This window comes from Engystomops pustulosus, unplaced genomic scaffold (assembly GCF_040894005.1).
Source record: "Engystomops pustulosus unplaced genomic scaffold, aEngPut4.maternal MAT_SCAFFOLD_181, whole genome shotgun sequence".
Lineage (NCBI taxonomy): Eukaryota > Metazoa > Chordata > Amphibia > Anura > Leptodactylidae > Engystomops > Engystomops pustulosus.
Window position 1 is genome coordinate 735 of NW_027285061.1, and position 128,005 is coordinate 128,739.

Genomic DNA, 128,005 nt, shown 5'->3' on the forward strand with positions numbered 1-128,005 from the left:
TACCCCTCACCCCCCAATACTCACTGTACATACAGTACCCCTCACCCCCCAATACTCACTGTACATACAGTACCCTCACCCCCCAATACTCACTGTACATACAGTACCCCTCACCCCCCAATACTCACTGTACATACAGTACCCCTCACCCCTGCCCCCAATACTCACTGTACATACAGTACCCCTCACCCTGCCCCCCAATACTCACTGTACATACAGTACCCCTCGCCCCTGCCCCCCAATACTCACTGTATATACAGTACCCCCCGCCCCTGCCCCCCAATACTCACTGTACATACAGTACCCCCCGCCCCTGCCCCCCAATACTCACTGTACATACAGTACCCCTCGCCCCTGCCCCCCAATACTCACTGTACATACAGTACCCCTCACCCCTGCCTCCCAATACTCACTGTACATACAGTACCCCTCACCCCTGCCCCCCAATACTCACTGTACATACAGTACCCCTCACCCCTGCCCCCCAATACTCACTGTACATACAGTACCCCTCACCCCTGCCCCCCAATACTCACTGTACATACAGTACCCCTCACCCCTGCCCCCCAATACTCACTGTACATACAGTACCCCTCACCCCTGCCCCCCAATACTCACTGTACATACAGTACCCCTCACCCCTGCCCCCCAATACTCACTGTACATACAGTACCCCTCGCCCCTGCCCCCCAATACTCACTGTATATACAGTACCCCTCGCCCCTGCCCCCCAATACTCACTGTACATACAGTACCCCTCACCCCTGCCCCCCAATACTCACTGTACATACAGTACCCCTCACCCTGCCCCCCAATACTCACTGTACATACAGTACCCCTCACCCTGCCCCCCAATACTCACTGTACATACAGTACCCCTCGCCCCCCAATACTCACTGTACATACAGTACCCCTCACCCCTGCCCCCCAATACTCACTGTACATACAGTACCCCTCACCCCTGCCCCCCAATACTCACTGTACATACAGTACCCCTCGCCCCTGCCCCCCAATACTCACTGTATATACAGTACCCCTCGCCCCTGCCCCCCAATACTCACTGTACATACAGTACCCCTCGCCCCTGCCCCCCAATACTCACTGTACATACAGTACCCCACTCACCCCTGCCCCCCAATACTCACTGTACATACAGTACCCCTCACCCTCACCCCTGCCCCCCAATACTCACTGTACATACAGTACCCCTCGCCCCCCAATACTCACTGTACATACAGTACCCTCACCCCTGCCCCCCAATACTCACTGTACATACAGTACCCCTCACCCCTGCCCCCCAATACTCACTGTACATACAGTACCCCTCACCCCTGCCCCCCAATACTCACTGTACATACAGTACCCCTCCACCCCTGCCCCCCAATACTCACTGTACATACAGTACCCCTCCACCCCTGCCCCCCAATACTCACTGTACATACAGTACCCCTCACCCCTCGCCCCCCAATACTCACTGTACATACAGTACCCCTCACCCCTCGCCCCCCAATACTCACTGTACATACAGTACCCCTCACCCCTCGCCCCCCAATACTCACTGTACATACAGTACCCCTCACCCCCCAATACTCACTGTACATACAGTACCCCTCGCCCCCCAATACTCACTGTACATACAGTACCCCTCACCCCTCGCCCCCCAATACTCACTGTACATACAGTACCCCTCACCCCTCGCCCCCCAATACTCACTGTATATACAGTACCCCTCACCCCTGCCCCCCAATACTCACTGTATATACAGTACCCCTCACCCCTGCCCCCCAATACTCACTGTACATACAGTACCCCTCACCCCTCGCCCCCCAATACTCACTGTACATACAGTACCCCTCACCCCTCGCCCCCCAATACTCACTGTACATACAGTACCCCTCACCCCTCGCCCTTCAATACTCACTGTACATACAGTACCCCTCACCCTCGCCCCCCAATACTCACTGTATATACAGTACCCCTCACCCCTGCCCCCCAATACTCACTGTATATACAGTACCCCTCACCCCTGCCCCCAATACTCACTGTACATACAGTACCCTCACCCCTGCCCCCCAATACTCACTGTACATACAGTACCCCTCACCCCCTGCCCCCCAATACTCACTGTACATACAGTACCCCTCACCCCTGCCCCCCAATACTCACTGTACATACAGTACCCCTCACCCCTGCCCCCCAATACTCACTGTATATACAGTACCCCTCACCCCTGCCCCCCAATACTCACTGTACATACAGTACCCTCACCCCTGCCCCCCAATACTCACTGTACATACAGTACCCCTCACCCCTGCCCCCAATACTCACTGTACATACAGTACCCCTCACCCCTGCCCCCCAATACTCACTGTACATACAGTACCCCTCACCCCTGCCCCCCAATACTCACTGTACATACAGTACCCCTCACCCCTGCCCCCCCAATACTCACTGTACATACAGTACCCCTCGCCCCTGCCCCCCAATACTCACTGTACATACAGTACCCCTCACCCCTGCCCCCCAATACTCACTGTACATACAGTACCCCTCACCCCTGCCCCCCAATACTCACTGTACATACAGTACCCCTCACCCCCCAATACTCACTGTACATACAGTACCCCTCACCCCCCAATACTCACTGTACATACAGTACCCCTCACCCCCCAATACTCACTGTACATACAGTACCCCTCACCCCCCAATACTCACTGTACATACAGTACCCCTCACCCCCCAATACTCACTGTACATACAGTACCCCTCACCCCCCAATACTCACTGTACATACAGTACCCCTCACCCCCCAATACTCACTGTACATACAGTACCCCTCACCCCCAATACTCACTGTATATACAGTACCCTCACCCCCAATACTCACTGTACATACAGTACCCCTCACCCCTGCCCCCCAATACTCACTGTACATACAGTACCCCTCACCCCTGCCCCCCAATACTCACTGTACATACAGTACCCCTCACCCCTGCCCCCCAATACTCACTGTACATACAGTACCCCTCACCCCTGCCCACCAATACTCACTGTACATACAGTACCCCTCACCCCTGCCCACCAATACTCACTGTACATACAGTACCCTCACCCCTGCCCCCCAATACTCACTGTATATACAGTACCCCTCACCCCCAATACTCACTGTATATACAGTACCCCTCACCCCCCAATACTCACTGTATATACAGTACCCCTCACCCCCCAATACTCACTGTATATACAGTACCCCTCAACCCCTGCCCCCCAATACTCACTGTATATACAGTACCCCTCACCCCTGCCCCCCAATACTCACTGTATATACAGTACCCCTCACCCCTGCCCCCCAATACTCACTGTACATACAGTACCCTCACCCCTGCCCCCCAATACTCACTGTACATACAGTACCCCTCACCCCGGACCCCCAATACTCACTGTATATACAGTACCCCTCACCCCTGCCCCCCAATACTCACTGTATATACAGTACCCCTCACCCCTGCCCCCCAATACTCACTGTACATACAGTACCCCTCACCCCTGCCCCCCAATACTCACTGTACATACAGTACCCCTCACCCCGGACCCCCAATACTCACTGTATATACAGTACCCCTCACCCCTGCCCCCCAATACTCACTGTATATACAGTACCCCTCACCCCTGCCCCCCAATACTCACAGTATATACATGATGACTCCGATCGCCCAGCAATCAACCGGGCGCCCGTATCTCTGCCGCGCCACCACCTCGGGGGCTACAGGGGGGACAAGAGAGACATCAGCATCAGCCATCTACTCTAGTCACAGCCAGAGCTGCAGTCATGACTGTAATCACACACAGTAATATAATATCCGGCACATATCCCCAGACTAAGGCTGTAATCACACACAGTAATATAATATCCAGCACATATCACCAGACTAAGGCTGTAATCACACACAGTAATATAATATCCAGCACATATCACCAGACTAAGGCTGTAATCACACACAGTAATATAATATCCAGCACATATCACCAGACTAAGGCTGTAATCACACACAGTAATATAATATCCAGCACATATCACCAGACTAAGGCTGTAATCACACACAGTAATATAATATCCAGCACATATCCCCAGACTAAGGCTGTAATCACACACAGTAATATAATATCCAGCACATATCACCAGACTAAGGCTGTAATCACACACAGTAATATAATATCCGGCACATATCACCAGACTAAGGCTGTAATCACACACAGTAATATAATATCCAGCACATATCACCAGACTAAGGCTGTAATCACACACAGTAATATAATATCCAGCACATATCACCAGACTAAGGCTGTAATCACACACAGTAATATAATATCCAGCAGATATCACCAGACTAAGGCTGTAATCACACACAGTAATATAATATCCAGCAGATATCCCCCAGACTAAGGCTGTAATCACACACAGTAATATAATATCCAGCACATATCACCAGACTAAGGCTGTAATCACACACAGTAATATAATATCCAGCACATATCACCAGACTAAGGCTGTAATCACACACAGTAATATAATATCCAGCACATATCACCAGACTAAGGCTGTAATCACACACAGTAATATAATATCCAGCACATATCACCAGACTAAGGCTGTAATCACACACAGTAATATAATATCCAGCACATATCACCAGACTAAGGCTGTAATCACACACAGTAATATATATCCAGCAGATATCACCAGACTAAGGCTGTAATCACACACAGTAAATAATATCCAGCACATATCACCAGACTAAGGCTGTAATCACACACAGTAATATAATATCCAGCACATATCACCAGACTAAGGCTGTAATCACACACAGTAATATAATATCCAGCACATATCCCCAGACTAAGGCTGTAATCACACACAGTAATATAATATCCAGCACATATCACCAGACTAAGGCTGTAATCACACACAGTAATATAATATCCAGCACATATCACCAGACTAAGGCTGTAATCACACACAGTAATATAATATCCAGCAGATATCACCAGACTAAGGCTGTAATCACACACAGTAATATAATATCCAGCACATATCCCCAGACTAAGGCTGTAATCACACACAGTAATATAATATCCAGCACATATCACCAGACTAAGGCTGTAATCACACACAGTAATATAATATCCGGCACATATCACCAGACTAAGGCTGTAATCACACACAGTAATATAATATCCAGCACATATCACCAGACTAAGGCTGTAATCACACACAGTAATATAATATCCAGCACATATCACCAGACTAAGGCTGTAATCACACACAGTAATATAATATCCAGCACATATCACCAGACTAAGGCTGTAATCACACACAGTAATATAATATCCGGCACATATCACCAGACTAAGGCTGTAATCACACACAGTAATATAATATCCAGCACATATCACCAGACTAAGGCTGTAATCACACACAGTAATATAATATCCAGCACATATCACCAGACTAAGGCTGTAATCACACACAGTAATATAATATCCAGCACATATCACCAGACTAAGGCTGTAATCACACACAGTAATATAATATCCAGCACATATCCCCAGACTAAGGCTGTAATCACACACAGTAATATAATATCCAGCACATATCACCAGACTAAGGCTGTAATCACACACAGTAATATAATATCCAGCACATATCACCAGACTAAGGCTGTAATCACACACAGTAATATAATATCCAGCACATATCACCAGACTAAGGCTGTAATCACACACAGTAATATAATATCCGGCACATATCACCAGACTAAGGCTGTAATCACACACAGTAATATAATATCCAGCACATATCACCAGACTAAGGCTGTAATCACACACAGTAATATAATATCCAGCACATATCACCAGACTAAGGCTGTAATCACACACAGTAATATAATATCCAGCACATATCACCAGACTAAGGCTGTAATCACACACAGTAATATAATATCCAGCACATATCACCAGACTAAGGCTGTAATCACACACAGTAATATAATATCCAGCACATATCACCAGACTAAGGCTGTAATCACACACAGTAATATAATATCCAGCACATATCACCAGACTAAGGCTGTAATCACACACAGTAATATAATATCCGGCACATATCACCAGACTAAGGCTGTAATCACACACAGTAATATAATATCCAGCACATATCACCAGACTAAGGCTGTAATCACACACAGTAATATAATATCCAGCACATATCACCAGACTAAGGCTGTAATCACACACAGTAATATAATATCCAGCACATATCACCAGACTAAGGCTGTAATCACACACAGTAATATAATATCCGGCACATATCACCAGACTAAGGCTGTAATCACACACAGTAATATAATATCCAGCACATATCACCAGACTAAGGCTGTAATCACACACAGTAATATAATATCCAGCACATATCACCAGACTAAGGCTGTAATCACACACAGTAATATAATATCCAGCACATATCACCAGACTAAGGCTGTAATCACACACAGTAATATAATATCCAGCACATATCACCAGACTAAGGCTGTAATCACACACAGTAATATAATATCCAGCACATATCACCAGACTAAGGCTGTAATCACACACAGTAATATAATATCCAGCACATATCACCAGACTAAGGCTGTAATCACACACAGTAATATAATATCCAGCACATATCACCAGACTAAGCTGTAATCACACACAGTAATATAATATCCAGCACATATCCCCAGACTAAGGCTGTAATCACACACAGTAATATAATATCCAGCAGATATCCCCAGACTAAGGCTGTAATCACACACAGTAATATAATATCCAGCACATATCACCAGACTAAGGCTGTAATCACACACAGTAATATAATATCCAGCACATATCACCAGACTAAGGCTGTAATCACACACAGTAATATAATATCCAGCACATATCACCAGACTAAGGCTGTAATCACACACAGTAATATAATATCCAGCACATATCCCCAGACTAAGGCTGTAATCACACACAGTAATATAATATCCAGCACATATCACCAGACTAAGGCTGTAATCACACACAGTAATATAATATCCAGCACATATCACCAGACTAAGGCTGTAATTACACACAGTAATATAATATCCAGCACATATCACCAGACTAAGGCTGTAATCACACACAGTAATATAATATCCAGCACATATCCCCAGACTAAGGCTGTAATCACACACAGTAATATAATATCCAGCACATATCACCAGACTAAGGCTGTAATCACACACAGTAATATAATATCCAGCACATATCACCAGACTAAGGCTGTAATCACACACAGTAATATAATATCCAGCAGATATCACCAGACTAAGGCTGTAATCACACACAGTAATATAATATCCAGCACATATCACCAGACTAAGGCTGTAATCACACACAGTAATATAATATCCAGCACATATCACCAGACTAAGGCTGTAATCACACACAGTAATATAATATCCAGCACATATCCCCAGACTAAGGCTGTAATCACACACAGTAATATAATATCCAGCACATATCACCAGACTAAGGCTGTAATCACACACAGTAATATAATATCCAGCACATATCACCAGACTAAGGCTGTAATCACACACAGTAATATAATATCCAGCACATATCCCCAGACTAAGGCTGTAATCACACACAGTAATATAATATCCGGCACATATCACCAGACTAAGGCTGTAATCACACACAGTAATATAATATCCAGCACATATCACCAGACTAAGGCTGTAATCACACACAGTAATATAATATCCAGCAGATATCACCAGACTAAGGCTGTAATCACACACAGTAATATAATATCCAGCACATATCACCAGACTAAGGCTGTAATCACACACAGTAATATAATATCCAGCACATATCACCAGACTAAGGCTGTAATCACACACAGTAATATAATATCCAGCACATATCCCCAGACTAAGGCTGTAATCACACACAGTAATATAATATCCAGCACATATCACCAGACTAAGGCTGTAATCACACACAGTAATATAATATCCAGCACATATCACCAGACTAAGGCTGTAATCACACACAGTAATATAATATCCAGCACATATCCCCAGACTAAGGCTGTAATCACACACAGTAATATAATATCCGGCACATATCACCAGACTAAGGCTGTAATCACACACAGTAATATAATATCCAGCACATATCACCAGACTAAGGCTGTAATCACACACAGTAATATAATATCCAGCAGATATCCCCAGACTAAGGCTGTAATCACACACAGTAATATAATATCCAGCACATATCACCAGACTAAGGCTGTAATCACACACAGTAATATAATATCCAGCACATATCACCAGACTAAGGCTGTAATCACACACAGTAATATAATATCCAGCACATATCCCCAGACTAAGGCTGTAATCACACACAGTAATATAATATCCAGCACATATCCCCAGACTAAGGCTGTAATCACACACAGTAATATAATATCCAGCAGATATCACCAGACTAAGGCTGTAATCACACACAGTAATATAATATCCAGCACATATCACCAGACTAAGGCTGTAATCACACACAGTAATATAATATCCAGCAGATATCACCAGACTAAGGCTGTAATCACACACAGTAATATAATATCCAGCACATATCCCCAGACTAAGGCTGTAATCACACACAGTAATATAATATCCAGCACATATCACCAGACTAAGGCTGTAATCACACACAGTAATATAATATCCAGCACATATCACCAGACTAAGGCTGTAATCACACACAGTAATATAATATCCAGCACATATCACCAGACTAAGGCTGTAATCACACACAGTAATATAATATCCAGCACATATCACCAGACTAAGGCTGTAATCACACACAGTAATATAATATCCAGCACATATCCCCAGACTAAGGCTGTAATCACACACAGTAATATAATATCCAGCACATATCACCAGACTAAGGCTGTAATCACACACAGTAATATAATATCCAGCACATATCACCAGACTAAGGCTGTAATCACACACAGTAATATAATATCCAGCACATATCCCCAGACTAAGGCTGTAATCACACACAGTAATATAATATCCAGCACATATCACCAGACTAAGGCTGTAATCACACACAGTAATATAATATCCAGCACATATCACCAGACTAAGGCTGTAATCACACACAGTAATATAATATCCAGCACATATCCCCAGACTAAGGCTGTAATCACACACAGTAATATAATATCCAGCACATATCACCAGACTAAGGCTGTAATCACACACAGTAATATAATATCCAGCACATATCCCCCAGACTAAGGCTGTAATCACACACAGTAATATAATATCCAGCACATATCCCCAGACTAAGGCTGTAATCACACACAGTAATATAATATCCAGCACATATCACCAGACTAAGGCTGTAATCACACACAGTAATATAATATCCAGCACATATCACCAGACTAAGGCTGTAATCACACACAGTAATATAATATCCAGCACATATCACCAGACTAAGGCTGTAATCACACACAGTAATATAATATCCAGCACATATCCCCAGACTAAGGCTGTAATCACACACAGTAATATAATATCCAGCACATATCACCAGACTAAGGCTGTAATCACACACAGTAATATAATATCCAGCACATATCACCAGACTAAGGCTGTAATCACACACAGTAATATAATATCCAGCACATATCACCAGACTAAGGCTGTAATCACACACAGTAATATAATATCCAGCACATATCACCAGACTAAGGCTGTAATCACACACAGTAATATAATATCCAGCACATATCCCCAGACTAAGGCTGTAATCACACACAGTAATATAATATCCAGCACATATCCCCAGACTAAGGCTGTAATCACACACAGTAATATAATATCCAGCACATATCCCCAGACTAAGGCTGTAATCACACACAGTAATATAATATCCAGCACATATCCCCAGACTAAGGCTGTAATCACACACAGTAATATAATATCCAGCACATATCCCCAGACTAAGGCTGTAATCACACACAGTAATATAATATCCGGCACATATCACCAGACTAAGGCTGTAATCACACACAGTAATATAATATCCAGCACATATCACCAGACTAAGGCTGTAATCACACACAGTAATATAATATCCAGCACATATCCCCAGACTAAGGCTGTAATCACACACAGTAATATAATATCCAGCACATATCACCAGACTAAGGCTGTAATCACACACAGTAATATAATATCCAGCACATATCACCAGACTAAGGCTGTAATCACACACAGTAATATAATATCCAGCACATATCACCAGACTAAGGCTGTAATCACACACAGTAATATAATATCCAGCACATATCACCAGACTAAGGCTGTAATCACACACAGTAATATAATATCCAGCACATATCCCCAGACTAAGGCTGTAATCACACACAGTAATATAATATCCAGCACATATCACCAGACTAAGGCTGTAATCACACACAGTAATATAATATCCAGCACATATCACCAGACTAAGGCTGTAATCACACACAGTAATATAATATCCAGCACATATCACCAGACTAAGGCTGTAATCACACACAGTAATATAATATCCAGCACATATCCCCCAGACTAAGGCTGTAATCACACACAGTAATATAATATCCAGCACATATCCCCAGACTAAGGCTGTAATCACACACAGTAATATAATATCCAGCACATATCACCAGACTAAGGCTGTAATCACACACAGTAATATAATATCCAGCACATATCACCAGACTAAGGCTGTAATCACACACAGTAATATAATATCCAGCACATATCACCAGACTGTAATCACACACAGTAATATAATATCCAGCACATATCACCAGACTAAGGCTGTAATCACACACAGTAATATAATATCCAGCACATATCACCAGACTAAGGCTGTAATCACACACAGTAATATAATATCCAGCACATATCACCAGACTAAGGCTGTAATCACACACAGTAATATAATATCCAGCACATATCACCAGACTAAGGCTGTAATCACACACAGTAATATAATATCCAGCACATATCCCCAGACTAAGGCTGTAATCACACACAGTAATATAATATCCAGCACATATCACCAGACTAAGGCTGTAATCACACACAGTAATATAATATCCAGCACATATCACCAGACTAAGGCTGTAATCACACACAGTAATATAATATCCAGCACATATCACCAGACTAAGGCTGTAATCACACACAGTAATATAATATCCAGCACATATCACCAGACTAAGGCTGTAATCACACACAGTAATATAATATCCAGCAGATATCCCCAGACTAAGGCTGTAATCACACACAGTAATATAATATCCAGCAGATATCCCCAGACTAAGGCTGTAATCACACACAGTAATATAATATCCAGCAGATATCACCAGACTAAGGCTGTAATCACACACAGTAATATAATATCCAGCAGATATCACCAGACTAAGGCTGTAATCACACACAGTAATATAATATCCAGCACATATCACCAGACTAAGGCTGTAATCACACACAGTAATATAATATCCAGCACATATCACCAGACTAAGGCTGTAATCACACACAGTAATATAATATCCAGCACATATCACCAGACTAAGGCTGTAATCACACACAGTAATATAATATCCAGCAGATATCACCAGACTAAGGCTGTAATCACACACAGTAATATAATATCCAGCACATATCACCAGACTAAGGCTGTAATCACACACAGTAATATAATATCCAGCACATATCCCCAGACTAAGGCTGTAATCACACACAGTAATATAATATCCAGCACATATCACCAGACTAAGGCTGTAATCACACACAGTAATATAATATCCAGCACATATCACCAGACTAAGGCTGTAATCACACACAGTAATATAATATCCAGCACATATCACCAGACTAAGGCTGTAATCACACACAGTAATATAATATCCAGCACATATCACCAGACTAAGGCTGTAATCACACACAGTAATATAATATCCAGCACATATCACCAGACTAAGGCTGTAATCACACACAGTAATATAATATCCAGCACATATCACCAGACTAAGGCTGTAATCACACACAGTAATATAATATCCAGCACATATCACCAGACTAAGGCTGTAATCACACACAGTAATATAATATCCAGCACATATCACCAGACTAAGGCTGTAATCACACACAGTAATATAATATCCAGCAGATATCACCAGACTAAGGCTGTAATCACACACAGTAATATAATATCCAGCACATATCACCAGACTAAGGCTGTAATCACACACAGTAATATAATATCCGGCACATATCACCAGACTAAGGCTGTAATCACACACAGTAATATAATATCCGGCACATATCCCCAGACTAAGGCTGTAATCACACACAGTAATATAATATCCAGCACATATCACCAGACTAAGGCTGTAATCACACACAGTAATATAATATCCAGCACATATCACCAGACTAAGGCTGTAATCACACACAGTAATATAATATCCAGCACATATCACCAGACTAAGGCTGTAATCACACACAGTAATATAATATCCAGCACATATCCCCAGACTAAGGCTGTAATCACACACAGTAATATAATATCCAGCACATATCACCAGACTAAGGCTGTAATCACACACAGTAATATAATATCCGGCACATATCACCAGACTAAGGCTGTAATCACACACAGTAATATAATATCCAGCACATATCCCCAGACTAAGGCTGTAATCACACACAGTAATATAATATCCAGCACATATCACCAGACTAAGGCTGTAATCACACACAGTAATATAATATCCAGCACATATCACCAGACTAAGGCTGTAATCATACACAGTAATATAATATCCAGCAGATATCCCCAGACTAAGGCTGTAATCACACACAGTAATATAATATCCAGCAGATATCACCAGACTAAGGCTGTAATCACACACAGTAATATAATATCCAGCAGATATCACCAGACTAAGGCTGTAATCACACACAGTAATATAATATCCAGCACATATCACCAGACTAAGGCTGTAATCACACACAGTAATATAATATCCAGCACATATCCCCAGACTAAGGCTGTAATCACACACAGTAATATAATATCCAGCACATATCACCAGACTAAGGCTGTAATCACACACAGTAATATAATATCCAGCACATATCACCAGACTAAGGCTGTAATCACACACAGTAATATAATATCCAGCACATATCACCAGACTAAGGCTGTAATCACACACAGTAATATAATATCCAGCACATATCACCAGACTAAGGCTGTAATCACACACAGTAATATAATATCCAGCACATATCCCCCAGACTAAGGCTGTAATCACACACAGTAATATAATATCCAGCACATATCCCCAGACTAAGGCTGTAATCACACACAGTAATATAATATCCAGCACATATCACCAGACTAAGGCTGTAATCACACACAGTAATATAATATCCAGCACATATCACCAGACTAAGGCTGTAATCACACACAGTAATATAATATCCAGCACATATCACCAGACTGTAATCACACACAGTAATATAATATCCAGCACATATCACCAGACTAAGGCTGTAATCACACACAGTAATATAATATCCAGCACATATCACCAGACTAAGGCTGTAATCACACACAGTAATATAATATCCAGCACATATCACCAGACTAAGGCTGTAATCACACACAGTAATATAATATCCAGCACATATCACCAGACTAAGGCTGTAATCACACACAGTAATATAATATCCAGCACATATCCCCAGACTAAGGCTGTAATCACACACAGTAATATAATATCCAGCACATATCACCAGACTAAGGCTGTAATCACACACAGTAATATAATATCCAGCACATATCACCAGACTAAGGCTGTAATCACACACAGTAATATAATATCCAGCACATATCACCAGACTAAGGCTGTAATCACACACAGTAATATAATATCCAGCACATATCACCAGACTAAGGCTGTAATCACACACAGTAATATAATATCCAGCAGATATCCCCAGACTAAGGCTGTAATCACACACAGTAATATAATATCCAGCAGATATCCCCAGACTAAGGCTGTAATCACACACAGTAATATAATATCCAGCAGATATCACCAGACTAAGGCTGTAATCACACACAGTAATATAATATCCAGCAGATATCACCAGACTAAGGCTGTAATCACACACAGTAATATAATATCCAGCACATATCACCAGACTAAGGCTGTAATCACACACAGTAATATAATATCCAGCACATATCACCAGACTAAGGCTGTAATCACACACAGTAATATAATATCCAGCACATATCACCAGACTAAGGCTGTAATCACACACAGTAATATAATATCCAGCACATATCACCAGACTAAGGCTGTAATCACACACAGTAATATAATATCCAGCACATATCACCAGACTAAGGCTGTAATCACACACAGTAATATAATATCCAGCACATATCACCAGACTAAGGCTGTAATCACACACAGTAATATAATATCCAGCAGATATCACCAGACTAAGGCTGTAATCACACACAGTAATATAATATCCAGCACATATCACCAGACTAAGGCTGTAATCACACACAGTAATATAATATCCGGCACATATCACCAGACTAAGGCTGTAATCACACACAGTAATATAATATCCGGCACATATCCCCAGACTAAGGCTGTAATCACACACAGTAATATAATATCCAGCACATATCACCAGACTAAGGCTGTAATCACACACAGTAATATAATATCCAGCACATATCACCAGACTAAGGCTGTAATCACACACAGTAATATAATATCCAGCACATATCACCAGACTAAGGCTGTAATCACACACAGTAATATAATATCCAGCACATATCCCCAGACTAAGGCTGTAATCACACACAGTAATATAATATCCAGCACATATCACCAGACTAAGGCTGTAATCACACACAGTAATATAATATCCGGCACATATCACCAGACTAAGGCTGTAATCACACACAGTAATATAATATCCAGCACATATCCCCAGACTAAGGCTGTAATCACACACAGTAATATAATATCCAGCACATATCACCAGACTAAGGCTGTAATCACACACAGTAATATAATATCCAGCACATATCACCAGACTAAGGCTGTAATCATACACAGTAATATAATATCCAGCAGATATCCCCAGACTAAGGCTGTAATCACACACAGTAATATAATATCCAGCAGATATCACCAGACTAAGGCTGTAATCACACACAGTAATATAATATCCAGCAGATATCACCAGACTAAGGCTGTAATCACACACAGTAATATAATATCCAGCACATATCACCAGACTAAGGCTGTAATCACACACAGTAATATAATATCCAGCACATATCCCCAGACTAAGGCTGTAATCACACACAGTAATATAATATCCAGCACATATCACCAGACTAAGGCTGTAATCACACACAGTAATATAATATCCAGCACATATCACCAGACTAAGGCTGTAATCACACACAGTAATATAATATCCAGCACATATCACCAGACTAAGGCCCCTTCTACACTGGCGTTTTTCACGCGCGAGTTCTGCGCGTGCATTTGACGCGCAGAACTCGCATTGCACTCTGTCCCATTGTATTCAATGGGTCTTTCTCCATTTGCGTGGTTTTCAACGCGCGTGCTTGCGTTCGTTTGCACGCGCGTCAAAATCGCAGCATGCTCTATTTTTGCGATTCACGCGCATTTTTCACGCCCCATTCAAGTCTATGGGGACGTATCAAAAACGCATTGCACTCGCAAACATTGCAAGTGCAATGCGAGTGCAATGCGTTTTAAACGTAAGGGTTGCTAGGTGACCAGTATAACAGTATTTCCCCTGCTCGCGAACGATCATTTAATTAAAAAAACACAATGAAGAACAGTGAAGAATAGAATAAAACCAGTGAACACAGTGAAGACAGTGACCACAGGATCATTTAAGAGAAAAACACAGTGCAGAACACAGTGAAGAATAGATTACAGATGTTCGGCACATCTGCTTACTTGTCGGGAGATACACGCGGAACGGCGCGAACAAAATAGCATGTGAAGAACAATATATATGTGTGAAGAAGACATTGCAGATGTATGGAAACATCTGCAATGTGTTCTTTACACACATATATATTGTTCTTCACATGCTATTTTGTTCGCACCGCTCCGCGCGTATCTCCCGACAAGTAAGCAGATGTGCCGAACATCTGTAATCTATTCTGCACTGTGTTCTGCACTGTGTTTTTATCTTAAATGATCCTGTGGTCACTGTCTTCACTGTGTTCACTGGTTTTATTCTATTCTTCACTGTTCTTCACATCTGCTAACTTGTCGGGAGATAATATACGCGCGCGGAACAGTGAAGAATAGATCGCAGATGTTTGCAACTTATCAGAAGACATTATTTTTCAATTAAATAAAACATTTTATTCCCGAACCTTGGTCCCTTTGAAAAAGTCCCATTGACTTAAAAAAACGCGCGTGAAAAACGCAACGAAAACGCAAAAAAACGCGAACAAAAATGAAACAAAAACGCAGCAAAAACGTCAGTTTTTCACGCATTGCACCCGCACGTGAAACGCAACGCTAGTGTGCAAGAGGCCTCAGGCTGTAATCACACACAGTAATATAATATCCAGCACATATCACCAGACTAAGGCTGTAATCACACACAGTAATATAATATCCAGCAGATATCACCAGACTAAGGCTGTAATCACACACAGTAATATAATATCCAGCACATATCACCAGACTAAGGCTGTAATCACACACAGTAATATAATATCCGGCACATATCACCAGACTAAGGCTGTAATCATACACAGTAATATAATATCCAGCACATATCACCAGACTAAGGCTGTAATCACACACAGTAATATAATATCCAGCAGATATAACCAGACTAAGGCTGTAATCACACACAGTAATATAATATCCAGCACATATCACCAGACTAAGGCTGTAATCACACACAGTAATATAATATCCAGCAGATATCACCAGACTAAGGCTGTAATCACACACAGTAATATAATATCCAGCAGATATCCCCAGACTAAGGCTGTAATCACACACAGTAATATAATATCCAGCAGATATCACCAGACTAAGGCTGTAATCACACACAGTAATATAATATCCAGCAGATATCCCCAGACTAAGGCTGTAATCACACACAGTAATATAATATCCAGCACATATCACCAGACTAAGGCTGTAATCACACACAGTAATATAATATCCAGCACATATCACCAGACTAAGGCTGTAATCACACACAGTAATATAATATCCAGCACATATCACCAGACTAAGGCTGTAATCACACACAGTAATATAATATCCAGCACATATCACCAGACTAAGGCTGTAATCACACACAGTAATATAATATCCAGCAGATATCCCCAGACTAAGGCTGTAATCACACACAGTAATATAATATCCAGCAGATATCCCCAGACTAAGGCTGTAATCACACACAGTAATATAATATCCAGCACATATCACCAGACTAAGGCTGTAATCACACACAGTAATATAATATCCAGCACATATCACCAGACTAAGGCTGTAATCACACACAGTAATATAATATCCAGCAGATATAACCAGACTAAGGCTGTAATCACACACAGTAATATAATATCCAGCACATATCACCAGACTAAGGCTGTAATCACACACAGTAATATAATATCCAGCAGATATCACCAGACTAAGGCTGTAATCACACACAGTAATATAATATCCAGCAGATATCCCCAGACTAAGGCTGTAATCACACACAGTAATATAATATCCAGCAGATATCCCCAGACTAAGGCTGTAATCACACACAGTAATATAATATCCAGCAGATATCCCCAGACTAAGGCTGTAATCACACACAGTAATATAATATCCAGCACATATCACCAGACTAAGGCTGTAATCACACACAGTAATATAATATCCAGCAGATATAACCAGACTAAGGCTGTAATCACACACAGTAATATAATATCCAGCACATATCACCAGACTAAGGCTGTAATCACACACAGTAATATAATATCCAGCAGATATCACCAGACTAAGGCTGTAATCACACACAGTAATATAATATCCAGCACATATCACCAGACTAAGGCTGTAATCACACACAGTAATATAATATCCAGCAGATATCACCAGACTAAGGCTGTAATCACACACAGTAATATAATATCCAGCAGATATCCCCAGACTAAGGCTGTAATCACACACAGTAATATAATATCCAGCACATATCACCAGACTAAGGCTGTAATCACACACAGTAATATAATATCCAGCACATATCACCAGACTAAGGCTGTAATCACACACAGTAATATAATATCCAGCAGATATCACCAGACTAAGGCTGTAATCACACACAGTAATATAATATCCAGCACATATCACCAGACTAAGGCTGTAATCACACACAGTAATATAATATCCAGCAGATATCACCAGACTAAGGCTGTAATCACACACAGTAATATAATATCCAGCACATATCACCAGACTAAGGCTGTAATCACACACAGTAATATAATATCCAGCAGATATCACCAGACTAAGGCTGTAATCACACACAGTAATATAATATCCAGCACATATCCCCAGACTAAGGCTGTAATCACACACAGTAATATAATATCCAGCACATATCCCCAGACTAAGGCTGTAATCACACACAGTAATATAATATCCAGCACATATCACCAGACTAAGGCTGTAATCACACACAGTAATATAATATCCAGCACATATCACCAGACTAAGGCTGTAATCACACACAGTAATATAATATCCAGCACATATCACCAGACTAAGGCTGTAATCACACACAGTAATATAATATCCAGCACATATCACCAGACTAAGGCTGTAATCACACACAGTAATATAATATCCAGCACATATCCCCAGACTAAGGCTGTAATCACACACAGTAATATAATATCCAGCACATATCACCAGACTAAGGCTGTAATCACACACAGTAATATAATATCCAGCACATATCACCAGACTAAGGCTGTAATCACACACAGTAATATAATATCCAGCACATATCCCCAGACTAAGGCTGTAATCACACACAGTAATATAATATCCAGCACATATCACCAGACTAAGGCTGTAATCACACACAGTAATATAATATCCAGCACATATCACCAGACTAAGGCTGTAATCACACACAGTAATATAATATCCAGCACATATCACCAGACTAAGGCTGTAATCACACACAGTAATATAATATCCAGCACATATCCCCAGACTAAGGCTGTAATCACACACAGTAATATAATATCCAGCACATATCACCAGACTAAGGCTGTAATCACACACAGTAATATAATATCCAGCACATATCACCAGACTAAGGCTGTAATCACACACAGTAATATAATATCCAGCACATATCACCAGACTAAGGCTGTAATCACACACAGTAATATAATATCCAGCACATATCACCAGACTAAGGCTGTAATCACACACAGTAATATAATATCCAGCACATATCCCCAGACTAAGGCTGTAATCACACACAGTAATATAATATCCAGCACATATCACCAGACTAAGGCTGTAATCACACACAGTAATATAATATCCAGCACATATCACCAGACTAAGGCTGTAATCACACACAGTAATATAATATCCAGCAGATATCACCAGACTAAGGCTGTAATCACACACAGTAATATAATATCCAGCACATATCACCAGACTAAGGCTGTAATCACACACAGTAATATAATATCCAGCACATATCCCCAGACTAAGGCTGTAATCACACACAGTAATATAATATCCAGCACATATCACCAGACTAAGGCTGTAATCACACACAGTAATATAATATCCAGCACATATCACCAGACTAAGGCTGTAATCACACACAGTAATATAATATCCAGCACATATCCCCAGACTAAGGCTGTAATCACACACAGTAATATAATATCCAGCACATATCACCAGACTAAGGCTGTAATCACACACAGTAATATAATATCCAGCACATATCACCAGACTAAGGCTGTAATCACACACAGTAATATAATATCCAGCAGATATCACCAGACTAAGGCTGTAATCACACACAGTAATATAATATCCAGCACATATCACCAGACTAAGGCTGTAATCACACACAGTAATATAATATCCAGCACATATCCCCAGACTAAGGCTGTAATCACACACAGTAATATAATATCCAGCACATATCCCCAGACTAAGGCTGTAATCACACACAGTAATATAATATCCAGCACATATCACCAGACTAAGGCTGTAATCACACACAGTAATATAATATCCAGCACATATCCCCAGACTAAGGCTGTAATCACACACAGTAATATAATATCCAGCACATATCACCAGACTAAGGCTGTAATCACACACAGTAATATAATATCCAGCACATATCACCAGACTAAGGCTGTAATCACACACAGTAATATAATATCCAGCACATATCACCAGACTTAGGCTGTAATCACACACAGTAATATAATATCCAGCACATATCACCAGACTAAGGCTGTAATCACACACAGTAATATAATATCCAGCACATATCACCAGACTAAGGCTGTAATCACACACAGTAATATAATATCCAGCACATATCCCCCAGACTAAGGCTGTAATCACACACAGTAATAATTTTCTCTCCGTGTCACATGGTCTCGGGGCGCAGTGATTGGTGCCCCATGAACCTTCTACCTGTTTATAAGTCAGGCTCTGATTGGTCACCTAGATATTCGGGGGTCCCGCACGGCTCCTTGATCAGACTCGTCTCCACTTTGGCCAGATGGAAATCACTGATGACAATTTTGGAATTCTTCATGCGGTTAAAATACAACAAATTCTCCAACTGCAGGAAAGAAAAAGTAAATCAGAGGCGGAGAAATGCCCCCCCCCCTATAGCACATCTATACACCAGACCCATAGGCTGCCCCTATATAGCGCATCTATACACCAGACCCATAGGCTGCCCCCTATAGCACATCTATACACCAGACCCATAGGCTGCCCCCTATAGCACATCTATACACCAGACCCATAGGCTGCCCCCCCCCTATAGCACATCTATACACCAGACCCATAGGCTGCCCCCTATAGCACATCTATACACCAGACCCATAGGCTGCCCCCTATAGCACATCTATACACCAGACCCATAGGCTGCCCCCTATAGCACATCTATACACCAGACCCATAGGCTGCCCCCTATAGCACATCTATACACCAGACCCATAGGCTGCCCCCTATAGTGCATCTATACACCAGACCCATAGGCTGCCCCCTATAGCACATCTATACACCAGACCCATAGGCTGCCCCCTATAGCACATCTATACACCAGACCCATAGGCTGCCCCCTATAGTGCATCTATACACCAGACCCATAGGCTGCCCCCTATAGCGCATCTATACACCAGACCCATAGGCTGCCCCCTATAGCGCATCTATACACCAGACCCATAGGCTGCCCCCCCCCTATAGCGCATCTATACACCAGACCCATAGGCTGCCCCCTATAGCACATCTATACACCAGACCCATAGGCTGCCCCCTATAGCGCATCTATACACCGGACCCATAGGCTGTTCCCTATAGCGCATCTATACACCAGACCCATAGGCTGCCCCCTATAGCGCATCTATACACCGGACCCATAGGCTGCCCCCTATCGCACATCTATACACCAGACCCATAGGCTGTCCCCTATAGCGCATCTATACACCAGACCCATAGGCTGCCCCCTATAGCACATCTATACACCAGACCCATAGGCTGCCCCCTATTCTGCATCTATACACCAGACCCATAGGCTGCCCCCTATAGCGCATCTATACACCAGACCCATAGGCTGCCCCCTATAGCACATCTATACACCAGACCCATAGGCTGTCCCCTATAGCGCATCTATACACCAGACCCATAGGCTGCCCCCTATAGCGCATCTATACACCAGACCCATAGGCTGCCCCCTATAGCGCATCTATACACCAGACCCATAGGCTGCCCCCTATAGCGCATCTATACACCAGAACCATAGGCTGCCCCCTATAGCGCATCTATACACCGGACCCATAGGCTGCCCCCTATAGCGCATCTATACACCAGACCCATAGGCTGCCCCCTATAGCGCATCTATACACCAGACCCATAGGCTGCCCCCTATAGCACATCTATACACCAGACCCATAGGCTGCCCCCTATTCTGCATCTATACACCAGACCCATAGGCTGTCCCCTATAGCGCATCTATACACCAGACCCATAGGCTGTCCCCTATATATAGCACATCTATACACCAGACCCCTAGATGTGACCCCTATAAGCACATCTATACACCAGACCCATAGGCTGCCCCCTATATAGCACATCTATACACCAGACCCATAGGCTGCCCCCTATAGCACATCTATACACCAGACCCATAGGCTGCCCCCTATAGCGCATCTATACACTAGACCCATAGGCTGCCCCCTATAGCGCATCTATACACCAGACCCATAGGCTGCCCCCTATAGCGCATCTATACACCAGACCCATAGGCTGCCCCCTATAGCACATCTATACACCAGACCCATAGGCTGCCCCCTATAGCGCATCTATACACCAGACCCATAGGCTGCCCCCTATAGCACATCTATACACCAGACCCATAGGCTGCCCCCTATAGCGCATCTATACACCAGACCCATAGGCTGCCCCCTATAGCGCATCTATACACCAGACCCATAGGCTGTCCCCTATAGCGCATCTATACACCAGACCCATAGGCTGTCCCCTATAGCGCATCTATACACCAGACCCATAGGCTGTCCCCTATATATAGCGCATCTATACACCAGACCCATAGGCTGTCCCCTATATATAGCGCATCTATACACCAGACCCATAGGCTGTCCCCTATAGCGCATCTATACACCAGACCCATAGGCTGTCCCCTATAGCGCATCTATACACCAGACCCATAGGTTGCCCCCTATAGCACATCTATACACCAGACCCCTAGATGTGACCCCTATAGCACATCCATACACCAGACCCATAGGTTGCCCCCTATATAGCGCATCTATACACCAGACCCATAGGCTGTCCCCTATAGCGCATCTATACACTAGACCCATAGGCTGTCCCCTATATCACATCTATACACCGGACCCATAGGCTGCCCCCTATAGCACATCTATACACCGGGCCCATAGGCTGCTCCTCCCCATTAGCTCATCTATACACCAGACCCATAGGCTGCCCCCTATAGCACATCTATACACCAGACCCATAGGCTGCCCCCTATAGCACATCTATACACCAGACCCATAGGCTGCCCCCTATAGCACATCTATACACCAGACCCATAGGCTGCCCCCTATATCACATCTATACACCAGACCCATAGGCTGCCCCCTATAGCACATCTATACACCAGACCCATAGGCTGCCCCCTATATCACATCTATACACCAGACCCATAGGCTGTCCCCTATATCACATCTATACACCAGACCCATAGGCTGCCCCCTATAGCACATCTATACACCAGACCCATAGGCTGCCCCCTATAGCACATCTATACACCAGACCCATAGGCTGTCCCCTATATCACATCTATACACCAGACCCATAGGCTGCCCCCTATATCACATCTATACACCAGACCCATAGGCTGCCCCCTATAGCACATCTATACACCAGACCCATAGGCTGTCCCCTATATCACATCTATACACCAGACCCATAGGCTGCCCCCCCCCCATTAGCTCATCTATACACCAGACCCATAGGCTGCCCCCCATTAGCTCATCTATACACCAGACCCATAGGCTGCCCCCCCCCATTAGCTCATCTATACACCAGACCCATAGGCTGCCCCCCCCCCCATTAGCTCATCTATACACCAGACCCATAGGCTGCCCCCCCCATTAGCTCATGTATACACCGGACCCCTAGATGTGACCCCTCACCTTGAGGTTGCGGTGCACTATACACAGGGAGTGCAGATAGGCCACGGCCTCCAGGACCTGCCGGATGACATTACTGGTGTCCTTCTCCGAGTAATATCCCTGATCCAGGATCCAATCAAAGACTTCTCTCCCCGACGCCCTGAACCGGAGGAGATCAACCAATCAGAGACCAGCAGCAGAGGAGAGGGGGGGGATGGGGGTCATTCTCTGACCATTGGGGGTGGGGTGAGGGATGGCGGGGGGGGTAGGGGGTCATTCTCTGACCATTGGGGGTGGGGTGAGGGATGGTGGGGGGAAAGGGGGTCATTCTCTGACCATTGGGGGTGGGGTGAGGAATGGTGGGGGATGGGGGTCATTCTCTGACCATTGGGGGTGGGGTGAGGGATGGCGGGGGGGGTAGGGGGTCATTCTCTGACCATTGGGGGTGGGATGAGGAATGGGGGGGAGGATAGGGGGTCATTCTCTGACCATTGGGGGTGGGGTGAGGGATGGTGGGGGATGGGGGTCATTCTCTGACCATTGGGGGTGGGGTGGGGGATAGGGGGTCATTCTCTGACCATTGGGGGTGGGGTGAGGGATGGTGGGGGGATAGGGGGTCATTCTCTGACCATTGGGGGTGGGGTGAGGGATGGGGGGGATAGGGGGTCATTCTCTGACCATTGGGGGTGGGGTGAGGGATGGTGGGGGGATAGGGGGTCATTCTCTGACCATTGGGGGTGGGGTGAGGGATGGGGGGGATAGGGGGTCATTCTCTGACCATTGGGGATGGGGTGAGGGATGGTGGGGGGGATAGGGGGTCACTCTCTGACCATTGGGGGTGGGGTGAGGGATGGCGGGGGAAAGGGGGTCATTCTCTGACCATTGGGGGTGGGGTGAGGGATGGCGGGGGAAAGGGGGTCATTCTCTGACCATTGGGGGTGGGGTGGGGGATAGGGGGTCATTCTCTGACCATTGGGGGTGGGGTGAGGGATGGTGGGGGGATAGGGGGTCATTCTCTGACCATTGGGGGTGGGGTGAGGGATGGGGGGGATAGGGGGTCATTCTCTGACCATTGGGGGTGGGGTGAGGGATGGTGGGGGGATAGGGGGTCATTCTCTGACCATTGGGGGTGGGGTGGGGGATAGGGGGTCATTCTCTGACCATTGGGGGTGGGGTGAGGAATCGGGGGGGGATAGGGGGTCATTCTCTGACCATTGGGGGTGGGGTGAGGGATGGGGGGGATAGGGGGTCATTCTCTGACCATTGGGGGTGGGGTGAGGGATGGGGGGGATAGGGGGTCATTCTCTGACCATTGGGGGTGGGGTGAGGGATGGCGGGGGATAGGGGGTCATTCTCTGACCATTGGGGGTGGGGTGAGGGATGGGGGGTATAGGGGGTCATTCTCTGACCATTGGGGGTGGGGTGAGGGATGGGGGGGGTAGGGGGTCATTCTCTGACCATTGGGGGTGGGGTGAGGGATGGCGGGGGGATAGGGGGTCATTCTCTGACCATTGGGGGTGGGGGATGGCGGGGGGATAGGGGGTCATTCTCTGACCATTGGGGGTGGGGTGAGGGATGGGGGGGATAGGGGGTCATTCTCTGACCATTGGGGGTGGGGTGAGGGATGGGGGGGATAGGGGGTCATTCTCTGACCATTGGGGGTGGGGTGAGGGATGGCGGGGGAGGATAGGGGGTCATTCTCTGACCATTGGGGGTGGGGTGAGGGATGGCGGGGGGATAGGGGGTCATTCTCTGACCATTGGGGGTGGGGTGAGGGATGGTCGGGGATAGGGGGTCATTCTCTGACCATTGGGGGTGGGGTGAGGGATGGGGGGTATAGGGGGTCATTCTCTGACCATTGGGGGTGGGGTGAGGGATGGGGGGGGTAGGGGGTCATTCTCTGACCATTGGGGGTGGGGTGAGGGATGGCGGGGGGGATAGGGGGTCATTCTCTGACCATTGGGGGTGGGGGATGGCGGGGGGATAGGGGGTCATTCTCTGACCATTGGGGGTGGGGTGAGGGATGGGGGGTATAGGGGGTCATTCTCTGACCATTGGGGGTGGGGTGAGGGATGGGGGGGATAGGGGGTCATTCTCTGACCATTGGGGGTGGGGTGAGGGATGGCGGGGGGTAGGGGGTCATTCTCTGACCATTGGGGGTGGGGTGAGGGATGGCGGGGGGATAGGGGGTCATTCTCTGACCATTGGGGGTGGGGTGAGGGATGGTGGGGGGAAAGGGGGTCATTCTCTGACCATTGGGGGTGGGGTGAGGGATGGCGGGGATAGGGGGTCATTCTCTGACCATTGGGGGTGGGGTGAGGGATGGTCGGGGATAGGGGGTCATTCTCTGACCATTGGGGGTGGGGTGAGGGATGGGGGGGATAGGGGGTCATTCTCTGACCATTGGGGGTGGGGTGAGGGATGGCGGGGGATAGGGGGTCATTCTCTGACCATTGGGGGTGGGGGATGGCGGGGGGATAGGGGGTCATTCTCTGACCATTGGGGGTGGGGGATGGCGGGGGGATAGGGGGTCATTCTCTGACCATTGGGGGTGGGGTGAGGGATGGCGGGGGGATAGGGGGTCATTCTCTGACCATTGGGGGTGGGGTGAGGGATGGCGGGGGGATAGGGGGTCATTCTCTGACCATTGGGGGTGGGGTGAGGGATGGCGGGGGGATAGGGGGTCATTCTCTGACCATTGGGGGTGGGGTGAGGGATGGTCGGGGATAGGGGGTCATTCTCTGACCATTGGGGGTGGGGTGAGGGATGGGGGGGATAGGGGGTCATTCTCTGACCATTGGGGGTGGGGTGAGGGATGGCGGGGGATGGGGGGTCATTCTCTGACCATTGGGGGTGGGGTGAGGGATGGCGGGGGATAGGGGGTCATTCTCTGACCATTGGGGGTGGGGTGAGGGATGGCGGGGGATAGGGGGTCATTCTCTGACCATTGGGGGTGGGGTGAGGGATGGCGGGGGGATAGGGGGTCATTCTCTGACCATTGGGGGTGGGGTGAGGGATGGCGGGGGATAGGGGGTCATTCTCTGACCATTGGGGGTGGGGTGTGGAATGGGGGGGGATAGGGGGTCATTCTCTGACCATTGGGGGTGGGGTGAGGGATGGCGGGGGGATAGGGGGTCATTCTCTGACCATTGGGGGTGGGGTGAGGGATGGCGGGGGGATAGGGGGTCATTCTCTGACCATTGGGGGTGGGGTGAGGGATGGCGGGGGGATAGGGGGTCATTCTCTGACCATTGGGGGTGGGGTGAGGGATGGGGGGGGGATAGGGGGTCATTCTCTGACCATTGGGGGTGGGATGAGGAATGGGGGGGAGGATAGGGGGTCATTCTCTGACCATTGGGGGTGGGGTGAGGGATGGGGGGGGATAGGGGGTCATTCTCTGACCATTGGGGGTGGGGTGAGGGATGGGGGGGGATAGGGGGTCATTCTCTGACCATTGGGGGTGGGGTGAGGGATGGTGGGGGGATAGGGGGTTATTCTCTGACCATTGGGGGTGGGGTGAGGGATGGGGGGGATAGGGGGTCATTCTCTGACCATTGGGGGTGGGGTGAGGAATGGGGGGGGATAGGGGGTCATTCTCTGACCATTGGGGGTGGGGTGAGGAATGGGGGGTGGGGATAGGGGGTCATTCTCTGACCATTGGGGGTGGGGTGAGGGATGGGGGGGATAGGGGGTCATTCTCTGACCATTGGGGGTGGGGTGAGGGATGGGGGGGATAGGGGGTCATTCTCTGACCATTGGGGGTGGGGTGTGGAATGGGGGGGGATAGGGGGTCATTCTCTGACCATTGGGGTTGGGATGAGGGATGGGGGGGGATAGGGGGTCATTCTCTGACCATTGGGGGTGGGGTGAGGGATGGTGGGGGGATAGGGGGTCATTCTCTGACCATTGGGGGTGGGGTGAGGGATGGGGGGGGATAGGGGGTCATTCTCTGACCATTGGGGGTGGGGTGTGGAATGGGGGGGGATAGGGGGTCATTCTCTGACCATTGGGGTTGGGATGAGGGATGGTGGGGGGATAGGGGGTCATTCTCTGACCATTGGGGGTGGGGTGAGGGATGGCGGGGGATAGGGGGTCATTCTCTGACCATTGGGGGTGGGGTGAGGGATGGCGGGGGATAGGGGGTCATTCTCTGACCATTGGGGGTGGGGTGAGGAATGGGGGGGGATAGGGGGTCATTCTCTGACCATTGGGGGTGGGGTGAGGAATGGGGGGTGGGGATAGGGGGTCATTCTCTGACCATTGGGGGTGGGGGATGGTGGGGGGGATAGGGGGTCATTCTCTGACCATTGGGGGTGGGGTGAGGGATGGGGGGGATAGGGGGTCATTCTCTGACCATTGGGGGTGGGGTGAGGGATGGGGGGGATAGGGGGTCATTCTCTGACCATTGGGGGTGGGGTGAGGAATGGGGGGGATAGGGGGTCATTCTCTGACCATTGGGGGTGGGGTGAGGGATGGGGGGGATAGGGGGTCATTCAATGACCATTGGGGGTGGGGTGAGGGATGGGGGGGATAGGGGGTCATTCTCTGACCATTGGGGGTGGGGTGAGGGATGGGGGGGGATAGGGGGTCACTCTCTGACCATTGGGGATGGGGTGAGGGATGGTGGGGGGGATAGGGGGTCACTCTCTGACCATTGGGGATGGGGTGAGGGATGGTGGGGGGGATAGGGGGTCACTCTCTGACCATTGGGGATGGGGTGAGGGATGGTGGGGGGGATAGGGGGTCATTCTCTGACCATTGGGGATGGGGTGAGGGATGGTGGTGGGGGGGGGGGGATAGGACGTGACTACGTGTTGTGTGGGGACAGGACTAGCCGGACGCCTTCCTCCCCTTCACAAGGAGATTTCTGCTTTGGCGATTTTCCTTCTCATCTCACAAAATCAGAAATCTTCAGATCTGATATTCAGTCGCACAGAGGAGGCATCAGAATATTGATCAAGATCCGTCCCGCAGAACGCCGAACTCCAAGCAGAGCCCCGCACAACGCCCACCTCCAAGCGGAGCCCCGCACAACGCCGACCTCCAAGCGGAGCCCCGCAGAACGCCGACCTCCAAGCGGAGCCCCGCAGAACGCCGACCTCCAAGCGGAGCCCCGCAGAACGCCGACCTCCAAGCGGAGCCCCGCAGAACGCCGACCTCCAAGCGGAGCCCCGCAGAACGCCGACCTCCAAGCGGAGCCCCGCAGAACGCCGACCTCCAAGCAGAGCCCCGCAGAACGCCGACCTCCAAGCAGAGCCCCGCAGAACGCCGACCTCCAAGCAGAGCCCCGCAGAACGCCGACCTCCAAGCAGAGCCCCGCAGAACGCCGACCTCCAAGCAGAGCCCCGCAGAACGCCGACCTCCAAGCAGAGCCCCGCAGAACGCCGACCTCCAAGCAGAGCCCCGCAGAACGCCGACCTCCAAGCAGAGCCCCGCAGAACGCCGACCTCCAAGCAGAGCCCCGCAGAACGCCGACCTCCAAGCAGAGCCCCGCAGAACGCCGACCTCCAAGCAGAGCCCCGCAGAACGCCGACCTCCAAGCAGAGCCCCGCAGAACGCCGACCTCCAAGCAGAGCCCCGCAGAACGCCCACCTCCAAGCAGAGCCCCGCAGAACGCCGACCTCCAAGCAGAGCCCCGCAGAACGCCGACCTCCAAGCAGAGCCCCGCAGAACGCCGACCTCCAAGCAGAGCCCCGCAGAACGCCGACCTCCAAGCAGAGCCCCGCAGAACGCCGACCTCCAAGCAGAGCCCCGCAGAACGCCGACCTCCAAGCAGAGCCCCGCAGAACGCCGACCTCCAAGCAGAGCCCCGCAGAACGCCGACCTCCAAGCAGAGCCCCGCAGAACGCCGACCTCCAAGCAGAGCCCCGCAGAACGCCGACCTCCAAGCAGAGCCCCGCAGAACGCCGACCTCCAAGCAGAGCCCCGCAGAACGCCGACCTCCAAGCAGAGCCCCGCAGAACGCCGACCTCCAAGCAGAGCCCCGCAGAACGCCGACCTCCAAGCAGAGCCCCGCAGAACGCCGACCTCCAAGCAGAGCCCCGCAGAACGCCGACCTCCAAGCAGAGCCCCGCAGAACGCCGACCTCCAAGCAGAGCCCCGCAGAACGCCGACCTCCAAGCAGAGCCCCGCAGAACGCCGACCTCCAAGCAGAGCCCCGCAGAACGCCGACCTCCAAGCAGAGCCCCGCAGAACGCCGACCTCCAAGCAGAGCCCCGCAGAACGCCGACCTCCAAGCAGAGCCCCGCAGAACGCCGACCTCCAAGCAGAGCCCCGCAGAACGCCGACCTCCAAGCAGAGCCCCGCAGAACGCCGACCTCCAAGCAGAGCCCCGCAGAACGCCGACCTCCAAGCAGAGCCCCGCAGAACGCCGACCTCCAAGCAGAGCCCCGCAGAACGCCGACCTCCAAGCAGAGCCCCGCAGAACGCCGACCTCCAAGCAGAGCCCCGCAGAACGCCGACCTCCAAGCAGAGCCCCGCAGAACGCCGACCTCCAAGCAGAGCCCCGCAGAACGCCGACCTCCAAGCAGAGCCCCGCAGAACGCCGACCTCCAAGCAGAGCCCCGCAGAACGCCGACCTCCAAGCAGAGCCCCGCAGAACGCCGACCTCCAAGCAGAGCCCCGCAGAACGCCGACCTCCAAGCAGAGCCCCGCAGAACGCCGACCTCCAAGCAGAGCCCCGCAGAACGCCGACCTCCAAGCAGAGCCCCGCAGAACGCCGACCTCCAAGCAGAGCCCCGCAGAACGCCGACCTCCAAGCAGAGCCCCGCAGAACGCCGACCTCCAAGCAGAGCCCCGCAGAACGCCGACCTCCAAGCAGAGCCCCGCAGAACGCCGACCTCCAAGCAGAGCCCCGCAGAACGCCGACCTCCAAGCAGAGCCCCGCAGAACGCCGACCTCCAAGCAGAGCCCCGCAGAACGCCGACCTCCAAGCAGAGCCCCGCAGAACGCCGACCTCCAAGCAGAGCCCCGCAGAACGCCGACCTCCAAGCAGAGCCCCGCAGAACGCCGACCTCCAAGCAGAGCCCCGCAGAACGCCGACCTCCAAGCAGAGCCCCGCAGAACGCCGACCTCCAAGCAGAGCCCCGCAGAACGCCGACCTCCAAGCAGAGCCCCGCAGAACGCCGACCTCCAAGCAGAGCCCCGCAGAACGCCGACCTCCAAGCAGAGCCCCGCAGAACGCCGACCTCCAAGCAGAGCCCCGCAGAACGCCGACCTCCAAGCAGAGCCCCGCAGAACGCCGACCTCCAAGCAGAGCCCCGCAGAACGCCGACCTCCAAGCAGAGCCCCGCAGAACGCCGACCTCCAAGCAGAGCCCCGCAGAACGCCGACCTCCAAGCAGAGCCCCGCAGAACGCCGACCTCCAAGCAGAGCCCCGCAGAACGCCGACCTCCAAGCAGAGCCCCGCAGAACGCCGACCTCCAAGCAGAGCCCCGCAGAACGCCGACCTCCAAGCAGAGCCCCGCAGAACGCCGACCTCCAAGCAGAGCCCCGCAGAACGCCGACCTCCAAGCAGAGCCCCGCAGAACGCCGACCTCCAAGCAGAGCCCCGCAGAACGCCGACCTCCAAGCAGAGCCCCGCAGAACGCCGACCTCCAAGCAGAGCCCCGCAGAACGCCGACCTCCAAGCAGAGCCCCGCAGAACGCCGACCTCCAAGCAGAGCCCCGCAGAACGCCGACCTCCAAGCAGAGCCCCGCAGAACGCCGACCTCCAAGCAGAGCCCCGCAGAACGCCGACCTCCAAGCAGAGCCCCGCAGAACGCCGACCTCCAAGCAGAGCCCCGCAGAACGCCGACCTCCAAGCAGAGCCCCGCAGAACGCCGACCTCCAAGCAGAGCCCCGCAGAACGCCGACCTCCAAGCAGAGCCCCGCAGAACGCCGACCTCCAAGCAGAGCCCCGCAGAACGCCGACCTCCAAGCAGAGCCCCGCAGAACGCCGACCTCCAAGCAGAGCCCCGCAGAACGCCGACCTCCAAGCAGAGCCCCGCAGAACGCCGACCTCCAAGCAGAGCCCCGCAGAACGCCGACCTCCAAGCAGAGCCCCGCAGAACGCCGACCTCCAAGCAGAGCCCCGCAGAACGCCGACCTCCAAGCAGAGCCCCGCAGAACGCCGACCTCCAAGCAGAGCCCCGCAGAACGCCGACCTCCAAGCAGAGCCCCGCAGAACGCCGACCTCCAAGCAGAGCCCCGCAGAACGCCGACCTCCAAGCAGAGCCCCGCAGAACGCCGACCTCCAAGCAGAGCCCCGCAGAACGCCGACCTCCAAGCAGAGCCCCGCAGAACGCCGACCTCCAAGCAGAGCCCCGCAGAACGCCGACCTCCAAGCAGAGCCCCGCAGAACGCCGACCTCCAAGCAGAGCCCCGCAGAACGCCGACCTCCAAGCAGAGCCCCGCAGAACGCCGACCTCCAAGCAGAGCCCCGCAGAACGCCGACCTCCAAGCAGAGCCCCGCAGAACGCCGACCTCCAAGCAGAGCCCCGCAGAACGCCGACCTCCAAGCAGAGCCCCGCAGAACGCCGACCTCCAAGCAGAGCCCTGCAGAACGCCGACCTCCAAGCAGAGCCCCACAGAACATCGGTGGGTGGTTTTGGTGGCCCTAGGCTGCCGCTCAATCTGCACATATAATAATCTGCTACTGCCTGCAGAGCATTGGACCTACAGGTTATCACAATTCAGCAGAGCATCGCAGATCATCAGATCTTTGCAGGATTCTGCATAACATCTGCCTGCGGTGCAGTTCTGCTGTCTCGTCACTAGGTGTCAGCACTGCCCCATGTGGCCCCTGGGGGCCTGGTGTGGGGCCTGCAATGCGCCTGATGCAGCACATGGAGTCTCCAGGCCTCCTGCGCAGTAATGAGATCTATTCCTGGCACACTGTAACGCAGCAGGCGGCTTCATTACACGTTCAGCTGAATCCTCACAATGTCCCACATTATCCGGACAAGAGATCCGATGTAATTACTGCGATAAGTCATCGGACTCATCAGCTGCATCAGCGATATCCGTGTTATACAACCTGCAGACAGCGGGACAAGAGACGAGACCTCCGCCTAGACAAGACTGCCGCATACGCGAGCCGAGACCGCCGCATACACGAGCCGAGACCGCCGCATACGCGAGCCCTCCCTGTAGACGAGACAGACCGGCTACTCCTCTCCCTGCTTTACACTGCTGCTCTGCTCATATCCGATTGGTTAATATCGGGTGATAATGTTAGGAGGAAAAGCCTCGGGTGATAATGTTAGGAGGAGGTGCTCCAGGACTGTGTTATATACAAAAAGAGCAACGATGGGGCTTATAGTCATTGGGGCTCATTTACGAAGGGTCGTGCTGCACTTTTGTTGGACTGCTCACGTTCTTCATGGCTATAACGTCTGCACCGGTATAAGAAGTGTCTGTGCTGGGACTGCGGCGCGTCTCTTCCGCAGGGGTGAGGATGCGACCGATTCGCACTGTGCCTGGGATTTAAACTTTGTGCATCCAATGCACTTACATGCACCAGGAAGAAGAAGGTGAACTCCAGGGACCTGAGCGGGGAAGCGACACATGCAGGATATCGGACGCACGATCTTAGTGACTCCCCGCACAGCGCATTATACACGGACAATGCACTTACATGCACCAGGAAGAAGAAGGTGAACTCCAGGGACCTGAGCGGGGAAGTGACACATGCAGGATATCAGGCGCAGGATCTTAGTGACTCCCCGCACAGCGCATTATACACGGACAATGCACTTACATGCACCAGGAAGAAGAAGGTGAACTCCGGGGACCTGAGCGGGGAAGCGACACATGCAGGATATCGGGTGCAGGATCTTAGTGACTCCCCGCACAGCGCATAATACATGGACAATGCACTTACATGCACCAGGAAGAAGGAGAACTCCAGGGACCTGAGCGGGGAAGCGACACATGCAGGATATCGGGTGCAGGATCTTAGTGACTCCCCGCACAGCACATTATACACGGACAATGCACTTACATGCACCAGGAAGAAGAAGGAGAACTCCGGGGACCTGAGCGGGGAAGCGACACATGCAGGATATCGGGCGTAGGATCTTAGTGACTCCCCGCACAGCGCATTATACACGGACAATGCACTTACATGCACCAGGAAGAAGAAGGTGAACTCCGGGGACCTGAGCAGGGAAGCGACACATGCAGGATATCGGGTGCACGATCTTAGTGACTCCCCGCACAGCACATTATACACGGACAATGCACTTACATGCACCAGGAAGAAGGTGAACTTCAGGGACCTGAGCGGGGAAGTGACACATGCAGGATATCGGGCGCAGGATCTAAGTGACTCCCTGCACAGCGCATTATACACGGACAGTGCACTTACATGCACCAGGAAGAAGAAGGTGAACTCCGGGGACCTGAGCGGGGAAGCGACACATGCAGGATATCGGATGCACGATCTTAGTGACTCCCCGCACAGCGCATTATACACGGACAATGCACTTACATGCACCAGGAAGAAGAAGGTGAACTCCAGGGACCTGAGCGGGGAAGTGACACATGCAGGATATTGGGTGCAGGATCTTAGTGACTCCCCGCACAGCGCATTATACACGGACAATGCACTTACATGCACCAGGAAGAAGAAGGTGAACTCCAGGGACCTGAGCGGGGAAGTGACACATGCAGGATGTCGGGACAGGATCTTAGTGACTCCCCGCACAGCGCATTATACACGGACAATGCACTTACATGCACCAGGAAGAAGAAGGTGAACTCCAGGGACCTGAGCGGGGAAGTGACACATGCAGGATATCGGGCGCAGGATCTTAGTGACTCCCCACACAGTGCATTATACACGGACAATGCACTTACATGCACCAGGAAGAAGAAGGTGAACTCCGGGGACCTGAGCGGGGAAGCGACACATGCAGGATATCGGATGCACGATCTTAGTGACTCCCCGCACAGCGCATTATACACGGACAATGCACTTACATGCACCAGGAAGAAGAAGGTGAACTCCGGGGACCTGAGCGGGGAAGCGACACATGCAGGATATCGGGCGTAGTATCTTAGTGACTCCCCGCACAGCGCATTATACACTGACAATGCACTTACATGCACCAGGAAGAAGAAGGTGAACTCCGGGGACCTGAGCAGGGAAGCGACACATGCAGGATATCGGGCGCAGGATCTTAGTGACTCCCCGCACAGCGCATTATACACGGACAATGCACTTACATGCACCAGGAAGAAGAAGGTGAACTCCGGGGACCTGAGCGGGGAAGTGACACATGCAGGATATCGGGGGCACGATCTTAGTGACTCCCCGCACAGCGCATTATACACGGACAATGCACTTACATGCACCAGGAAGAAGAAGGTGAACTCCGGGGACCTGAGCAGGGAAGCGACACATGCAGGATATCGGGCACACGATCTTAGTGACTCCCTGCACAGCGCATTATACACGGACAATGCACTTACATGCACCAGGAAGAAGAAGGTGAACTCCGGGGACCTGAGCGGGGAAGAGACACATGAAGGATATCGGGTGCAGGATCTTAGTGACTCCCCACACAGCGCATTATACACAGATAATGCACTTACATGCACCAGGAAGAAGAAGGTGAACTCCGGGGACCTGAGCGGGGAAGCGACACATGCAGGATATCGGGGGCAGGATCTTAGTGACTCCCCGCACAGCGCATTATACACGGACAATGCACTTTCTGTGACCTCCAGGGACCCTGTAAGTAAATGAGCCCCAATGTGCGCTCCGAGATGCAAAGAAATAGGAATTTATTGAAATTTCATAAAACATTAAAAATGTAAATATGGATATAAAAACAATTCATAGTCCAATTAATTTCGGGTAAAAAAATAAAAACACTTTCTCAAAATACGGACAAACAGAAATAGCGTCCTGTGCACAACAACCCAAAAATTAATTGGAGGATTCAGTCACACGACAGAGACAGATCCACAGAGGAGCCAGACACGGACAGCGCAAAAATCAGTGACTTACACGGGAACACCCTGGCGCGTCCGGCGCGGTGGTTAAACCTTCGAGGAACAGAAGATGTGAAGGTTTCATCACCTGAAGCTTAGGGAGAGGTTCTGGGGTGCATGGACCCCCCCCCCTTTCTGATCCACTACCTTGTGCGTATAGGATCTATATGTTCTGTATGAACCGTATAGATTTAGCTTTCTTTTTATATATGTTAATTTCGTGTTTCCCGGTCGCGCACCTCTGCGCTACTTTGGGTTGTTGTGCACAGGGCACTGTTTCTGTTTGTCCGTATTTTGAGAAAGCGTTTCTTTTACCCCAAACACGTTCATTGAATTGTTTCTATACACATTACACATTTTCCATGTTTGGATGAAATTCCAGTGAATCCTGATTGATCTGCACCTCGGATTGCGCTGGCGTTTTGTTGCGGAGAATAAGCCCCATGTGTGTACGAGGGTAATAATACGGAGCTGTCGCGTCCTGGGTGTAGCCGCAGATTATTACTCACAGCTCCATGAAGATGAAATATTCCTTCTTTGTTTCGAAGACGTCGACTAATTGCAGAATATTGGGGTGTTTAACCCTGCAAGGCACAAGAGGAAACCCTGGACATGAGACCGGGAGGAAGGAGGCCCCAATATATAACAAAGGACACAGATTGTACCCACAAATAACACAACACACGACCCCCCCAATATATAACAAAGGACACAGATTGTACCCACAAATAACACAACACACGACCCCCCCAATATATAACAAAGGACACAGATTGTACCCACAAATAACACAACACGACCCCCACCCCCCAATATATAACAAAGGACACAGACTGTGCCCACAAATAACACAACACACGACCCCCCCAATATATAACAAAGGACACAGATTGTACCCACAAATAACACAACACCCCCCTAATATATAACAAAGGACACATATTGCACCCACAAATAACACAACACCCCCCCCCTAATATATAACAAAGGACACAGATTGTACCCACAAATAACACAACATGACCCCCCCCCCCAATATATAACAAAGGACACAGATTGTACCCACAAATAACACAACACACGACCCCCCCAATATATAACAAAGGACACAGACTGTGCCCACAAATAACACAACACACGACCCCCCCCCCAATATATAACAAAGGACACAGACTGTGCCCACAAATAACACAACACCCCCCCCCAATATATAACAAGGACACAGACTGTGCCCACAAATAACACAACACGACCCCCACCCCCCAATATATAACAAAGGACACAGACTGTACCCACAAATAACACACGACCCCCCCCCCCCACGCTCCTCCGGACCCTCACATCTTCAGGATGTTGATCTCATTCTTGGCCGCCTTCCTGACTTTGCGGCCGTCTCTCTTCAGGAACCTTTTGCAGGTATAAAGTTTTCCAGAAGATTTTTCTTTGGCTCGAAAGACTTCACAGAATTCCTCACTGCAGGGAAAACATAGAGAAGGGAGGGATGAGGGGACTGCGTGCGACCCACGGCCGGCAGAGGGGACTGCGTGCGACCTACGGCCGGCAGAGGGGACTGCGTGCGACCTACGGCCGGCAGAGGGGACTGCGTGCGACCTACGGCCGGCAGAGGGGACTGCGTGCGACCCACGGCCGGCAGAGGGGGACTGCGTGCGACCTACGGCCGGCAGAGGGGACTGCGTGCGACCTACGGCCGGCAGAGGGGACTGCGTGCGACCTACGGCCGGCAGAGGGGACTGCGTGCGACCTACGGCCGCAGAGGGGACTGCGTGCGACCCACGGCCGGCAGAGGGGACTGCGTGCGACCTACGGCCGGCAGAGGGGACTGCGTGCGACCTACGGCCGGCAGAGGGGACTGCGTGCGACCTACGGCCGGCAGAGGGGACTGCGTGCGACCTACGGCCGGCAGAGGGGACTGCGTGCGACCTACGGCCGGCAGAGGGGACTGCGCGCGACATACGGCCGGCAGAGGGGACTGCGTGCGACCTACGGCCGGCAGAGGGGACTGCGTGCGACCTACGGCCGGCAGAGGGGACTGCGTGCGACCTACGGCCGGCAGAGGGGACTGCGTGCGACCTACGGCCGGCAGAGGGGACTGCGTGCGACCCACGGCCGGCAGAGGGGACTGCGTGCGACCTACGGCCGGCAGAGGGGACTGCGTGCGACCTACGGCCGGCAGAGGGGACTGCGTGCGACCTACGGCCGGCAGAGGGGACTGCGTGCGACCTACGGCCGGCAGAGGGGACTGCGTGCGACCCACGGCCGGCAGAGGGGACTGCGTGCGACCTACGGCCGGCAGAGGGGACTGCGTGCGACCTACGGCCGGCAGAGGGGACTGCGTGCGACCTACGGCCGGCAGAGGGGACTGCGTGCGACCTACGGCCGGCAGAGGGGACTGCGTGCGACCCACGGCCGGCAGAGGGGACTGCGTGCGACCTACGGCCGGCAGAGGGGACTGCGTGCGACCTACGGCCGGCAGAGGGGACTGCGTGCGACCTACGGCCGGCAGAGGGGACTGCGTGCGACCTACGGCCGGCAGAGGGGACTGCGTGCGACCTACGGCCGGCAGAGGGGACTGCAATGATTAGCCGGCACTAGGGATGTATGTAACAGGCATCAGACTCAGGGGATTGTATGTAACGGGCAGGCGATTGTATGTAACTCAGGGGATTGTATGTAACGGGCAGGCGTCAGTCCACACATCTTCTGACACTTACGTCTTAATGAGTTGACCCAGATCATATCGGTCGCTCACTTCTGTCGGCTGATTATAATCCTTCTTGTCGCCTAAAGTCACACATCCAAACGGCATTGCCCGCCTGCAGCAAGACAAGAGAACGTCCATTACACCATCATACATGACCGCCCGCATATGTGCCCTCCATGGAGGGACCCCCTGTATAGAGACCGCTACCTCTCTCACATTATATCGGATCTCTCTGCCGTGTATGTACCGGTGTCATGTGACGTGGGATTCGTGTACCCCCGGGAGCAGAGCGCTGCGCAGTGACAGGACGCAGGGGCTGCTCGCTCACTACCTCTCTCACATTATATCGGATCTCTCTGCCGTGTATGTACCGGTGTCATGTGACGTGGGATTCGTGTACCCCCGGGAGCAGAGCGCTGCGCAGTGACAGGACGCAGGGGCTGCTCGCTCACTACCTCTCTCACATTATATCGGATCTCTCTGCCGTGTATGTACCTGTGTCATGTGACGTGGGATTCGTGTATCCCCCCGGGAGCAGAGCGATGCGCAGTGACAGGACGCAGGGGCTGCTCGCTCACTACCTCTCTCACATTATATCGGATCTCTCTGCCGTGTATGTACCTGTGTCATGTGACGTGGGATTTGTGTATCCCCCCGGGAGCAGAGCGCTGCGCAGTGACAGGACGCAGGGGCTGCTCGCTCACTACCTCTCTCACATTATATCGGATCTCTCTGCCGTGTATGTACCGGTGTCATGTGACGTGGGATTTGTCTATCCCCCGGGAGCAGAGCGCTGCGCAGTGACAGGACGCAGGGGCTGCTCGCTCACTACCTCTCTCACATTATATCGGATCTCTCTGCCGTGTATGTACCGGTGTCATGTGACGTGGGATTTGTCTATCCCCCCGGGAGCAGAGCGCTGCGCAGTGACAGGACGCAGGGGCTGCTCGCTCACTACCTCTCTCACATTATATCGGATCTCTCTGCCGTGTATGTACCTGTGTCATGTGACGTGGGATTCGTGTACCCCCGGGAGCAGAGCGCTGCGCAGTGACAGGACGCAGGGGCTGCTCGCTCACTACCTCTCTCACATTATATCGGATCTCTCTGCCGTGTATGTACCTGTGTCATGTGACGTGGGATTCGTGTATCCCCCCGGGAGCAGAGCGATGCGCAGTGACAGGACGCAGGGGCTGCTCGCTCACTACCTCTCTCACATTATATCGGATCTCTCTGCCGTGTATGTACCTGTGTCATGTGACGTGGGATTCGTGTACCCCCGGGAGCAGAGCGCTGCGCAGTGACAGGACGCAGGGGCTGCTCGCTCACTACCTCTCTCACATTATATCGGATCTCTCTGCCGTGTATGTACCGGTGTCATGTGACGTGGGATTCGTGTACCCCCCCGGGAGCAGAGCGCTGCGCAGTGACAGGACGCAGGGGCTGCTCGCTCACTGACCTGGAATGGGAGCTCTTTAGGGAAGAGACAAATCTCTACCTTTAGGATTAACGCACAGTTAACATGTGCAGCGCCAAATTCCCTAGATATTATGGCTCACAATAGATTCGGATTCTCTTACCGGTGCTGAGTGAAGGAAGGGAGACAACGACCCCTCTACCCCCGTATATATGTGCGAGACGCACAGATCTGCCCCATCATGGAGGAGGCCATACCGGCTGCACCTTGTAGGAGGCCCGAAGTCTCTTTATCGCACCGGTGGTGCGCGTCGGTGGTGCGAGGGGACGTCTCTCTCGCGTCGGTGGTGCGAGGGGACGTCTCTCTCGCGTCGGTGGTGCGAGGGGACGTCTCTCTCGCGTCGGTGGTGCGAGGGGACGTCTCTCTCGCGTCGGTGGTGCGAGGGGACGTCTCTCTCGCGTCGGTGGTGCGAGGGGACGTCTCTCTCGCGTCGGTGGTGCGAGGGGACGTCTCTCTCGCGTCGGTGGTGCGAGGGGACGTCTCTCTCGCGCCGGTGGTGCGAGGGGACGTCTCTCTCGCGCCGGTGGTGCGAGGGGACGTCTCTCTCGTGCCGGTGGTGCGAGGGGACGTCTCTCTCGTGTCTGTGGTGGGAGGGGACGTCTCTCGTGTCTGTGGTGGGAGGGGACGTCTCTCGTGTCTGTCGGTGGTGGGAGGGGACGTCTCTCGTGTCTGTCGGTGGTGGGAGGGGACGTCTCTCGTGTCTGTGGTGGGAGGGACGTCTCTCTCGTGTCGGTGGTGCGAGGGGACGTCTCTCTCGCGTCTGTCGGTGGTGCGAGGGGACGTCTCTCTCGCGTCTGTCGGTGGTGCGGGGGGACGTCTCTTGTGTGTCTGTGGTGCGAGGGGACGTCTCTCGTGTCTGTGGTGGGAGGGGGCGTCTCTCTCGTGTCAGTGGTGCGAGGGGACGTCTCTCTCGCGTCGGTGGTGCGAGGGGACGTCTCTCTCGCGTCGGTGGTGCGAGGGGACGTCTCTCTCGCGTCGGTGGTGCGAGGGGACGTCTCTCTCGCGCCGGTGGTGCGAGGGGACGTCTCTCTCGCGCCGGTGGTGCGAGGGGACGTCTCTCTCGCGCCGGTGGTGCGAGGGGACGTCTCTCTCGTGCCGGTGGTGCGAGGGGACGTCTCTCTCGTGCCGGTGGTGCGAGGGGACGTCTCTCTCGTGTCTGTGGTGGGAGGGGACGTCTCTCGTGTCTGTGGTGGGAGGGGACGTCTCTCGTGTCTGTCGGTGGTGGGAGGGGACGTCTCTCGTGTCTGTGGTGGGAGGGACGTCTCTCTCGTGTCGGTGGTGCGAGGGGACGTCTCTCTCGCGTCGGTGGTGCGAGGGGACGTCTCTCTCGCGTCTGTCGGTGGTGCGGGGGGACGTCTCTTGTGTGTCTGTGGTGCGAGGGGACGTCTCTCGTGTCTGTGGTGGGAGGGGGCGTCTCTCTCGTGTCAGTGGTGGGAGGGGACGTCTCTCTCGTGTCAGTGGTGGGAGGGGACGTCTCTCGTGTCTGTGGTGTGAGGGGACGTCTCTCTCGTGCCGGTGGTGCGAGGGGACGTCTCGCTCGTGCCGGTGGTGGGAGGGGACGTCTCTCGTGTCTGTGGTGGGAGGGGACGTCTCTCGTGTCTGTCAGTGGTGCGAGGAGACGTCTCTCGTGTCTGTGGTGGGAGGGGACGTCTCTCTCGTGTCGGTGGTGCGAGGGGACGTCTCTCGCGTCTGTGGTGGGAGGGGACGTCTCTCTCGCGTCTGTCGGTGGTGCGGGGGGACGTCTCTTGTGTGTCTGTGGTGGGAGGGGGCGTCTCTCGTGTCTGTGGTGGGAGGGGGCGTCTCTCTCGTGTCAGTGGTGGGAGGGGACGTCTCTCTCGTGTCTGTGGTGGGAGGGGACGTCTCTCTCGTGTCAGTGGTGGGAGGGGACGTCTCTCTCGTGTCTGTGGTGGGAGGGGACGTCTCTTGTGTGTCTGTGGTGGGAGGGGACGTCTCTTGTGTGTCTGTGGTGGGAGGGGACGTCTCTTGTGTGTCTGTGGTGGGAGGGGGCGTCTCTTGTGTGTCTGTGGTGGGAGGGGGCGTCTCTCGTGTCTGTGGTGGGAGGGGGCGTCTCTCTCGTGTCAGTGGTGGGAGGGGACGTCTCTCTCGTGTCAGTGGTGGGAGGGGACGTCTCTCTCGTGTCTGTGGTGGGAGGGGACGTCTCTCTCGTGTCAGTGGTGGGAGGGGACGTCTCTCTCGTGTCAGTGGTGGGAGGGGACGTCTCTCTCGTGTCAGTGGTGGGAGGGGACGTCTCTCTCGTGTCTGTGGTGTGAGGGGACATCTCTCGTGTCTGTGGTGCAAGGAGACGTCTCTCTCGTGTCAGTGGTGGGAGGGGACGTCTCTCTCGTGTCGGTGGTGCGGGGGGACGTCTCTTGTGCGTCTGTGGTGGGAGGGGACGTCTCTCTCATGTCGGTGGTGCGAGGAGACGTCTCTGGCCATGATGTACGCGGCCTATGATCTATGACAGAATAATGGCGCTCTCCCTCCAGGACGCTGTAATAATGACCTCCTCATCTCTTTGTCATTTCCCATGCTCTGGTTTTACATTTGCTTTCCGTGTGCGTTTCCTTTGAGAGGAGCGTCCTGCGGAGGCGAATACGTCCCAGGATTGTCTCATCAAAAGCTCCTTCTCTACCTCTAGTAAGATGCGAGCGTTCATCTATTATTCATGGCGGCCGTCCTCTTATCCACAGGACGCGCTTTGTCTTCCGCGTCTTCTTGGTCGTCTTTAAGCTCCAGAGGGGATGGCGATGGCTTGATGTGCGGTATCGAGGACACGGCGTTACGCGTGAAGACTGAATTATTTGTTTGACTTTAATTTCACTAAAAGCACCGAAAGACAAGCAAAGACTCTGCACCGTATGGAGGACAGAGACACGAGAAGAGTCACTGGGGGGGGGGGGGCAGAGTGGGGGCTCTGAACCTCAACCCATCAGTAGTGATCCTGGGCAGCAAGGTTCTGGTCCGTACTGACAAGCCCTATTGTTCGGGATTCAGGTCCTTGTTTGCTCGCCTCCTGTACGGACGGGGGGGGGGGGGGGGGGATTGGGGTTGGGTATTGCGCCTCCTGTATGGACGGGGGGGGGGGGGGCGGGGTATTGCGCCTCCTGTATGGACGGGGGGCACCTGCAGTGGAGGAGACGCCAAAATCGGCTGGAAACACTTACGGCTCACCAACCCTGTCCACGCCATCCATTCAGCTCCCCAACCACCAGGACCAGGTGCTCCATGGCCAGGTCATGGGGCGCCTCACCCTCCAGGGTCCCCTTCTGGCCGTGGTTCCCTGTGGATAGGGCCTAACTTAGTGGGAAAACCCCTCTGATGAGTAGCGGCTGCATTTCCCACCCTCGGCTTCAAGTCAATAAGATTCCCAGTTTATTTTGTGGTAAAATTAGTGACTCGGCTTATAATCAGGACTCCTCCTCCTCGGGTGTATGTGCCATAAAAAGGGGGCATTTTATATCGGGGGCTTTATATAGGTTGGGGTTGGATATAGGGTATTTTCTGGGCACACAAATCATGGAGAGAAAGCGAGAGTTTGGCCTATCGCACCCACAAGCTCCGCTCTTCAGTAGGAGCATTTCCAGCGTCGCTTTCTTGGACCGTTTTTTAAACGCACGCGTTTCTGTACGTTTTCCAAGCGTTTGACCGGTTTTAATCTGTTTCACAGCTGCCGACAGGTCCAATCCTGCAAAACACATGGTAAACATTCAAAAACGCACGCTGTAGACCCGCGGCACGTGTAGCGTTTTGAACCAGTTTTTGGGCCGTTTTTTTAATGTCAGTTTTTTAAAAAAAACATCCATTTTTGACGCGTTTTAATTAAAATAATTGGAAAAACCGGTCAAAAAACGCGTTTTGTAAACGGAAATGGTATGAACAGTATGAAACTCCCAGCTGCCACTACTTCTCCTGGTGATGCGCCTGCCACTGCTATCAATCCCGTGGTGCAGCTCACACCTGACACGTGGTCCGGTAAGCACGGCCAGGGACGTCACAGCTTCGTAACTGCGCACTGGGTTAATGTTGTGGCGGCTGGTCCTGAGGCGCTTTGGTTCGTATTCTGCCCCCACCCAGGATTGCCGGACATCATCCATTACCTCTAGTTGGGCAGCACGGTGGCTCAGTGGTTAGCACTACAGCCTTGCACCCAAGGTCAACACGTGCAAAGAGTTTGTATGTTCTCTCCGCGTTTGTGTGGGTTTCCTCCGGTTTCCTCCCACACTTTAGATTGTGAGCCCCATGGGGACAGGGACCAATTTGGCAAACTCTGTGCAGCGCTGCAGAATCTGTGTGCGATATATAAAGGAATTATTTATTTGCCTCCTCCTCCATTCAGCACAGCGACCACAGCAAAGCCACAGGGAAGCGGCCGCAGGCCACGCTAAAACTCATCTGCCTGGGCGACAGACCACACACGTTCAGGAGCTGTGGACAGACAGATGAGTGGCCGCTGCCGCTGAAGCTCAAGCCCGGCAAGGTGAGTGTGCGACAACAGGCAGGACCTTGTAGCAGCTTTGGGCCGAGCCAAGGTGACGCGTGTCCCACGTATCGCGCATGTGCTCAACTTGGTGGTGAAAAGATCCGTGGCCAACGACACAGAACTGCCGCAGCTGCTGATCGAGGTGCGTGCCACGTGTTCTCATTTTTGGCTTTCACACCAGCTGATGGGTCCCCATCTCATCTGCTGAGGAGGTTTGGCCTTCGCACCCAACGCCTCATACGAGAAGCGCCAACTGGGAGGAACCCACTTCACATCAGCGATGACTAGGCCTCCACGTGTACAGCGCAGAGGACGCCATGACAGAGGATGTAATGGTGGCAGGCCACGAGGGACGGGCCACATAAGGCTTGCAGGGTCCCACAATATCGTTTAATTATGTTTAGAGAACTCATCGTATGATGAGGGGGAAGGGGATCCAGTATCCTGGGACCAGATGAATGGTCACTACGTGCTCCAGAGCCTGCGCCATGATTGCCCGGATTATCCCCAGTCCTGAATACTGCCGACCTTGCTGGATCCACGCTACACGAAGAGCGAAGAATCCTTCATTCCAGAAGAGTATAAGCCACTTATTACTCACCGACAATGAGGTCACCAACGCAGATAAACGCTAGAAGTGAGCACGGCTCCACCATCAGATGGGGCAACGAGTACCAGGAGGCAGAATGTGACCCGGGCCCCGCGCACAGTACACGCAGAGTACACGGGGCCCCCCGCGCACAGTACACGCAGAGTACACGGGGCCCCCCGCGCACAGTACACGCAGAGTACACGGGGCCCCCCGCGCACAGTACACGCAGAGTACACGGGGCCCCCCGCGCACAGTACACGCAGAGTACACGGGGCCCCCCGCGCACAGTACACGCAGAGTACACGGGGCCCCCCGCGCACAGTACACGCAGAGTACACGGGGCCCCCCGCGCACAGTACACGCAGAGTACACGGGGCCCCGGCGCAGAGTACCCGGGGCCCCCCGCGCACAGTACACGGGGTCCCCCGCGCACAGTACACGCAGAGTACACGGGGCCCCCCGCGCACAGTACACGCAGAGTACACGGGGCCCCCCGCGCACAGTACATGGTGCGTACATACATATCACGTGTTCGGTGCGGGGGAGCTGACATTAGCTAATGAGTCACAGGCGGGGAGCGGCGGCTCCGGTACATGCGGAGGATGGATTGTATTTAGCTTTATAGTGGGGTTAAATCTGGGCATTACCATGGAAACCTATCCCAGCCTGAGTATAAAGCTTCTGCTATTATCAGGATGACACATGTAATACACAGGATGGGGGGGCAGAGCGACAGCGCCGGGCACACCGGGGCCCGGCGACACAGAGCGACAGCGCCGGGAGCACCGGGGGATACCAGGGTGTATTTACACCCCAATCCTGTCACATGTCATGTTATTACACCCCAATCCTGTCACATGTCATGTTATTACACCCCAATCCTGTCACATGTCATGTTATTACACCCCAATCCTGTCACATACCATGTTATTACACCCCAATCCTGTCACATGTCATGTTATTACACCCCAATCCTGTCACATGTCATGTTATTACACCCCAATCCTGTCACATGTCATGTTATTACACCCCAATCCTGTCACATGTCATGTTATTACACCCCAATCCTGTCACATGTCATGTTATTACACCCCAATCCTGTCACATACCATGTTATTACACCCCAATCCTGTCACATACCATGTTATTACACCCCAATCCTGTCACATACCATGTTATTACACCCCAATCCTGTCACATACCATGTTATTACACCCCAATCCTGTCACATACCATGTTATTACACCCCAATCCTGTCACATACCATGTTATTACACCCCAATCCTGTCACATACCATGTTATTACACCCCAATCCTGTCACATACCATGTTATTACACCCCAATCCTGTCACATACCATGTTATTACACCCCAATCCTGTCACATACCATGTTATTACACCCCAATCCTGTCACATACCATGTTATTACACCCCAATCCTGTCACATACCATGTTATTACACCCCAATCCTGTCACATACCATGTTATTACGCCCCAATCCTGTCACATACCATGTTATTACGCCCCAATCCTGTCACATACCATGTTATTACACCCCAATCCTGTCACATACCATGTTATTACACCCCAATCCTGTCACAAATCATGTTATTACACCCCAATCCTGTCACATATCATGTTATTACACCCCAATCCTGTCACATACCATGTTATTACACCCCAATCCTGTCACATACCATGTTATTCCACCCCAATCCTGTCACATATCATGTTATTACACCCCAATCCTGTCACATATCATGTTATTACACCCCAATCCCTTGATATATAGGATTACAGATTGTTTCAGTAGTAAGGTGTAGTCACCGGTGTTATGTAATTGTTCCATTACCTCCCTGTCGGCCTCCATTTAGTGGTGTTCAGTGTCTCATTAGCCGCTAATTCGCAATCCTGATCTCTGCTTGGTAATTGACTGAATGAGATTTCGGCCTAATCCCTCATTCTTCTAGGTTTTTAGAAAACGCCAGAGAAATTCGGCAGAATAATTACATGTCACTGTAACCATCCTCAATGGGATAAGAAGGCATCCTAGCAATAGACCCCTCCCCAACATGACAAACCTGCCCCCCTAACCCAACACTCCTACCCAACATCACAAACCTGTACCCCCTACCCTACCCAACATGACAAACCTGCCCCCCTAACCCTACACCCCTACCCAACATCACAAACCTGTACCCCCTAACCCTACCCAACATCACAAACCTGTACCCCCTAACCCTACCCAACATCACAAACCTGTACCCCCTAACCCTACCCAACATCACAAACCTGTACCCCCTAACCCTACCCAACATCACAAACCTGTACCCCCTAACCCTACCCAACATCACAAACCTGTACCCCCTAACCCTACCCAACATCACAAACCTGTACCCCCTAACCCTACCCAACATCACAAACCTGTACCCCCTAACCCTACCCAACATCACAAACCTGTACCCCCTAACCCTACCCAACATCACAAACCTGTACCCCCTAACCCTACCCAACATCACAAACCTGTACCCCCTAACCCTACCCAACATCACAAACCTGTACCCCCTAACCCTACCCAACATCACAAACCTGTACCCCCTAACCCTACCCAACATCACAAACCTGTACCCCCTAACCCTACCCAACATCACAAACCTGTACCCCCTAACCCTACCCAACATCACAAACCTGTACCCCCTAACCCTACCCAACATCACAAACCTGTACCCCCTAACCCTACCCAACATCACAAACCTGTACCCCCTAACCCTACCCAACATCACAAACCTGTACCCCCTAACCCTACCCAACATCACAAACCTGTACCCCCTAACCCTACCCAACATCACAAACCTGTACCCCCTAACCCTACCCAACATCACAAACCTGTACCCCCTAACCCTACCCAACATCACAAACCTGTACCCCCTAACCCTACCCAACATCACAAACCTGTACCCCCTAACCCTACCCAACATCACAAACCTGTACCCCCTAACCCTACCCAACATCACAAACCTGTACCCCCTAACCCTACCCAACATCACAAACCTGTACCCCCTAACCCTACCCAACATCACAAACCTGTACCCCCTAACCCTACCCAACATCACAAACCTGTACCCCCTAACCCTACCCAACATCACAAACCTGTACCCCCTAACCCTACCCAACATCACAAACCTGTACCCCCTAACCCTACCCAACATCACAAACCTGTACCCCCTAACCCTACCCAACATCACAAACCTGTACCCCCTAACCCTACCCAACATCACAAACCTGTACCCCCTAACCCTACCCAACATCACAAACCTGTACCCCCTAACCCTACCCAACATCACAAACCTGTACCCCCTAACCCTACCCAACATCACAAACCTGTACCCCCTAACACCCAACATCACAAACCTGTACCCCCTAACCCTACCCAACATCACAAACCTGTACCCCCTAACCCTACCCAACATCACAAACCTGTACCCCCTAACCCTACCCAACATCACAAACCTGTACCCCCTAACCCTACCCAACATCACAAACCTGTACCCCCTAACCCTACCCAACATCACAAACCTGTACCCCCTAACCCTACCCAACATCACAAACCTGTACCCCCTAACCCTACCCAACATCACAAACCTGTACCCCCTACCCAACATCACAAACCTGTACCCCTTAACCCTACACCCCCACCCAACATGACAAACCTGCACCCCTAACCCAACACCCCTACCCAACATCACAAACCTGTACCCCTTAACCCTACACTCCCACCCTAGTGGTGGTGTAAAATGTGTATATAGTGATCTCCCCCTAGTGGTGGTGTATAATGTGTATGTAGTGATCTCCCCCTAGTGGTGGTGTATAATGTGTATGTAGTGATCTCCTCCTAGTGGTGGTGTGTAATGTGTATGTAGTGATCTCCTCCTAGTGGTGGTGTATAATGTGTATGTAGTGATCTCCCCCTAGTGGTGATGTATAATGTGTATGTAGTGATCTCCTCCTAGTGGTGGTGTATAATGTGTATGTAGTGATCTCCTCCTAGTGGTGGTGTATAATGTGTATGTAGTGATCTCCTCCTAGTGGTGGTGTGTAATGTGTATGTAGTGATCTCCCCCTAGTGGTGGTGTATAATGTGTATGTAGTGATCTCCTCCTAGTGGTGGTGTGTAATGTGTATGTAGTGATCTCCCCCTAGTGGTGGTGTATAATGTGTATGTAGTGATCTCCTCCTAGTGGTGGTGTGTAATGTGTATGTAGTGATCTCCTCCTAGTGGTGGTGTGTAATGTGTATGTAGTGATCTCCCCCTAGTGGTGGTGTATAATGTGTATGTAGTGATCTCCCCCTAGTGGTGGTGTGTAATGTGTATGTAGTGATCTCCCCCTAGTGGTGGTGTATAATGTGTATGTAGTGATCTCCCCCTAGTGGTGGTGTATAATGTGTATGTAGTGATCTCCTCCTAGTGGTGGTGTATAATCTGTATGTAGTGAGCTCCCCCTAGTGGTGGTGTATAATGTGTATGTAGTGATCTCCCCCTAGTGGTGGTGTATAATGTGTATGTAGTGATCTCCCCCTAGTGGTGGTGTATAATGTGTATGTAGTGATCTCCTCCTAGTGGTGGTGTATAATGTGTATGTAGTGATCTCCTCCTAGTGGTGGTGTATAATCTGTATGTAGTGATCTCCCCCTAGTGGTGGTGTATAATGTGTATGTAGTGATCTCCTCCTAGTGGTGGTGTATAATGTGTATGTAGTGATCTCCCCCTAGTGGTGGTGTATAATGTGTATGTAGTGATCTCCTCCTAGTGGTGGTGTATAATCTGTATGTAGTGATCTCCTCCTAGTGGTGGTGTATAATCTGTATGTAGTGATCTCCCCCTAGTGGTGGTGTATAATGTGTATGTAGTGATCTCCTCCTAGTGGTGGTGTATAATGTGTATGTAGTGATCTCCTCCTAGTGGTGGTGTATAATGTGTATGTAGTGATCTCCCCCTAGTGGTGGTGTATAATGTGTATGTAGTGATCTCCTCCTAGTGGTGGTGTATAATGTGTATGTAGTGATCTCCTCCTAGTGGTGGTGTATAATGTGTATGTAGTGATCTCCCCCTAGTGGTGGTGTATAATGTGTATGTAGTGATCTCCCCCTAGTGGTGGTGTATAATCTGTATGTAGTGATCTCCCCCTAGTGGTGGTGTATAATGTGTATGTAGTGATCTCCTCCTAGTGGTGGTGTATAATGTGTATGTAGTGATCTCCTCCTAGTGGTGGTGTATAATGTGTATGTAGTGATCTCCTCCTAGTGGTGGTGTATAATGTGTATGTAGTGATCTCCTCCTAGTGGTGGTGTATAATGTGTATGTAGTGATCTCCCCCTAGTGGTGGTGTATAATGTGTATGTAGTGATCTCCCCCTAGTGGTGGTGTATAATGTGTATATAGTGATCTCCCCCTAGTGGTGGTGTATAATCTGTATATAGTGATCTCCTCCTAGTGGTGGTGTATAACCTGTATGTAGTGATCTCCCCCTAGTGGTGGTGTATAATGTGTATGTAGTGATCTCCCCCTAGTGGTGGTGTATAATGTGTATGTAGTGATCTCCCCCTAGTGGTGGTGTATAATCTGTATGTAGTGATCTCCCCCTAGTGGTGGTGTATAATCTGTATGTAGTGATCTCCTCCTAGTGGTGGTGTATAATGTGTATGTAGTGATCTCCCCCTAGTGGTGGTGTATAATGTGTATGTAGTGATCTCCTCCTAGTGGTGGTGTATAATGTGTATGTAGTGATCTCCCCCTAGTGGTGGTGTATAATGTGTATGTAGTGATCTCCCCCTAGTGGTGGTGTATAATGTGTATGTAGTGATCTCCCCCTAGTGGTGGTGTATAATGTGTATGTAGTGATCTCCCCCTAGTGGTGGTGTATAATGTGTATGTAGTGATCTCCCCCTAGTGGTGGTGTATAATGTGTATGTAGTGATCTCCTCCTAGTGGTGGTGTATAATGTGTATGTAGTGAGCTCCCCCTAGTGGTGGTGTATAATGTGTATGTAGTGATCTCCTCCTAGTGGTGGTGTATAATGTGTATGTAGTGATCTCCCCCTAGTGGTGGTGTATAATGTGTATGTAGTGATCTCCTCCTAGTGGTGGTGTATAATGTGTATGTAGTGATCTCCTCCTAGTGGTGGTGTATAATGTGTATGTAGTGATCTCCTCCTAGTGGTGGTGTATAATGTGTATGTAGTGATCTCCCCCTAGTGGTGGTGTATAATGTGTATGTAGTGATCTCCCCCTAGTGGTGGTGTATAATGTGTATGTAGTGATCTCCCCCTAGTGGTGGTGTATAATGTGTATGTAGTGATCTCCCCCTAGTGGTGGTGTATAATGTGTATGTAGTGAGCTCCCCCTAGTGGTGGTGTATAATCTGTATGTAGTGATCTCCCCCTAGTGGTGGTGTATAATGTGTATGTAGTGATCTCCCCCTAGTGGTGGTGTATAATGTGTATGTAGTGATCTCCCCCTAGTGGTGGTGTATAATGTGTATGTAGTGAGCTCCCCCTAGTGGTGGTGTATAATCTGTATGTAGTGATCTCCCCCTAGTGGTGGTGTATAATGTGTATGTAGTGAGCTCCTCCTAGTGGTGGTGTATAATGTGTATGTAGTGATCTCCTCCTAGTGGTGGTGTATAATGTGTATGTAGTGATCTCCCCCTAGTGGTGGTGTATAATGTGTATGTAGTGATCTCCCCCTAGTGGTGGTGTATAATGTGTATGTAGTGATCTCCTCCTAGTGGTGGTGTATAATGTGTATGTAGTGATCTCCCCCTAGTGGTGGTGTATAATGTGTATGTAGTGATCTCCCCCTAGTGGTGGTGTATAATCTGTATGTAGTGATCTCCCCTAGTGGTGGTGTATAATGTGTATGTAGTGATCTCCCCCTAGTGGTGGTGTATAATCTGTATGTAGTGATCTCCCCCTAGTGGTGGTGTATAATCTGTATGTAGTGATCTCCTCCTAGTGGTGGTGTATAATGTGTATGTAGTGATCTCCCCCTAGTGGTGGTGTATAATGTGTATGTAGTGATCTCCCCCTAGTGGTGGTGTATAATGTGTATGTAGTGATCTCCTCCTAGTGGTGGTGTATAATGTGTATGTAGTGATCTCCCCCTAGTGGTGGTGTATAATGTGTATGTAGTGATCTCCCCCTAGTGGTGGTGTATAATCTGTATGTAGTGATCTCCCCTAGTGGTGGTGTATAATGTGTATGTAGTGATCTCCCCCTAGTGGTGGTGTATAATCTGTATGTAGTGATCTCCCCCTAGTGGTGGTGTATAATCTGTATGTAGTGATCTCCTCCTAGTGGTGGTGTATAATGTGTATGTAGTGATCTCCCCTAGTGGTGGTGTATAATGTGTATGTAGTGATCTCCCCCTAGTGGTGGTGTATAATCTGTATGTAGTGATCTCCCCCTAGTGGTGGTGTATAATCTGTATGTAGTGATCTCCTCCTAGTGGTGGTGTATAATGTGTATGTAGTGATCTCCCCCTAGTGGTGGTGTATAATGTGTATGTAGTGATCTCCCCCTAGTGGTGGTGTATAATGTGTATGTAGTGATCTCCTCCTAGTGGTGGTGTATAATCTGTATGTAGTGATCTCCTCCTAGTGGTGGTGTATAATGTGTATGTAGTGATCTCCTCCTAGTGGTGGTGTATAATCTGTATGTAGTGATCTCCTCCTAGTGGTGGTGTATAATGTGTATGTAGTGATCTCCCCCTAGTGGTGGTGTATAATGTGTATGTAGTGATCTCCTCCTAGTGGTGGTGTATAATCTGTATGTAGTGATCTCCTCCTAGTGGTGGTGTATAATGTGTATGTAGTGATCTCCCCCTAGTGGTGGTGTATAATGTGTATGTAGTGATCTCCTCCTAGTGGTGGTGTATAATCTGTATGTAGTGATCTCCTCCTAGTGGTGGTGTATAATGTGTATGTAGTGATCTCCTCCTAGTGGTGGTGTATAATGTGTATGTAGTGATCTCCTCCTAGTGGTGGTGTATAATGTGTATGTAGTGATCTCCTCCTAGTGGTGGTGTATAATGTGTATGTAGTGATCTCCCCCTAGTGGTGGTGTATAATGTGTATGTAGTGATCTCCCCCTAGTGGTGGTGTATAATGTGTATGCAGTGATCTCCTCCTAGTGGTGGTGTATAATGTGTATGTAGGGATCTCTTCCTAGTGGTGGTGTATAATGTGTATGTAGTGATCTCCTCCTAGTGGTGGTGTATAATGTGTATGTAGTGATCTCCCCCTAGTGGTGGTGTATAATGTGTATGTAGTGATCTCCTCCTAGTGGTGGTGTATAATGTGTATGTAGTGATCTCCTCCTAGTGGTGGTGTATAATGTGTATGTAGTGATCTCCTCCTAGTGGTGGTGTATAATGTGTATGTAGTGATCTCCTCCTAGTGGTGGGGTATAATGTGTATGTAGTGATCTCCTCCTAGTGGTGGTGTATAATGTGTATGTAGTGATCTCCTCCTAGTGGTGGTGTATAATGTGTATGTAGTGATCTCCCCCTAGTGGTGATGTATAATGTGTATGTAGTGATCTCCCCCTAGTGGTGGTGTATAATCTGTATGTAGTGAGCTCCCCCTAGTGGTGGTGTATAATGTGTATGTAGTGATCTCCCCCTAGTGGTGATGTATAATGTGTATGTAGTGATCTCCCCCTAGTGGTGGTGTATAATCTGTATGTAGTGAGCTCCCCCTAGTGGTGGTGTATAATCTGTATGTGAGGAAATGTCTAAAAGGGAACCTGTCATCAGGAGCTCCCATAGAGAAAACCGTCCTTTTCCGATAAGTTAGATGAAAGTTTCCCTTCCTCTCTGCCGTGTCCTGTGGGAGGGACCAATGAGAAGCCCCACCCCCACCCTGGGGAAAGCGCTCCATCCCTATCTCTACTATCTGAAACGGACACATGGCGGAGCGGTTTGGGCGCTGTGCACACTATTCTCTATGGCGGCTCCTGATGACGGGTTCCCTTTCATTCATTTTGATAAGACTTTTTTTTCCATGGAATGAAACCATTAACCCTTTGTCCTCTGTAAGCAGCGGCTGTTGGATTATCTTCTGGACTACATTCTGGTGGAGGATGAGGGTAGTAGTAGTCACTTGTGTGGAGGAGCTGGAGCTTTGGGATCCATCCCCTCGGCCCATCCTGACCCTTATCCTGCGTCATTCCAACCCCAGTATCCCCCAGCAGGCGACCCCTCCCCCGCACTGACACCTGGGGGCCCCATGTCCGTGTCATATCAGAGATGAGGCAATGGATCCTCAGCAGCGCCGGGAGCGTCCTCCCAAAGTCACATCCCTGCCCCTGCTGTGCCCTCCATGACCTGGCACCAGGATTGTTACACGGGGAGAGGCGGGAAACCTACAACCTCTGCAACTGTCTGAATGAACCACAAGTCCCAGCATATCAGGAATCTCTACAGCCCAAGACATCCCCTCCCCGCTGTGCCCTGTGCCCCGGCTCCCAGCCCCTCCCCGCTGTGCCCTGTGCCCCGGCTCCCAGCCCCTCCCCGCTGTGCCCTGTGCCCCGGCTCCCAGCCCCTCCCCGCTGTGCCCTGTGCCCCGGCTCCCAGCCCCTCCCCGCTGTGCCCTGTGCCCCGGCTCCCAGCCCCTCCCCGCTGTGCCCCGGCTCCCAGCCCCTCCCCGCTGTGCCCCGGCTCCCAGCCCCTCCCCGCTGTGCCCCGGCTCCCAGCCCCTCCCCGCTGTGCCCCGGCTCCCAGCCCCTCCCCGCTGTGCCCCGGCTCCCAGCCCCTCCCCGCTGTGCCCCGGCTCCCAGCCCCTCCCCGCTGTGCCCCGGCTCCCAGCCCCTCCCCGCTGTGCCCTGTGCCCCGGCTCCCAGCCCCTCCCCGCTGTGCCCTGTGCCCAGGCTCCCAGCCCCTCCTGCTGTGCCCAGGCTCCCAGCCCCTCCCTGCTGTGCCCAGGCTCCCAGCCCCTCCCTGCTGTGCCCAGGCTCCCAGCCCCTCCCTGCTGTGCCCAGGCTCCCAGCCCCTCCCTGCTGTGCCCAGGCTCCCAGCCCCTCCCTGCTGTGCCCAGGCTCCCAGCCCCTCCCTGCTGTGCCCAGGCTCCCAGCCCCTCCCTGCTGTGCCCAGGCTCCCAGCCCCTCCCTGCTGTGCCCAGGCTCCCAGCCCCTCCCTGCTGTGCCCAGGCTCCCAGCCCCTCCCTGCTGTGCCCAGGCTCCCAGCCCCTCCCTGCTGTGCCCAGGCTCCCAGCCCCTCCCCGCTGTGCCCAGGCTCCCAGCCCCTCCCCGCTGTGCCCAGGCTCCCAGCCCCTCCCCGCTGTGCCCAGGCTCCCAGCCCCTCCCCGCTGTGCCCTGTGCCCAGGCTCCCAGCCCCTCCCCGCTGTGCCCTGTGCCCAGGCTCCCAGCCCCTCCCCGCTGTGCCCTGTGCCCCGGCTCCCAGCCCCTCCCCGCTGTGCCCTGTGCCCCGGCTCCCAGCCCCTCCCCGCTGTGCCCTGTGCCCCGGCTCCCAGCCCCTCCCCGCTGTGCCCTGTGCCCCGGCTCCCAGCCCCTCCCCGCTGTGCCCTGTGCCCCGGCTCCCAGCCCCTCCCCGCTGTGCCCTGTGCCCCGGCTCCCAGCCCCTCCCCGCTGTGCCCTGTGCCCCGGCTCCCAGCCCCTCCCCGCTGTGCCCTGTGCCCCGGCTCCCAGCCCCTCCCCGCTGTGCCCTGTGCCCCGGCTCCCAGCCCCTCCCCGCTGTGCCCTGTGCCCCGGCTCCCAGCCCCTCCCCGCTGTGCCCTGTGCCCCGGCTCCCAGCCCCTCCCCGCTGTGCCCTGTGCCCCGGCTCCCAGCCCCTCCCCGCTGTGCCCTGTGCCCCGGCTCCCAGCCCCTCCCCGCTGTGCCCCGGCTCCCAGCCCCTCCCCGCTGTGCCCAGGCTCCCAGCCCCTCCCTGCTGTGCCCAGTGCCCAGGCTCCCAGCCCCTCCTGCTGTGCCCAGGCTCCCAGCCCCTCCCTGCTGTGCCCAGGCTCCCAGCCCCTCCCTGCTGTGCCCTGTGCCCAGGCTCCCAGCCCCTCCCTGCTGTGCCCAGGCTCCCAGCCCCTCCCTGCTGTGCCCAGGCTCCCAGCCCCTCCCCGCTGTGCCCAGGCTCCCAGCCCCTCCCCGCTGTGCCCAGGCTCCCAGCCCCTCCCTGCTGTGCCCAGTGCCCAGGCTCCCAGCCCCTCCTGCTGTGCACAGGCTCCCAGCCCCTCCCTGCTGTGCCCTGTGCCCAGGCTCCCAGCCCCTCCCTGCTGTGCCCAGGCTCCCAGCCCCTCCCTGCTGTGCCCAGGCTCCCAGCCCCTCCCTGCTGTGCCCAGGCTCCCAGCCCCTCCCTGCTGTGCCCAGGCTCCCAGCCCCTCCCTGCTGTGCCCAGGCTCCCAGCCCCTCCCTGCTGTGCCCAGGCTCCCAGCCCCTCCCTGCTGTGCCCAGGCTCCCAGCCCCTCCCTGCTGTGCCCAGGCTCCCAGCCCCTCCCTGCTGTGCCCTGTGCCCAGGCTCCCAGCCCCTCCCTGCTGTGCCCTGTGCCCAGGCTCCCAGCCCCTCCCTGCTGTGCCCTGTGCCCAGGCTCCCAGCCCCTCCCTGCTGTGCCCAGGCTCCCAGCCCCTCCCTGCTGTGCCCAGGCTCCCAGCCCCTCCCTGCTGTGCCCAGGCTCCCAGCCCCTCCCTGCTGTGCCCAGGCTCCCAGCCCCTCCCTGCTGTGCCCAGGCTCCCAGCCCCTCCCTGCTGTGCCCTGTGCCCAGGCTCCCAGCCCCTCCCTGCTGTGCCCTGTGCCCAGGCTCCCAGCCCCTCCCTGCTGTGCCCAGGCTCCCAGCCCCTCCCGCTGTGCCCAGGCTCCCAGCCCCTCCCGCTGTGCCCAGGCTCCCAGCCCCTCCCGCTGTGCCCAGGCTCCCAGCCCCTCCCGCTGTGCCCAGGCTCCCAGCCCCTCCCGCTGTGCCCAGGCTCCCAGCCCCTCCCGCTGTGCCCAGGCTCCCAGCCCCTCCCGCTGTGCCCTGTGCCCAGGCTCCCAGCCCCTCCCGCTGTGCCCTGTGCCCAGGCTCCCAGCCCCTCCCGCTGTGCCCAGGCTCCCAGCCCCTCCCGCTGTGCCCAGGCTCCCAGCCCCTCCCGCTGTGCCCAGGCTCCCAGCCCCTCCCGCTGTGCCCTGTGCCCAGGCTCCCAGCCCCTCCCGCTGTGCCCTGTGCCCAGGCTCCCAGCCCCTCCCGCTGTGCCCAGGCTCCCAGCCCCTCCCGCTGTGCCCAGGCTCCCAGCCCCTCCCGCTGTGCCCTGTGCCAAGGCTCCCAGCCCCTCCCGCTGTGCCCTGTGCCAAGGCTCCCAGCCCCTCCCGCTGTGCCCTGTGCCAAGGCTCCCAGCCCCTCCCGCTGTGCCCTGTGCCAAGGCTCCCAGCCCCTCCCGCTGTGCCCTGTGCCAAGGCTCCCAGCCCCTCCCGCTGTGCCCAGGCTCCCAGCCCCTCCCGCTGTGCCCTGTGCCAAGGCTCCCAGCCCCTCCCGCTGTGCCCTGTGCCAAGGCTCCCAGCCCCTCCCGCTGTGCCCTGTGCCAAGGCTCCCAGCCCCTCCCGCTGTGCCCTGTGCCAAGGCTCCCAGCCCCTCCCGCTGTGCCCTGTGCCCCGGCTCCCAGCCCCTCCCCGCTGTGCCCAGGCTCCCAGCCCCTCCCGCTGTGCCCAGGCTCCCAGCCCCTCCCGCTGTGCCCAGGCTCCCAGCCCCTCCCGCTGTGCCCAGGCTCCCAGCCCCTCCCGCTGTGCCCAGGCTCCCAGCCCCTCCCGCTGTGCCCAGGCTCCCAGCCCCTCCCGCTGTGCCCAGGCTCCCAGCCCCTCCCGCTGTGCCCAGGCTCCCAGCCCCTCCCGCTGTGCCCAGGCTCCCAGCCCCTCCCGCTGTGCCCTGTGCCAAGGCTCCCAGCCCCTCCCGCTGTGCCCTGTGCCCCGGCTCCCAGCCCCTCCCCGCTGTGCCCAGGCTCCCAGCCCCTCCCGCTGTGCCCAGGCTCCCAGCCCCTCCCGCTGTGCCCAGGCTCCCAGCCCCTCCCGCTGTGCCCAGGCTCCCAGCCCCTCCCGCTGTGCCCAGGCTCCCAGCCCCTCCCGCTGTGCCCAGGCTCCCAGCCCCTCCCGCTGTGCCCAGGCTCCCAGCCCCTCCCGCTGTGCCCAGGCTCCCAGCCCCTCCCGCTGTGCCCAGGCTCCCAGCCCCTCCCGCTGTGCCCTGTGCCCAGGCTCCCAGCCCCTCCCGCTGTGCCCTGTGCCCAGGCTCCCAGCCCCTCCCGCTGTGCCCAGGCTCCCAGCCCCTCCCGCTGTGCCCAGGCTCCCAGCCCCTCCCGCTGTGCCCTGTGCCAAGGCTCCCAGCCCCTCCCGCTGTGCCCTGTGCCAAGGCTCCCAGCCCCTCCCGCTGTGCCCTGTGCCAAGGCTCCCAGCCCCTCCCGCTGTGCCCTGTGCCAAGGCTCCCAGCCCCTCCCGCTGTGCCCTGTGCCAAGGCTCCCAGCCCCTCCCGCTGTGCCCAGGCTCCCAGCCCCTCCCGCTGTGCCCTGTGCCAAGGCTCCCAGCCCCTCCCGCTGTGCCCTGTGCCAAGGCTCCCAGCCCCTCCCGCTGTGCCCTGTGCCAAGGCTCCCAGCCCCTCCCGCTGTGCCCTGTGCCAAGGCTCCCAGCCCCTCCCGCTGTGCCCTGTGCCAAGGCTCCCAGCCCCTCCCGCTGTGCGGGTGCATGTACATGGACGTACAGGTGCTCCGGCCCGGGTGGAGAGGAGCAGGGGTGACCCTTCACCCATAAGACGGGGAGAGATAGGAAGCGTGTGGCACCCCATGCGCCCATTGCCGGTCTATGGGGGAGGTCATCTCTGATACATTGTAACAGACCCTGCGATGTGTCAGCTCAGGAAGTCTGTTCTCTGTATGGAGTCGCCATGCTAACTTAGTGTCCTGCATGAACACGTGTCTAATGTTTGTTTGTTATCATACTTTGATATGTATGTTTGTTATTTATTGTACATGGTCATTCTCTGGCAGCCATGAACTTTCTCTAAGGGAGAACTCATAACTGAGGAAGGGGAGGCCGAGGGGGGCAGCGGCAGCCAGGGGGACGAGGTCGGGGGGGCAGCAGCAGCCAGGGGGACGAGGCCGGGGGGGGCAGCAGCAGCCAGGGGGACGAGGCCGGGGGGGCAGCAGCAGCCAGGGGGACGAGGCCGGGGGGGCAGCAGCAGCCAGGGGGACGAGGCCGGGGGGGCAGCAGCAGCCAGGGGGACGAGGCCGGGGGGGCAGCAGCAGCCAGGGGGACGAGGCCGGGGGGGCAGCAGCAGCCAGGGGGACGAGGCCGGGGGGGCAGCAGCAGCCAGGGGGACGAGGCCGGGGGGGCAGCAGCAGCCAGGGGGACGAGGCCGGGGGGGCAGCAGCAGCCAGGGGGACGAGGCCGGGGGGGCAGCAGCAGCCAGGGGGACGAGGCCGGGGGGGCAGCAGCAGCAGCCAGGGGGACGAGGCCGGGGGGGCAGCAGCAGCAGCCAGGGGGACGAGGCCGGGGGGGCAGCAGCAGCAGCCAGGGGGACGAGGCCGGGGGGGCAGCAGCAGCAGCCAGGGGGACGAGGCCGGGGGGGCAGTAGCAGCAGCCAGGGGGACGAGGCCGGGGGGGCAGTAGCAGCAGCCAGGGGGACGAGGCCGGGGGGGCAGTAGCAGCAGCCAGGGGGACGAGGCCGGGGGGGCAGTAGCAGCAGCCAGGGGGACGAGGCCGGGGGGGCAGTAGCAGCAGCCAGGGGGACGAGGCCGGGGGGGCAGTAGCAGCAGCCAGGGGGACGAGGCCGGGGGGGCAGTAGCAGCAGCCAGGGGGACGAGGCCGGGGGGGCAGTAGCAGCAGCCAGGGGGACGAGGCCGGGGGGGCAGTAGCAGCAGCCAGGGGGACGAGGCCGGGGGGGCAGTAGCAGCAGCCAGGGGGACGAGGCCGGGGGGGCAGTAGCAGCAGCCAGGGGGACGAGGCCGGGGGGGCAGTAGCAGCAGCCAGGGGGACGAGGCCGGGGGGGCAGCAGCAGCCAGGGGGACGAGGCCGGGGGGGCAGCAGCAGCCAGGGGGACGAGGACGGGGCAGCAGCAGCCAGGGGGAGGAGGAGGCCGGGGCAGGAGGAGAGGAGCCAGAGGTGTCTTATATGAAATATCAGACTTATCTCTTACGATCTTGTCAGTTCATATCTGTAAATTAATTGCAAATTAAGAGACAATGTGAGATCTAGCAGTGACGTCTCTGCCAGGACCTCCAAAATACATGACAAGGAGAGGACCACGGGAAGATCCCAGGACCTCCAATATACATGACAAGGAGAGGACCTTAGGATCTCAGGACCTCCAATATACATGACAAGGAGAGGACCTTAGGATCTCAGGACCTCCAATATACATGACAAGGAGAGGACCTTAGGATCTCAGGACCTCCAAAATACATGACAAGGAGAGGACCACGGGAAGATCCCAGGACCTCCAATATACATGACAAGGAGAGGACCTTAGGATCTCAGGACCTCCAATATACATGACAAGGACCTCCAATATACATGACAAGGAGAGGACCACGGGAAGATCTCAGGACCTCCAATATACATGACAAGGAGAGGACCACGGGAAGATCTCAGGACCTCCAAAATACATGACAAGGAGAGGACCACGGGAAGATCTCAGGACCTCCAATATACATGACAAGGAGAGGACCACGGGAAGATCTCAGGACCTCCAATATACATGACAAGGAGAGGACCACGGGAAGATCTCAGGACCTCCAATATACATGACAAGGAGAGGACCACGGGAAGATCTCAGGACCTCCAATATACATGACAAGGAGAGGACCACGGGAAGATCTCAGGACCTCCAATATACATGACAAGGAGAGGACCTTAGGATCTCAGGACCTCCAATATACATGACAAGGAGAGGACCACGGGAAGATCTCAGGACCTCCAATATACATGACAAGGAGAGGACCACGGGAAGATCTCAGGACCTCCAATATACATGACAAGGAGAGGACCACGGGAAGATCTCAGGACCTCCAATATACATGACAAGGAGAGGACCACGGGAAGATCTCAGGACCTCCAATATACATGACAAGGAGAGGACCTTAGGATCTCAGGACCTCCAATATACATGACAAGGAGAGGACCTTAGGATCTCAGGACCTCCAATATACATGACAAGGAGAGGACCACGGGAAGATCTCAGGACCTCCAATATACATGACAAGGAGAGGACCTTAGGATCTCAGGACCTCCAATATACATGACAAGGAGAGGACCACGGGAAGATCTCAGGACCTCCAATATACATGACAAGGAGAGGACCACGGGAAGATCTCAGGACCTCCAATATACATGACAAGGAGAGGACCTTAGGACCTCCAATATACATGACAAGGAGAGGACCTTAGGATCTCAGGACCTCCATGACGATGAGGAGAAGGGGTTGATCGTGGGATATTTCCTATATATCGTGTCTCCAGCTTTTGATGGGAGGACTAGGACCTTGTGTATTCAGGACCTCAGGATTTCCAATAATCCAAGCCAAGCATTTCAGGGCCGAGGACAGAGTCTCCTGATAGGACCGGGGATGGGCCGGGGGGGGCGGGGGTCTCCAATGTAAAATCCACGAGTGACAGAGACAATAAGAGGCTGCGGAGCCGGAGAAGAGGAAGAGGTTTCCCCTGGGATGAGACCTAATTCCTTCACAAATCTGTCTCTACACTCGCTGGAAGGTGACAAAAATCTCTGCCAAAATAGCATCTCCCAGGGAGACGGGAATACTGGGAGATTAACCCTTCACGTGGCGGGAGCCGCTCGCACCCCGGAGAGCTGCGCTCAGGAAGGGGTTAATGCGGACATGTGATGTGAAGGGTGGACCCGGTGCCCCCCATCTATGAGGTCTGCAGGTGATGTGAGGGGTGGACCTGGTGACCTCCATCTATGAGGTCTGCAGGTGATGTGAGGGGTGGACCTGGTGCCCCCCATCTATGAGGTCTGCAGGTGATGTGAGGGGTGGACCTGGTGCCCCCCATCTATGAGGTCTGCAGGTGATGTGAGGGGTGGACCTGGTGCCCCCATCTATGAGGTCTGCAGGTGATGTGAAGGGTGGACCCGGTGCCCCCCATCTATGAGGTCTGCAGGTGATGTGAGGGGTGGACCCGGTGCCCCCCATCTATGAGGTCTGCAGGTGATGTGAGGGGTGGACCCGGTGCCCCCCATCTATGAGGTCTGCAGGTGATGTGAAGGGTGGACCCGGTGCCCCCCATCTATGAGGTCTGCAGGTGATGTGAGGGGTGGACCCGGTGCCCCCCCATCTATGAGGTCTGCAGGTGATGTGAGGGGTGGACCTGGTGCTCCCCATCTATGAGGTCTGCAGGTGATGTGAGGGGTGGACCTGGTGCCCCCCATCTATGAGGTCTGCAGGTGATGTGAGGGGTGGACCTGGTGCTCCCCCCATCTATGAGGTCTGCAGGTGATGTGAGGGGTGGACCTGGTGCCCCCCATCTATGAGGTCTGCAGGTGATGTGAGTGGTGGACCTGGTGCTCCCCCATCTATGAGGTCTGCAGGTGATGTGAAGGGTGGACCCGGTGCCCCCCATCTATGAGGTCTGCAGGTGATGTGAGGGGTGGACCTGGTGCTCCCCATCTATGAGGTCTGCAGGTGATGTGAGGGGTGGACCTGGTGACCCCCATCTATGAGGTCTGCAGGTGATGTGAGGGGTGGACCTGGTGACCCCCATCTATGAGGTCTGCAGGTGATGTGAGGGGTGGACCCGGTGCCCCCCATCTATGAGGTCTGCAGGTGATGTGAGGGGTGGACCTGGTGACCCCCATCTATGAGGTCTGCAGGTGATGTGAGGGGTGGACCTGGTGACCCCCATCTATGAGGTCTGCAGGTGATGTGAGGGGTGGACCTGGTGCTCCCCCATCTATGAGGTCTGCAGGTGATGTGAGGGGTGGACCTGGTGCTCCCCATCTATGAGGTCTGCAGGTGATGTGAGGGGTGGACCCGGTGCTCCCCCATCTATGAGGTCTGCATGTGATGTGAGGGGTGGACCTGGTGACCCCCATCTATGAGGTCTGCAGGTGATGTGAGGGGTGGACCTGGTGCCCCCCATCTATGAGGTCTGCATGTGATGTGAGGGGTGGACCTGGTGCTCCCCATCTATGAGGTCTGCAGGTGATGTGAGGGGTGGACCTGGTGCTCCCCATCTATGAGGTCTGCAGGTGATGTGAGGGGTGGACCTGGTGCTCCCCCATCTATGAGGTCTGCAGGTGATGTGAGGGGTGAACCTGGTGCTCCCCCATCTATGAGGTCTGCAGGTGATGTGAGGGGTGGACCTGGTGCTCCCCATCTATGAGGTCTGCAGGTGATGTGAGGGGTGGACCTGGTGCCCCCCATCTATGAGGTCTGCAGGTGATGTGAGGGGTGGACCTGGTGCCCCCCATCTATGAGGTCTGCAGGTGATGTGAGGGGTGGACCTGGTGCCCCCCATCTATGAGGTCTGCAGGTGATGTGAGGGGTGGACCTGGTGCCCCCCGTCTATGAGGTCTGCAGGTGATGTGAGGGGTGGACCCGGTGCCCCCCATCTATGAGGTCTGCAGGTGATGTGAGGGGTGGACCTAGTGCCCCCCATCTATGAGGTCTGCAGGTGATGTGAGGGGTGGACCTGGTGCCCCCCGTGTATGATGTGAGGGGTGGACCTGGTGCCCCCCGTGTATGATGTGAGGGGTGGACCTGGTGCCCCCCGTGTATGATGTGAGGGGTGGACCTGGTGCCCCCCGTGTATGATGTGAGGGGTGGACCTGGTGCCCCCCATCTATGAGGTCTGCAGGTGATGTGAGGGGTGGACCTGGTGCCCCCCATCTATGAGGTCTGCAGGTGATGTGAGGGGTGGACCCGGTGCCCCCCATCTATGAGGTCTGCAGGTGATGTGAGGGGTGGACCTGGTGCTCCCCCATCTATGAGGTCTGCAGGTGATGTGAGGGGTGGACCTGGTGCTCCCCCATCTATGAGGTCTGCAGGTGATGTGAGGGGTGGACCTGGTGCCCCCCATCTATGAGGTCTGCAGGTGATGTGAGGGGTGGACCTGGTGCCCCCCATCTATGAGGTCTGCAGGTGATGTGAGGGGTGGACCTGGTGCCCCCCGTGTATGATGTGAGGGGTGGACCTGGTGCCCCCCGTGTATGATGTGAGGGGTGGACCTGGTGCCCCCCGTGTATGATGTGAGGGGTGGACCTGGTGCCCCCCGTGTATCATGTGAGGGGTGTAGATTGCTAGCTCCGCAGCTCAGTCTTACCTGATGTAGTCGCCCGCTGCCGGAGAATGCTGTGTACGCGGTCACACACGGATCAGGCGGCGGCGGGCTCCTCCATGTGGTTCTGCTCTCAGACACTGAAACTTGCGGCTTCCAACTGACAGCTGGCCCCGCCCACACACACTGGGGGAGGGGCTGCTCCGACCTCACAGGGAAACTTTATGCCCCGCCCCTGTCCCGCCTCCTACGTGATGAGGGCGGAGTCTTCCCGCTCATTCTAGTGAAGGTAAAGGATGGAGGATCCGTCATCCCAACACAGGAGCACAGGATCCCCGCACCGAGGGGAGAGGGGGGATCCGCTCATCCCCAACACAGGAGCACAGGATCCCCGCACCGAGGGGAGAGGGGGGGATCCGCTCATCCCCAACACAGGAGCACAGGATCCCCGCACCGGGGGGAGAGGGGGGATCCGCTCATCCCCAACACAGGAGCACAGGATCCCCGCACCGAGGGGAGAGGGGGGGTCCGCTCATCCCCAACACAGGAGCACAGGATCCCCGCACCGAGGGGAGAGGGGGGATCCGCTCATCCCCAACACAGGAGCACAGGATCCCCGCACCGAGGGGAGAGGGGGGGATCCGATCATCCCCAACACAGGAGCACAGGATCCCCGCACCGAGGGGAGAGGGGGGATCCGCTCATCCCCAACACAGGAGCACAGGATCCCCGCACCGGGGGGAGAGGGGGGATCTGCTCATCCCCAACACAGGAGCACAGGATCCCCGCACCGAGGGGAGAGGGGGGGATCCGCTCATCCCCAACACAGGAGCACAGGATCCCCGCACCGGGGGGAGAGGGGGGATCCGCTCATCCCCAACACAGGAGCACAGGATCCCCGCACCGAGGGGAGAGGGGGGGATCCGCTCATCCCCAACACAGGAGCACAGGATCCCCGCACCGGGGAGGAGAGAGGGGGGGATCCGCTCATCCCCAACACAGGAGCACAGGATCCCCGCACCGGGGAGAGAGGGGGGGATCCACTCATCCCCAACACAGGAGCACAGGATCCCCGCACCGGGGTTGGGGGGAGAGGGGGGATCCGTTCATCCCCAAAACAGGAGCACAGGATCCCCGCACCGGGGGGAGAGGGGGGGATCCGCTCATCCCCAACACAGGAGCACAGGATCCCCGCACCGAGGGGAGAGGGGGGATCCGCTCATCCCCAACACAGGAGCACAGGATCCCCACACCAGGGAGGAGAGGGGGGATCCGCTCATCCCCAACACAGGAGCACAGGATCCCCGCACCGGGGGGGAGAGGGGGAATCCGCTCATCCCCAACACAGGAGCACAGGATCCCCGCACCGAGGGGAGAGGGGGGATCAACTCATCCCCAACACAGGAGCACAGGATCCCCGCACCGAGGGGAGAGGGGGGATCCACTCATCCCCAACACAGGAGCACAGGATCCCCGCACCGGGGGGGAGAGGGGGAATCCGCTCATCCCCAACACAGGAGCACAGTATCCCCGCACCGAGGGGAGAGGGGGGATCCGCTCATCCCCAACACAGGAGCACAGGATCCCCGCACCGAGGGGAGAGGGGGGATCAACTCATCCCCAACACAGGAGCACAGGATCCCCGCACCGAGGGGAGAGGGGGGATCCACTCATCCCCAACACAGGAGCACAGGATCCCCGCACCGGGGGGGAGAGGGGGAATCCGCTCATCCCCAACACAGGAGCACAGGATCCCCGCACCGGGAGGGAGAGGGGGAATCCGCTCATCCCCAACACAGGAGCACAGGATCCCCGCACCGAGGGGAGAGGGGGGATCCGCTCATCCCCAACACAGGAGCACAGGATCCCCGCACCGGGGGGAGAGGGGGGAATCCGCTCATCTCCAACACAGGAGCACAAGATCCCCGCACCGGGGGGAGAGGGGGGATCCGCTCATCCCCAACACAGGAGCACAGGATCCCCGCACCGGGGGGAGAGGGGGGATCCGCTCATCCCCAACACAGGAGCACAGGATCCCCGCACCGAGGGGAGAGGGGGGATCCGCTCATCCCCAACACAGGAGCACAGGATACCCGCACCGGGGGGAGAGGGGGATCCGCTCATCTCCAACACAGGAGCACAGGATCCCCGCACCGAGGGGAGAGGGGGGATCCGCTCATCCCCAACACAGGAGCACAGGATCCCCGCACCGAGGGGAGAGGGGGGGATCCGCTCATCCCCAACACAGGAGCACAGGATCCCCGCACCGGGGGGAGAGGGGGGATCCGCTCATCCCCAACACAGGAGCACAGGATCCCCGCACCGAGGGGAGAGGGGGGGTCCGCTCATCCCCAACACAGGAGCACAGGATCCCCGCACCGAGGGGAGAGGGGGGATCCGCTCATCCCCAACACAGGAGCACAGGATCCCCGCACCGAGGGGAGAGGGGGGGATCCGATCATCCCCAACACAGGAGCACAGGATCCCCGCACCGAGGGGAGAGGGGGGATCCGCTCATCCCCAACACAGGAGCACAGGATCCCCGCACCGGGGGGAGAGGGGGGATCTGCTCATCCCCAACACAGGAGCACAGGATCCCCGCACCGAGGGGAGAGGGGGGGATCCGCTCATCCCCAACACAGGAGCACAGGATCCCCGCACCGGGGGGAGAGGGGGGATCCGCTCATCCCCAACACAGGAGCACAGGATCCCCGCACCGAGGGGAGAGGGGGGGATCCGCTCATCCCCAACACAGGAGCACAGGATCCCCGCACCGGGGAGGAGAGAGGGGGGGATCCGCTCATCCCCAACACAGGAGCACAGGATCCCCGCACCGGGGAGAGAGGGGGGGATCCACTCATCCCCAACACAGGAGCACAGGATCCCCGCACCGGGGTTGGGGGGAGAGGGGGGATCCGTTCATCCCCAAAACAGGAGCACAGGATCCCCGCACCGGGGGGAGAGGGGGGGATCCGCTCATCCCCAACACAGGAGCACAGGATCCCCGCACCGAGGGGAGAGGGGGATCCGCTCATCCCCAACACAGGAGCACAGGATCCCCACACCAGGGAGGAGAGGGGGGATCCGCTCATCCCCAACACAGGAGCACAGGATCCCCGCACCGGGGGGGAGAGGGGGAATCCGCTCATCCCCAACACAGGAGCACAGGATCCCCGCACCGAGGGGAGAGGGGGGATCAACTCATCCCCAACACAGGAGCACAGGATCCCCGCACCGAGGGGAGAGGGGGGATCCACTCATCCCCAACACAGGAGCACAGGATCCCCGCACCGGGGGGGAGAGGGGGAATCCGCTCATCCCCAACACAGGAGCACAGTATCCCCGCACCGAGGGGAGAGGGGGGATCCGCTCATCCCCAACACAGGAGCACAGGATCCCCGCACCGAGGGGAGAGGGGGGATCAACTCATCCCCAACACAGGAGCACAGGATCCCCGCACCGAGGGGAGAGGGGGGATCCACTCATCCCCAACACAGGAGCACAGGATCCCCGCACCGGGGGGGAGAGGGGGAATCCGCTCATCCCCAACACAGGAGCACAGGATCCCCGCACCGGGAGGGAGAGGGGGAATCCGCTCATCCCCAACACAGGAGCACAGGATCCCCGCACCGAGGGGAGAGGGGGGATCCGCTCATCCCCAACACAGGAGCACAGGATCCCCGCACCGGGGGGAGAGGGGGGAATCCGCTCATCTCCAACACAGGAGCACAAGATCCCCGCACCGGGGGGAGAGGGGGGATCCGCTCATCCCCAACACAGGAGCACAGGATCCCCGCACCGGGGGGAGAGGGGGGATCCGCTCATCCCCAACACAGGAGCACAGGATCCCCGCACCGAGGGGAGAGGGGGGATCCGCTCATCCCCAACACAGGAGCACAGGATACCCGCACCGGGGGGAGAGGGGGATCCGCTCATCTCCAACACAGGAGCACAGGATCCCCGCACCGGGGGGAGAGGGGGGATCCGCTCATCCCCAACACAGGAGCACAGGATCCCCGCACCGGGGGGAGAGGGGGGATCCCCTCATCCCCAACACAGGAGCACAGGATCCCCGCACCGGGGGGAGAGGGGGGGATCCGCTCATCCCCAACACAGGAGCACATGATCCCTGCACCGGGGGGAGAGGGGGATCCGCTCATCTCCAACACAGGAGCACAGGATCCCCGCACCGGGGAGAGAGGGGGGATCAACTCATCCCCAACACAGGAGCACAGGATCCCCGCACCGGGGGGAGAGGGGGGATCCACTCATTCCAACACAGGAGCACAGGATCCCCGCACCGGGGGGAGAGGGGGGATCCGCTCATCCCCAACACAGGAGCACAGGATCCCCGCACCGGGGGGAGAGGGGGGATCCGCTCATCCCCAACACAGGAGCACAGGATCCCCGAACGGGGGGGAGAGGGGGGATCCGCTCATCCCCAACACAGGAGCACAGGATCCCCGCACCGGGGGGAGAGGGGGGGATCCGCTCATCCCCAACACAGGAGCACAGGATCCCCGCACCGGGGAGAGAGGGGGGATCAACTCATCCCCAACACAGGAGCACAGGATCCCCGCACCGGGGAGGAGAGAGGGGGATCCACTCATCCCCAACACAGGAGCACAGGATCCCCGCACCGGGGAGGAGAGAGGGGGGATCCACTCATCCCCAACACAGGAGCACAGGATCCCCGCACCGGGGAGAGAGGGGGGGGATCCGCTCATCCCCAACACAGGAGCACAGGATCCCCGCACCGGGGGGAGAGGGGGGATCCGCTCATCCCCAACACAGGAGCACAGGATCCCCGCACCGGGGGGAGAGGGGGGGGATCCACTCATCCCCAGCACAGGATCCCCGCACCGGGGAGGAGAGAGGGGGGGATCCGCTCATCCCCAACACAGGAGCACAGGATCCCCGCACCGGCGGGAGAGGGGGGGGTCCGCTCATCCCCAACACAGGAGCACAGGATCCCCGCACCGCGGGGGGAGAGGGGGGATCCACTCATCCCCAACACAGGAGCACAGGATCCCCGCACCGGGGGGAGAGGGGGGATCCGCTCATCCCCAACACAGGAGCACAGGATCCCCGCACCGGGGGGAGAGGGGGGGATCCGCTCATCCCCAACACAGGAGCACAGGATCCCCGCACCGGGGAGGAGAGAGGGGGGGATCCGCTCATCCCCAACACAGGAGCACAGGATCCCCGCACTGGGGAGGAGAGAGGGGGGATCCGCTCATCCCCAACACAGGAGCACAAGATCCCGCACCGGGGGGAGAGGGGGGGATTCGCTCATCCCCAACACAGGAGCACAGGATCCCCGCACCGGGGGGAGAGGGGGGGATCCGCTCATCCCCAACACAGGAGCACAGGATCCCCGCACCGGGGAGGAGAGAGGGGGGATCAACTCATACCCAACACAGGAGCACAGGATCCCCGCACCGGGGGGAGAGGGGGGGATCCGCTCATCCCCAACACAGGAGCACAGGATCCCCGCACCGGGGGGAGAGGGGGGGATCCGCTCATCCCCAACACAGGAGCACAGGATCCCCGCACCGGGGGGAGAGGGGGGGATCCGCTCATCCCCAACACAGGAGCACAGGATCCCCGCATCGGGGAGGAGAGAGGGGGGATCAACTCATTCCCAACACAGGAGCACAGGATCCCCGCACCGGGGGGAGAGGGGGGGATCCGCTCATCCCCAACACAGGAGCACAGGATCCCCGAACGGGGGGGGAGAGGGGGGATCCGCTCATCCCCAACACAGGAGCACAGGATCCCCGCACCGGGGAGAGAGGGGGGATCAACTCATCCCCAACACAGGAGCACAGGATCCCCGCACCGGGGAGGAGAGAGGGGGGATCCACTCATCCCCAACACAGGAGCACAGGATCCCCGCACCGGGGAGGAGAGAGGGGGGATCCACTCATCCCCAACACAGGAGCACAGGATCCCCGCACCGGGGAGAGAGGGGGGGGGGTCCGCTCATCCCCAACACAGGAGCACAGGATCCCCGCACCGGGGGGATCCGCTCATCCCCAACACAGGAGCACAGGATCCCCGCACCGGGGGGAGAGGGGGGGGGGATCCACTCATCCCCAGCACAGGATCCCCGCACCGGGGAGGAGAGAGGGGGGGATCCGCTCATCCCCAACACAGGAGCACAGGATCCCCACACCGGCGGGAGAGGGGGGGGTCCGCTCATCCCCAACACAGGAGCACAGGATCCCCGCACCGCGGGGGGAGAGGGGGGATCCACTCATCCCCAACACAGGAGCACAGGATCCCCGCACCGGGGGGAGAGGGGGGATCCGCTCATCCCCAACACAGGAGCACAGGATCCCCGCACCAGGGGGAGAGGGGGGGATCCGCTCATCCCCAACACAGGAGCACAGGATCCCCGCACCGGGGAGGAGAGAGGGGGGGATCCGCTCATCCCCAACACAGGAGCACAGGATCCCCGCACCGGGGAGGAGAGAGGAGGGATCCGCTCATCCCCAACACAGGAGCACAAGATCCCGCACCGGGGGGAGAGGGGGGATTCGCTCATCCCCAACACAGGAGCACAGGATCCCCGCACCGGGGAGGAGAGAGGGGGGATCAACTCATTCCCAACACAGGAGCACAGGATCCCCGCACCGGGGGGAGAGGGGGGATCCGCTCATCCCCAACACAGGAGCACAGGATTCCCGCACCGGGGGGAGAGGGGGAATCCGCTCATCCCCAACACAGGAGCATAGGATCCCCGCACCGGGGGAGAGGGGGGATCCACTTATCCCCAACACAGGAGCACAGGATTCCCGCACCGGGGGAGAGGGGGGGATCCGCTCATCCCCAACACAGGAGCACAGGATCCCCGCACCGAGGGGAGAGGGGGGGGGATCCACTCATCCCCAACACAGGAGCACAGGATCCCCGCACCGGGGGGAGAGAGGGGATCCACTCATCCCCAACACAGGAGCACAGGATCCCCGCACCGGGGAGGAGAGAGGGGGGATCCGCTAATCCCCAACACAGGAGCACAGGATCCCCGCACCGGGGAGAGAGGGGGGGATCCACTCATCCCCAACACAGGAGCACAGGATCCCCGCACCGGGGTTGGGGGGAGAGGGGGGATCCATTCATCCCCAAAACAGGAGCACAGGATCCCCGCACCGGGGGGAGAGGGGGGGATCCGCTCATCCCCAACACAGGAGCACAGGATCCCCGCACCGGGGGGAGAGGGGGGATCCGCTCATTCCCAACACAGGAGCACAGGATCCCCGCACCAGGGAGGAGAGAGGGAGGGATCCGCTCATCCCCAACACAGGAGCACAGGATCCCCGCACCGGGGGCAGAGAGAGGGTAATAGTGGGGTGAGAGGTGGTAAAAGTTGGGGTGAGGGGGCAATTGGGGGTATCGGGGGGGAAAGGAAAAGAGAGGGAGATAGAAGGAGGGGGTGTGGGGGATTTAGAGGGGGTGTGAGAAGGGGAGCTGGGGCAGTTGGTGCACAGAGAGGGGGCGGTTGCTGGGGCTCCAGGGTATTACGGTTCCGGTGTCTGTACTATGGGGGTCTCGTGTCTGTACTATGGGGGTCCGGTGTCTGTACTATGGGGTCTGGTGTCTGTACTATGGGGTCCGGTGTCTGTACAATGGGGGTCCGGTGTCTGTACAATGGGGGTCCGGTGTCTGTACTATGGGGGTCCGGTGTCTGTACTATGGGGTCCGGTGTCTGTACTATGGGGGTCCGGTGTCTGTACTATGGGGGTCTGGTGTCTGTACTATGAGGGTCTCGTGTCTGTACTATGGGGGTCCGGTGTCTGTACTATGGGGTCTGGTGTCTGTACTATGGGGTCCGGTGTCTGTACTATGGGGGTCCGGTGTCTGTACAATGGGGGTCCGGTGTCTGTACTATGGGGGTCCGGTGTCTGTACTATGGGGTCCGGTGTCTGTACTATGGGAGTCTGGTGTCTGTACTATGGGGTCCGGTGTCTGTACTATGGGGGTCCGGTGTCTGTACTATGGGGGTCCGGTGTCTGTACTATGGGGGTCTGGTGTCTGTACAATGGGGGTCCGGTGTCTGTACTATGGGGGTCTCGTGTCTGTACTATGAGGGTCTCGTGTCTGTACTATGGGGGTCTCGTGTCTGTACTATGGGGGTCCGGTGTCTGTACTATGGGGGTCTGGTGTCTGTACTATGGGGGTCCGGTGTCTGTACTATGGGGGTCCGTTGTCTGTACTATGGGGGTCTGGTGTCTGTACTATGGGGTCTGGTGTCTGTACTATGAGGGTCTGGTGTCTGTACTATGGGGTCTGCTGTCCTGTACTATGGGGTCTGGTGTCTGTACTATGGGGTCTGGTGTCTGTACTATGGGGGTCCGGTGTCTGTACTATGGGGGTCCGGTGTCTGTACTATGGGGGTCCGGTGTCTGTACTATGGGGTCTGGTGTCTGTACTATGGGGTCTGGTGTCTGTACTATGGGGGTCCGGTGTCTGTACTATGGGGGTCCGGTGTCTGTACTATGGGGTCTGGTGTCTGTACTATGGGGGTCTGGTGTCTGTACTATGGGGGTCTGGTGTCTGCACTATGGGGTCTGGTGTCTGTACTATGGGGTCCGGTGTCTGTACTATGGGGGTCCGGTGTCTGTACTATGGGGGTCTGGTGTCTGTACTATGGGGGTCCGGTGTCTGTACTATGGGGGTCTGCTGTCCTGTACTATGGGGGTCTGGTGTCTGTACTATGGGGGTCTGCTGTCCTGTACTATGGGGTCCGGTGTCTGTACTATGGGGGTCTGCTGTCCTGTACTATGGGGTCTGGTGTCTGTACTATGGGGGTCCGGTGTCTGTACTATGGGGGTCCGGTGTCTGTACTATGGGGGTCCGGTGTCTGTACTATGGGGGTCTGGTGTCTGTACTATGGGGGTCTGGTGTCTGTACTATGGGGTCTGGTGTCTGTACTATGGGGGTCCGGTGTCTGTACTATGGGAGTCCGGTGTCTGTACTATGGGGTCCGGTGTCTGTACTATGTGGGTCCGGTGTCTGTACTATGAGGGTCCGGTGTCTGTACTATGGGGGTCCGGTGTCTGTACTATGGGGGTCTGGTGTCTGTACTATGGGGGTCCGGTGTCTGTACTATGGGGGTCCGGTGTCTGTACTATGGGGGTCTGCTGTCCTGTACTATGGGGTCTGGTGTCTGTACTATGGGGGTCCGGTGTCTGTACTATGGGGTCTGGTGCCTGTACTATGGGGTCTGGTGTCTGTACTATGGGGTCTGGTGTCTGTACTATGGGGGTCCGGTGTCTGTACTATGGGGGTCCGGTGTCTGTACTATGGGGGTCCTGTGTCTGTACTATGAGGGTCTGGTGTCTGTACTATGGGGGTCCGGTGTCTGTACTATGGGGGTCTGCTGTCCTGTACTATGGGGTCTGGTGTCTGTACTATGGGGGTCCGGTGTCTGTACTATGGGGGTCCGGTGTCTGTACTATGGGGGTCCGGTGTCTGTACTATGGGGGTCTGCTGTCCTGTACTATGGGGTCTGGTGTCTGTACTATGGGGGTCCGGTGTCTGTACTATGGGGGTCTGCTGTCCTGTACTATGGGGGTCTGGTGTCTGTACTATGGGGGTCTGGTGTCTGTACTATGGGGGTCCGGTGTCTGTACTATGGGGGTCCGGTGTCTGTACTATGGAGTCTGGTGTCTGTACTATGGGGGTCCGTTGTCTGTACTATGGGGGTCTGGTGTCTGTACTATGGGGGTCCGGTGTCTGTACTATGGGGGTCCGGTGTCTGTACTATGAGGTCCAGTGTCTGTACTATGGGGGTCCGGTGTCTGTACTATGGGGTCCGGTGTCTGTACTATGGGGGTCCGGTGTCTGTACTATGGGGGTCCGGTGTCTGTACTATGGGAGTCTGGTGTCTGTACTATGGGGGTCCGTTGTCTGTACTATGGGGGTCCGTTGTCTGTACTATGGGGGTCCGTTGTCTGTACTATGGGGGTCTGGTGTCTGTACTATGGGGGTCTGGTGTCTGTACTATGGGGGTCCGGTGTCTGTACTATGAGGTCCGGTGTCTGTACTATGGGGGTCCGGTGTCTGTACTATGGGGGTCCGGTGTCTGTACTATGAGGTCCGGTGTCTGTACTATGGGGGTCCGGTGTCTGTACTATGGGGGTCCGGTGTCTGTACTATGAGGTCCGGTGTCTGTACTATGGGGGTCCGGTGTCTGTACTATGGGGGTCCGGTGTCTGTACTATGGGAGTCCGGTGTCTGTACTATGGGGGTCTGGTGTCTTTACTATGGGGGTCTGGTGTCTGTACTATGGGGGTCCGGTGTCTGTACTATGGGGGTCTGGTGTCTGTACTATGAGGGTCCGGTGTCTGTACTATGGGGGTCCGGTGTCTGTACTATGGGGTCCGGTGTCTGTACTATGAGGGTCCGGTGTCTGTACTATGGGGGTCCGGTGTCTGTACTATGGGAGTCCGGTGTCTGTACTATGAGGGTCTGGTGTCTTTACTATGGGGGTCCGGTGTCTGTACTATGGGGGTCTGGTGTCTGTACTATGGGAGTCCGGTGTCTGTACTATGAGGGTCCGGTGTCTGTACTATGGGGGTCCGGTGTCTGTACTATGGGAGTCCGGTGTCTGTACTATGAGGGTCTGGTGTCTTTACTATGGGGGTCCGGTGTCTGTACTATGGGGGTCTGGTGTCTGTACTATGGGAGTCCGGTGTCTGTACTATGAGGGTCCGGTGTCTTTACTATGGGGGTCTCGTGTCTGTACTATGAGGGTCCGGTGTCTGTACTATGGGGGTCCGGTGTCTGTACTATGGGGGTCCGGTGTCTGTACTATGGGGTCTGGTGGCTGTACTATGGGGGTCCGGTGGCTGTACTATGGGGGTCCGGTGTCTGTACTATGGGGGTCGGGTGTCTGTACTATGGGGGTCCGGTGTCTGTACAATGGGAGTCCAGTGTTCTATACTTGGGGGGTCTCGGTCTCCGCCGCACCCTGCAGCATCTCTGCGCCGTCTCTATGGAGACACCTGACAATGCTCCTGTTACCATGGAAACCCAGTACAACACGCGGCCCCCCAGAGCGTCTGCCAAGGTCTCCGGTAAATGAGAAGAATCAGCGATAAATAGCGGATAATCTGCCGCACGTCCATGGAGCCCCCAACAATCACTCCGCCTCTGATGGGGGAGGCCGGGGCCACGTGGGTGACCCCATTTCCCACCATGGGGGGGCTTTATTACTAGACGAGACCCAGGTTACAGCAGCCCCAGGCTCGGCTCCTTACATCCTCCAAATGTCACAGAATCACATTCTCCAAAACTGCCCCAGGGAACATCCATGGGAAAGGGTGAAATTAGCATCTTATGTCTGCACCGCGCCAACTCCATGCCGCGCCAATATCACCCTGGGGGCAGCACGAGGGGCGCATGGAGACCTCTGAGGGTCCCTCAGGACCTGCACCAGTTAGGGGCTCCGGCCTCTGTGAGATTGTGGGTCCGGGGCTCAGTCACTGGGAGGCCCCTCCCCTGAGGATCTGGGGGCGGTACTGAGTGCACACAAAGCTCCTCCCACAAGGTGCCTCGTGGCATGATGGGAGAACCATTTAGGGGTTAATATTTCAGAAAGGCTAGATTTCCCCTTTAAGGAGGCTCTGAGAGAAGGGGGTTTGTGTCTTTGAGTTGAGCTGCGGGGGTCCCTGAGGATCGCGCGCCCCTCCCCCGCCCGCTCTCTTCTCCTCCGTCTCCCATCACCTCTCTCGTTTTATCTGGCATCAAACATCCCGAGTTCTGCGCAGTTCAAAGCCCGGAGCCCCTGGAGCCTCGGCGTGCTGCGGCGCTGATCCGTAATGAGTGTGACGTGGCCCTCGTACAGTGAGCGCTCGCTCAGGTGACCTCAGGTGTCTCCGTTACTGGGGCGCCGCTCATTATCCGACACATAATGACCCCCGTCCTATAACGAGCCGACGCTGCAGCGCAATTAATTCCCACTCTGCAGTAACGGCCGCAAACAGGACAGGTCCCCGGGGACCCGAAAACGGGACAAATTAACCACTTCTGTGCCGGCAAGACAGAAAAGTGCCGCCCCCTTCCTACATGTCTCCATATCTGCGGTAGATACATGAACCAGGAGGCTCAGGATGGGGCAGAAGATGTGAGATACAGCGGCATATAATATAACCCCTAGAATGCCGCCTTCCTGGGGTCTCAGGGGGTTTTATCTGCAGCTCAGTATCAGTCCCTACAAGGCGGAGAAGAGACGCAGAATATTCATCACAATCAGCGAAAACTTTATAGAATCTTTTATATTAACCTAAAACTCCATAATGATCGTCAGAAAATCCTTGTGTGTAGGTGTCCGTATAGGGGCCATAGAGAAATCCTTGTGTATAGGGGCCATAGAGAAATCCTTGTGTGTAGGTGCCTGTATAGGGGCCATAGAGAAATCCTTGTGTGTAGGTGCCTGTATAGGGGCCATAGAGAAATCCTTGTGTGTAGGTGCCTGTATAGGGGCCATATAGAAATCCTTGTGTGTAGGTGCCTGTATAAGGGCCATAGAGAAATCCTTGTGTATAGGGGCCATAGAGAAATCCTTGTGTGTAGGTGTCCGTATAGGGGCCATATAGAAATCCTTGTGTGTAGGTGCCTGTATAGGGGCCATAGAGAAATCCTTGTGTGTAGGTGTCCGTATAGGGGCCATATAGAAATCCTTGTGTGTAGGTGCCTGTATAGGGGCCATAGAGAAATCCTTGTGTGTAGGTGCCTGTATAGGGGCCATAGAGAAATCCTTGTGTGTAGGTGCCTGTATAGGAGCCATATAGAAATCCTTCTGTGTAGGTGTCCGTATAGGGGCCATAGAGAAATCCTTGTGTGTAGGTGCCTGTATAGGGGCCATAGAGAAATCCTTGTGTGTGGGTGTCCGTATAGGGGCCATAGAGAAATCCTTGTGTGTAGGTGTCCGTATAGGGGCCATAGAGAAATCCTTGTGTGTAGGTGTCCGTATAGGGGCCATAGAGAAATCCTTGTGTGTAGGTGCCTGTATAGGGGCCATAGAGAAATCCTTGTGTGTAGGTGTCCGTATAGGGGCCATAGAGAAATCCTTGTGTGTAGGTGCCTGTATAGGGGCCATAGAGAAATCCTTGTGTGTAGGTGTCCGTATAGGGGCCATATACAAATCCTTGTGTGTGGGTGTCCGTATAGGGGCCATATAGAAATCCTTGTGTGTAGGTGTCCGTATAGGGGCCATATAGAATTCCTTGTGTGTAGGTGTCCGTATAGGGGCCATATAGAAATCCTTGTGTGTAGGTGTCCGTATAGGAGCCATATAGAAATCCTTGTGTGTAGGTGTCCGTAAAGGGGCCATATACAAATCCTTGTGTGTGGGTGTCCGTATAGGAGCCATATAGAAATCCTTGTGTGTAGGTGTCCGTGTAGGGGCCATATAGAAATCCTTGTGTGTAGGTGCCTGTATAGGGGCCATAGAGAAATCCTTGTGTGTAGGTGTCCGTATAGGGGCCATAGAGAAATCCTTGTGTGTGGGTGCCTGTATAGGGGCCATAGAGAAATCCTTGTGTGTAGGTGTCCGTATAGGGGCCATAGAGAAATCCTTGTGTGTAGGTGCCTGTATAGGGGCCATAGAGAAATCCTTGTGTGTAGGTGTCCGTATAGGGGCCATAGAGAAATCCTTGTGTGTAGGTGTCCGTATAGGGGCCATAGAGAAATCCTTGTGTGTAGGTGTCCGTATAGGGGCCATAGAGAAATCCTTGTGTGTAGGTGCCTGTATAGGGGCCATATAGAAATCCTTGTGTGTAGGTGCCTGTATAGGAGCCATATAGAAATCCTTCTGTGTAGGTGTCCGTATAGGGGCCATAGAGAAATCCTTGTGTGTAGGTGCCTGTATAGGGGCCATAGAGAAATCCTTGTGTGTAGGTGTCCGTATAGGGGCCATAGAGAAATCCTTGTGTGTAGTTGCCTGTATAGGGGACATAGAGAAATCCTTATGTGTAGGTGTCCGTATAGGGGCCATAGAGAAATCCTTGTGTGTAGGTGTCCGTATAGGGGCCATAGAGAAATCCTTGTGTGTAGGTGCCTGTATAGGAGCCATAGAGAAATCCTTATGTGTAGGTGTCCGTATAGGGGCCATAGAGAAATCCTTGTGTGTAGGTGCCTGTATAGGGGCCATAGAGAAATCCTTGTGTGTAGGTGTCCGTATAGGGGCCATAGAGAAATCCTTGTGTGTAGGTGCCTGTATAGGGGCCATAGAGAAATCCTTGTGTGTAGGTGCCTGTATAGGGGCCATATAGAAATCCTTGTGTGTAGGTGCCTGTATAGGGGCCATAGAGAAATTCTTGTGTGTAGGTGTCTCTATAGGGGCCATAGAGAAATCCTTGTGTGTAGGTGTCCGTATAGGGGCCATAGAGAAATCCTTGTGTGTAGGTGCCTGTATAGGGGCCATATAGAAATCCTTGTGTGTAGGTGTCCGTATAGGGGCCATAGAAAAATCCTTGTGTGTAGGTGCCTGTATAGGGGCCATAGAGAAATCCTTGTGTGTAGGTGTCCGTATAGGGGCCATAGAGAAATCCTTGTGTGTAGGTGTCCGTATAGGAGCCATATAGAAATCCTCTGTATATCCGGGGTCCTCACCTCTGACCCCTCTGCACAGTATGGCGTCCGACGGTCAGGACTCCGGGAGATGTGGATCGGTTCATCTGGCGCCTTTCCATCTCTTCTCCCTGGGATGAATGTAGAAGCGGCAGGACGGCGGCTCCTCCGGGCGTCTCGACAATGTAAACACGGCGCCGGCACTTTGTGTAACATTCCCCTCCGGATCGCCGCTTCCCTCCGAGCTTGTATGGAAATCGTTTTGTGTCATTTGAATAATTTACGAGCTTTGCAAATGTTTTCACTAATTGAAATTTGTGACTTCATTTAACCGGCGGAAAGGAACAGGGAGCATTCAGCTGGAAATGGCGACATACAGGGCGATACGTGGGGTGATTGGGGCGACATACTGGCCGATGCGTGGGGTGATCGGGGAGACATACAGGGCGATGCGTGAGGTGATCGGGGCGACATACTGGCCGATGCGTGGGGTGATCCTGGCGACATACTGGATGATGCGTGGGGTGATCGGGGAGGCATACTGGCTGATGCGTGGGGTGATCCTGGCGACATACTGGCCGATGCGTGGGGTGAGGGGGGTGACATACTGGCCGATGCGTGGGGTGATCCTGGCGACATACTGGCCAATGCGTGGGGTGATGGGGGTGACATACTGGCCGATGCGTGGGGTGATGGGGGTGACATACTGGCCGATGCATGGGGTGATGGGGGTGACATACTGGCCGATGCGTGGGGTGATGGGGGAGACATACTGGCCGATGCGTGGGGTGATCCTGGCGACATACTGGCCAAAGCGTGGGGTGATGGGGGTGACATACTGGCCGATGCGTGGGGTGATGGGGGCGACATACTGGCCGATGCGTGGGGTGATCGGGGCGACATGCTGGCCGATGCGTGGGGTGATCCTGGCGACATACTGGATGATGCGTGGGGTGATCGGGGAGGCATACTGCCCGATGCGTGGGGTGATGGAGGCGACATACTGGATGATGCGTGGTGTGATCGGGGCGACATACTGGCCGATGCGTGGGGTGATGGGGGAGACATACTGGCCGATGCGTGGGGTGATGGGGGTGACATACTGGCCGATGCGTGGGGTGAGGGGGGTGACATACTGGCCGATGCGTGGGGTGATGGGGGAGACATACTGGCCGATACGTGGGGTGATGGGGGTGACATACTGGCCGATGCGTGGGGTGATGGGGGCGACATACTGGATGATGCGTGGGGTGATGGGGGAGACATACTGGCCGATGCGTGGGGTGATGGGGGTGACATACTGGCCGGTGAGGGGGGTGACATACTGGCCGATGCGTGGGGTGATGGGGGAGACATACTGGCCGATGCGTGGGGTGATCCTGGCGACATACTGGCCGATGCGTGGGGTGATGGGGGTGACATACTGGCCGATGCGTGGGGTGATGGGGGTGACATACTGGCCGATGCGTGGGGTGATCCTGGCGACATACTGGCCGATGCGTGGGGTGATGGGGGTGACATGCTGGCCGATGCGTGGGGTGATGGAGGTGACATACTGGCTGATGCGTGGGGTGATGGGGGTGACATACTGGCCGATGCGTGGGGTGATGGGGGTGACATACTGGCCGATGCGTGGGGTGATGGGGGTGACATACTGGCCGATGCGTGGGGTGATGGGGGTGACATACTGGCCGATGCGTGGGGTGATGGGGGTGACATACTGGCCGATGCGTGGGGTGATGGGGGCGACATACTGGCCGATGCGTGGGGTGATCGGGGAGACATACAGGGCATTGCGTGAGGTGATCGGGGCGACATACTGGCCGATGCGTGGGGTGATCCTGGCGACATACTGGATGATGCGTGGGGTGATCGGGGAGGCATACTGGCCGATGCGTGGGGTGATGGAGGCGACATACTGGATGATGCGTGGGGTGATCGGGGCGACATACTGGCCGATGCGTGGGGTGATGGGGGAGACATACTGGCCGATGCGTGGGGTGATGGGGGTGACATACTGGCCGATGCGTGGGGTGAGGGGGGTGACATACTGGCCGATGCGTGGGGTGATGGGGGAGACATATTGGCCGATACGTGGGGTGATGGGGGTGACATACTGGCCGATGCGTGGGGTGATCCTGGCGACATACTGGATGATGCGTGGGGTGATGGGGGAGACATACTGGATGATGCGTGGGGTGATGGGGGAGACATACTGGCCGATGCGTGGGGTGATGGGGGTGACATACTGGCCGATGCGTGGGGTGAGGGGGGTGACATACTGGCCGATGCGTGGGGTGATGGGGGAGACATACTGGCCGATGCGTGGGGTCATGGGGGAGACATACTGGCCGATGCGTGGGGTGATCCTGGCGACATACTGGCCGATGCGTGAGGTGATGGGGGTGACATACTGGCCAATGCGTGGGCTGATGGAGGTGACATACTGGCCGATGCGTGGGGTGATGGGGGTGACATACTGGCCGATGCGTGGGGTGATGGGGGTGACATACTGGCCGATGCGTGGGGTGATGGAGGTGACATACTGGCCAATGCGTGGGGTGATGGAGGCGACATACTGGCCGATGCGTGGGGTGATCCTGGCGACATACTGGATGATGCGTGGGGTGATGGGGGAGACATACTGGCCGATGCGTGGGGTGATGGGGGTGACATACTGGCCGGTGAGGGGGGTGACATACTGGCCGATACGTGGGGTGATGGGGGAGACATACTGGCCGATGCGTGGGGTCATGGGGGAGACATACTGGCCGTTGCGTGGGGTGATCCTGGCGACATACTGGCCGATGCGTGGGGTGATGGGGGTGACATACTGGCCAATGCGTGGGGTGATGGAGGTGACATACTGGCCGATGCGTGGGGTGATGGGGGTGACATACTGGCCGATGCGTGGGGTGATGGGGGTGACATACTGGCCGATGCGTGGGGTGATGGGGGTGACATACTGGCCAATGCGTGGGGTGATGGGGGTGACATACTGGCCGATGCGTGGGGTGATGGGGGTGACATACTGGCCGATTCGTGGGGTGACATACTGACCGATGCGTGGGGTGATCCTGGCGACATACTGGCCGATGCGTGGGGTGATGGGGGTGACATACTGGCCGATGCGTGGGGTGATGGGGGTGACATACTGGCCGATGCGTGGGGTGATGGGGGAGACATACTGGCCGATACGTGGGGTGATCGGGGCGACATACTGGCCGATGCGTGGGGTGATGGGGGAGACATACTGGCCGATGCGTGGGGTGATGGGGGTGACATACTGGCCGATGCGTGGGGTGATGGGGGTGACATACCGGCCAATGCGTGCGGTGATCGGGGGGCGACATACCGGCCGATGCGTGGGGTGATGGCGGCGACATACTGGATGATGCGTGGGGTGATGGGGGCGACATACTGGCCGATGCGTGGGATGATGGAGGCGAAATACTGGCCAATGCGTGAGGTGATGGGGGTGACATACTGGCCGATGCGTGGGGTGATGGGGGTGACATACTGGCCGAGGCGTGGGGTGATGGGGGTGACATACTGGCCGATGCGTGGGGTGATGGGGGTGACATACTGGCCGATGCGTGGGGTGATGGGGGTGACATACTGGCCGATGCGTGGGGTGATGGGGGTGACATACTGGCCGATTCGTGGGGTAATGGGGGTGACATACTGACCGATGCGTGGGGTGATCCTGGCGACATACTGGCCGATGCGTGGGGTGATGGGGGTGAGATACTGGCCGATGCGTGGGGTGATGGGGGTGACATACTGGCCGATGCGTGGGGTGATGGGGGTGACATACTGGCCGATGCGTGGGGTGATGGGGGAGACATACTGGCCGATACATGGGGTGATCGGGGCGACATACTGGCCGATGCGTGGGGTGATGGGGGAGACATACTGGCCGATGCGTGGGGTGATGGGGGTGACATACTGGCCGATGCGTGGGGTGATGGGGGTGACATACCGGCCAATGCGTGGGGTGATCGGGGGGCGACATACCGGCCGATGCGTGGGGTGATGGGGGCGACATACTGGATGATGCGTGGGGTGATGGGGGCGACATACTGGCCGATGCGTGGGATGATGGAGGCGAAATACTGGCCAATGCGTGGGGTGATGGGGGTGACATACTGGCCGATGCGTGGGGTGATGGGGCTGACATACTGGCCGATGCGTGGGGTGATCAAGGCGACATACTGGCCGATGCGTGTGGTGATGGGGGTGACATACTGGCCGATGTGTGGGGTGATGGGGGTGACATACTAGCTGATGCGTGGGGTGATGGGGGTGACATACTGGCCGATTCGTGGGGTGATGGGGGTGACATACTGGCCGATGCGTGGGGTGATCCTGGCGACATACTGGCCGATGCGTGGGGTGATGGGGGTGACATGCTGGCCGATGCGTGGGGTGATGGGGGAGACATACTGGCCGATACGTGGGGTGATCGGGGCGACATACTGGCCGATGCGTGGGGTGATGGGGGAGACATACTGGCCGATGCGTGGGGTGATGGGGGTGACATACCGGCCAATGCGTGGGGTGATCGGGGCAACATACCGGCCGATGCGTGGGGTGATGGGGGAGACATACTGGCCGATGCGTGGGGTGATGGGGGTGACATACTGGCTGATGCGTGGGGTGATGGGGGTGACATACTGGCCGATGCGTGGGGTGATTGGGGAGACATACTGGCCGATGCGTGGGGTGATTGGGGAGACATACAGGCCGATGCGTGGGGTGATGGAGGCGACATACTGGCCGATGCGTGGGGTGATCAGGGAGACATACTGGCTGATGCGTGGGGTGATCCTGGCGACACACTGGCCGATGCGTGGGGTGATTGGGGCGACATACTGGCCGATGCGTGGGGTGACATACTAGCCGATGCGTGGGGTGATCTTGGCGACATACTGGCCGATGCGTGGGGTGATTAGGGCGACATACTGGCCGATGCGTGGGGTGATGGGGGTGACATACTAGCCTATGCCTGGGGTGATCCTACTGGCCGATGCGTGGGGTGATGGGGGTGACATACTAGCCGATGCGTGGGGTGATCCTACTGGCTGATGCGTGGGGTGATCGGGGAGACATACTGGCCGATGCGTGGGGTGATGGGGGTGACATACTGGCCGATGCGTGGGGTGATGGGGGTGACATGCTGGCCGATGCGTGGGGTGATGGGGGAGACATACTGGATGATGCGTGGGGTGATGGGGGCGACATACTGGCCGATGCGTGGGGTGATGGAGGCGACATACTGGCCGATGCGTGGGGTGATGGGGGTGACATACTGGCCGATGCGAGGGGTGATGGGGGTGACATACTGGCCGATGCGTGGGGTGATGGGGGTGACATGCTGGCCGATGCGTGGGGTGATGGAAGAGACATACTGGCCGATACGTGGGGTGATGGGGGTGACATACTGGCCGATGCGTGGGGTGATGGGGGAGTCATACTGGCCGATGCATGGGGTGATCCTGGCGACACACTGGCCGATGCGTGGGGTGATTGGGGCGACATACTGGCCGATGCGTGGGGTCACGGGGGAGACATACTGGCCGATGCGTGGGGTGATGGGGGTGACATACTAGCCGATGCGTGGGGTGATCCTAATGGCCGATGCGTGGGGTGATGGGGGTGACATACTGGCCGATATGTGGGGTGATGGGGGCGACATACTGGATGATGCGTGGGGTGATGGGGGCCACATACTGGCCGATGCGTGGGGTGATGGAGGCGAAATACTGGCCAATGCGTGGGGTGATGGGGGTGACATACTGGCCGATGCGTGGGGTGATGGGGCTGACATACTGGCCGATGCATGGGGTGATGGGGGTGACATACTGGCCGATGCGTGGGGTGATGGGGGTGACATACTGGCCGATGCGTGGGGTGATGGGGGTGACATACTGGCCGATGCGTGGGGTGATCCTGGCGACATACTGTCCGATGCGTGGGGTGATGGGGGTGACATACTGGCCGATGCGTGGGGTGATCAAGGCGACATACTGGCCGATGCGTGTGCTGATGGGGGTGACATACTGGCCGATGCGTGGGGTGATCCTGGCGACATACTGTCCGATGCGTGGGGTGATGGGGGTGACATACTGGCCGATGCGTGGGGTGATGGGGGTGACATACTGGCCGATGCGTGTGGTGATGGGGGTGACATACTGGCCGATGCGTGTGGTGATGGGGGAGACATACTGGATGATGCGTGGGGTGATGGGGGAGACATACTGGCCGATGCGTGGGGTGATGGGGGTGACATACTGGCCGGTGAGGGGGGTGACATACTGGCCGATACGTGGGGTGATGGGGGTGACATACTGGCCGATGCGTGGGGTGATGGGGGTGACATACTGGCCGATGCGTGGGGTGATCCTGGCGACATACTGTCCGATGCGTGGGGTGATGGGGGTGACATACTGGCCGATGCGTGGGGTGATGGGGGTGACATACTGGCCGATGCATGGGGTGATGGGGGTGACATACTGGCCAATGCGTGGGGTGATCGGGGCGACATACTGGCCGATGCGTGGGGTGATGGAGGCGACATACAAGCCGATGCGTGGGGTGATGGAGGCGACATACTGGCCGATGCGTAGGGTGAAGGGGGCGACATACTGGCCGATGCGTGGGGTGATCCTGGCGACATACTGGCCGATGCGTGGGGTGATGGGGGTGACATTCTGGCCGATGCGTGGGGTGATGGGGGTGACATACTGGCCGATGCGTGGGGTGAAGGGGGCGACATACTGGCCGATGCGTGGGGTGATCGGGGCGACATACTGGCCGATGCTTGGGGTGAAGGGGGCGACATACTGGCCGATGCGTGGGGTCATGGGGGAGACATACTGGCCGATGCGTGGGGTAAAGGGGGCGACATGCTGGCCGATGCGTGGGATGATGAGGGTGACATACTGGCCGATACGTGGGGTGATGGGGGAGACATACTGGCCGATGCGTGGGGTGATGGGGTGACATACTGGCCGATGCGTGGGGTGATGGAGGCGACATACTGGCCGATGCGTGGAGTGATTGGGGTGACATACTGGCCGATGTGTGGGGTGATGGGGGTGACATACTGGCCGATGCGTGGGGTGATGGGGGTGACATACTGGCCGATGCGTGGGGTGATGGGGGTGACATACTGGCCGATGTGTGGGGTGATGGGGGTGACATACTGGCCGATGTGTGGGGTGATCGGGGCGATATACTGGCCGATCCGTGGGGTGATGGGGGAGACATACTGACCGATGCGTGGGGTGATTGGGGCGACATACTGGCCGATGCGTGGGGTGATTGGGGCGACATACTGGCCGATGCACGGCGTAAATAGTGAGATTGAAGGTCTCCATGGGCGGCCGCCATCATTATCTGCAAAGTAAAATCACCTCCAGCCAATGACGGATTATAGAATGCACTGCCAGCCCTGGACGGCTGGAGCTATATACTGAGGGCTGGAGCTATATACTGGGGGGCTGGAGCTATATACTGGGGGGCTGGAGCTATATACTGTGTGGCTGGAGCTATATACTGGAGGGCTGGAGCTATATACTGGAGGGCTGGAGCTTTATACTGAGGGCTGGAGCTATATACTGGGGAGCTGGAGCTATATACTGGGGGGCTGGAGCTTTATACTGGAGGGCTGGAGCTATATACTGGGGGAGCTGGAGCTATATACTGGGGGTCTGGAGCTATTTACTGGAGGGCTGGAATTATATACTGGAGGGCTGGAGCTATATACTGGAGGGCTGGAGCTATATACTGAGGGCTGGAGCTATATACTGTGGGGGAGTTGGAGCTATATACTGGGGGGCTGGAATTATATACTGGAGGGCTGGAGCTATATTCTGGGGGGCTGGAGCTATATACTGGGGGGCTGGAGCTATATACTGTGTGGCTGGAGCTATATACTGGAGGGCTGGAGCTATATACTGGAGGGCTGGAGCTTTATACTGAGGGCTGGAGCTATATACTGGGGAGCTGGAGCTATATACTGGGGGGCTGGAGCTTTATACTGGAGGGCTGGAGCTTTATACTGGGGGAGCTGGAGCTATATACTGGGGGTCTGGAGCTATTTACTGGAGGGCTGGAATTATATACTGGAGGGCTGGAATTATATACTGGAGGGCTGGAGCTATATACTGGAGGGCTGGAGCTATATACTGGAGGGCTGGAGCTATATACTGAGGGCTGGAGCTATATACTGTGGGGGAGTTGGAGCTATATACTGGGGGGCTGGAATTATATACTGGAGGGCTGGAGCTATATACTGGAGGGCTGGAGCTATATACTGGAGGGCTGGAGCTTTATACTGGGGGGCTGAAGCTATATACTGGAGGGCTGGAGCTATATACTGGGGGGCTGGAGCTATATACTGGGGGGCTGGAGCTATATACTGGGGGGCTGGAATGTATATACTGGGGGGCTGGAGCTATGTACTGGAGGGATGAAGCTATATACTGAAGGGCTGGAGCTATATACTGGGGGGCTGTATCTATATATTGGAGGGTTGGATCTATATACTGGGGGCTGGAGCTATATAGTGGGGGCTGGAGCTATATATTGGTGGGTTGGAGCTATATACTGTGGGACTGGAGCTATATACTGCGTGGCTGGAGCTATATACTGGGGGACTGGAGCTATATACTGCGTGGCTGGAGCTATATACTGGGGGCTGGAGCTGTATACTGGAGGGCTGGAGCTAGGAAGAAGAAGGTGAACTCCGGGGACCTGAGCGGGGAAGCGACACATGCAGGATATCGGGGGCAGGATCTTAGTGACTCCCTGCACATCACATTATACATGGACAATGCACTTACATGCACCAGGAAGAAGGTGAACTCCAGGGACCTGAGCGGGGAAGCGACACATGCAGGATATCGGGCGCACGATCTTAGTGACTCCCCGCACAGCACATTATACACGGACAATGCTTTTACATGCACCAGGAAGAAGAAGGTGAACTCCAGGGACCTGAGCGGGGAAGTGACACATGCAGGATATCGGGCGCAGGATCTTAGTGACTCCCCGCACAGCGCATTATACACGGACAATGCACTTACATGCACCAGGAAGAAGAAGGTGAACTCCGGGGACCTGAGCGGGGAAGCGACACATGAAGGATATCGGGTGCAGGATCTTAGTGACTCCCCGCACAGCGCATTATACACGGACAATGCACTTACATGCACCAGGAAGAAGAAGGTGAACTCCAGGGACCTGAGCGGGGAAGCGACACATGCAGGATATCGGGCGCAGGATCTTAGTGACTCCCCGCACAGCGCATTATACACGGACAATGCACTTACATGCACCAGGAAGAAGAAGGTGAACTCCGGGGACCTGAGCGGGGAAGCGACACATGCAGGATATCGGGTGCCTGATCTTAGTGACTCCCCGCACAGCGCATTATACACAGACAATGCACTTACATGCACCAGGAAGAAGAAAGTGAACTCCAGGGACCTGAGCGGGGAAGCGACACATGCAGGATATCGGGCGCACGATCTTAGTGACTCCCCGCACAGCACATTATACACGGACAATGCACTTACATGCACCAGGAAGAAGAAGGTGAACTCCGGGGACCTGAGCGGGGAAGCGACACATGCAGGATATCGGGTGCCTGATCTTAGTGACTCCCTGCACAGCGCATTATACACAGACAATGCACTTACATGCACCAGGAAGAAGAAAGTGAACTCCAGGGACCTGAGCGGGGAAGCGACACATGCAGGATATCGGGTGCAGGATCTTAGTGACTCCCCGCACAGCGCATTATACACGGACAATGCACTTACATGCACCAGGAAGAAGAAGGTGAACTCCGGGGACCTGAGCGGGGAAGTGACACATGCAGGATATTGGGTGCAGGATCTTAGTGACTCCCCGCACAGCACATTATACACGGACAATGCACTTACATGCACCAGGAAGAAGAAGGTGAACTCCAGGGACCTGAGCGGGGAAGCGACACATGCAGGATATCGGGTGCAGGATCTTAGTGACTCCCTGCACAGTGCATTATACACGGACAATGCACTTACATGCACCAGGAAGAAGAAGGTGAACTCCTGGGACCTGAGTGGGGAAGCGACACATGCAGGATATCGGGCGCAGGATCTTAGTGACTCCCCGCACAGCGCATTATACACGGACAATGCACTTACATGCACCAGGAAGAAGAAGGTGAACTCCAGGGACCTGAGCGGGGAAGCCACACATGCAGGATATCGGGCGCACGATCTTAGTGACTCCCCGCACAGCACATTATACACGGACAATGCACTTACATGCACCAGGAAGAAGAAGGAGAACTCCGGGGACCTGAGCGGGGAAGTGACACATGCAGGATATCGGGCGCAGGATCTTAGTGACTCCCCGCACAGCACATTATACACGGACAATGCACTTACATGCACCAGGAAGAAGAAGGTGAACTCCAGGGACCTGAGCGGGGAAGCGACACATGCAGGATATCGGGCGCAGGATCTTAGTGACTCCCTGCACAGCGCATTATACATGGACAATGCACTTACATGCACCAGGAAGAAGAAGGTGAACTCCGGGGACCTGAGCGGGGAAGCGACACATGCAGGATATCGGGCGCAGGATCTTAGTGACTCCCCGCACAGCACATTATACACGGACAATGCACTTACATGCACCAAGAAGAAGAAGGTGAACTCCAGGGACCTGAGCGGGGAAGCGACACATGCAGGATATCGGGCGCAGGATCTTAGTGACTCCCCGCACAGCGCATTATACACGGACAATGCACTTACATGCACCAGGAAGAAAAAGGTGAACTCCGGGGACCTGAGCGGGGAAGCGACACATGCAGGATATCGGGCGCAGGATCTTAGTGACTCCCCGCACAGCGCATTATACACGGACAATGCACTTACATGCACCAGGAAGAAAAAGGTGAACTCCGGGGACCTGAGCGGGGAAGCGACACATGCAGGATATCGGATGCAGGATCTTTGTGACTCCCCGCACAGCGCATTATACACGGACAATGCACTTACATGCACCAGGAAGAAGAAGGTGAACTCCGGGGACCTGAGCGGGGAGCGACACATGCAGGATATCGGGGGCAGGGGGGCACATTTACTAAGGGTCCGCAGCCGCGAATCCGTCGGGTTTTTCCCGAATATTTCCGCTTTGCGCTGTATTTCACGGAATTGTGGCGCACGCAATCGATTTTTGGCGCAATCGCGCCGACTTTCGCGCGACAGAAATCGGGGGCCGTGGCCACCGGACAACCTGAAGGATTCGGAAAAACCGCAGAATTTAAAAAGCCATTTGTGTCGCAAGAACAAGCACTCACATACACCAGAAAAAAGCAGGTGAACTCCGGCGGACCTCGGCGCAGCAGCGACATCTGGTGAATATCAGCGCATGGACCTTAGTGAATCCCGGCAGAACCCGAATCAGCCTCGGAGAACCCGCCGCTGGATCGCGACTGGACCGGGTAAGTAAATGTGCCCCAGGATCTTTGTGACTTCCCACACAGCACATTATACATGGACAATGCACTTACATGCACCAGGAAGAAGAAGGTGAACTCCGGGGACCTGAGTGGGGAAGTGACACATGCGGGATATCGGGTGCAGGATCTTAGTGACTCCCCGCACAGCGGATTATACACGGACAATGCACTTACATGCACCAGGAAGAAGAAGGTGAACTCCGGGGACCTGAGCGGGGAAGCGACACATGCAGGATATCGGGCGCACGATCTTAGTGACTCCCCGCACAGCGCATTATACACGGACAATGCACTTACATGCACCAGGAAGAAGAAGGTGAACTCCAGGGACCTGAGCGGGGAAGCGACACATGCAGGATATCGGGCGCAGGATCTTAGTGACTCCCCGCACAGCGGATTATACATGGACAATGCACTTACATGCACCAGGAAGAAGAAGGTGAACTCCAGGGACCTGAGCAGGGAAGCGACACATGCAGGATATCGGGCGCAGGATCTTAGTGACTCCCCGCACAGCGCATTATACACGGACAATGCACTTACATGCACCAGGAAGAAGAAGGTGAACTCCGGGGACCTGAGCGGGGAAGTGACACATGCAGGATATTGGGTGCAGGATCTTAGTGACTCCCCGCACAGCACATTATACACGGACAATGCACTTACATGCACCAGGAAGAAGAAGGTGAACTCCAGGGACCTGAGCGGGGAAGCGACACATGCAGGATATCGGGTGCAGGATCTTAGTGACTCCCTGCACAGTGCATTATACACGGACAATGCACTTACATGCACCAGGAAGAAGAAGGTGAACTCCTGGGACCTGAGTGGGGAAGCGACACATGCAGGATATCGGGCGCAGGATCTTAGTGACTCCCCGCACAGCGCATTATACACGGACAATGCACTTACATGCACCAGGAAGAAGAAGGTGAACTCCAGGGACCTGAGCGGGGAAGCCACACATGCAGGATATCGGGCGCACGATCTTAGTGACTCCCCGCACAGCACATTATACACGGACAATGCACTTACATGCACCAGGAAGAAGAAGGAGAACTCCGGGGACCTGAGCGGGGAAGTGACACATGCAGGATATCGGGCGCAGGATCTTAGTGACTCCCCGCACAGCACATTATACACGGACAATGCACTTACATGCACCAGGAAGAAGAAGGTGAACTCCAGGGACCTGAGCGGGGAAGCGACACATGCAGGATATCGGGCGCAGGATCTTAGTGACTCCCTGCACAGCGCATTATACATGGACAATGCACTTACATGCACCAGGAAGAAGAAGGTGAACTCCGGGGACCTGAGCGGGGAAGCGACACATGCAGGATATCGGGCGCAGGATCTTAGTGACTCCCCGCACAGCACATTATACACGGACAATGCACTTACATGCACCAAGAAGAAGAAGGTGAACTCCAGGGACCTGAGCGGGGAAGCGACACATGCAGGATATCGGGCGCAGGATCTTAGTGACTCCCCGCACAGCGCATTATACACGGACAATGCACTTACATGCACCAGGAAGAAAAAGGTGAACTCCGGGGACCTGAGCGGGGAAGCGACACATGCAGGATATCGGGCGCAGGATCTTAGTGACTCCCCGCACAGCGCATTATACACGGACAATGCACTTACATGCACCAGGAAGAAAAAGGTGAACTCCGGGGACCTGAGCGGGGAAGCGACACATGCAGGATATCGGATGCAGGATCTTTGTGACTCCCCGCACAGCGCATTATACACGGACAATGCACTTACATGCACCAGGAAGAAGAAGGTGAACTCCGGGGACCTGAGCGGGGAGCGACACATGCAGGATATCGGGGGCAGGGGGGCACATTTACTAAGGGTCCGCAGCCGCGAATCCGTCGGGTTTTTCCCGAATATTTCCGCTTTGCGCTGTATTTCACGGAATTGTGGCGCACGCAATCGATTTTTGGCGCAATCGCGCCGACTTTCGCGCGACAGAAATCGGGGGCCGTGGCCACCGGACAACCTGAAGGATTCGGAAAAACCGCAGAATTTAAAAAGCCATTTGTGTCGCAAGAACAAGCACTCACATACACCAGAAAAAAGCAGGTGAACTCCGGCGGACCTCGGCGCAGCAGCGACATCTGGTGAATATCAGCGCATGGACCTTAGTGAATCCCGGCAGAACCCGAATCAGCCTCGGAGAACCCGCCGCTGGATCGCGACTGGACCGGGTAAGTAAATGTGCCCCAGGATCTTTGTGACTTCCCACACAGCACATTATACATGGACAATGCACTTACATGCACCAGGAAGAAGAAGGTGAACTCCGGGGACCTGAGTGGGGAAGTGACACATGCGGGATATCGGGTGCAGGATCTTAGTGACTCCCCGCACAGCGGATTATACACGGACAATGCACTTACATGCACCAGGAAGAAGAAGGTGAACTCCGGGGACCTGAGCGGGGAAGCGACACATGCAGGATATCGGGCGCACGATCTTAGTGACTCCCCGCACAGCGCATTATACACGGACAATGCACTTACATGCACCAGGAAGAAGAAGGTGAACTCCAGGGACCTGAGCGGGGAAGCGACACATGCAGGATATCGGGCGCAGGATCTTAGTGACTCCCCGCACAGCGGATTATACATGGACAATGCACTTACATGCACCAGGAAGAAGAAGGTGAACTCCAGGGACCTGAGCAGGGAAGCGACACATGCAGGATATCGGGCGCAGGATCTTAGTGACTCCCCGCACAGCGCATTATACACGGACAATGCACTTACATGCACCAGGAAGAAGAAGGTGAACTCCAGGGACCTGAGCGGGGAAGTGACACATGCAGGATATCGGACGCAGGATCTTAGTGACTCCCCACACAGCGCATTATACACGGACAATGCACTTACATGCACCAGGAAGAAGGTGAACTCCAGGGACCTGAGTGGGGAAGCGACACATGCAGGATATCGGGCGCAGGATCTTAGTGACTCCCCGCACAGCGCATTATACATGGACAATGCACTTACATGCACCAGGAAGAAGAAGGTGAACTCCGGGGACCTGAGCGGGGAAGAGACACTAGCAGGATATCGGGCGCAGGATCTTAGGGACTCCATGCACAGCGCTTTATACACGGACAATGCACTTACATGCACCATAATGAAGAAGGTGACCTCCGGGGACCTGAGCGGGGAAGTGACACATGCAGGATATCGGGTGCACGATCTTAGTGACTCCCCGCACAGCGCATTATACATGGACAATGCACTTACATGCACCAGGAAGAAGAAGGTGAACTCCGGGGACCGGAGCGGGGAAGCGACACATGCAGGATATCGGGTGCAGGATCTTAGTGACTCCCCGCACAGCGCATTATACACAGACAATGCACTTACATGCACCAGGAAGAAGAAGGTGAACTCCAGGGACCTGAGCGGAGAAGCGACACATGCAGGATATCGGGCGCACGATCTTAGTGACTCCCCGCACAGCGCATTATACACGGACAATGCACTTACATGCACCAGGAAGAAGAAGGTGAACTCCGGGGACCTGAGCGGGGAAGAGACACTAGCAGGATATCGGGCGCAGGATCTTAGGGACTCCATGCACAGCGCTTTATACACGGACAATGCACTTACATGCACCATAATGAAGAAGGTGACCTCCGGGGACCTGAGCGGGGAAGTGACACATGCAGGATATCGGGTGCAGGATCTTAGTGACTCCCCGCACAGCGCATTATACACAGACAATGCACTTACATGCACCAGGAAGAAGAAGGTGAACTCCAGGGACCTGAGCGGAGAAGCGACACATGCAGGATATCGGGCGCACGATCTTAGTGACTCCCCGCACAGCGCATTATACACGGACAATGCACTTACATGCACCAGGAAGAAGAAGGTGAACTCCGGGGACCTGAGCGGGGAAGAGACACTAGCAGGATATCGGGCGCAGGATCTTAGGGACTCCATGCACAGCGCTTTATACACGGACAATGCACTTACATGCACCATAATGAAGAAGGTGACCTCCGGGGACCTGAGCGGGGAAGTGACACATGCAGGATATCGGGTGCAGGATCTTAGTGACTCCCCGCACAGCGCATTATACATGGACAATGCACTTACATGCACCAGGAAGAAGAAGGTGAACTCCGGGGACCGGAGCGGGGAAGCGACACATGCAGGATATCGGGTGCAGGATCTTAGTGACTCCCCGCACAGCGCATTATACATGGACAATGCACTTACATGCACCAGGGAGAAGAAGGTGAACTCCAGGGACCTGAGTGGGGAAGCGACACATGCAGGATATCGGACGCACGATCTTAGTGACTCCCCGCACAGCGCATTATACACGGACAATGCACTTACATGCACCAGGAAGAAGAAGGTGAACTCCAGGGACCTGAGTGGGGAAGTGACACATGCAGGATATCAGGGGGAGGATCTTAGTGACTCCCCGCACAGCGCATTATACACGGACAATGCATTTACATGCACCAGGAAGAAGAAGGTGAACTCCGGGGACCTGAGCGGGGAAGAGACACAAGCAGGATATAGGGTGCAGGATCTTAGTGACTCCCCGCCCAGCGCATTATACAGGAACAAAGCACTTACATGCACCAGGAAGAAGGTGAACTCCGGGGACCTGAGCGGGGAAGCGACACATGCAGGATATCGGGTGCAGGATCTTAGTGACTCCCTGCACAGCGCATTATACACGGACAATGCACTTACATGCACCAAGAAGAAGAAGGTGAACTCCAGGGACCTGAGCGGGGAAGTGACACATGCAGGATATCGGGTGCAGGATCTTAGTGACCCCCCGCACAGCACATTATACACGGACAATGCACTTACATGCACCAGGAAGAAGAAGGTAAACTCCGGGGACCTGAGTGGGGAAGCGACACATGCAGGATATCGGGCACACGATCTTAGTGACTCCCCGCACAGCGCATTATACACGGACAATGCACTTACATGCACCAGGAAGAAGAAGGTGAACTCCGGGGACCTGAGCGGGGAAGTGACACATGCAGGATATCGGGCGCAGGATGTTAGTGACTCCCCGCACAGCACATTATACACGGACAATGCACTTACATGCACCAGGAAGAAGAAGGTGAACTCCAGGGACCTGAGCGGGGAAGAGACACAAGCAGGATATTGGGCGCATGCTGCATTATACACGGACAATGTACTTTTAGTAAACTCCAGCGGCCGGGTAAGTAAATGAGCCCCACTATATATAATATTTAAAGGAAATCTAACTTAATCTACTTTCTCCATGGCTGGTGTCCCCCCCCCCCCCCCCCCACCCAGTCCCATTTCCTCAGAAATTCTGGGCTGCAGCTGCTGCATAAATAAACCAAATTCCTGTAGATTTATTCCAGAGGTTTCTGGGGTGTGGAGTCGCCTCAGAGCGCTCCAGGGGCCAGTCACTAGCTCAGACCTCCCGTGTCCCGGAGAGGCTACTGGGGGCGTGGCGTAGCCTTTGCCTCTGAGATACAGGGGTGAGGGTCCATTCCTGCAGCGGGGAGGGGGAAGCCACCATTGTGGGCCTGGCGGTGGCTGCGTTTTTAGGACCATTCATTGCTCTGCAGTTGCACATTTGTTGCCTCCTCGTTCCGGCGTTCGGCTGCTGGTATTACGGATCCGTGTTGGTCTCTTAATGAATTATATTTGCGCTTTTGGCTGTTGCCATGACAACCCATCCACTGCGGGCCGGACCACAGAAGCGTCTTTAACCCTTCCACTCCCAGAGACCCGGCTCATCAGAACATCAAGTTTTCATAAATAATTTAGGGTGAGGTGTGAGCGCTGCAGGCGAAATGCGCCACGGATCCGCACCCCCGAGATGGACAGAATGCAGAGTCTTTTATTTATATTTCCTTATAAAATATAATTTGATGCAATTGTCCACAATCCCCATACAATCGTATTGTAGGGAGAGAAATACCCATCATCCAATCCTCCATCAGGTTCTTTTTCACCATCTTTTCCTCCATCATCCTTTTCTCCGTTGTCTCCCACCATCCCCTCCTCCGCTGTCCTCTCCTCCACCATCCTCTCCTCCACCATCCTCTCCTCCACCATCCTCCCCTCCACCATCCTCTCCTCCATCATCCTCTCCTCCATCATCCTCTCCTCCATCATCCTCTCCTCCATCATCCTCTCCTCCTCCATCCTCTCCTCCTCCATCCTCTCCTCCACCATCCTCTCCTCCATCATCCTCTCCTCCATCCTCTCCTCCACCATCCTCTCCTCCATCATCCTCTCCTCCGTCATCCTCTCCTCCACCATCCTCTCCTCCATCATCCTCTCCTCCGTCATCCTCTCCTCCACCATCCTCTCCTCCATCATCCTCTCCTCCATCCTCTCCTCCACCATCCTCTCCTCCATCATCCTCTCCTCCGTTATCCTCTCCTCCGTCATCCTCTCCTCCATCCTCTCCTCCGTCATCCTCTCCTCCGCCATCCTCTGCTCCGTTATCCTCTCCTGCACCATCCTCTCCTCCGTCATCCTCTCCCGCACCATCCTCTCCTCCGTCATCCTCTCCTCCGTCATCCTCTCCTCCACCATCCTCTCCTCCGTCATCCTCTCCCCCACCATCCTCTCCCGCACCATCCTCTCCTCACCATCCTCTCCTCCATCATCCTCTCCCGCACCATCCTCTCCTCCACCATCCTCTCCTCCACCATCCACTCCTCCATCATCCTCTCCTCCATCATCCTCTCCCGCACCATCCTCTCCCGCACCATCCTCTCCTCCGTCATCCTCTCCTCCATCATCCTCTCCTCCGCCATCCCCTCCTTCGCCATCCTCTCCTCCGCCATCCTCTCCTCCACCATCCTCTCCTCCATCATCCTCTCCTCCATCCTCTCCTCTTCCATCCTCTCCTCCGTCATCCTCTCCTCCACCATCCTCTCCTCCATCATCCTCTCCACCATCCTCTCCTCCGTCATCCTCTCCTCCATCCTCTCCTCCACCATCCTCTCCTCCGTCATCCTCTCCTCCATCATCCTCTCCTCCATCATCCTCTCCTCCGTCATCCTCTCCTCCGTCATCCTCTCCTCCATCCTCTCCTCCACTATCCTCTCCTCCACCATCCTCTCCTCCTCCATCCTCTCCTCCACCATCCTCTCCTCCATCCTCTCCTCCACCATCCTCTCCTCCATCCTCTCCTGCACCATCCTCTCCTGCACCATCCTCTCCTCCATCATCCTCTCCTCCATCATCCTCTCCTTCATCCTCTCCTCCACCATCCTCTCCTCCACCATCCTCCCCTCCGTCATCCTCTTCTCTCTCATCCTCTTCTCCGTCATCCTCTCCTCCACCATCCTCTCCTCCATCATCCTCTCCTCCACCATCCTCTCCTTCACCATCCTCTCCTCCACCATCCTCTCCTCCACCATCCTCTCCTTCACCATCCTCTCCTCCACCATCCTCTCCTCCGTCATCCTCTCCTCCGTCATCCTCTCCTCCGTCATCTCCTCCACCGTCATCCTCTCCTCCATCATCTCCTCCATCATCTCCTCCATCATCCTCTCCTCCTCCATCCTCTCCTCCTCCATCCTCTCCTCCGTCATCCTCTCCTCCACCATCCTCTCTTCCATCATCCACTCTTCCACCATCCTCTCCTCCACCATCCTCTCCTTCAGCATCCTCTCCTCCGTCATCCTCTCCTCCGTCATCCTCTCCTCCTCCATCCTCTCCTCTTCCATCCTCTCCTCCATCATCCTCTCCTCCACCATCCTCTCCTCCGTCATCCTCTCCTCCGTCATCCTCTCCTCCACCATCCTCTCCTTCACCATCCTCTCCTCCACCATCCTCTCCTCACCATCCTCTCCTTCACCATCCTCTCCTCACCATCCTCTCCTTCACCATCCTCTCCTCCGTCATCCTCTCCTCCGTCATCCTCTCCTCTTTCATCCTCTCCTCCACCATCCTCTCTTCCATCATCTCCTCCATCATCCTCTCCTCCACCATCCTCTCCTTCACCATCCTCTCCTTCACCATCCTCTCCTCCGTCATCCTCTCCTCCATCATCCTCTCCTCCGTCATCCTCTCCTCCACCATCCTCTCCTCCGTCATCCTTTTGTCCCTCATTGTCTCCCATCCTCCTCCTCTCTCATCATGTCTTTATTTGGCTGCTTTTCTTTCTGTCTATTGAATCCCTCCGCTCGGGTTCACCTCCCCCTCCATCACCTCCAGCACCCATCCCCTGTTAACCCCTGCTGTGCCTTGCTGCTGTTTGGGTGGTGGTTGTGTTCAGGCCTGCTGGCAGCGGCTGGCATGCAGTGGGTTAATGTGTACAGTGCTGGGGGGCTGCTGTAGCCTTCACATGTTGAGTATTATGAGCGGAGTGCCTCTACATGTGTCCTCCGCAGAGTGTTGTCATAGGGATGTCACCGGGTCAGAGCCAGCGCCCTCACCCCCCACACCAGCCCAAAACACCTAAAAAAGTTCTGAATGGAAAAATTCTCACATTGGGGGCTCCCCCATCCTCATACATGCCACCTCTCACATTGGGGGCTCCCTCCATCCTCATACATGCCACCTCTCACATTGGGGGCTCCCTCCATCCTCATACATGCCACCTCTCACATTGTAGGCTCCCTCCATCCTCATACATACCACCTCTCACATTGGGGGCTCCCTCCATCCTCATACATGTCACCTCTCACATTGGGGGCTCCCCCATCCTCATACATACCACCTCTCACATTGGGGGCTCCCTCCATCCTCATACATGTCACCTCTCACATTGTAGGCTCCCTCCATCCTCATACATACCACCTCTCACATTGGGGGCTCCCCCATCCTCATACATGCCACCTCTCACATTGTAGGCTCCCTCCATCCTCATACATACCACCTTTCACATTGGGGGCTCCTTCCATCCTCATACATGCCACCTCTCACATTGGGGGCTCCCCCATCCTCATACATGCCACCTCTCACATTGGGGGCTCCCTCCATCCTCATACATGCCACCTCTCACATTGTAGGCTCCCTCCATCCTCATACATACCACCTCTCACATTGTAGGCTCCCTCCATCCTCATACATACCACCTCTCACATTGGGGGCTCCCTCCATCCTCATACATACCACCTCTCACATTGGGGGCTCCCTCCATCCTCATACATGCCACCTTTCACATTGGGGGCTCCTTCCATCCTCATACATGTCACCTCTCACATTGGGGGCTCCCTCCATCCTCATACATGCCACCTCTCACATTGGGGGCTACCTCCGTCCTCATACATGCCACCTCTCACATTGGGGGCTCCCCCATCCTCATACATGCCACCTCTCACATTGTAGGCTCCCTCCATCCTCATACATACCACCTCTCACATTGGGGGCTCCCTCCATCCTCATACATGCCACCTTTCACATTGGGGGCTCCTTCCATCCTCATACATGCCACCTCTCACATTGGGGGCTCCCCCATCCTCATACATGCCACCTCTCACATTGGGGGCTCCCTCCATCCTCATACATGCCACCTCTCACATTGGGGGCTACCTCCGTCCTCATACATGCCACCTCTCACATTGGGGGCTCCCCCATCCTCATACATGCCACCTCTCACATTGGGGGCTCCCTCCATCCTCATACATGCCACCTCTCACATTGGGGGCTCCCTCCATCCTCATACATGTCTCCTCTCACATTGGGGGCTCCCTCCATCCTCATACATGTCTCCTCTCACATTGGGGGCTCCCTCCATCCTCATACATGTCACCTCTCACATTGGGGGCTCCCTCCATCCTCATACATGCCACCTCTCACATTGGGGGCTCCCTCCATCCTCATACATGCCACCTCTCACATTGGGGGCTCCCTCCATCCTCATACATGCCACCTCTCACATTGGGGGCTCCCTCCATCCTCATACATGCCACCTCTCACATTGGGGGCTCCCTCTATCCTCATACATGTCACCTCTCACATTGGGGGCTCCCCCCATCCTCATACATGCCACCTTTCACATTGGGGGCTCCTTCCATCCTCATACATGCCACCTCTCACATTGGGGGCTCCCAGCATTTGGCTTGCAGTGGGTGCCAGGCACTTCTCTCTATGACTGGGTGACAGCAGCTTCTGAGGACGGTCCCGATGATCTGAGCACAATGTTCCTCTCTGGGCTGAACATAAACATGTTTGTGCCGCTCTTCTCCCATTGCAGCAGCTGTGCCGGCTTGGAAGAGGGGAAGTGAGTGGGCGCGCAGGACGCAAATCTCCAGTGCTGGCACGCAACAGGTTAAACCCATTGTGACAGAACTCTGCTGTGATAAATCTCCGGCACGAAGAGCAGGAACAGGGGGTCAAAACCAAGAGCCCTCCGACCCAACACCAGGAACCCTCCGCCCTAACACCAGGAGCCCTCCGCCCCAACACCAGGAGCCCTCCGCCCCAACACCAGGAGCCCTCCGCCCCAACACCAGGAGCCCTCCGCCCCAACACCAGGAGCCCTCCGTCCCAACATCAGGAGCCCTCTGCCCCAACACCAGGAGCCCTCCGCCCCAACACCAGGAGCCCTCCGCCCCAACACCAGGAGCCCTCCGTCCCAACATCAGGAGCCCTCTGCCCCAACACCAGGAGCCCTCCGACCCAACACCAGGAGCCCTCTGCCCCAACACCAGGAGCCCTCTGCCCCAACACCAGGAGCCCTCTGCCCCAACACCAGGAGCCCTCCGACCCAACACCAGGAGCCCTCCGACCCAACACCAGGAGCCCTCCGACCTAACACCAGGAGCCCTCCGACCCAACACCAGGAACCCTCCGACCCAACACCAGGAACCCTTCGACCCAAAGATAGGAGCCCACATGTCAATACCAGGAGCCCTCCCCCCCCCAACATCAGGAGCCCTCCGACCCAACATCAGGAGCCCTCCGACCCAACACCAGGAGCCCTCCGACCCAACACCAGGAGCCCTCCGACCCAACACCAGGAGCCCTCCGCCCCAGCACCAGGAGCCATCCGACCCAACACCAGGAGCCCTCTGACCCAACATCAGGAGCCCTCCGACCCAACACCAGGAGCCCTCCGACCCAACATCAGGAGCCCTCTGCCCCAACACCAGGTGCCCCTCCGACCCAAAGATAGGAGCCCACACGTCAATACCAGGAGCCCTCCCCCCCCCAACATCAGGAGCCCTCCGACCCAACATCAGGAGCCCTCCGACCCAACACCAGAAGCCCTCCGACCCAACACCAGGAGCCCTCCGACCCAACACCAGGAGCCCTCCGACCCAACACCAGGAGCCCTATGACCCAACACCAGGAGCCCTACGACCCAACATCAGGAGCCCTCCGACCCAACACCAGGAGCCCTCCGACCCAACACCAGGAACCCTCCGACCCAACACCAGGAACCCTTCGACCCAAAGATAGGAGCCCACATGTCAATACCAGGAGCCCCCCCCCCCCAACATCAGGAGCCCTCCGACCCAACATCAGGAGCCCTCCGAACCAACACCAGGAGCCCTCCGACCCAACACCAGGAGCCCTCCGCCCCAACACCAGGAGACCTCCGCCCCAACACCAGGAGCCCTCCGACCCAACACCAGGAGCCCTCCGACCCAACACCAGAAGCCCTCCGACCCAACATCAGGAGCCCTCCGACCCAACACCAGGAGCCCTCCGACCCAACATCAGGAGCCCTCTGCCCCAACACCAGGAGCCCTCCGACCCAACATCAGGAGCCCTCTGACCCAAAGATAGGAGCCCACACGTCAATACCAGGAGCCCTCCCCCCCCCCAACATCAGAAGCCCTCCGACCCAACATCAGGAGCCCTCCGACCCAACACCAGAAGCCCTTCGACCCAACACCAGGAGCCCTCCGACCCAACACCAGGAGACCTCCGACCCAACACCAGGAGCCCTATGACCCAACACCAGGAGCCCTCCGACCCAACATCAGGAGCCCTCCGACCCAACACCAGGAGCCCTCCGACCCAACATCAGGAGCCCTCCGACCCAACATCAGGAGCCCTCCGACCCAACACCAGGAGCCCTCCGACCCAACACCAGGAGCCCTACGACCCAACACCAGGAGCCCTCCGACCCAACACCAGGAGCCCTCCGACCCAACAGTAGGAGCCCTCCGACCCAACATCAGGAGCCCTCCGACCCAACACCAGGAGCCCTCCCCCCCAACATCAGAAGCCCCCTGCCCCAACACCAGGAGCCCTCCGACCCAACATCGGGAGCCCTCCGACCCAAAGATAGGAGCCCACACGTCAATACCAGGAGCCCCCCCCCAACATCAGGAGCCCTCCGACCCAACACCAGGAGCCCTCCGACCCAACACCAGGAGCCCTCCGACCCAACACCAGGAGCCCTCCGACCCAACATCAGGAGCCCTCCGACCCAACACCAGGAGCCCTCCCCCCCCAACATCAGGAGCCCCCTGCCCCAACACCAGGAGCCCTCCGACCCAACATCAGGAGCCCTCCGAACCAAAGATAGGAGCCCACACGTCAATACCAGGAGCCCCCCCCCCAACATCAGGAGCTCTCCGGCCCATGAGTGCAGCCTGAGGCCCGGACCCCCAGCTGTATGAGTGCAGCCTGAGGCCCGGAACCCCAGCTGTATGAGCGCTGCCTGAGGCCCGGACCCCCAGCTCTATGAGCGAGGCCTGAGGCCCGGACCCCCAGCTGTATGAGTGGAGCCTGAGGCCCGGACCCCCAGCTGTATGAGCGCAGCCTGAGGCCAGGACCCCCAGCTGTATGAACGCTGCCTGAGGCCCGGACCCCCAGCTGTATGAGCGCAGCCTGAGGCCAGGACCCCCAGCTGTATGAACGCTGCCTGAGGCCCGGACCCCCTGCTGTATGAGCACTGCCTGAGGCCCGGACCCCCAGCTGTATAAGTGCTGCCTGAGGCCCGGACCCCCAGCTGTATGAGTGGAGCCTGAGGCCCGGACCCCCAGCTGTATGAGCGCAGCCTGAGGCCAGGACCCCCAGCTGTATGAACGCTGCCTGAGGCCCGGACCCCCTGCTGTATGAGCACTGCCTGAGGCCCGGACCCCCAGCTGTATGAGCGCTGCCTGAGGCCCGGACCCCCAGCTGTATGAGCAGAGACTGAGACCCAGACCCCCAGCTGTATGAGCACAGACTGAGACCCGGACCCCCAGCTTTATGAGCGAGGCCTGAGGCCCGGACCCCCAGCTGTATGAGCGCAGCCTGAGGCCCGGACCCCCAGCTGTATGAGCGGAGACTGAGACTCGGACCCCCAGCTGTATGAGCGCAGCCTGGGGCCCGGACCCCCGGCTGTATGAGTGCAGCCTGAGGCCCGGACCCCCAGCTGTATGAGCAGAGACTGAGACCCAGACCCCCGGCTGTATGAGCGCAGCCTGAGGCCCGGACCCCCAGCTGTATGAGCGCAGCCTGAGACCCAGACCCCCGGCTGTATGAGCAGAGACTGAGACCCAGACCCCCAGCTGTATGAGCACAGCCTGAGGCCCGGACCCCCAGCTGTAGGAGCAGAGACTGAGACCTAGACCCCGAGCTGTATGAGCGCAGCCTGAGGCCCGGACCCCCAGCTGTATGAGCAGAGACTGAGACCCGGACCCCCACCAGGAGCCCTCCGACCCAACATCAGGAGCCCTCCGACCCAACACCAGGAGCCCTCCCCCCCCCAACATCAGGAGCCCCCTGCCCCAACACCAGGAGCCCTCCGACCCAACATCAGGAGCCCTCCGACCCAAAGATAGGAGCCCACACGTCAATACCAGGAGCCCCCCCCCCCCCCAACATCAGGAGCCCTCCAGCCCATGAGTGCAGCCTGAGGCCCGGACCCCCAGCTGTATGAGTGCAGCCTGAGGCCCGGAACCCCAGCTGTATGAGCGCTGCCTGAGGCCCGGACCCCCAGCTGTATGAGCGAGGCCTGAGGCCCGGACCCCCAGCTGTATGAGTGGAGCCTGAGGCCCGGACCCCCAGCTGTATGAGCGCAGCCTGAGGCCAGGACCCCCAGCTGTATGAACGCTGCCTGAGGCCCGGACCCCTGGCTGTATGAGTGCAGCCTGAGGCCCGGACCCCCAGCTGTATGAGCAGAGACTGAGACCCAGACCCCCGGCTGTATGAGCGCAGCCTGAGGCCCGGACCCCCAGCTGTATGAGCGCAGCCTGAGACCCGGACCCCCAGCTGTATGAGCAGAGACTGAGACCCGGACCCCCAGCTGTATGAGTGCAGCCTGAGACCCGGACCCCCAGCTGTATGAGCGCAGCCTGAGGCCCGGACCCCCAGCTATAGGAGCAGAGACTGAGACCCAGACCCCGAGCTGTATGAGCGCAGCCTGAGGCCCGGACCCCCAGCTGTAGAAGCAGAGACTGAGACCCGGACCCCCAGCTATATGAGCGGAGACTGAGACCCGGACCCCCAGCTGTATGAGCGCAGCCTGAGACCCAGACCCCCGGCTGTATGAGCGCAGCCTGAGGCCCGGACCCCCGTCTGTATGAGCGCAGCCTGAGGCCCGGACCCCCAGCTGTATGAGCACAGCCTGAGGCCAGGACCCCCAGCTGTATGAGCAGAGACTGAGACCCAGACCCCCGGCTGTATGAGCACAGCCTGAGGCCCAGACCCCCAGCTGTATGAGCGCAGCCTGAGGCCCGGACCCCCAGCTGTATGAGCAGAGATTGAGACCCAGACCCCCGGCTCTATGAGCACAGCCTGAGACTCGGACCACCGGCTGTATGAGCAGAGACTGAGGCGCTCACCCCCAGCTGTATGAGCAGAGACTGAGACCCGGACCCCCAGCTGTATGAGCGCAGCTTGAGACCCGGACCCTGAGCTGTATGAGCGCAGCCTGAGGCCCGGACCCCAAGCTGTATGAGCAGAGACTAAGACCCGGACCCCCAGCTATATGAGCGGAGACTGAGACCCGGACCCCCAGCTGTATGAGCGCAGCCTGAGGCCCGGACCCGCAGCTGTATGAGCAGAGACTGAGACCCAGACCCCCGGCTGTATGAGCACAGCCTGAGGCCCGGACCCCCAGCTGTATTAGCAGAGACTGAGACCCAGACCCCCGGCTGTATGAGCGCAGCCTGAGGCCCGGACCCCCGGCTGTATGAGCACAGCCTGAGGCCAGGACCCCCAGCTGTATGAGCAGAGACTGAGACCCAGACCCACGGCTGTATGAGCACAGCCTGAGGCCCGGACCCCCAGCTGTATGAGCGCAGCCTGAGGCCAGGACCCCTAGCTGTATGAGCAGAGACTGAGACCCAGACCCCCGGCTGTATGAGCACAGCCTGAGGCCCGGACCCCCAGCTGTATGAGCACAGCCTGAGGCCAGGACCCCAGCTGTATGAGCGCAGCCTGAGGCCCGGACCCCCAGCTGTATGAGCAGAGGCTGAGACCCAGACCCCCAGCTGTATGAGCAGAGACTGAGACCCAAACCCCCGGCTGTATGAGCACAGCCTGAGGCCAGGACCCCCAGCTGTATGAGCAGAGACTGAGGCGCTCACCCCCAGCTGTATGAGCAGAGACTGAGACCCGGACCCCCAGCTGTATGAGCAGAGACTGAGACCCGGACCCCCAGCTGTATGAGCGCAGCCGGAGGCCCGGACCCTCAGCTGTATGAGCAGAGACTGAGACCCGGACCCCCAGCTGTATGAGTGCAGCCTGAGACCCGGACCCCCAGCTGTATGAGCGCAGCCTGAGACCCGGACCCCCAGCTGTATGAGCGCAGCCTGAGGCCTGGACCCCCAGCTGTATGAGCAGAGACTGAAACCCAGACCCCCAGCTGTATGAGCACAGCCTGAGATCCAGACCCCCAGCTGTATGAGCGCAGCCTGAGGCCCGGACCCCCGGCTGTATGAGCGCAGCCTGAGGCCCGGACCCCCAGCTGTATGAGCGCAGCCTGAGGCCCGGACCCCCAACTGTATGAGCAGAGACTGAGACCCAGACCCCCAGCTGTATGAGCGCAGCCTGAGGCCCGGACCCCCAGCTGTATGAGCAGAGACTGGGGCTGCATAGCTCCCAACCGTCCCAATTTTGCCGGGAAAGTCCCATTTTTCTTACCTCTGCCCCGCGTCACGGGCAGCTATGAGATTGTCACCGATTTTCCCCCAAGGTCCCGCTGTGTCCCGTCGCTGTGTCCGCATAGTAAATACTTTGAAAGTCTGAACTCACAGTACAGAATGGCTTCTACAGACATCGGGAGGGAATACTTTTCAGAGAAGTGTCGGGTTAGCGGAGAGCAGGGACCACGTCATCAGGTTCAGATCTCTATCCATATATGGTCACTGCATCTCCTAGGTTTCCCCAGAGCAGACATCGGGCAGGGAATCCTTTTCAGAGAAGTGTCGGCTAAGCAGAGAGCAGGGACCACGTCATCAGGTTCAGATCTCTATCCATATATGGTCAGTGCATCTCCTAGGGTTCCCCAGAGCAGACATCGGGCAGGGAATCCTTTTCAGAGAAGTGTCGGCTTAGCCGGAGAGCAGGGACCACGTCATCAGCTTCAGATCTCTATCCATATATGGTCACTGCATCTCCTAGGGTTCCCCAGAGCAGACATCGGGCAGGGAATCCTTTTCAGAGAAGTGTCGGGCTTAGCGGAGAACAGGGACCACGTCATCAGGTGCAGATCTCTGTCCATATATGGTCACTGCATCTCCTAGGCTTCCCCAGAGCAGACATCGGGCAGGGAATCCTTTTCAGAGAGGTGTCGCTTAGCGGAGAGCAGGGACCGCGTCATCAGGCTCAGATCTCTATCGATATATGGTCACTGCATCTCCTAGGGTTCCCCAGGGCAGACATCAGGCAGGGAATCCTTTTCAGAGAAGTGTCGGGTTAGCGGAGAGCAGGGACCACGTCATCAGGCTCAGATATCTATCCATATATGGTCACTGCATCTCCTAGGGTTCCCCAGAGCAGACATCGGGCAGGGAATCCTTTTCAGAGAAGTGTCGGGTTAGCGGAGAGCAGGGACCACGTCATCAGGCTCAGATATCTATCCATATATGGTCACTGCATCTCCTAGGGTTCCCCAGAGCAGACATCGGGCAGGGAATCCTTTTCAGAGAAGTGTCGGGTTAGCGGAGAGCAGGGACCACGTCATCAGGCTCAGATATCTATCCATATATGGTCACTGCATCTCCTAGGGTTCCCCAGACCAGACATCGGGCAGGGAATCCTTTTCAGAGAAGTGTCGGCTTAGCGGAGAGCAGGGACCACGTCATCAGGCTCAGATCTCTATCCATATATGGTCACTGCATCTCCTAGGGTTCCCCAGAGCAGACATCGGGCAGGGAATCCTTTTCAGAGAAGTGTCGGGTTAGCGGAGAGCAGGAACCACGTCATCAGGCTCAGATATCTATCCATATATGGTCACTGCATCTCCTAGGGTTCCCCAGAGCAGACATCGGGCAGGGAATCCTTTTCAGAGAAGTGTCGGCTTAGCGGAGAGCAGGGACCACGTCATCAGGTGCAGATCTCTATCCATATATGGTCACTGCATCTCCTAGGGTTCCCCAGAGCAGACATCGGGCAGGGAATCCTTTTCAGAGAAGTGTCGGGTTAGCGGAGAGCAGGGACCACGTCATCAGGCTCAGATATCTATCCATATATGGTCACTGCATCTCCTAGGGTTCCCCAGACCAGACATCGGGCAGGGAATTCTTTTCAGAGAATTGTCCGGTTAGCGGAGAGCAGGGACCACGTCATAAGGCTCAGATATCTATCCATATATGGTCACTGCATCTCCTAGGGTTCCCCAGAGCAGACATCGGGCAGGAAATCCTTTTCAGAGAAGTGTCGGCTTAGCGGAGAGCAGGGACCACATCATCAGGCTCAGATCTCTATCCATATATGGTCACTGCATCTCCTAGGGTTCCCCAGAGCAGACATCAGGCAGGGAATCCTTTTCAGAGATGTGTCGGGTTAGCGGAGAGCAGGGACCACGTCATCAGGTTCAGATCTCTATCCATATATGGTCACTGCATCTCCTAGGTTTCCCCAGAGCAGACATCGGGCAGGGAATCCTTTTCAGAGAAGTGTCGGCTAAGCAGAGAGCAGGGACCACGTCATCAGGTTCAGATCTCTATCCATATATGGTCAGTGCATCTCCTAGGGTTCCCCAGAGCAGACATCGGGCAGGGAATCCTTTTCAGAGAAGTGTCGGCTTAGCCGGAGAGCAGGGACCACGTCATCAGCTTCAGATCTCTATCCATATATGGTCACTGCATCTCCTAGGGTTCCCCAGAGCAGACATCGGGCAGGGAATCCTTTTCAGAGAAGTGTCGGGCTTAGCGGAGAACAGGGACCACGTCATCAGGTGCAGATCTCTGTCCATATATGGTCACTGCATCTCCTAGGCTTCCCCAGAGCAGACATCGGGCAGGGAATCCTTTTCAGAGAGGTGTCGCTTAGCGGAGAGCAGGGACCGCGTCATCAGGCTCAGATCTCTATCGATATATGGTCACTGCATCTCCTAGGGTTCCCCAGGGCAGACATCAGGCAGGGAATCCTTTTCAGAGAAGTGTCGGGTTAGCGGAGAGCAGGGACCACGTCATCAGGCTCAGATATCTATCCATATATGGTCACTGCATCTCCTAGGGTTCCCCAGAGCAGACATCGGGCAGGGAATCCTTTTCAGAGAAGTGTCGGGTTAGCGGAGAGCAGGGACCACGTCATCAGGCTCAGATATCTATCCATATATGGTCACTGCATCTCCTAGGGTTCCCCAGAGCAGACATCGGGCAGGGAATCCTTTTCAGAGAAGTGTCGGGTTAGCGGAGAGCAGGGACCACGTCATCAGGCTCAGATATCTATCCATATATGGTCACTGCATCTCCTAGGGTTCCCCAGACCAGACATCGGGCAGGGAATCCTTTTCAGAGAAGTGTCGGCTTAGCGGAGAGCAGGGACCACGTCATCAGGCTCAGATCTCTATCCATATATGGTCACTGCATCTCCTAGGGTTCCCCAGAGCAGACATCGGGCAGGGAATCCTTTTCAGAGAAGTGTCGGGTTAGCGGAGAGCAGGAACCACGTCATCAGGCTCAGATATCTATCCATATATGGTCACTGCATCTCCTAGGGTTCCCCAGAGCAGACATCGGGCAGGGAATCCTTTTCAGAGAAGTGTCGGCTTAGCGGAGAGCAGGGACCACGTCATCAGGTGCAGATCTCTATCCATATATGGTCACTGCATCTCCTAGGGTTCCCCAGAGCAGACATCGGGCAGGGAATCCTTTTCAGAGAAGTGTCGGGTTAGCGGAGAGCAGGGACCACGTCATCAGGCTCAGATATCTATCCATATATGGTCACTGCATCTCCTAGGGTTCCCCAGACCAGACATCGGGCAGGGAATCCTTTTCAGAGAATTGTCCGGTTAGCGGAGAGCAGGGACCACGTCATAAGGCTCAGATATCTATCCATATATGGTCACTGCATGTCCTAGGGTTCCCCAGAGCAGACATCGGGCAGGAAATCCTTTTCAGAGAAGTGTCGGCTTAGCGGAGAGCAGGGACCACATCATCAGGCTCAGATCTCTATCCATATATGGTCACTGCATCTCCTAGGGTTCCCCAGAGCAGACATCAGGCAGGGAATCCTTTTCAGAGATGTGTCGGGTTAGCGGAGAGCAGGGACCACGTCATCAGGCTCAGATATCTATCCATATATGGTCACTGCATCTCCTAGGGTTCCCCAGAGCAGACATCGGGCAGGGAATCCTTTTCAGAGAAGTGTCGGTTTAGCGGAGAGCAGGGACCACGTCATCAGGTGCAGATCTCTAACCATAAATGGTCACTGCATCTCCTAGGGTTCCCCAGAGCAGACATCGGGCAGGGAATCCTTTTCAGAGAAGTGTCGGGTTAGCGGAGAGCAGGGACCACGTCATCAGGTGCAGATCTCTATCCATATATGGTCACTGCATCTCCTAGGGTTCCCCAGAGCAGACATCGGGCAGGGAATCCTTTTCAGAGAAGTGTCGGGTTAGCGGAGAGCAGGGACCACGTCATCAGGCTCAGATATCTATTGATATATGGTCACTGCATCTCCTAGGGTTCCCCAGAGCAGACATCGGGCAGGGAATCCTTTTCAGAGAAGTGTCGGGTTAGCGGAGAGCAGGGACCACGTCATCAGGCTCAGATATCTATCCATATATGGTCACTGCATCTCCTAGGGTTCCACAGAGCAGACATCAGGCAGGGAATCCTTTACAGAGAAGTGTCGGGCTTAGCGGAGAGCAGGGACCACGTCATCAGCTTCAGATCTCTATCCATATATGGTCACTGCATCTCCTAGGGTTCCCCAGAGCAGACATCGGGCAGGGCATCCTTCTCAGAGAAGTGTCGGGTTAGCGGAGAGCAGGGACCACGTCATCAGGCTCAGATCTCTATCCATATATGGTCACTGCATCTCCTAGGGTTCCCCAGAGCAGACATCGGGCAGGGAATCCTTTTCAGAGAAGTGTCGTCTTAGCGGAGAGCAGGGACCACGTCATCAGGCTCAGATATCTATCCATATATGGTCACTGCATCTCCTAGGGTTCCCCAGAGCAGACATCGGGCAGGGAATCCTTTTCAGAGAAGTGTCGGGTTAGCGGAGAGCAGGAACCACGTCATCAGGCTCAGATATCTATCCATATATGGTCACTGCATCTCCTAGGGTTCCCCAGAGCAGACATCGGGCAGGGAATCCTTTTCAGAGAAGTGTCGGCTTAGCGGAGAGCAGGGACCACGTCATCAGGTGCAGATCTCTATCCATATATGGTCACTGCATCTCCTAGGGTTCCCCAGAGCAGACATCGGGCAGGGAATCCTTTTCAGAGAAGTGTCGGGTTAGCGGAGAGCAGGGACCACGTCATCAGGCTCAGATATCTATCCATATATGGTCACTGCATCTCCTAGGGTTCCCCAGACCAGACATCGGGCAGGGAATCCTTTTCAGAGAATTGTCCGGTTAGCGGAGAGCAGGGACCACGTCATAAGGCTCAGATATCTATCCATATATGGTCACTGCATCTCCTAGGGTTCCCCAGAGCAGACATCGGGCAGGGAATCCTTTTCAGAGAAGTGTCGGCTTAGCGGAGAGCAGGGACCACATCATCAGGCTCAGATCTCTATCCATATATGGTCACTGCATCTCCTAGGGTTCCCCAGAGCAGACATCAGGCAGGGAATCCTTTTCAGAGATGTGTCGGGTTAGCGGAGAGCAGGGACCACGTCATCAGGCTCAGATATCTATCCATATATGGTCACTGCATCTCCTAGGGTTCCCCAGAGCAGACATCGGGCAGGGAATCCTTTTCAGAGAAGTGTCGGCTTAGCGGAGAGCAGGGACCACGTCATCAGGTGCAGATCTCTAACCATAAATGGTCACTGCATCTCCTAGGGTTCCCCAGAGCAGACATCGGGCAGGGAATCCTTTTCTGAGAAGTGTCGGGTTAGCGGAGAGCAGGGACCACGTCATCAGGTGCAGATCTCTATCCATATATGGTCACTGCATCTCCTAGGGTTCCCCAGAGCAGACATCGGGCAGGGAATCCTTTTCAGAGAAGTGTCGGGTTAGCGGAGAGCAGGGACCACGTCACCAGGCTCAGATATCTATTGATATATGGTCACTGCATCTCCTAGGGTTCCCCAGAGCAGGCATCGGGCAGGGAATCCTTTTCAGAGAAGTGTCGGGTTAGCGGAGAGCAGGGACCACGTCATCAGGCTCAGATATCTATCCATATATGGTCACTGCATCTCCTAGGGTTCCACAGAGCAGACATCAGGCAGGGAATCCTTTACAGAGAAGTGTCGGGTTAGCGGAGAGCAGGGACCACGTCATCAGCTTCAGATCTCTATCCATATATGGTCACTGCATCTCCTAGGGTTCCCCAGAGCAGACATCGGGCAGGGCATCCTTCTCAGAGAAGTGTCGGGTTAGCGGAGAGCAGGGACCACGTCATCAGGCTCAGATATCTATCCATATATGGTCACTGCATCTCCTAGGGTTCCCCAGAGCAGTCATCGGGCAGGGAATCCTTTTCAGAGAAGTGTCGGGTTAGCGGAGAGCAGGGACCACGTCATCAGGCTCAGATATCTATCCATATATGGTCACTGCATCTCCTAGGGTTCCCCAGAGCAGTCATCGTGCAGGGAATCCTTTTCAGAGAAGTGTCGGGTTAGCGGAGAGCAGGGACCACGTCATCAGGCTCAGATATCTATCCATATATGGTCACTGCATCTCCTAGGGTTCCCCAGAGCAGACATCGGGCAGGGAATCCTTTTCAGAGAAGTGTCGGGTTAGCGGAGAGCAGGGACCAAGTCATCAGGCTCAGATATCTATCCATATATGGTCACTGCATCTCCTAGGGTTCCCCAGACCAGACATCGGGCAGGGAATCCTTTTCAGAGAAGTGTCGGGTTAGCGGAGAGCAGGGACCACGTCATCAGGCTCAGATATCTATCCATATATGGTCACTGCATCTCCTAGGGTTCCCCAGAGCAGACATCGGGCAGGGAATCCTTTTCAGAGAAGTGTCGGGTTAGCGGAGAGCAGGGACCACGTCATCAGGCTCAGATATCTATCCATATATGGTCACTGCATCTCCTAGGGTTCCCCAGACCAGACATCGGGCAGGGAATCCTTTTCAGAGAAGTGTCGGGTTAGCGGAGAGCAGGGACCACGTCATCAGGCTCAGATCAGTATCTGTCCATATATGGTCACTGCATCTCCAAGGGTTCCCCAGAGCAGACATGGGCAGGGAATCCTTTTCAGAGAAGTGTCGGGTTAGCGGAGAGCAGGGACCACGTCATCAGGCTCAGATCAGCACCTGTCCATATATGGTCACTGCATCTCCTAGGGTTCCCCAGAGCAGACATCGGGAGGGAATCCTTTTCAGAGAAGTGTCGGGCTTAGTGGAGAGCAGGGACCACGTCATCAGGTCAGATCAGCATCTGTCCATATATGGTCACTGCATCTCCTAGGGTTCCCCAGAGCAGACATCGGGCAGGGAATCCTTTTCAGAGAAGTGTCGGGTTAGCGGAGAGCAGGGACCACGTCATCAGGCTCAGATCAGTATCTGTCCATATATGGTCACTGCATCTCCTAGGGTTCCCCAGAGCAGACATGGGCAGGGAATCCTTTTCAGAGAAGTGTCGGCTTAGCGGAGAGCAGGGACCACGTCATCAGGTCAGATCAGCATCTGTCCATATATGGTCACTGCATCTCCTAGGGTTCCCCAGAGCAGACATCGGGCAGGGAATCCTTTTCAGAGAAATGTCGGCTTAGTGGAGAGAGCAGGGACCACGTCATCAGGTCAGATCAGTATCTCTCCATATATGGTCACTGCATCTCCTAGGGTTCCCCAGACCAGACATCGGGCAGGGAATCCTTTTCAGAGAAGTGTCGGGTTAGCGGAGAGCAGGGACCACGTCATCAGGCTCAGATCAGTATCTGTCCATATATGGTCACTGCATCTCCCAGGGTTCCCCAGAGCAGACATGGGCAGGGAATCCTTTTCAGAGAAGTGTCGGGTTAGCGGAGAGCAGGGACCACGTCATCAGGCTCAGATCAGCATCTGTCCATATATGGTCACTGCATCTCCTAGGGTTCCCCAGAGCAGACATCGGGAGGGAATCCTTTTCAGAGAAGTGTCGGGCTTAGTGGAGAGCAGGGACCACGTCATCAGGTCAGATCAGCATCTGTCCATATATGGTCACTGCATCTCCTAGGGTTCCCCAGAGCAGACATCGGGCAGGGAATCCTTTTCAGAGAAGTGTCGGGTTAGCGGAGAGCAGGGACCACGTCATCAGGCTCAGATCAGTATCTGTCCATATATGGTCACTGCATCTCCTAGGGTTCCCCAGAGCAGACATGGGCAGGGAATCCTTTTCAGAGAAGTGTCGGCTTAGCGGAGAGCAGGGACCACGTCATCAGGTCAGATCAGCATCTGTCCATATATGGTCACTGCATCTCCTAGGGTTCCCCAGAGCAGACATCGGGCAGGGAATCCTTTTCAGAGAAATGTCGGCTTAGTGGAGAGAGCAGGGACCACGTCATCAGGTCAGATCAGTATCTCTCCATATATGGTCACTGCATCTCCTAGGGTTCCCCAGACCAGACATCGGGCAGGGAATCCTTTTCAGAGAAGTGTCGGGTTAGCGGAGAGCAGGGACCACGTCATCAGGCTCAGATCAGTATCTGTCCATATATGGTCACTGCATCTCCCAGGGTTCCCCAGAGCAGACATGGGCAGGGAATCCTTTTCAGAGAAGTGTCGGGTTAGCGGAGAGCAGGGACCACGTCATCAGGCTCAGATCAGCATCTGTCCATATATGGTCACTGCATCTCCTAGGGTTCCCCAGAGCAGACATCGGGAGGGAATCCTTTTCAGAGAAGTGTCGGGCTTAGTGGAGAGCAGGGACCACGTCATCAGGTCAGATCAGCATCTGTCCATATATGGTCACTGCATCTCCTAGGGTTCCCCAGAGCAGACATCGGGCAGGGAATCCTTTTCAGAGAAGTGTCGGGTTAGCGGAGAGCAGGGACCACGTCATCAGGCTCAGATCAGTATCTGTCCATATATGGTCACTGCATCTCCTAGGGTTCCCCAGAGCAGACATGGGCAGGGAATCCTTTTCAGAGAAGTGTCGGCTTAGCGGAGAGCAGGGACCACGTCATCAGGTCAGATCAGCATCTGTCCATATATGGTCACTGCATCTCCTAGGGTTCCCCAGAGCAGACATCGGGCAGGGAATCCTTTTCAGAGAAATGTCGGCTTAGTGGAGAGAGCAGGGACCACGTCATCAGGTCAGATCAGTATCTCTCCATATATGGTCTACAGGGCTTCCCCAGACACAAGCTATTTATTTAATTAAATTAACCGGTGAAGGACCGGGCCCTTTCCCTTTTTTTCATTTCCATTTTTCACTCCCCACCTTCAAAAATCTATAACTTTTTTTTAAAATTTTACACGTAAAAAGCTCTGTGACGGCTTGTTTTTTGCATAACAAATTGCACTTCATAGTGATCGCATTGAATATTCCATGCCATGTACTTGGAAAAAATTCCAAGTGCAGTGAAAATGGTGAAAAAACGCATTTGTGTCGTATTCTTGTGGGCTTGGATATTACGGCTTTCACTTCACGCCACAAATGACGCATCTAATTTATTCTTTGGGTCAGTACGATTACAGGGATAACAAATTTGTATAGGTTTTATAATGTTTTCATACATTTACAAAAATTAAAACCTCATGAACAAAATTTTTTTTTATTTTGCCGTCTTCTTGTGCTTATAACTTTTCCATACTTTGTTGTATGGAGTTGAGGGTGGTGTCATCTTTTGCGACTTTTGATGACGTTTTCAATGATATTATTTTTAGGACTGTACGACCTTTTGATCACTTTTTATAGAATTTTACATTTTTTTTTAAAATGGCAAAAAAGTGCCAGTTTTGATTTTGGAAGCGATTTTCCATTACGGGGTTAAACGCAGTGAAAAACCGTTATCATATTTTGATAGATCGGGTATTTTTGGACGTGGCGATACCTAATGTGTTTATGATTTTTACTGTTTATTTATATTTATATCAGTTCTAGGGAAAGGGGGTGATTTGAATTTTTAGGTTGTTTTTATTATAATTTTTTTTTTTAACTTTTTTTTTTATTTTTATTTTTACTATTTTTCAGACTCCCTAGGGTACTTTAACCTAGGGTACTAGAGGCCTGGGGCCTAGTGGGGAGGGGGGTAGAGGCCTGGGGCCTAGTGGGGAGGGGGGTGGAGGCCTGGGGCCTAGTGGGGAGGGGGGTAGAGGCCTGGGGCCTAGTGGGGAGGGGGGTAGAGGCCTGGGGCCTAGTGGGGAGGGGGGTGGAGGCCTGGGGCCTAGTGGGGAGGGGGGTAGAGGCTTGGGGCCCAGTGGGGAGGGGGGTAGAGGCCTGGGGCCTAGTGGGGAGGGGGGTAGAGGCCTGGGGCCTAGTGGGAGGGCTCGAGGAATGTAGTCCATGGCTGTTCTGGTTACTGTGGGGAGATTCTGTCTCACGCTGATCCGTCTGGTACTTGGTTCTTGCTGCTGCACGTGGAGCCGGAGAGGAAGTCTTCTTCTGCGCCGCCTGGTGGTGGTAGGTGATGCTGGGCTGAGGTGGTCTATTGGAGCGGTTCTTTGCGTGGGACACCCCCAGAGCAGAGAATAATAATACTGGAGACCCCAGAGCAGAGAATAATAATACTGGAGACCCCAGAGCAGAGAATAATAATAATACTGGAGACCCCAGAGCAGAGAATAATAATACTGGAAACTCCAGAGCAGAGAATAATAATACTGGAGACCCCAGAGCAGAGAATAATAATACTGGAGACCCCAGAGGAGATAATAATACTGGAGACCCCAGAGGAGATAATAATACTGGAGACCCCAGAGCAGAGAATAATAATACTGGAGACCCCAGAGCAGAGAATAATAATAATACTGGAGACCCCAGAGCAGAGAATAATAATACTGGAAACTCCAGAGCAGACAATAATAATACTGGAGACCCCAGAGCAGAGAATAATAATACTGGAGACCCTAGAGCAGATAATAATAATACTGGAGACCAAAGAGCAGAGAATAATAATACTGGACACCCCAGAGCAGAGAATAATAATACTGGAGACTCCAGAGCAGTGAATAATAATACAGGAGACCCTAGAGCAGATACTAATAATACTGGAGACCCCCAGAGCAGAGAATAATAATACTCGAGACCCCAGAGCAGAGAATAATAATACTGGAGACCCCAGAGCAGAGAATAATAATACTGGAGACCTCAGAGCAGATAATAATAATACTGGAGACCCCAGAGCAGATAATAATAATACTAGAGACCCCAGAGCAGAGAATAATAATACAGGAGACCCCAGAGCAGATAATAATAATACTGGAGACCCCAGAGCAGAGAATAATACTGGAGACCCCAGAGCAGACAATAATAATACTGGAGACCCCAGAGCAGAGAATAATAATACTGGAGACCCCAGAGCAGAGAATAATAATACTGGAGACCCCAGAGGAGATAATAATACTGGAGACCCCAGAGGAGATAATAATACTGGAGACCCCAGAGCAGAGAATAATAATACGGGAGACCCCAGAGCAGAGAATAATAATACTGGAGACCCCAGAGGAGATAATAATACTGGAGACCCCAGAGGAGATAATAATACTGGAGACCCCAGAGCAGAGAATAATAATACTGGAGACCCCAGAGCAGAGAATAATAATAATACTGGAGACCCCAGAGCAGAGAATAATAATACTGGAAACTCCAGAGCAGAGAATAATAATACTGGAGACCCCAGAGCAGAGAATAATAATATGGGAGACCCCAGAGCAGAGAATAATACTGGAGACCCCAGAGCAGAGAATAATAATACTGGAGACCCCAGAGCAGAGAATAATAATACTGGAGACCCCAGAGCAGAGAATAATAATAATAATACTGGAGACCCCAGAGCAGAGAATAATAATAATACTGGAGACCCCAAAGCAGAGAATAATAATACTGGAGACCCCAGAGCAGAGAATAATAATACTGGAGACCCCAGAGCAGAGAATAATAATAATAATACTGGAGACCCCAGAGCAGAGAATAATAATAATAATAATACTGGAGACCCCAGAGCAGAGAATAATAATAATACTGGAGACCCCAGAGCAGAGAATAATAATACCGGAGCCCCCAGAGCAGAGAATAATAATACTGGAGACCCAAGAGCAGAGAATAATAATAATACTGGAGACCCCAGAGCAGAGAATAATAATACTGGAGACCCCAGAGCAGAGAATAATAATGGAGACCCCAGAGCAGAGAATAATAATACTGGAGACCCCAGAGCAGAGAATAATAATACTGGAGACCCTAGAGCAGATACTAATAATTCTGGAGACCCCAGAGCAGATAATAATAATACTGGAGACCCCAGAGCAGAGAATAATAATACTGGAGACCCCAGAGCAGATAATAATACTGGAGACCCCAGAGCAGACAATAATAATACTGGAGACCCCAGAGCAGAGAATAATAATACTGGAGACCCCAGAGCAGAGAATAATAATACTGGAGACCTCAGAGCAGATAATAATAATACTGGAGACCCCAGAGCAGATAATAATAATACTGGAGACCCCAGAGCAGAGAATAATAATACAGGAGACCCCAGAGCAGATAATAATAATACTGGAGACCCCAGAGCAGACAATAATAATACTGGAGACCCCAGAGCAGAGAATAATAATACTGGAGACCACAGAGCAGAGAATAATAATACTGGAGACCCCAGAGCAGAGAATAATAATACTGGAGACCCCAGAGCAGAGAATAATAATACTGGAGACCCCAGAGCAGAGAATAATACTGGAGACCCCAGAGCAGAGAATAATACTGGAGACCCCAGAGCAGAGAATAATAATACTGGAGACCCCAGAGCAGAGAATAATAATACTGGAGACCCCAGAGCAGAGAATAATACTGGAGACCCCAGAGCAGATAATAATACTGGAGACCCCAGAGCAGATAATAATAATACTGGAGACCCCAGAGCAGAGAATAATAATACAGGAGACCCCAGAGCAGAGAATAATAATACTGGAGACCCCAGAGCAGAGAATAATAATACTGGAGACCCCAGAGCAGACAATAATAATACTGGAGACCCCAGAGCAGACAATAATAATACTGGAGACCCCAGAGCAGAGAATAATAATACTGGAGACCCTAGAGCAGATAATAATAATACTGGAGACCAAAGAGCAGAGAATAATAATACTGGACACCCCAGAGCAGAGAATAATAATACTGGAGACCCCAGAGCAGTGAATAATAATACAGGAGACCCTAGAGCAGATACTAATAATACTGGAGACCCCCAGAGCAGAGAATAATAATACTCGAGACCCCAGAGCAGAGAATAATAATACTGGAGACCCCAGAGCAGAGAATAATAATACTGGAGACCTCAGAGCAGATAATAATAATACTGGAGACCCCAGAGCAGATAATAATAATACTGGAGACCCCAGAGCAGAGTATAATAATACAGGAGACCCCAGAGCAGATAATAATAATACTGGAGACCCCAGAGCAGAGAATAATACTGGAGACCCCAGAGCAGACAATAATAATACTGGAGACCCCAGAGCAGAGAATAATAATACTGGAGACCCCAGAGCATAGAATAATAATACTGGAAACCCCAGAGCAGAGAATAATAATACTGGAGACCCCAGAGCAGAGAATAATAATACTGGAGACCCCAGAGCAGAGAATAATAATACTGGACACCCCAGAGCAGAGAATAATAATACTGGAGACCCCAGAGCAAAGAATAATAATACTGGAGACCCCAGAGGAGATAATAATAATACTGGAGACCCCAGAGCACATAATAATAATACTGGAGACCCCCAGAGCAGATAATAATAATACTGGAGACCCCAGAGCAGACAATAATAATACTGGAGACCCCAGAGCAGACAATAATAATACTGGAGACCCCAGAGCAGATAATAATAATACTGGAGACCCCCAGAGCAGATAATAATAATACTGGAGACCCCAGAGCAGACAATAATAATACTGGAGACCCCAGAGCAGAGAATAATAATACTGGAGACCCTAGAGCAGATAATAATAATACTGGAGACCAAAGAGCAGAGAATAATAATACTGGACACCCCAGAGCAGAGAATAATAATACTGGAGACCCCAGAGCAGTGAATAATAATACAGGAGACCCTAGAGCAGATACTAATAATACTGGAGACCCCCAGAGCAGAGAATAATAATACTCGAGACCCCAGAGCAGAGAATAATAATACTGGAGACCCCAGAGCAGATAATAATAATACTGGAGACCCCAGAGCAGAGAATAATAATACAGGAGACCCCACAGCAGATAATAATAATACTGGAGACCCCAGAGCAGAGAATAATAATACTGGAGACCCTAGAGCAGAGAATAATAATACTGGAAACCCCAGAGCAGAGAATAATAATACTGGAGACCCCAGAGCAGACAATAATAATACTGGAGACCCCAGAGCAGAGAATAATAATACTGGAGACCCCAGAGCAGAGAATAATAATACTGGAAACCCCAGAGCAGAGAATAATAATACTGGAGACCCTAGAGCAGAGAATAATAATACTGGAGACCCCAGAGCAGAGAATAATAATACTGGAGACCTCAGAGCAGAAAATAATACTGGAGACCGCAGAGCAGATAATAATAATACTGGAGACCCCAGAGCAGAGAATAATAATACTGGGGACCCCGGAGCAGAGAATAATAATACTGGAGACCCCAGAGCAGAGAATAATAATACTGGAGACCCCAGAGCAGAGAATAATAATACTGGAGACCCCAGAGCAGATAATAATAATACTGGAGACCCCAGAGCAGAGAATAATAATACTGGAGACCCCAGAGCAGATAATAATACTGGAGACCCCAGAGCAGAGCATAATAATACTGGAGAGCAGAGAATAATAATACTGGAGACCCCAGAGCAGAGAATAATAATACTGGAGACCCCAGAGCAGAGAATAATAATACTGGAGACCCCAGAGCAGATAATAATAATAATAATGGAGACCCAAGGGCAGAGAATAATAATACTGGACACCCCAGAGCAGAGAATAATAATACTGGAGACCCTAGAGCAGAGAATAATAATACTGGAGACCCCCAGAGCAGAGAATAATAATACTGGAGGCCCCAGAGCAGAGAATAATAATACTGGAGACCCCAGAGCAGAGAATAATAATACTGGAGACCCCAGAGCAGAGAATAATACTGGAGAATCCAGAGCAGATAATAATAATACTGGAGACCCCAGAGCAGATAATAATAATACTGGAGACCCTAGAGCAGAGAATAATAATACTGGAGACCCCAGAGCAGAGAATAATAATACTGGAGGCCCCAGAGCAGAGAATAATAATACTGGAGACCCCAGAGCAGAGAATAATAATACTGGAGACCCCAGAGCAGAGAATAATACTGGAGACCCCAGAGCAGATAATAATAATACTGGAGACCCCAGAGCAGAGAATAATAATACAGGAGACCCCAGAGCAGATAATAATAATACTGGAGACCCCAGAGCAGAGAATAATAATACTGGAGACCCCAGAGCAGATAATAATAATACTGGAGACCCCAGAGCAGATAATAATACTGGAGACCCCAGAGCAGAGAATAACAATACTGGAGACCCCAGAGCAGAGAATAATAATACTGGAGACCCCAGAGCAGATAATAATACTGGAGACCCCAGAGCAGAGAATAACAATACTGGAGACCCCAGAGCAGAGAAAAATAATACTGGAGACCCTAGAGCAGAGAATAATAATACTGGAGACCTCAGAGCAGAAAATAATAATACTGGAGACCCCAGAGCAGATAATAATAATACTGGAGACCCCAGAGCAGAGAATAATAATACTAGAGACCCCAGAGCAGAGAATAATAATACTGGAGACCCCAGAGCAGAGAATAATAATACTGGAGACCCCCAGAGCAGATAATAATAATACTGGAGACCCCAGAGCAGAGAATAATAATACTGGAGACCCCAGAGCACAGAATAATAATACTGGAGACCCCAGAGCAGAGAATAATACTGGAGACCCCAGAGCAGAGAATAATAATACTGGAGAACCCAGAGCAGAGAATAATACTGGAGACCCCAGAGCAGAGAATAATAATACTGGAGACCCCAGAGCAGATAATAATAATACTGGAAACCCCAGAGCAGAGAATAATAATACTGGAGACCCCCAGAGCAGAGAATAATAATACTGGAGACCCCCAGAGCAGAGAATAATAATACTGGAGACCCCAGAGCAGATAATAATAATACTGGAGACCCCAGAGCAGAGAATAATAATACTAGAGACCCCAGAGCAGAGAATAATAATACTGGAGACCCCAGAGCAGATAATAATACTGGAGACCCCAGAACAGATAATAATAATACTGGAGACCCCAGAGCAGAGAATAATAATACTGGAGACCCCAGAGCAGAGAATAATAATATTGGAGACCCCAGAGCAGATAATAATACTTGAGACCCCAGAGCAGAGAATAATAATACTGGAGACCCCAGAGCAGATACTAATAATACTGGAGACCCCCAGAGCAGAGAATAATAATACTCGAGACCCCAGAGCAGAGAATAATAATACTGGAGACCCCAGAGCAGATAATAATAATACTGGAGACCCCAGAGCAGAGAATAATAATACCGGAGACCCCCAGAGCAGAGAATAATAATACTGGAGACCCCAGAGCATAAATAATAATACTGGGGACCCCAGAACCGATAATAATAATACTGGAGACCCACAGAGCAGATAATAATAATACTGGAGACCCCAGAGCAGATAATACTGGAGACCCCAGAGCAGAGAATAATAATACTGGAGACCCCCAGAGCAGAGAATAATAATACTGGAGACCCCAGAGCAGATAATAATACTGGAGACCCCAGAGCAGAGAATAATAATACTGGAGACCCCAGAGCAGAGAATAATAATACTGGAGACCCCAGAGCAGAGAATAATAATACTGGAAACCCCAGAGCAGAGAATAATAATATTGGAGACCCCAGAGCAGATAATAATACTGGAGACCCCAGAGCAAATAATAATACTGGAGACCCCAGAGCAGAGAATAATACTGGAGACCCCAGAGCAGAGAATAATAATACTGGAGACCCCAGAGCAGAGAATAATACTGGAGACCCCAGAGCAGAGAATAATAATACTGGAGACCCCCAGAGCAGAGAATAATAATACTGGAGACCCCCAGAGCAGAGAATAATAAAACTGGAGACCCCCAGAGCAGAGAATAATAATACTGGAGACCCCAGAGCAGAGAATAATAATACTGGAGACCCCAGAGCAGATAATAATAATACTGGAGACCCCAGAGCAGAGAATAATAATACTAGAGACCCCAGAGCAGAGAATAATAATATTGGAGACCCCAGAGCAGATAATAATACTGGAGACCCCAGAGCAGAGAATAATAATATTGGAGACCCCAGAGCAAATAATAATACTAGAGACCCCAGAGCAGATAATAATAATGGAGACCCCCAGAGCAGATAATAATAATACTGGAGACCCCAGAGCAGAGAATAATAATACCGGAGACCCCCAGAGCAGAGAATAATAATACTGGAGACCCCAGAGCATAAATAATAATACTGGGGACCCCAGAACCGATAATAATAATACTGGAGACCCACAGAGCAGATAATAATAATACTGGAGACCCCAGAGCAGATAATACTGTAGACCCCAGAGCAGAGAATAATAATACTGTAGACCCCAGCGCAGAGAATAATAATACTGGAGACCCCAGAGCAGAGAATAATACTGGAGACCCCAGAGCAGATACTAATAATACTGGAGACCCCAGAGCAGATAATAATAATACTGGATACCCCAGAGCACAGAATAATAATACTGGAGACCCCAGAGCAGATAATAATAATACTGGAGACCCCAGAGCAGAGAATAATAATACTGGAGACCCCAGAGCAGAGAATAATAATACTGGAAACCCCAGAGCAGAGAATAATAATATTGGAGACCCCAGAGCAGATAATAATACTGGAGACCCCAGAGCAAATAATAATACTGGAGACCCCAGAGCAGAGAATAATACTGGAGACCCCAGAGCAGAGAATAATAATACTGGAGACCCCAGAGCAGAGAATAATACTGGAGACCCCAGAGCAGAGAATAATAATACTGGAGACCCCCAGAGCAGAGAATAATAATACTGGAGACCCCCAGAGCAGAGAATAATAATACTGGAGACCCCCAGAGCAGAGAATAATAATACTGGAGACCCCAGAGCAGATAATAATAATACTGGAGACCCCAGAGCAGAGAATAATAATACTAGAGACCCCAGAGCAGAGAATAATAATACTGGAGACCCCAGAGCAGATAATAATACTGGAGACATCAGAGCAGACAATAATAATACTGGAGACCCCAGAGCAGATAATAATACTGGAGACATCAGAGCAGACAATAATAATACTGGAGACCCCAGAGCAGATAATAATACTGGAGACATCAGAGCAGACAATAATAATACTGGAGACCCCAGAGCAGATAATAATACTGGAGACATCAGAGCAGACAATAATAATACTGGAGACCCCAGAGCAGATAATAATAATACTAGAGACCCCAGAACAGAGAATAATAATACTGGAGACCCCAGAACAGAGAATAATAATACTGGAGACCCCAGAGCAGAGAATAATAATATTGGAGACCCCAGAGCAGATAATAATACTGGAGACCCCAGAGCAAATAATAATACTGGAGACCCCAGAGCAGAGCATAATAATACTGGAGACGCCAGAGCAGAGAATAATAATACTGGAGACCCCAGAGCAGAGAATAATAATACTGGAGACCCCAGAGCAGAGAATAATAATACCGGAGACCCCAGAGCAGAGAATAATAATACTGGAAACCCCAGAGCAGAGAATAATAATACTGGAGACCCCAGAGCAGAGAATAATAATACTGGAGACCCCAGAGCAGAGAATAATAATACTGGAGACCCCAGAGCAGAGAATAATAATACCGGAGACCCCAGAGCAGAGAATAATAATACTGGAAACCCCAGAGCAGAGAATAATAATACTGGAGACCCCCAGAGCAGAGAATAATAATACTGGAGACCCCCAGAGCAGAGAATAATAATACTGGAGACCCCAGAGCAGATAATAATAATACTGGAGACCCCAGAGCAGAGAATAATAATACTAGAGACCCCAGAGCAGAGAATAATAATATTGGAGACCCCAGAGCAGAGAATAATAATATTGGAGACCCCAGAGCAAATAATAATAATGGAGACCCCAGAGCAGATAATAATAATACTGGAGACCCCAGAGCAGAGAATAATAATACTGGAGACCCCCAGAGCAGAGAATAATAATACTGGAGACCCCAGAGCAGATAATAATAATAATACTGGAGACCCCAGAGCAGAGAATAATAATACTAGAGACCCCAGAGCAGAGAATAATAATATTGGAGACCCCAGAGCAGAGAATAATAATATTGGAGACCCCAGAGCAAATAATAATAATGGAGACCCCAGAGCAGATAATAATAATACTGGAGACCCCAGAGCAGAGAATAATAATACCGGAGACCCCCAGAGCAGAGAATAATAATACTGGAGACCCCAGAGCATAAATAATAATACTGGGGACCCCAGAACCGATAATAATAATACTGGAGACCCACAGAGCAGATAATAATAATACTGGAGACCCCAGAGCAGAGAATAATAATACTGGAGAACCCAGAGCAGAGAATAATAATACTGGAGACCCCAGAGCAGATAATAATAATTCTGGAGACCCCAGAGCAGATAATACTGTAGACCCCAGAGCAGAGAATAATAATACTGTAGACCCCAGCGCAGAGAATAATAATACTGGAGACCCCAGAGCAGAGAATAATACTGGAGACCCCAGAGCAGATAATAATACTGGAGACCCCAGAGCAGATAATAACACTGGAGACCCCCAGAGCAGAGAATAATAATACTGGAGACCCCAGAGCAGAGAATAATAATACTGGAGACCCCAGAGCAGAGAATAATACTGGAGACCCCAGAGCAGAGAATAATAATACTGGAGACCCCAGAGCAGAGAATAATACTGGAGACCCCAGAGCAGATAATAATAATACTGGAGACCCCAGAGCAGAGAATAATAATACTGGAGACCCCCAGAGCTTGGACCTGCTGTGCTGTATATGGAGGGTGAGAACGTTACTAGTTGTTGCTTTCTGGAGCTTCCACACGTGGTCCTGGATGACTCTTCTCTTCTGAACCATCTTGTGTCTGGATTTCGGTGGAATGATCTCCTTTCCACTTCTGGATTATGGACGTTTCGTGGATCCTTCTCCTGTGACCCGCAGCATCAGGGGTCACGATACAATTAGGGCGCGGTCACACGTTCCGCTAGCGTTGCGTTCATAAGGCGACACGTGTGCGCTAGCGGAACGTGTGACCGCGCCCTAAGCTTGTGAGGCCGCTGACTGAGATTTGTCAGGTGTCCAGACTTTTTCACATCTTTCCCATTATAAGACGATTTATCTCCGTGCTCGGATCTCTTGTAGAAGTAAGTGAACCCCGGAGCAGCCCCGGTCCTCCCACTACTCACCTCATCAGCATCTCTGGTGCTGGATCTGGGCATCCTGTGCCCGTGGGAGGCTGCTGGCGCCAGGCCCGGAGCACAACGCGCCATCCTGCTCCAACGTGCCAGCGACCCAGAGAATCATCTGTGCCTCTAATAGGGGGGATTAACCCATTCAATGAATGTCAGGACCCTGCAAATACCCAACCCCACCACCAGGGGCTATAATAGCACCCCAGCAATATGAGAGGAGCTGCTGAGGTCACCACTCCCCCGGGTATAATGGCTGATAACAGAGAGTAATAGATTGTATCCCCCCCTGTACAGTCTCCTCTCCCTGGGGTGTAATGGCTGATAACAGAGAGTAATAGATTGTATCCCCCCTGTACAGTCTCCTCTCCCCGGGATGTAATGGCTGATAACAGAGATTAATAGATTGTATCCCCGGTGGGCACGACTTTGTCTGCGTTTGCGTTTGCAAGCGCAGACAAAGCGCCCTGTGTGGCGCCGGCCTTAGTGCTGAGGTTGTGTTGTCCAGCACCTTGGACACAGGTGGTGGGAGCAGCCCAATCAGCCTCATAAAGCCGCTGAGCAGAGTTCAGAGTGTGGTCTCTCTCTGGAAGGAGGCTGGAGAGCACACAGCCCTGACCTCTGTGCCTGGAGCAGCCAAGTGATTTTGTTAGTGGTGAGTCAGAAAACCATTGTTTAGTTAGCGCCCTGACGGGTAGGATATTATTTTGTTTTGATGCCTGAATGTAAAGGCTGTTTTATTTTGTTCCTGCTGAAATAAACGCAGGCGAGACCTGTACTGGACTGTACTTTGGTGTCACGGTCGTGAACTGCATCACAGCACCACGCTACCACGGTCTCTACTGGGCCAAATCTCCCACATATGGCGCTTCGGATTGCGGGCAGTTCAAAAAGACACACACCTGAAAGGCTCGCTACATCCTGCAACATTGCATGGCCTGGGGGAAAGTGCAGGATAAAGCCAAGATGGAGGACTTTATTAAATACCTGCAAGA

The 128,005-nt window shown here is 54.1% G+C and overlaps 1 protein-coding gene across 2 annotated transcripts; it reads right to left on the minus strand.

Annotated features, from left to right (window-relative positions):
• Positions 1-3,649: 3,649 nt before the first annotated feature.
• Positions 3,650-64,884, minus strand: LOC140108773 (caM kinase-like vesicle-associated protein). 2 transcript variants are annotated; one of them, XM_072131945.1, is made up of 7 exons: positions 64,733-64,884; positions 38,904-39,005; positions 37,513-37,644; positions 36,681-36,755; positions 24,214-24,352; positions 20,987-21,107; positions 3,650-3,763 (listed from the first exon to the last, which is right to left on the minus strand). In XM_072131945.1, the coding sequence occupies exons 2-7, from the start codon at positions 38,996-38,998 to the stop codon at positions 3,684-3,686; spliced, it is 642 nt and encodes a 213-aa protein (XP_071988046.1). In that variant the 5' UTR covers positions 38,999-39,005; positions 64,733-64,884; the 3' UTR covers positions 3,650-3,683. The 2 variants fall into 2 exon arrangements, with proteins under 2 accessions (XP_071988046.1, XP_071988047.1); XM_072131946.1 differs by lacking the exon at positions 64,733-64,884 and adding an exon at positions 47,296-47,470.
• Between the last annotated feature and the right edge of the window lie 63,121 nt (positions 64,885-128,005).

What these genes read in the sequence shown, in the direction of transcription:
- LOC140108773 (XM_072131945.1), bottom strand. Translation starts at nt 38,998, where the DNA reads ATGCCGTTTGGATGTGTGACTTTAGGCGACAAGAAGGATTATAATCAG. An exon ending in CTGGGTCAACTCATTAAGAC is followed by an intron (nt 37,645 to 38,903) that starts GTAAGTGTCAGA and finishes TTTTCCCTGCAG; the next exon opens with TGAGGAATTCTGTGAAGTCT. An exon ending in TAGTGCACCGCAACCTCAAG is followed by an intron (nt 21,108 to 24,213) that starts GTGAGGGGTCAC and finishes TCTTTCCTGCAG; the next exon opens with TTGGAGAATTTGTTGTATTT.